The sequence below is a fragment of the Aotus nancymaae genome, unplaced genomic scaffold (genome assembly GCF_030222135.1).
Source record: "Aotus nancymaae isolate 86718 unplaced genomic scaffold, 86718_ANA_hifiasm-v0.15.2.pri h1tg000058l, whole genome shotgun sequence".
Taxonomy (NCBI): domain Eukaryota; kingdom Metazoa; phylum Chordata; class Mammalia; order Primates; family Aotidae; genus Aotus; species Aotus nancymaae.
In genome coordinates, this window is record NW_026988472.1 from 4953869 (window position 1) to 5098047 (window position 144179).

Genomic DNA, 144179 nt, shown 5'->3' on the forward strand with positions numbered 1-144179 from the left:
GAAAATCAAAATATCAAGTACTCTCTCAGACAACAGAGGAATAAAATTGTAAATCAACTCCAAAAGGAACCCTCAAAACCATGCAAATACATGAAAATTAAATAACCTGTTTCCAAATGATCATTGGGTCAACAATGAAATCAAGACAGAAATTAAAATATTCTTTGAACCGAACGATAATAGTGACACAACCTATCAAAACCTCTAGGATACAGCAAAAGCAGTGCTAAGAGGAAAGTTCATAGCATTAAGTGCCTATATCAAAAAGTCTGAAGAATCACAAATAGAAAATCTAAGGTCACAGCTCAAGGAAATAGAGAAACAAGAACAAACCAAACCCAAACCCAGCATAAAAAGAAGTAACCAAGATCAGAGCAGAACTAGATGAAATTGAAACCCCCAAAAAACAAAAGATAAATGAAACAAAAAGCTTGTTCTTTGATAAGATAAATAAAATTGATAGACCATTCATGAGACTAACCAAGAAAGGAAGTCTGAAGATCCAAATAAGCTCAATTAGAAATGAAACAAGAGATATCACAACCAATACCACAGAAATACAAAAGATCATTTGAGGCCACTATGAACACCTCTACTTGCACAAACTAGAAAACCTAGAGGAGATAGACACATTCCTGGAAACACAACCCTCCTAGATTAAGCCAGGAAGAAACAGAAACTCTGAACAGACCAATAACAAGTACTGAGATTGAAAAGGTAATTTTAAAATTGCCAACAAAAAAAGTCCAGGACCAGATGGATTCACAGCTGAATTCTAACATTCAAAGAAGAATTGCTACCAATCCTTTGACACTATTCCACAAGATAAAGAAGAAATCCTCCCTAAATAATTCTGTGAAGCCAGTATCACCCTAATCACCAAAACCAGGAAAAAACATAACAACAAAAAAAGAAAACTACAGACCAATATCCCTGATGAACATAGATGCAAAAATCCTCAATAAAATACTAGCTAACTGAATCCAACAGCATATCAAAAAGATAATACACCATGATCAAGTGGGTTTCATACCAGGGATGCAGGAATGGTTTAACATACACAAGTCAATAAATGTGATACATCACATAAATAGAATTAAACACACAAAAAATCACATGATCATCTCAATAGATGTAGAAAACACATTTGACAAAATCCAGCATCATTTTATTATTAAAACCTTCAGCAAAATTGGCATAGAAGGGATGTAACTTAAGGTAATAAAAGCCATCTATGACAAATCCACAGCCAACATTATACTAAATGGGGAAAAGTTGAAAACATTACCCTGAGAACTGGAACAAGATAAGGATGCCCACTTTCACCAATTCCCTTCAACATAGTACTGGTCCTCGTCAGAGCAATCAAATAAGAGAAAGAAATAACAGGCATCCAAATCAGTAAAGAGGAAGTCAAACTGTCGCTGTTTGCTGATGATATGATCCTATACCTAGAAAATGCTGACTCCTCCAAAAATCTCCTAGAATTGAACAATGAATCCAGCAAAGTTTCAAGATACAAAATCAATGCACACAAATCAGTAGCTCTGCTATACACCAACAGCGACCAAGCTAAGAATCAAATCAAGAATGCAACCCCTTTTACAATAGCTGCAAAAAAATAATAATAAAATAATTAGGAATATACCTAAGCAAGGAGGTGAAAGACCTCTACAAGGAAAACTACAAAACACTGCTGAAAAAAATTATAGACAACACAAACAAATGGAAACACATCACATGCTCATGAATGGGTAGAATCAATATTGTGAAAATTGCCATACTGCCAAAAGCAATCTACAAATTTAACATAATTCCCATCAAAATACCATCATCATTCTTCACAGAACTAGAAAAAAAAAATCCTAAAATTCATATGGAACCACAGAGGAATCCACATAGCCAAGGTAAGACCAAGCAAAAAAAAAAAAAGACAAATCTGGAGGCATTATATTACCTGACTTCAAATTATCCTATAAGGCCATAGTCACCAAAACAACGTGGCACTGGTATGAAAACAGGCACATAGATCAATGGAACAGAATAGAGTACCCAGAAATAAAGCCAAATACTTAAGAGTCAACCGATCTTTAACAAATCAAACAAAAACATAAAGAAGAGAAAAGACACCCTATTCAACAAATAGTGCTGGAATAATTGGCGAGCCAGATGTAGGAGAATGAAACTGGATCCTCATCTCTCACCTTATACAAAAATCAACTCAAGATGATCAATAACTTAAATCTAAGACCTGAAGCCATAAAAATTGTACAAGATAACATGAGGAAAACTCTTCTACACATCGGCTTAGGCAAAGACTTCATGACCAAGTATCCAAAAGCAAATGCAACAAAAAAAAAGATGAATAGGATAAATAGATGCAACTTAATTAAACGAAAAGTTTCTGCTCAGCAAAGGAAATAATCAGCAGAATAAACAGACAACTCACAGAGTGGGAGAAAATCTTCACAATCTATACATCCAACAAAGGACTAATATCCAGAATCTATAGGGTCCTCAAACAAATCAGCAAGAAAAACAAACAATCCCATCCAAAAGTAGACTAAGGACATAAATAGACAATTCTCAAAAGAAGATATAAGAATGGCCAACAAACATATGAAAAAATCCTCAACATCACTAATTATCAGATAAATGCAAATCAAAACCACTATGTGATACCACCTTACTCCCGCAAGAATGGCCATAATTTTAAAAATCAAAAAATAATAGAAGTTGGCATGGATGTGGTAAAAAGGGAAGACTTTTAGACTGTTGGTGGAAATGTAAACTATTACAACCACTATGGAAAACAGTGTGGAGATTCCTTAAAGAACTAAAAGTAGATCTACCATTTGATCCAGCAATCCCAGTTCTGGGTATCTACCCAGAGGAAAAAAAAAAAGTCATTATATGAAAAAGACACTTGCACAGGCATGTTTATAGCAGCACCATCGCAGCTGCAAAAATGTGGAACCAGCCTAAATGCTCACCATCCAATAAGTGGATAAAGAAAATGTGTTATACATGGACACAGGGAGGGGAGCACTATACACTGGGGTCTGTTGGGGGGGGAGGGGGGGATAGAGGGGGGTGGGGAGTTGAGGAGGGATAGCATGGGGAGAAATGCCAGATATAGGTGAAGGGGAGGAAGGCAGCAAATCACACTGCCACATATGTACCTATGCAACAACCTTGCATGTTTTTCACATGTACCCCAAAACCCAAAATGCAATAAAAAAAAAAAAAAGAAAATGTGTTATATACACACCATGGAATACTAGTCAGCCACAAAAAGGAATGAGATAATGGCATTCACAGCAACCATTATTCTAAGTGAAGTAACTCAGGAGTGGAACACCAAATACTGTATGTTCTCACTTAAAAGTGGTAGCTAAGCTGTGAGGATGCAAAGGCATAAGAATGATACAATGGACTTTGGGGACCTGGTGGGGAAGAGTGGATGGGATGAGGGATAAAAGACTACACATTGGGTACAGTGTACACTGCTCAGGTGATGCATGCACCATAATCTCAGAAATCACCACTAAGGAACTTATTCATGTAATGAAACATCACCTATTCTCCAAAAACCTATTTAAAAAAGAAAATTCTGGTGTAACAAGGAGTAAGAATTGCAGGTAAGCAGACCAGTGAAGAGATAAGTCCAAGCAAGACACGAGACTTGAATTGGGAGGCATCAATACTCATAGTATCTACCACGATGACTTCTGTCATGAATTTTCTGGGGATTAATAAGGTTGTCCTGGTTAAGGCTTGCCACATACATGACATTCATAAAGTTTTTCTCTGCTATAGATTACTGACACATAATCAGGCCTGAGGCCTAAGTTAAGGCCTTGATGCATAGATGGCTTCTCTCTACTGTGAATAAATAATCTTAAGGTTTACACGGTTTGAGCTCCAAGTAAAGGTTTTTCCCATAGACACTATATCCCTAGGATTTGTCTCCGCTATTGATTCTTTTATGTTTAGAGCTCCTGATGATTATTGTTTCATATTGACTGCATTTATAGGACTTTTCCCCACTTTGAATTCTCTGGTAGAGAATAAGAATTGAATTCTACCTAAAAGCTTTTAAACACTAGTTATATTTTTAATGTATTTCCTTAAGACTAACTATCTGACTACCCAAAAATTCAGAGTTCAGTATGATGATAAACTTTTGTGAATTTCTACTCCAGACTCTCTGGCCTATCGCTGCTCTCCTATGGGTAATAAGACTTCAGCTCTTCTCTTGGATATTATTTCAGGAGCTCTCCCCCAGGAAGAACTGGCTGTTCAGTGACCAAACTAAAACAGTTTTCTTGGAAGGAAACACATATCAGGCTATGTCCCACCTACCACTCTAACTTGCCTTAATACTCAGAAGTTGTTTCAGAGTTGGGGGCCTGGGGAATGACCCTGCTTGTAACAGCTCTAGAAATTCTTCTATGACTAACATGTCTCTTTGGAATAGAATTCTTGCTGTCAGTCTTATCATCTGAAAAAAATAAATAGGTATATGTAGTAACTGGCTTTGACATGCTGAGCCCTCTTAAAATCCATCCCTGGCCATATAGCAGAATTTGCAGGAAAAATTTAGACAAGACCTTCTGAGAACTCAGAAATAGGTTACCAGGAACCTGAGAGGATGGAAATCCTCAGAGACAGGAACACATGTATGGAGGCTGAAGATAGAGGCCCAAGTCTGGGACATCTAAGCAGTGTCACCTCCAGAAAACCCTGTAAATTGTGCTAAGCCACAGATAGCTAACCAGTACCCCCACTCTTCGAAAACAAGAAACAGAAAAACACTGAATGTTCCTTTCCATATACATTCCTTCAACAAGTATTTGTTGAATGCCTGCTATGTTTCACGGTCTATTTTAGGTTACTGGGGATACAAAGAAAGTCAAATAACATAAGAAGTCTGTCCTTGAAGGGCTTAAGGTCTTATAGGAGAGACAGGCACATAAACAGGGAATTATAGAGGCACGGAGGAGAAACATCTACCACTATCACAAGAGAGCAAGTTAAGGAAGATTTCAGGAATAGATGATATCTGAATTGAATATGAAAGGACAAGCAAGAGTTAATAAGCTAGACCAAAACAACAACAACAAAAAAGATGGATTGTGTGAACCTATGGATTATATCAGAAAAAAAGAGAGATTGGAAAGGTAATTCTAGCTAGAGAAAAGAATGTAAAGACTAGGAAGAAAGCAAGCACAGGTGGACTAAATGAAGCTTATGGGAAAGTGTCAATAGGTAAGACACAAGACATAAGCAGAAGACAGTTCATGACCAACTTTATAAATCCTGTAAAAGACTTTATTGTTTTTCCTGGCAAACATTGAGGAGCCATTGAAGGAGTGTAAACAGCAGAGTGACATGGTCATATTTCTGGGATACAAGGATCATGTCAACAGCCAGTGGGGAGGATGCAGATGATGAAGTCTGAACTGCAACAATGGCCTTGGAGACAGAGAAAAGGAATTCATAAAAGAGAATCGAAATTAAATAAACAGAATATTTGCTAGTTGCTTCCTATGTGTCAGACATTATAAGTTTTGCAGAGATTCACTCTTCTACACCTCACAAAAACACTATGAAGTAGATATTATCAGTATCCTCATATTATAGACAAGGAAACTGAAATTCAGACAGGTGAAGTAACCTCCCTAAGTTCACACAGTTAATAAATGGCAGAACCCAGGCAATCTGGCTCTAGGGCTGATGTTCTTAATCACTGTTCATTCTTGCAGTAATACTTCGAAGAACCAAGTACCAAGATTAGATCTCATCTTCCATAAAGTGATTGAGCAAGCAATTCCAGACTCTTCCTTCTCCCTCAACATCTAGAAAACTCACTGTTCCTGAAATGCAGTAAACATCTTAAGACCTCCCTGATTTTGTTGATATTGTACCCCCTGTCTGGATTGCTCCTCTCCCTCTGCTTTACCCAGTAAACTCATGCTTCATAACCCATTTAAAATATAATCTGTTCTCTGTAGTGTTTCCTGAAACACATTAGGTACTTTTAAACGTTTTTTCCTTTTGTTCATATTGTTGTTCATACTGCCTGTTGAATAAGGGATTGAGAAAGAAAACACGTTCTTCTTTACCAAAAGACAAAAACTATAAATAGTTACTAGCTGTATTAAGAGACATGCCAGATGTGATGGTTAATACTGAGTGTCAACTCGACTGGATTGAGGGATGCAAAGTATTGATCCTGGGTGTGTCTGTGAGTGTGTTGCCCAAAGGAGATTAACATTTGAGTCAGTGGGCTGGGGAAGGCAAATCCACCCTTAATCTGAGTGGGCACCATCTAATTGGCTGCCAGCAAATATAAAGCAGGCTAAAAAACATGAAAAGGCTAGACTGGCTTAGCCTTCCAGCCTACATCCTTCTCCCATGCTGGATGCTTCCTGCCCTTGAACATTGGACTCCAAGTTCTTCAGCTTTGGGACTTAGACTGACTTCCTTGCTCCTCAGTTTGCAGACGGCCTATTGTGGGACCTTGTAATCCTGTGAGTTAATACTACTTAATAAACTCCCCTTTATATACATCCTATTAGTTCTGTCTCTCTAGAGAACCCTGATTAATAAACCAGGACATTTTTTAATTCTCCTAATAGGAAGATATTCCTACTAAGCATACAGATTACTTATAAAAGGAAGAATATGAGCCTGGCATTGAACATTTCAGCTCTAACTATAAGTATTATTAAACAATAAAATAATATTTATAACCCTCTGAAGGGTAAAAAACTAGATTTTGGATTTTTATACCTAACCAAAAATTTTAAGAGAATTCTCTGTATTACTCTATGCTATTCTGAAAAATACTGATTACTAAAATTGATATGGGAAGAAGTTTATAAAAAAATAAATAGTCATGTAAACCATTGGAAAAGCTGTCAAAGAACGGCCCAGCTACCACCACCAAATGGTATTAGGGCAAATAATTATATTGGCTGGTATTTCCAAAACTTACAAGAACAGATGTGTTATTTAAATTAAAATAGAAACTATAGACCAATCTTACATGAAGAAGAAACCACAGCACATCTGGGACATAGCTATCATGCTACTCTCTGAGTTTCATTCCAGAATCTGGGTAAGGGGTATAGCTAAATGAAGGAGAGAAATGCTGATAGTGAGACCAACCCTTCAGAAAGTAACCCAACAAAGCCTGTGTACCTTCCTTAATCCCCACTCATCACAGGTGGTTGAGCCTATCATTAACTGGTGCAACCTTTTACAGAGATATTGGAGAAAACGTATGAAAAAAATCTTTAAAAGATCCATATTCTTTGGTCAAATAATTCCATTTCTAAAAATCAATACTAATATTTGTGGTGATGGCTGCACAATTCTGTAAATATACTAATAATCATTGGATTGCACACTTAAAATGGGTGAATATTGTGGTTTATAAATAAGCTTTTGGAAAATCTATGCTAAGAAAATAATCTAAGATGCAGAGAAAACTTTAAGTACCGTGATGTTTACTGCAGTGCAACTGTAAAAAGTTGAAACTCCTAAATCACTGAAGTCTATTCAATTAAACATCGTCTGAATATCTACTTATTGTCAGGTTGACACTAGGGTTGGAGAAATGAATCGGACCTAGACTCTGATTCCAGAAAAATTCTCACGCAGGTAGGAAATCAGCCAAGACGCAGAACAAATCAATGCAGAGAGAGAGGGGGGACTATGGAGAGAAGGGCCAGGGAAGTGTTGCCTGAGGACATGCTACATGAGCACATGGGACTGGAACTGACTTCCCCCTCCAGACTACACTGCCTCATAAAAAGATGAGAATCACACAACCACCACCCAAAGAGAAAATGAGACATTTTCCTCTAAAGGAGAGGAGATATCAGGCACAACCACAGCCACCCACCCACACTCATAGGCTCAGCTGGACCAGGAATAGTAGGGAGGCTCCACCTAAGTATCCATCCCAATAACCTGGGAAGTCCCAGCCACTTTCCTCCATTAGGGCACTTCAAGTTCTCTAGGTCAGCTCAAAGGTTTGTTAACCTCAGCAGATTTTATTCTTCCAGTTCCTGAAGGAACAGAGAAAATACATCTGAATGCAACATGCATTTCTGACAGCTTCTCTAGTCAATGGTTCCAGATTCCTATCAGCAAGTTGCTCAAGTTCTAATGGAGGAGGAAGACATAAGACAAGGCACCAGTAGTACAGTGTGATAAATTCTGAGAGAGAAGATGTGGGAGCCCAGAAGAGAGAACCATATCCAGTGTGGGGGTTTAAAAGGGCCTCCCAGAAGTGATGACATTTGAGCTCAATTTTCAAAGTGACAAATGGTTAGCCAGCTAAAGAGATGGAGGTCAAGGTTATTGCAGCTGTATTTGAAATACCATCTAGAAGAACTAGAATTAATCTTTAATTTTAAAAATGATTAAATACACCATGCTATATCCATACTCTCCAATTTATATGCCACTGCATCTCCAGTATGTAGCACAGCACCTGACATACTATAGGCACTCAATAAATATTTGTTGAATTAATAAATTAATCCAGATGAAGCAGTAAATATCACAGAAAAGGAGTTAATATCCATATTTTTCAAAGGTCTTCTACAACTCAAAAATAAAATTATAAACATAAATAATAATTGCTACATGTCATCCTCACAATAATCTGATAGAGTAGGTTCTATGACTGTCTCATTTTGTATATGAGAGATCTGGAAATAAGTAAACCAAATACCTAAGGTCTTTTGGTGACTTGATGACTTGGGTGAGTCTGACTCTAGAGTGTATACTTTTAGCCCACTATATTTTACTACCAACCTACCCCAAAAATGGGCAAAAAGTAGACCATTCAGAAGAGAAATAGACAAATGATGAAGAAACATATGAAAAAACACCCAGTCTCATTAATAATGAAAGAAAAGCAAATAAAAGCAACACTAATATACCATTTTTAGTGCCTATAAGATTAACAAAGATTTTAAAAAATTGAAAATAACAAATGGTATTGGTGAGTTTGTGAGAAAACAGACACACATTTACTCTTATACACCACTGGGTGGAGGGTAATGTATAACACACGTATAGGGCAAATTGGCAGTATCAAAATTTTAGATGTCTATTACCTTTAGACCGAGGAATTATTTTATTTTAGGATATCACTCTCTAAAAAAATGCTCTCACAAACGTCAAAAGATGTTTATTGCAACATTAATCATAATGGAGGGGGGGAAATCCTTGGGAATAACCTAAATTTCTATCAATAAGGGAGTGTTTAAATAAATTATAGTGCATTCAGATTCTATAATTATAACTTCACTAAATATAATGAATTTAGATGAAAAGACCTCCATGGTATATTGGCATACGGTCGAATTAAAAAAAAAAAAAAAAGGAAGGCCGAGTGCAGTGGCTCATGCCTGTAATCCCAGCACTTTGGAAGGCCAAGGTGGACGGATCACCTGAGGTCGGGAGTTCGAAACCAGCCTGACCAACATGGAGAAATCCTGTCTCTATTAAAAATACAAGAATTAGCCAGGCGTGATGGTGGGCACCTGTAAACCCAGCTACTTGGGAGGCTGAAGCAGGAGAATCACTTGAACCCGGGAGGCGGAGGTTGCAGTAAGCCAAGATTGTGCCATTGCACTCCAGCCTGGGCAACAAGAGTGAAACTCCATCTCAAAAGAAAAAAGGAAATTGTGGATCAATATGTAGACTATGGTCTTATTTATGTAAATATAATATTAATGATGACAATCTACTCCATGTATGAAATTATCTGGTTATAACATGGTCCTGCTGCCTTATGATTGATAAGGGAAGGGGGAAAAAGAGTGACAAAAGGGAAAGAAAATGAAAAAGGGAGGAGAAGGTAATAGAAAAGATAAGACGGAGAACTTCATATTTTTAATTGTTTATTCTGAGAGGAAGAGAAGAGTGTGGGTTCTGTAACTAGATTGCCTAGGTTCATAGTTGGGCTCTATGCATTCTAGTTGGGTAATTAACAGCAAGTTACCTCACCTCTCTGAGCCTCAGTTTCTTCATCTGTAACACAGAGATAATAGTACCTATCTTTTAAGGTCCTTATGTGGCTAAATTAATCCATGTAACACTTAGTCAAGGGTCTGGTGCATTGTAAGCACTTAGTGAACAGTAGCTGTTATTTATTTGGACCAGGTATTGTACTAAGAGTTTTCTGTACACGATATTACCAAATTGTTACAACAACTGGGGAATGTAGTCTGTGGAAGCTGACTGTTAGAGCTCATAAACCTAACACCGTACTCTAGGTCTGACTGCAGAGCCCTCCCAACTTGTGGTACAGTCACTTCTAGGTTTTATTGCCCTCCTTTTAAGATCTATAGTCAGAGAGGCGGTTTTGCTCAAGATACCCTAGCTCTATGTGGATGGTCTGATTCCAAAGCCCAAATGAGCTAATTTTACTGTTCTAGAGAGAGAAGGAAATAGGGAATAGCCTGAGCTGGGGGAGGGGGTAGACTGGAGGGAGGGGCTACTTTGGGTTTTATCTCTAGCAAGGAAGGGACTGAGATACCTTTGGGGCCAATGCAGGGCCAGGCCAGCAAAAGGCAGGATGGGTGGGGCTGAGCAGGAGGAGAAGGGATAAATGCCAGGTCTTAACCCACAGTACCCACCCGTCGTTCGTTCGTCCTCAGTGCAGGGCAACAGGTAAGAGCTGCTTTCACCCTGGTGCCCTCTCTCGTCCGCCAGTTGGTCTCTCAGGGCTGTCCACAATGACTCTCTGGTCTAAGTAGATCTGACTTTTCCCTTTGTTTGTTTCTTAGAATCTGTCTCTGTCATTTTTTTTTTTCTCCCATATCTCTTCCTGTCTTTCCTCATTTTCAGCTTTCTTCATTTTCCCTTTGTTTACTTTCCTTTGTTTTCAAGATCATTCATTTCATCATTCTCTGACACTCTTGCTTTCTCTCATTTTTCCCTCCTCTGAGTTCTAACTGTATCCTTTTCTCTAAATTTCTTTCTCTCCCCCTTTTTGTCTCTTCCCTCAGCTCTGTATCTCTCAGTCTCTGTGTTTTTGTCTCTCTCTTCCTCTCTATCAAGAACAATGGCTTAATATTTCTTCCCGCAATTCTCCATTCCTCCCTCCCTTTGACTCCCTCTTCCTGCTGGGCTGATAGTAGAGTTCAATGGGTCAGGGCCCAGAGCCTAGGGGTGAAGGGCAGAGCTAGGGAGGGAAACTAAGGAGATGTGGGGGTGATAGGAATGATAAGTTGGGTAAGGAGAGATTTGGGGGAATTGAGAGATGAATAATTAGCAGAAATAAGTGAAAAAAGTGGAAGAGGAATGTATTGCCACTATACAGAAAATAAGCAGAGTTCTATTCTCACCCTAATTCACTGTGAGACCCTAGGCAAGTCATTCACCCTGTGAAAAAAGTGCTTGTCCTAAAATTTCCACCACCCTTTCTAGTTTTGATTTTGTGATCTTCTAAATTTTCCTGTTTCTAAGAATTTCTGATTCTCCAATTCCAGGTATCTAAAATTCTGTATGATTCTTCAGTGGTGGGAAAGGGGTACTAGGAAGAGAAGTAAGGCCTGATGTTTCTAACTCCTGAAGAGAAATTACCACTTCCCCTCCAGACCTAATTAATTTTTGCAAAGCAAGCCACAAAAGGAGGGGACAGGGGCTAGAGTTGTGGTTGGCCCTTTTGACCTGTGGGACTACAGATTGGGTGCTGACATGAGAGAGGATTTTAAAGGCGTAGGGAAAACCTTTGAGTAATGATCTGTTACTTGGTTTGAAATTTTGCCGTCATCTCTTTGGTTAAAAGTATTATTTTAAGAAGATGCCTGGCAAGCATTACCACACAGTAGGTACGTAAATTATTAAATGGTAGAGTAAATGAATATTCAACAGTATCTGAAATTCCACTTTAGTTACAGATCTGATTCTTTTGTTAAAGGCATTGGTGACAAATGGCATATGACCTGGAAAGAGGTCTATGTTAGTGCAGCAGAGGAGATAAATGTCTACAGTCAGTCCCTCAGTCAAGAAAAAAGGGCAGTAATACTTGAATCACAGATCCATTCTGGTTAAGAATCTCTGGAACCAGACTGTCTAGGTTCAAATCCTGCTTCTCCTATTTACTAGCTTTCTGATCTTGACAGGTTACTTAATCTTTTTGGACTTCAGTTTCCCTATCATCACAGAGTTGACATGAGAACAGGACCTGGTAGAGGGCTCCGTGAGTGTTTGACTACCAGAACTAGGTAGCATCTATGAAATTATCTAGTCCAATGTTAGTGGAGAAACCAAAGCCCAGAGAGGGGAATTACAGAGCCCAAGTTCACACAATAAATTGTGACAGGATTGGGACAAGAATCAGTCTCAAGTTTCCCAGACCCAGCCTGGTGTATTCTTAATGGGACTTCCCTTAGCTGTACCTTCATATTTTCTACATGGAAAATGGAGAAAATAAAAACAATAAAGTCTATCAATTAAAAATAATAGCTAACATTTTTTCAACTGTTTACTCTGGGATAGGTACTCTGCTAAATATTTTATAAGGATTATCTTAATAAATCTTCACAACATTCCTGTGATGCAGATTGTCCTTGTTACCAACATTTTCCAGATATAAGAGATATAGTAGGGAAGTGACTTTTCTAAGGTCCCAAAGTTAGTGAGTAGTGGAGCCAGGATTCAAACCCAAGTAGTTTGGCACCAGAGCATATGCTTTTTATACCCTAAATTGACTAAAATGCTTCCTTGATTCAATTTTACTCACTCTAGCCTCTTGGTAGGTAATGAGATGGAATAGAAACAGAGCCCATGGTAGCTGGACTACGAGGTCATGGGTATAATGATGGCCAGGCAGAATGAGGCAGAGCAAATTTCAGGAAAGGAGTAACAGAACATGAGAAATGAGAACAGGAGCTTGAAAGAACTTGAGAATTCAACAAATTCCAAGAAGCAGTCTGTATTTTCCCAGGACCCTGAGCATATCATGGCCAAAAGCCCCTTAGTAATGATGAGTATTTTTAATTTCTTCTGTTTTTATATATATGACGTAGGCCTTCTACACCATCCCAAGGCAAGACTGGACTTTGCCTCCAATATTGGGGGCTTTCCTTCCCACTACACACCCCAATGTTGTTGGCATCATTGTTGCCAATATTAACGTTGGGCGAAAGAGTTTATAGGAGCCTGGAGCCTTGTCATCTGCCTTGACTGCCTCTTCCTGGGCCATCCACTTCTCGCCACCAATAGCCAGGGCCAGCTCTAGCCAGATGCTCAGACGTGATTCCAGGAAGGGGCTCCTCTTCTCTCCCACACCCTGGTCTTGGCTTGGGGAGTGGTCAGACCCCAGTGGTGATAAACTCTAGCAGCTTTATCTGTGGTCTGCAGGCTCAGACCCAAGTGCTTTAGCTTTCACAAGCAGGCAGAGTAAGGGCAATGCATATCTTTAGACATGAGGTAGGCACTGGATCCAACTATTTACCTACCATGCGAAGTGGGCATAATTACCTCACATTTGACAGCTGATGAAAGCCCAGACTCAGAGAGGGGAAGTGATTTATATAAGAACATCCAACAATGAAACTGGAGAGCTGGAATTTTAATAAGAAAAGCTAACATTTACTGAAGAGTTACTATGTGCCAAACACTACCCTAAAGGCTTAACTTGGGTTGTTTCATTTAGTCCCTCCAACAACCCTTCGGTCTTTTCCAGTTTCAGGGCCCACATACCTTGGCCCCACATACCAACCCAAGCTGCTGTGACATCCTATGAAAGGGGGACAGGTTGCTCTGGGATGGAACAAGAAAAAGAGGTTGCTTTGTAAGGTAGGGGGAGGGTTCTTGTTCTATGAGATCGGGAAGGGAGGGAGATGAAGGAGGTTGACATATGAGGACAGGGCCATTAGCTGACCTGTACCTCATAATATAAGGCTGAGGGTGCCAGGAGATTCTACTCAGTAACCTTCTTCAAAGTGTCAAGGCTTTAGTCTTCCCACATTCTCCCAGGTCTTTCCCATTGTACTGTCTCTTATCTTGTCTCACTTTTTGACTCTCTTTCCAATTTACCCTTTTTCTTTACATGTTTCTCCTTCTTGCTCTCTCTAGTTATCTTTCTCTTGGTGACTCTCAGCTCTCAATTCCTCTTAACCGTCATCTCCCCCCGCCATAGTCACTTCTGTCTCTATCCTTTGATCTTGTCATTTTCTCTACTCTCTTCTCTCTGTCCCTCAGTCTCTCTCTCATCTCCCTCAATTAGAGCCATGATCCTCTTCCCCAAACTCACTTACCCTTTCGCAATTTATGGCAGCATTTCTTTTTTATCTTTGTGTCTGACTGGCTCTCCACACCTGCTGGATTCTCTCCTCTCCTGCTCTCACTTTTATGAATCTTTGTATAAACCTCTAGACTCACTGATCTCTCCTCGTGTCCCTTTCGTGTCCCTCGGTCTGTCAGTCTCTGCCTTTATCCCTGTGTGCACTGTCCCCATCCCCTTTTTCTTTGTTCATTTTCTCTTTCTCTCAACTCAATCTCTGTTCTCATCGCTACCCTGTTCCTTTTCCCTCTACCTTTGATCTCTTTTTCTCCCTCAATTTCTGTTCTTCTAACTCTACCACCAGCACCACCACATCTTTGTTCTCTCTGCTTTCCTCCTTTCATCTTTCCTAAATTTTCTTTCTTCTGGCTTTTCTCCTAGTCCCTTCTCCTTCCCCAATTTCAGACTCTGTTCATTCATCAGTTTACCCCAAAATTCAACAAATATTTATTAAGTGCCTATATGTCATTTGCTTTCTCTTTTTCTGATCTCTCCGCCCTCTTTCACTCCTCTGTCTTAGCATCTGCCTCTTTCACTAACCCATAGACTATGTCTTTGTATCTTGTCTTCCAGCCCCCTTGGGACTTGCTTTCACCTCTTCTTATATCTGTGCTTATCCAAGAACCAGGAGCAAATTCAAAGGCAGCAAAATATCAGACTGGTGGCACATAGTCTATAGGGCCTAGGGCGTACCCTTCCTTCCTGTTCTCTGGATTTCTATAAACTTATACATATGACCTCAAGCTCCTTCTCCCTCTCTGGCTGATCCTGCTCAGGAAACACCCTGGGCCAAGCCTCAGGAGCTCTGCGCAATGACATATGTTTGCACTAACAGGCTTGAATCTTCACTTGGCTAAGACCAACATTCTTAGAAAGATTCTTGGTTTTAAGTATTGATCAAAGGGTTAGTGGATTGGCAGTTCTCATCCTGCCACACAAAAACACATTTCAGTGATCCTTATCATCACAGAGGTGGTCAGTGCCAGAGTGTGAGTCAGAATCCAGGCTTTCTGATCTCCAGTTAGAACTCTTTGCTTCACCCCTTTGCTTAGTAGTCAGTCTCCTATTTCTTCCTCTCTGATGTCCTATTGGTACATGTTAACATTGGAAAAAAAGTTCTTTCCCTGGAAGGGCAACAAGAGAATCTCTGAGGAGGGCAGCAAGTTTTGGGTGGGAAGCTAAAGACGAGGATCAAATGATGGAATCTCATCTTTTCCATGTCTTCTGCAGAACTTCGGGTTCAAGATGGTGACTGCAGCTATGCTGCTACAGTGCTGCCCAGTGCTTGCCCGGGGCCCTACAAGCCTCCTAGGAAAGGTGGTTAAGGCTCACCAGTTCCTGTTTGGTATTGGACGCTGTCCCATCCTGGCCACCCAAGGACCAAACTGTTCTCAAATCCACCTTAAGGCAACAAAGGCTGGAGGAGGTAAGAAAAGGCTGCTAGCAAAATGGGAGAATGTTAGGGTCCTGGAGTAAAAGTCCCAAGTCATACTGGCCATCTTTGCCTAAAAATTAGGGGAGGTCATGGGAAAAGTGTCAAGACACAATTAACTGGCCCCAAAATATACCCAGAATCTGTCTTCTGCCAGGTTCTCTAGAGTCTCACTCTCATGTCTCTCACACACTATACTCCAGACATGCTGAAACTACTTAAAATTGCCTAAGTCAACTACTGTGTCAAGAGTTTGGTACCTTTGCTCCTGTCAGATTACCCTCTCCTAGACCCTGTACTGGAGAATCTCATACTTCTCATTTGACACTAAGCTTGGCCATCATCTCCTCTGCAAAGCCTACTTAGACTTCCAAACTGTCTAATTCCAATTCTGGCTCATGTCCCCTCCCTCTTCTGGATTTCCATAGCCCCTGTACTTCCTCTATCCTAGCACTGTTCACAATGTGTCTTCAGAGTGTGCTATTCCCACCAGCTTAGGAGGTCCCCTAAGGGGACCAGACTCATCTATCTCTGTGTCTCTACAATAGCCTGAGATAGGTCTTTGGGGTACATTAGATCTCAGTAATCATTGTTGAGCTGAACTTATGACTAGAAATGCACCCCAATTACTCTCTTGCCTTTGCATAGATTCTCCATCTTGGGCCAAGGGCCACTGTCCCTTCATGCTGTCGGAACTCCAGGATGGAAAGAGCAAGATTGTGCAGAAGGCAGCCCCAGAAGTCCAGGAGGATGTGAAGGCTTTCAAGACAGGTTGGAGTCAAGTTCCACCTTATGCAACCTTTACTCCTAATGCTTGAACCCACTACATCACTGTCCTGAGCTAGGATAATATAAAAGCAGACAGTACACATCCCATGATGAGATGTCCAGTCTTTCCAGGGGAGCCACAGTAGGCAACAGTTTAGACTGTATGCTGAAGCACACCGTTCTTGACACACACACATGTACAGGCTCCTGAAATTTTTAGTCATTATTCTAAGATGAGCCCTCTAGAATTTTGACTCCTTTTTCAGGTGGATAAATTGATCCCAACAGGCTGGGGTCCCACATTTCAGACCACTCTATGAGAATATGGATTTGCATGAAAGAGAAAGAGCTGGGAGTAGGTACCTCCTTTAACCAGGGTGCAGATCCTCAGGTTAACTTAATTAGTGCAGACTACCCAAGATAATCACACTTGAAAGATGTCTACACTCTTGATATCTTTCATAGGCCCCTTTGGGATATCATTAAGGACAAAAACTTCAAAATTGAAATTTAATGATGTTTAGAAAAGAAGCGTAAGGTGCACTGTCCTGCATCTACTTTCTAAATGCAGGACCAAGGGTGGCTGTCCCAGTTACCCATTCAAGGGAAAATCCTAGTGGGGAGAAGTATGATTCACCTTATGGAAGGTTTCCTAACAATGTAATGGTCTCCATTCAGGGAGATATATAGAAGCTCACCTTGCAGAAGATTTCTTCTCACTGCAGAAGGTGTCCCTACCTTATAAACTTGAATTTTCACATGTTGCATTGAGCTTCAAGAGGACAATACATGCTTTCTTTTCCCCCCATTCTCTTCATGGTCAATGAATCAATCTCACATTCCATCTCAGATCTGCCCAGCTCCCTGGTCTCAGCCAGCCTAAGGAAGCCATTTTCCGGTCCCCAGGAGCAGGAGCAGATCTCTGGGAAAGTCACACACCTGATTCAGAACAATATGCCTGGTGAGTTTGCTGAGGTGGAAATAAAGGGGATCAGAATAGGGAAGGCATTCTAAAAGGGCTTCTGTCATAGTAGGGGAAACACCACAGAAGGGCTTTGGAACCAAAGGAAATTTGAGTTTAAATTTTAATGCTGGCACTTGCTGGATCTAGGTGTTTTGGCAAGTAAGACACTTTCCTTCAGTGGAATTTAATACCTACCTCAGTAGGTTACCATGAGAAGAAAATAAAATTACATTTATAGATGTGTTTCTAATGAGGCTTCATTAAATATTTGGCTTACTCCCATTATTTTTACTCCATGCTTCCCTCAAAAACTTTCACCCTTCATAGAGCACCTTTTCCCCATTCTTGTACGTGTTTACATTTATTTTCATAATGGCATATACATTATTTTCTAATATAAAAGGAATATGATTCATGGTAAAATATTTTTCAACATATACAGGAAAGTATAAGGAAGAAAATTTAAGTCATGCAGAGTTCTACCATCCACCATTAAGGTTTTGTTATATTTTCTCCCAGATATTTTTCTATGGCTACACACACACACACACACACACACACACACACACACACACACACCCTCTGCTCTCTTCACCACACTCATGCTTTTGTTAGAAGTGTGATCTTATTTTATGTGGAGTTTGTTATGCTGTTTTGGTCACCTGACAATATGTCATGAGTATAGAATGGATGCAATATCATTCAGTTAATCAAGCACCTATAATTTAGGTTGTTGTTTCCAATTTTTTGTATTCTTTCACTTTAGATTGTAAGTTGGTTTTACATACATACAAATGTACTCCAAGAAAATGTATAGTATTATTTTTTTTAGTTTTTATTTTTACCTAATAATATCTTGCTATATATTTTGCTCTGTGCCTTTTTTTTCACTCAACAATATACCTTGGAGATGCTTCCACTTTAACAAATATGGATCTACCTTACGTTTCAATGCTTCCAAATATTTTGTAGTGTAGATATACTAGAGATTTGGCTACTCCTCTGTTTGGTTGCTTCCAATTTTTTCTATTACAAACAGTGGTGCAACAAACATCCTTGAATGTACCTCCTTGTGCACACAGGCAAGTGTTCCTCCAGGACAGACATTCAGAGGTGGAAATTCTTGGTATGTAAGGGTGTGTACATTTTTTATATTAATAAATATTGTCATTTAGCCTTCCAACATGGCTGTACCAATTATCAAGGAGGGTATCCATAGTCTCATGCCCTTACTGGCACTTGATAATCTTTTAAATCTTTATCAATTGATAGGTGAAATTTTGTTTGCCCAGTTTTATTTTTCCTAATTAAGAATCTTTTTCTACAATTATTGAATTGTCTGTTCATATTCTATGCCCATTTTTCTGCTGGGTTGCAATTTTTCATGGTAATTTTTCAGAGTTTAGACGATAAATTCTGAATAGTAATCATTTGTTAAGTATGCTGCAAATATTTCTCTAGATATGTCAGTATGTGCATTTTAAAAACTTTTGACACATATTTCCAAACATCTCTGCAGCAAGGATGTTACCAATTTGCACCTCCAGCAGCCACATAAATTGCTGTCTGCAACGTGATTTCTGTCTCATGTAAAGAGATCTAGAGTTTAACAAGCCCTTTGGCAAACGTTATTTCAGTTTCTCCTAGAAATAAAGTTACTTCATTTTTAGTGGTAATGGTTAAAGAAGTAGGCTCTAAGTTACTTACTTAATGAACACTTGCTTGCTGCATGACCCTGGTCAAGTTACCTAACACTTAATGCCCCAGTTCCCTCATCTGTAAAACGGAGATACTAATAGAACTGTCCATGTAGCAGTGTTGTGAGGAATAAATTAAATATTTATAAAGTTCCTGGGAAAGAGTCTCACATGTATTAGGCATTAATTAAATATTAGCTATAATAATATAATTGAATATTGGCTATTTTTATTAGTATTATTATGACTATTAATACTATAGCAGTAATAATACTACTATTACCATGTGCCATTTATTCATTTGGATATATTACATGTTGTTGGTTGTCAGATTCTCACAACTCTCCAAGGAAAGTATTATTAGCCTCATTCTACAAATAAAGAAATTTAAAGTTAGAAAGAAGATTCTTGACTTGTTCAAGGCCATACAGCTAGGAAGTGGCAAAGAGATTGCTAGAAACAGGATCTGTTGATATTCCTTCCACTAAGACTGAACGTAGTGATTCTAATAAGGAGGCTGCCACACCAACCCAGGAAGACAGATAAGGTCATGAGAAAGTCTAAGTGAATGTGTGAATGAACTACTGAGTGAATGAGTGAATGAGTAAGCAAAAGGATGGCTGAATGAAGTAGTGGAGAGTTAACGTGGTCCAATAAGTCAATAACTGAGCAAATAAATGAATATGTGGGAAAAAAGTTGGAGAACTCAAAATCAGCAACATGGGTAAAATAAGACTAGCCAGGAACAGACTTAAAATGAATTCTTTTAATCCTCAAATCTGCTCCTGCAGGAAACTATGTCTTCAGTTATGACCAGTTTTTCAGGGACAAGATCATGGAGAAGAAACAAGATCACACCTACCGTGTGTTCAAGACTGTGAACCGCTGGGCTGATGCATATCCCTTTGCCCAACATTTCTCTGAGGCACCTGTGGCCTCAAAGGATGTGTCTGTCTGGTGCAGTAATGATTACCTGGGCATGAGCCGACACCCTCAGGTCTTGCAAGCCACACAGTAAGTAGTAGGCTCTCAGCCATCAGCAGTAGCCAGGGGAGATGAAAAACCACACATGAAAAAGAAAAAAGGCAGAGCTGGCAGTGGAAACCTGGGTTCTACCACCACTTTATTTTGTCCAAGGTCCTCCAGCATATCTATTCCTTGGATATGAACAAAGTCAGTCAACACACCATGTTTCCCAAACTCTTGGGTGTCCAGTGCTATGGAGGGGAAGGATGGGAGACCAAGCAAAGCCATTCTGCCTGAGTTTTTAATCTAGCTGCAGAATTCGTATTGCCAGAGATGGAATGTGACCTCCTCTAGGTCTGCCAAACTACTCAAGCACAACCTAGCTTCTCCCTTGCTCCCTAAGTACCTCAAGTTCTAGAAGGAAAGCACATGTCTCCCTATCCTCCCCATTCTTCCCTCTACTTTGTCTCATAGGACACAGTTTATATAGGATCACTAACTCAACATTGACTCCCATCAAGCAGTGGAAACCCACCCAATTCCTTGATGCCTGACAAGAGTTTTTTCTTCTCCTTTTCTCCTGTTTTCTCCTGGCCAGGGAGACTCTGCAGCGTCATGGTGCTGGAGCTGGTGGTACCCGCAACATCTCAGGCACCAGTAAGTTTCATGTGGAGCTTGAGCAGGAGCTGGCTGAGCTGCACCAGAAGGACTCAGCCCTGCTCTTCTCTTCTTGCTTTGTGGCCAATGACTCTACTCTCTTCACCTTGGCCAAGATCCTGCCAGGTAAGCCTGAGGCCTGAGCTTTGCTCAGGGCTGATATCCAGCAACACAGCATCCAGTTTCACTGGTTCCATCACTCCTTCCCTGTATTTGGAGTTCGCTCACTCCTATTGTTCTTCCTTCTCATCTACCTTGCATATCCACAATACTGGATGATTATATACCTCTGCTTTCTTCCCTTCTGCACCTAGGGAGGAACATTACTGGGGAACATTACCCAACCTCATAGAAGGGAAACACTATAAATTCATCACCTCCCAACTCAACTGGACTCTTGACACACATAAACAGTTATTTTATGTCTCCACAGGAGCTTTTTAAAACTTTTTCTCCTCTTCTAAAACCTCTGGCTACCTCTTCCTTCACACTTAGTAAATAACCTCACATCTTACTTCACAATAAAAACAGAAGCCCCCTGACTGACAGAGAATCCTTATTTATTGCCACCAAACCTACACACTTACCTAATTTTTCATCTATGCTTGCCTCTTTCTTTCCTTTTACAATGAAAGGCACATCTCTCCTTCTGCCTAAAGCCAATACCTTCACTTGTACACTGGTTCCCATATTCCCAGGCTCCTACTCTCTAGTCACTATTGTCCTTACCTCATATGCCTTGCTGTCCTTCCACCATGGCCCAATCCAGAATGAATACAACTCTCCATCTTCACTATATCAATTCTAGGCTCATACAGTTGCTCAGACAGGAGTCACTAAAAATTCATAGTCTTAACCTCTACTGGGTTCTCCATGCTCTCTGGCAATCCCATTTCCATGGTCAGTTCTCCAAGCTTCTGGGGCAGTTTTGCCAAACTACCATTATCCTCAGCCTTCCCGCACCCCATCCTCCCCCTTTCCCTCAGCAGATGACTTCATGTTCTACTACATTCAAAATAGAATATATGAGACAGCAATGTCCTTGACTCCCAGCCACAAAGCACCTACAAACTCATAAGCATCTCCATGTGTCCTCTTCTCATCCTCACTCCTCTTCTGTCATAGTGGAAGAAGTATCCTTTTTCTTGTGACTAATCCTTCCACTGTTGCTCTGTGTCTCATTCCTTTCTACCTCCTTAGGAATCTTGACCTATTAGCTCTCTCACCCTCTCCTGTATCTTCAGCCTCTCCCACTCTTTAAACATGTTTTCAAGTCTGTTGCATCTTATTAAAAAAAAAAAAAAAAAAAACATTGCCATAACCCCTCATCACTCTCTAGCCATGGCTTTTTCTCTTCCCTCCCTAAAACAGGCAAACTACTTGAGAGAAGTCTCCACCCTTACTATCTACTTCTTCACCTCCTGTTGATTCTTCACCACAGCAAAAATATTACCACCACTTCTCAGAAACTTTTTTTTAGTTCACTGATAAGCCCCAACTAAACTCAATATCTTTAAGATTTTTTTAATCCATCCTCTCCTCAACCATTAGAATTCAACTTCTTTCCATCTCTACTGCCAGCATCCTAGCCTGACCCAATATCATATTTCAAAGAAAATTTTACCTTTGCCCTCATATAATCTATTCTTCACAGCAGTCAGAATTTTTTTAATGCAAAACTATCTTTCTCACCCACCACCCACCATCAAAACCCTTTGGTGGATCCCCATTCCCCCTAGGACCAAATCCAAATTTCTTATCACACCTTCTAAAGTTCTCAATAATCTGGTTTTTGTGTATCTCTTCAGCCTCACCTTTTTGCACTCCTCCTCTCTTTCATTCAGTAATACATTCATTCATATACTCATTCACTTACTTATAAATCAGTCATCAGTTTATTCATCCATTCATTCAAGAAATGTTTACTTACCATCTACTATGTACTTACTCTTATACTGGGCGCCAGAAGCAGAGTGCCATGCAACTCCCAGTCTGCTTGTCTTTTAAGCCATGTTCTCCAGAAAGTCATAACTTATTTTCTCAGGTGGAGGTTATCCCTCTTATAAAAAGGCCACAGTTCCTTGATGGCAGTGTAGTTGGTGGCAGGGGTTGGGAGGATCCAGGAATCAACTCCCTTTACCAATTTCACATGCCCACCTGCCCCAACAGAATTACCAGTAAAAAGCCCTGCATTCTTCAAGTCTTTCTGAACCTTAGTTTTCTCACTTGTAGAGTAAAGGGGATGGATTCCATGATCACTAACAGGCCTTCCAGCTCTGACATGCCATGAACTTATGATTCCAACAGTGAAAGCCTGATAAATATCCATCCCTGTAACCACAAGCAGATGGATGCTACCTGGAATGGATGGAACTTTATCTAGACTAGGAAGAATCTAGTATCAGTCCAAGTCAGCGAGCATTCCCTGGGGTAATCCCTTTTCCAAGTCTTGATCTTACATGCTGGGGAGAAGGAAAATAGGTTCTGTCCTCAAAAAACTCTTAAGTTTCTTGGGAAATTAAATGTTCTTCCACCCCAAGGCAGTCAGAGGCTAGACCAGGGTTACAAATGACTGGAGAGAAGGATGTAGGGGTCAGAATTTGGGAACAGGGAAGTCCTTCCTAGGGAGAAAGAAGTGTCACAAAGGTTCCCAGAAAAGGAGGAAGCAAAGCAAGGTCTTCAAAGGGAAGAAAGGGTTGGTCCTTTTCTTTCCCAGGTCAGACCTGAAGGTTGAAGTGGGAGTACTGGGACAGAAGCTTAAGGGTTATGCATCTGCTTCCTCAGGGTGCGAGATTTACTCAGATGCAGGCAACCATGCTTCCATGATCCAAGGTATCCGTAACAGTGGAGCAGCCAAGTTTGTCTTCAGGCACAATGACCCTGACCACCTAAAGAAACTTCTAGAGAAGTCCAACCCTGAGACACCCAAAATTGTGGCCTTTGAGACTGTCCACTCCATGGATGGTATGTATACGTGTGAGTGTATGTTTACTAGTGTTGGTCTCACAAAAACCATGAGGATGATGATGATGATGATAACATTATAACTTCTAACGGTTATAGTGTTTATTATGTGCCAAGCAAAATTATTAGTATTTTACATGTATTAATTCACTTAATTTTCTCAACAATTCTATGAGATAGGTGTTTTTATTATTTTGATTTTTTACATAAGGAAACTGAGACATAAGAGTCATTTGTCCAAGGTCACACAGCTAGTAAATGACAAAAAATGGAGGCAGCTATTACATTCATCTTATAGGTAAAGAAACTAAAGTTCAGAGTTGGCATCTAATTCATCTTGAGTGGCTCAGCAAATTGGTGCTAAAGTGAGTATTTGCACCCTAACACATATAACTCCAATTCCTCGAGCAACACTTCTCTTATTAGAAATAATATGTGAATCAATCATCCCAGTGTCGGGTTTCTATGAAGGAAGTTTCACAAACCATCGCCTAGGACTTTTTTCAAGGTCCAGTATGAAGCATTGGGGTCAAAACAGGTTTTAAAGTCAGAGAGACCTGGGTTCAAATCCCACCTTTGACAATTACTGGCTATGACCATGGGTAACTCTTTAACTGTCTAAGCCTCAATTTTCCCAAAGGTAAAATATCTGGTTGTAAGAATTAGAGATGATGGAAACCATTCTAGTTATTATGCTTTAATAGAAATAAATGATCTTCACACTCCTACCTCCTTTCTTCACTCAATTGAAACAATGCACAAAGCTTTCTATTGCTGGCCCTGTTGTATAGAAATCATGTGTTTTAGGCATCCCTTTATGGAATTATTTAAGGGAAGAGGATCTCAACTCATTTCAGTTTGTCACTTTTCCAACTGAAACAAGAGTCCATAGTATTCCCTGATTCAGCTATCTTAAGTGCCATGTAATGCTTATACACATAGGCTCTAAAACCAAACTATCCATGTTTAAATCCTAGCATGACCATTTACTAGTTTGGGCAAGCTTCTTAATTGCTCTGTGTCTCAGTTCTCAGTTGCTTATTTGCAAAATGTAAGTGATAATAATTAAATAGGTATACAAATTAAATGAGTTAATATATGTAAGGAACTTACTACTGTGCCCAGTCCCACATTTCTAACACTAGCAATAAAGTAAAACTATCCTATCCCTTTTTTATATTTCTACCACTGAGACTATTCACATTCATTTCTCTAGTGGAAACTATGTTGGTACCGTTCTACCTCATTGCATTTGCAAATGAATAGTTCTTTATTTACCTATTTTTGGGGTACAAACTCTGCCCAAACATTTGATCCTTGGGCTGAATCGCTCCTATTGAAATGATGCTTGAATCATCACACTGTCATTTGTCTCAGGTTCCACCTCCTGTAGTTGACTCCCCTCAGATTGTCCCACCAATTGCTCACATTTCTAAATTCTGGCCTAGAACCCCTATTTCCACCTGAAGATGTTTCTTCTGTATTACAACTCCCTGTTTCCAGGGAGTACAGAGGGATACACACAGACTTGCAGGAAAAACAAATAAACAAACGAGGCAGAGGCTGAACATGGCAGAAACAGAAGAACAGACATTGTCAGAATGAAGTAAAAATAGAAAGAATCAAGCCTTGATCCCAGGCTGAAGAACACACAAACATGTATGCACCAGCACGTGCATGCACATGCACACACACATACACACACACACACACACAGAGAGAGAGAGAGAGAGAGAGAGAGAGAGAGAGAGAAGGCAGGGATGGAATACGGGCAATGGATCCATACACAGAGGTTAATAGTTCAAAATAAAGGTGCACATCCTCCTTCCTCTCTACAACATCCTTTTCCAACCCAAAGGCATGGATGGGAAATTCCACACTAGAGATGGAGCTAAGGAAGGGTTATGATGTCCTACCTCTATCCCTTGGCTTTGCTCAGGTGCCATCTGTCCACTCGAGGAGTTGTGTGATGTGTCCCACCAGTATGGGGCCCTGACCTTCGTGGATGAGGTCCATGCTGTAGGACTGTATGGGTCCCGGGGTGCTGGGATTGGGGAACGTGATGGAATTATGCACAAGATTGACATCATCTCTGGAACTCTTGGTAAGTGAATGCTTTGGGCCTTCTTATATACTCTCCAGGGAGGAGGCCCCTACAAAATTCTTTTCTCCCTCCTCCCCAAAGCTCTAGGGCTTGTTCGGACAGAATTCACAGCCCCAGGTTGCTGCCCTCCTAGACTCCCTCTCTCCACTCACATCCCACTGCAGAGTTGATGAGAAAGTCTGGGAGAGTTTTTTGAAAAGACGTTGAGCTAGGCCAAATAGCTAGATTCAACTTGAGAATGTGAAGAGCTGTGTTTCTAAACTCCTGCCCCATCCTAGCCCCAAGCTTCATCTTAGCTCCACTCCTGACCCTATCCAGCTAAAGGTCCCCACCCAGCTCCTGCCTATCTAGTCATTGCATATGGCAAGACTTGAAAGTCCTATCTCAAAGCAACAGAATTATCAGCTCTGCCTTGTCATGGACAGATGAGCAGAAGCCTGGGAAGAGAGCCTGGAGCCCCAATTTCTGGTACACCCACTTATGTTATCTGGCACATGATCCTGTTCCTCTGGGGACTGATTATGGGATCTATGTTTATCTTCTTCCTTTCTTTATCCAGGCAAAGCCTTTGGCTGTGTGGGTGGCTACATCGCCAGCACCCGTGACCTGGTGGACATGGTGCGCTCCTATGCTGCAGGCTTCATCTTTACCACTTCTCTGCCCCCCATGGTGCTCTCTGGAGCTCTAGAATCTGTGCGGCTCCTCAAGGGAGAGGAGGGCCAAGCCCTGAGGAGAGCCCACCAGCGCAATGTCAAGCACATGCGCCAGCTACTCATGGACAGGGGCCTTCCCGTCATCCCCTGCCCTAGCCACATCATCCCCATCCGGGTGAGAGCCCCACCCTGCCCATTGCCTTCTCCACCTCTTTCTTCTGGGAGCCTCCCCACTCCCAACAAACCTACATTCCTTCCTGTCTTCAATTATTTGCTTTCCTGCTAACCATTCCCTTTATTGCCAGCTTTGTTTCCCTTTTTGAAAAATTATCAGCCACTCTGGATTAACCAGTCTTTTCCTTGCATCAGCCATTACCTCAGGCTTATTAGATTATCCTAACTCTAACAATAGTGAGTGCTCACAGCCTCTAATTCAGAGTTTTTCAAACTGGATCAAGACAATTAATGGTTCACAAAATCAGCTTAGTGGGTTATCATTAGTTTAAAAAAAAGAAATAGAATAGAAAATGTTGGAGTACATCACACATAGTAAGGGTATCAATGAAAAATTTCGTTTCGTATATGTGCATATATACATATATGTGTATGTGTGTGTTTATGGTCCTGGTGTAAAAAGTACTTCTTATTGAGAATTGAGGATAGAAAAATAAAATCAAAAGCCATGGGACTAGCTGCTACTTTGGATCTTCAACTATGAGCGTTTACTGCCTTTAAAAATGAACTGCTACTTCTTTCTTAAATGACATGTATTTGTGTGAGTCAGTAAGCCAGGGCAGGGAAAGGACACTTATTTGTGACAATTTTGTGGATGAGAAATAGACACTGCTCTTTAGGCTAACCTAGTATTTCCTTTAAACACTTATTTTATGAATTAACTTAATGACAACACCCCAGATTGGCATGGTGGGGTTATCTTCTCACCCAGAACCATCCCAAACTAACATATTAGCTAAGTAAAATCAGTGTGCTTGCTCTGCAAACGACTTCCAAACAGAGCTCCTGATATCATCTCCGCTCCATCCTTTTCAAACCCAATTGCTAGCTCTGAGCTCCTCCTCCATAGAAATTCTGGAGCTGCCACTAAGACCCTAGTGAAAAAGAAAAATCTGTCCCAAAATTCAGTGATGTTCCCTGATCTAGTTCCCTCCACCTACTTAATGGAGCTAGTGATGGTGGAGCCAGGGTGGCAGGTACTGATAGGCCTTTCTCCTGGGTCCAGGTGGGTGATGCAGCACTCAACAGCAAGCTCTGTGATCTCCTGCTTTCCAAGCATGGCATCTATGTGCAGGCCATCAACTACCCAACTGTACCCCGGGGTGAAGAGCTTCTGCGCCTGGCACCCTCCCCCCACCACAGCCCTCAGATGATGGAAGATTTTGTGGGTAAGTTCTCAACATGGGTACCTCACTCCCCTCAGCCCCAGGATCTGAAAGAGAAGCTGAGGGGACAGAGACCATTAGTTTATAAAATATTTCTGGAACATCTAATGTGTGCCAGCACCTGTACTAGTGTCACAAATAAATGAGAAACAGCCCCTAGACTTGTAGGGCTTCAGTTTGGTTGGGGATACCATAGTGGACACAAACAATGACATTAAAAGATCAAAGCTCCACAATGACACCAAACCTCCACAAAGGCAGTGCATGAGAGTTGTTGGAGCAGAGAGGAGGGGCCTGACTCAGCGTGAGGGATCCAAGACAGGTTTCCTAGGAGAGGTGACACATGAGCTGAGTCTTGCAAAGTGAGTGGTATTAAAAGAAAGAGGCCATGGAAGAAGTATTCCTAGCAGAGGAAAGAGCATGAAGAAAGGTGAGGAGAGTGAGAGGCAGCCAGGGATATATCAAGAACAATAAGCAGGTGGTATTGGAATGTAGGGTCATAGGAATGAAGTGAGGCAAGGGAGTATCAATCTATGAGTCTACAAAGACAACACAAGACAGGGACTGGATTGAAAGGTTTGTAGAGCTGAGTAGTTTGAGTTTTACCCTGAAAATGCCAGTTTAGTCAATTCACCTAAAGTTTGCTGGATTTCTGTTGGGTGCAGTTTTTAGCGCGGGGCCTGACATTGAGCAGGTGCTCATTCCAGGCATGTTGGATGAAAGACATGTAGGCAATTGATGGTCTAGCAGAGGAGCCAGATATAGATGGTACTGGTTAAGTATGATGAGCTCTAGTATTCTGAGAGCTAGAGGGAGTGGGCACATTATGGCTAGAGAGAGTGGGAAGGACGAAATTGGAGAGGCTTTGTGAATAAGGAAGATTTTGTGATGCATGTTGAAGTACATGTGAGTATGTTGTAAAAATATTCCAGAATAAGGGAATTCCATGAGCAATGACCTAGAGACAGGAAAGCAGGGGGCATGTATTGAGAACATCATTCTGTTTGTCTGAAGCATGGGCAGCATGAGAGTTCAAGGAAGACAAGCTAGGTAGGTGCCATTAATTCATTCATTTAAAAACATCAAATAATGCTGGCTAACATTAAGTACTTACCATGTGCCAAGCACTGTTCTAAACACTTTACACGTATTAACTCATCTAATCCCCACAACAACCTTATGAGTTAGAGATGCTCTCATCATTTCCATTTTGTACATGTGGAAATTGAGGCACAAAAATATACAGTCACTGATCCAAGGTCACACAGCTACTAGGTTGCAACTAGGAGGTCTGTCTCTACCTCCATGGTCATAACCACTAGGTCTACCACCTCTCTGAGCTGATGATCCAGACTCCTGGGCCTTTTGTTCGCTATTCTCTATTGCTCTGGACTTCAGTTATAGAGCTCTCAGTATTCTTGGTTCTCTGAATGTCTACTTAGGCTGGGCTTTTCTAAGAATATATGCGAGGCATCCACCATGTCTCTACCAGTCCCTAAATTCCACAGCCAATCCATCCTGAAATCTTGAAAAAGTTCTCTACAATCTCTCAAATCCTTTTGCTTTTCTCCCCTGCCACTTCTTTAATCCATGTCAACGTGATTTTTTCCTAATTTCCCTGCTTCTCTCTTGCTCCTCTCAAATCCCTTCTCAGGCTGACCACCAGAGGAATTTTTCTAAAAATCTGACTATATTACTCCCTTGCTTAAACCCCTTTATGTCTCCCTCCAGACTCTAAAGCAGTGGCCTCCAAGGTGAGGTATACAAGATGATCTACAGGGTGAAGCAACAGAATATGTATTATAATTTTATGGGTTTTCTTAATCTTAAAAATAGGAAAGCATTGATACTGATCTTTAATATATAGACTGACAATTATACATGTATATAACATATATACAAATACACAGAGCTTGGAGGTACATGCTAAAACATTTGTAGTGATAGGCATGTATACTCCAAAATTTGGAAACCACTGACCTATAGGACAGAGTCGAAGCTCTTCATCATGGCATTCGATGCCTTCCACATGATGATCTCTATGCCCTCACCTCCTCCCCACATGCATTTTATTTTTCCAGCTACCCTGAATGACTTGTCATTTTTCTCTGCTCTCTTACCTCTGGGACTTGGCTCATGCTGCTTTTGATTGGAATGCCCTCCCTCACACTTTTCTCTGGCTTACTTTCCTTCATCTTCTAGACTTAACTTAGGCATTCTTTCAGCAAATATTTACTGAGTACCAACTGTGTGCTAGACACTGTTCTAGGCACTGGGAATGCAGTAGTAAACAAATCAGACACAAAATTCCTACCCTCTGGAGCTTACATTCTAGTGGAAGGGGATAGTCAAAAAACATTACTAAAAATAAGCAAATTGAGTAGCATGTTAGTTCTAAGTGCTGTGGGAAAAAATAAAGCAGGATAAGGAGAATGGGATAAGGGGGCAGGGGCAAGTTCAGAGAAGGGTTGTAGTATTAGAGTGGCAAGGGTAGAGGACGCTGAGGTGACACTTGAGTAGCTCTGAAGGAGGTGGTTAGTGAGGCAGATCTAAGGGAATGGCATCCCAGGAAGAGGGAACAGCCTGAGGCAGGGAAGACATAGAAGTATTCCTTTTATATTTGAGGAACAGTAAGAAGACGGGTGTGGGTGGAGTGGTGTAAGCAAGTCAGAGACAGAAAAACTGAATATACAGAGGCAATGTGGGATGAGATTGTATAGGGTATGGTAGGCCATCTGAAGGATGGTGGCTCAGACTTGATCATAATGAAGGCAATAAGAAGTGCTCAGATTTTGAAGGTGGAACCAATGGTCTTTGCTGATAGATGGGATATAGGGTGAGAGAGAAAGAGAAAAATAAAGGATAGCTCTGAAATTTTTGGACTGAGCAACTGGAATTGCCATCCACTGAGATGGGAAAAGCAAAAAGTAGAATAGCTTGGTGGAGGGTAGGGACATGAGTAGCTCAGCTGTACTCATAAGTTAGAGATGCATACTAGACATCTAGGTGGAGATGGAGAAAAGCCATTGGATATACAAGTTTGGAAATCAGTAGAGAGGTGTGGGCTGGAGATTAAAATTTCTGAACCATCAGTATATAGATGGTCTTCAAAGTTATGTGACTAGAAAAGATCAACAAGGGCATGAACACAGAAAAGGCCAAGAACAGAGCCCTGGAACATACCTGGGGTACTTCCTCCAGCTAGGTCAGGTTCCTCTCTCTGGGTTCTCACACCCCCAGGTGGATCCCCTATCCCAGGTTTCCTGGTCACAGCACCAATGACACAGTATGGTTACTGTCATTATCATTTTCCTCATAGGGCTTGGAGTTCCCAAGCAGTCATTTTTGGGCCACAGCACATCCTATACTTAGGAAGTATGGCCTCAAATTGTGTCAAAGGAGAGCTTCTCAATCTTTTATAATATATATCGCAGCACTCAGATACAAATGGTAATATTCATGGCACACACTGGAACGAACAGTAGGCTACTTCTGACCCTGAGGCACCTTGAAGGGGTGAGGGGATCCATATCTTGGCTCATCTGTACTGTGACAGATTTGAAAGATCTAGTCTAACCAATTCTTTCCCTCCCCTCCCCCTACCACCTTCAGAGAAGCTGCTGCTGGCTTGGACTGAGGTGGGACTGCCCCTCCAGGATGTGTCTGTGGCTGCCTGCAATTTCTGTCACCGTCCTGTACACTTCGAGCTCATGAGCGAGTGGGAACGTTCCTACTTTGGGAACATGGGGCCCCAATATGTCACCACCTACGCCTAAGAAGCCAGCTGCCTAGGATCCAGACCCCACCTGCACTTCACTTGGGTCCGGGCCTCTTCCTGTCCTCTGCTTTGTTGTGTGCCTCTAGCTGAATTGAGCCTAAAAATAAAGCACAAACCGCAGCATGTGTAGCCTTTTATTGGGCAGGAAACAGACAACTGCACTATACCTGACTCCCTCAGACAAGTGGCGGATCTGTGAGGAAACCATAGGTCACTTGTTGGTCTGACCATTCCATTTTACCAACAGGGAAACAGAATGAGAAAGAGGGAAGAAATGCCCAAAAACTACACAGTGAGTTGCATAGAGCCAGGATACCTGGCAGATTTATTTGAAATTGCTGTTCCCCAATGGTTTCAATAAAAAATCCAGAGATTGACTCTTCACTAGTAATCTGGGCCCTGGAATTCTGGGCCCAAGGTAGCCCCTAAAGCCAGGAGATGAGGCAGCCCTAACCAAATTCCCTAGAAAGGAGTGGTTCCCCAAAACCAAGGAGGTATTTTCCAAAAGGGGATATGGAAGTCTTCCTCAATCCATTATCCTTTCTCCCTCCCACAGCATCTCACAGAACAGGATTCACCAGTCCCATTTTCTTTTCCTTTCTTTTTTCTTTTTTGAGATGAAGTGCCAGGCGCGGTGGCTCACACCTGTAATCCCAGCACTTTGGGAGGCCGAGGCGGGTGGATCACAAGGTCAAGAGATCGAGACCATCCTGGTCAACATGGTGAAACCCCGTCTCTACTAAAAATACAAAAAAAGAAAAAACTTAGCTGGGCATGATGGCGCGTGCCTGTAATCCCAGCTACTCAGGAGGCTGAGGCAGGAGAATTGCCTGAACCCAGGAGATGGAGGTTGCGGTGAGCCGAGATCGCACCATTGCACTCCAGCCTGGGTAACAAGAGCAAAACTCCGTCTCAAAAAAAAAAAAAAAAAGAGATGAAGTTTCACTCTTGTTGCCCAGGCTAGAGTGCAATGGCACAATCTTGGCTCACTGCAACCTCTGCCTCCCAAGTACAAGTGATTCTCCTGCTTGGACTAGAGGCATGCACCACCATGCCCAGCTAATTTTTTTGTATTTAGTAGAGACAGGGTTTCACCATGTTAGTCAGGCTGGTCGCGAACTCCTGACCTCAGGTGATCCGCCCACCTCGGCCTCCCAAAGTGCTGGGATAATAGGCACGCACCACCTCGCCCAGCCTACCAGTCCCATTTTCAAAGGTAAGAAGAGGCTTGGCTAGAGCAAGTACTGTGTTCAAAGCAATGCTCTTACTTTCAAGGTCAAGGCATACAGGAAATATTTCCATGGCACACTTAGGTACACGAATGATATTACTTGCTGAGGAGGCCATCTTCCCTGAGACTTGTGTGATCCCAGGCCCTGCCTGGCAACTGAGGGCTGAGGACCCTATTTCTTTCAACCCTGTAACCCACTGTGGCAGCTGTGGGGCACACTAATTGGAAAGCTCTGGTTTAAGGCTACACAGCCCACCTCCCTTGCTGATTTAACCTAAGCAGTACAGGAAACTCCTACAATTGAACAGAGAACCTTTCTGGTGAGTACTGCTCCCCCCTCCTCCCTCCTCCTTCCCCTCCCACCCCTACCCCCGCTTTCCGTGGGAATTGTATCACTGGGCTACAGCCAGCTGCCAAACCCAGTACTGAGATAGCTTCTTTGACTCAACTTTACGGAGCACATCCACAATGTCCACTCAATGTGCAACCCTGAAACAAATACACAGACTTTATTTATGCACAAATACATTTCCCAGCAAGGACAGAAGTGATTTAAACTCACACAACTTCCCAGGGCAGCTAGTGCTCATGTACTTTGGACAGGAAGGTGGTAAGTGGTGTAGGGGACTGGGTCAGAGGAGTAAGGCATAAGAAGCTCACCAACAAGGAGCTAGGCAAGAAGGAGAAAGAGGATGAGAGGGATTAGAGGAGCAAGAGAAGGGTAGGAGACTTTGGGGGAGAAGTAGGAGGCAGCTGAGAGGAAGGAGAGCTGGCCTCAGATCAGATGCAGGGGTGATCATGCCAAACATCCCCAGGCCTCCACTGGTTCAGCTGGGCCTGCTCCAGAGGAAGAAGTTGCAGCGGGAGGAGGGGTCATTAGGAGGACCCCGGGGCCTGGCACACATGTAGAAGCGGCGGCCCAGGTTGGGTCCTGGCTTCTTCACAGTACGCATCACACATGGCTCCCTGTGGCCCCCACAGAGGGGTATGTGCAAGGGCCCCGCCAGCAAAGACTTCCAGAATGAGGTCCGTACTTCCTTCTCATCTTTGGCTTCTGAAGCCTTGGCCTGCCCCTTCACCACTTTGGCCACTGCCTCCTCTTCTGAAGTCTTTGGGGTCATGAGGGCGCTCATCAGTGGCAGGCTAGGCAGCTCTATGTCAGGAGAGGCTTGGGGACAGCTAGGGGAGGGCTGAAAGTAGCTCTTCAGGTTTTTCTGGCCTCTGCTAGAGCCAAGCTGACTGGGCCGAGGCCTGGTTGAGCGCACGCGGGCTTTGTTTTGGCATGTCTGTACCCGGGTTTGACTGTTATGCTGTGGTGCCGACTGCTCCAACACAGGACCTTGTTCGAGAGGAACTAGGAAGCGAAGGATCTTGAGCTGGGTGCCTGCAAACTCAGGGAGGAAGCGGGTGCACAGAGGTGGGCACTGTTTTGCAGGCACAGAGGACACACTCAAGACTGCACCCACAGGGCAGTGGTCAGAGCCCATCACCTCAGGCAGCAGGAAAGAGGCCTGAAAGGTGTCTATGACCAGGGTCCTGTCCCCCAGCACATAATCAATCCGGGAGCCATAGTTGAAATGGCGGGCGCCTGTGACTGCCGACCAACAGGTGAAGGCTCCCTCCTGCTTTGGTTGGAAGCAGCGGTAGCTATCGATGAAGGGCCCTACATGAGAGGCAGACTGGCACCCCAAGTTACTGAGCAAGCCGTCCAACCACTTGCGCCCTGGGTCCTCTTCAAAGCATTCCTAGGCGAGGGGGGAAAGGGAGTTGGAAAAGAGAGAGACAGAACTAGATACCTAGAACTGGAAGGGACTTAGACTAACTGCTGCATTTTGCAAATAAGAAAATTTGGTTGTCCCAAGACGACTACTGCTTAAGGTTATACGCATGCGCCACCATGCCCAGCTAATTTTTTGTATTTAGTAGAGACAGGGTTTCACCATGTTAGGCTGGTTGGGAACTCCTGACCTCCGGAATTGGCAGAGCTGGGATTCTGATTTTCATCCTATTTAAAAGCCCATGCTTATTTTTCCCTCTACACGAGCCTGAATTTATCTTGCATTGGTCCGTCAAGGGCAAATCTGAAAGTTTGTTTAATCAAAGCAATTCCCAGAACTGCTTTTCAAAAGAATGGAAAACAAGAAGTTAAAAGTGGTTGCCTCACCAACAGAATGGGAAAAAATTTTTGCAAGCCACCCATCTGACAAGGGGGCAACATCCAGAATCTACAAAGAACTAAAACACATTTACAAGAAAAAAAAAAACATCAAAAAGTGGACGAAGGATATGAACAGACACTTTTCAAAAGAAGACATTCATGCAGCCAACAAACATGAAAAAATGCTCATCATCACTGGTCATTAGAGAAATGCAAATCAAAACCACATTGAGATACCATCTCACGCCAGTTAGAATGGCGATCATTAAAAAATCTGGAGACAACAGATGCTGGAGAGGATGTGGAGAAATAGGAACACTTTTACACTGTTGGTGGGAGTATAAATTAGTTCAACCATTGTGGAAGACAGTGTGGCAATTTCTCAAGGACCTAGAAATAGAAATTCCATTTGACCCAGCAATCCCATTACTAGGTATATACCCAAAGGATTATAAATTGTTCTATTATAAAGACACATGCACATGTATTACTGCAGCACTGTTTACAATAGCAAAGACCTGGAACCAACCCAAATGCCCATCTATGATAGACTGGATAAAGAAAATGTGGCACATATACACCATGGAATACTAGGCAGCCATAAAAAAGGATGTGTTCATGTCCTTTGCAGGGATTTGGATGAATCTGGAAATCATCATTCTCAGCAAACTAACACAAGAACAGAAAACCAAACACCACATGGTCTCACTCATAGGCAGGTGCTGAATAACAAGAACACATGGACACAGGGAGGGGAACATGACACACTGGGGTCTGTTGGGAGGTAGGGGGCTAGAGGAGGAATAGCAGAGGGTGGGGAGATTGGGGAGGGATAACATTGGAAGAAATATCTAAAGTAGGTGATGGAGGGATGGAGGCAGCAAACCACCATGGCATGTGTATACCTATGTAACAATCCTGCAAGATCTGCACATGTACCCCAGAACTCAAAGTATAATTTAAAAAATTAAATAAATGCAAAAAAATTTTTAAATAAATACAAAAACAAGTGGTTGCCTCTATGAAGTAGGGCTAGGGTTAACAGATAGGAAGACTGTCAGCTTCTTCTTTTAAACCCTCTGGCACTATTTGGCTTATCTGGTGTGTCAAAGCCCTCAATGACCATCCCTACCTCCTGAGCTGAGGACCTGCAAGGATCCAGGTCTGAATACTTCCTTAGGCTCTGATCCCCAATCCATCATCCATTAGTCCATCCATTCAATCCACCTACCCACCCAGTCATTCAATGCAACAAACCTTCATGGAATACCTATTATGTGTCAAGCATGATGCCAGGGACAAAGTCGGAACCTGATTTATTCCTGGGGACCAAGGAGGTTTCCTTTCAAGAAGTGATCTGGAGCTGAGGTGTGGAGGCTGAGCAAGAGTAACCTAGGTGGAGGGTGCTCTTAACTTTAAGAACAGTCTCTGTGCTGGGCCTGTGGAGGGAGCGTGCTGCGTATCCAAAAGACTTGAGTAAAGACCAGACTTGGGACCAGAATACCAGCAGGAAATGTCTGCCATAGTCACACAAGCAAGATGACTGACGGTCACTTGGACTAGGGTGGCTGCCAGAGGAGACAGAAGCATGAAATTATGAGATGATTTGCAGCTAGATTAACAGTACTCGCCGACTGACTGAATGTGGGAAGTGGGGTAAGAAAGAAAGACGATACTAGCACAATTCCCAGGCTTTAAGTTGAAGCAACCAAGGGGATGATGCTGCCATTTAGAGAAATGACAAGAGTAAAAGAGCAAGGCTGGTGGCAAGTGGACATGTTCTGCTATTTTGGAAAGACTGTGTACGTCATCTGAGCTGACACTATCAGTTCTCTTTTTCTGAAGGAGAAAATGAAGGAGGTACACATACTTGTGAGATCTAAAATAGCTCCGGACTAAGTAGAGAAGGCATAAAGGTGTATGATGCTATCACGGGAATCTGAAAGCACACACTGAATGAATGCATAAGAGGAAAGAGGCAGGGAGGAACTGAAGGCTCGCACTTTGTAGCATTCTCTCTGCTCCCCACCACACCTCCACCACCATTCTCTCACTTCTGTTCATTTTCCCAGCTGGGAGCCATATCTACATTTATGTAGCTCTTCTGCAAATTAATCAAGGAATATTCCCATGGCCCCTTCTCTGGGCCAAGCTCAGTGCTGAGTGGGACTGTGCCAGCAGGAATCACTGATCCCCCATCATGAGACATGAGGCAAGCCAAGATGAGAGCTGGCTTGTAGATCCTAGGGCAGTGGTTCTCAAGCCTGGCTGCACAATAAAGTCACACTGGGGGTTTTCAGAACATGCCACTACTCTGGCCCCACACCCAAGAGTACTGAGTTCACTGGTCTGGAGTAGTGCTAAGATATTGATATTTTTGTTGTAATATGCAGTTATGGGTTGAAAACCATGGGCCTAGGGGGACTTAGAGATAAGAGATTCATGTAACAAAAAGACAGAAAGGGGATCATGTCCACCAATTCAGGGCACAGTGAGAAAAGCCAGAATGAGAATAGCTTTTGCAACAGGCAGAAAGGCAACAACCTGTCTAAAGAGGACAAAATGTGTAGGGACACTGAAGGTGGAAATAGAGACAGGTCACAGACCAAGAGCCTTGAATACTAGGCCTCCATATTTTCTCTGCATCACAGAAGTAACAGAGAGGTATTGAAAGCTCACAAGCAAGAAACACAGTGTATTAAGGAAATGACCAAGGCTTTGTGGAATTCACAGTCCTTGAAATCTGACTCCCCAAAAACTCTTCAGCCCCATCTTCCACCACACACCTCCCTTCCCATGTTACTAACAAGAAAGGGACTTGTGGTTCCCCATACACACAATGCAAATTCTCACCTTGAAACCTCTGCCCACGCTAGAATGCTTTGCTACCTCAAAGTTCTGTTCTACTCATCTTTTAAGATTCAGCCATTTTCAGCTGCCTGTCCTGATGTCTGAGCTCACCTAGGAATCCCATCTCTGAACTCCCGTAGTTTTCTGGGATTCCATCTGTGCCTCTGCTCTGAGAATACCATCCTATAACCTGCTAGCCATGTGTCTGTAGCCCACCACCATGCTGAGAGTTCCTAGGAACCAAGAGCTGGATCTGACTCCTGAGTCCTCAGTATGGGGCTCAGGGCCAGGCCATAGTCAGAGTCAGTATTGTCTACTGAATGAATGACCAATCCTCAGTACTATAAGAATAGTATTGCAAACCAAGCTCTACTTTCCCATAAAGGAAGCTGTGCCTGGGCCAAAAACCCAGTGTTGGTTGGCTGGACAAACAAAATCAGTCAGGAGTGGGGCCAGGCACCTAGAGGGAGCCTTACCAGGTTGACTGAATCCCAGTGGTCAATGGGGCGGTGGGCTGTATTCAGGTCACCCAGAATGATCACATGGCTGAAAAACATAATGTGGGATTGTTAGAAAGGGGTGCAGCAGTCCTGGCCCATATACTTTTTCCTGGGCCCAAGAGCTCAGACAGGCCACCTCCCGTATTGAGGCTTCCTAGCCAACAGCTACTCATAGCAGCCGACCTATCCAATCTTACCACAACCTTCCTGCCTTTCACATCTGACCAACCCAACTCTGATCTTCAAAGGTCACAGTGTTCCGTTTGACACAACTGCCTCACTGATCAGTACCTAATGGGCATTTTTCTTGTCCTTCAAAGCTGAACTCAGATACCACCTCTCCTTGATTGCTCTAACCCACCCTCACTTTCCTGTCCTTCCTTGGAACAAGACTTTCCTTTGCTCCTAGGCACTTTACCATTGTCATCTCATTTCACCCTTAAAACTATTCTGTCGGGTAGAGATTCATATATTCATTTGACGAAAGAGAAAATAGAGACAAGACTAGCCCTAGGGCTCACAATGAGCAAGAGCAGGAGCCTGACTAAGTGCTCAGAGTACAAAACCCATGTTTCTTTTGAGCAGAGCCTATTCTGGTGGGCATACTGGGGTCTGCAACTATGCTGTGAAAGAATTCAGAGACAAAGGGTCCATATCCCTTTCAATGGAGCTTGACACAGGGCTGGGTACTCAGGACGAACTCAAGGAAGCCTTGCTGCCCAGGCTTGCAGTACCTGCCTGCCGCCAGGAGGGCTTCTGCTCGGATTTGCAGCAAGCGATAGAAACGCATCTTAAAGACCAGCCGCTCAGGCCTCCCAGGGTCTGCGTGGGGGCAGTACACGTTGATTAGGGTCAAGGTCCTCTCCTTTCCTTCCCATGTGCTGGAGAAAAGAAAAACCCCCAAAAGGAGTCAGTTTCAAACCTCCCCTCCTGTCCCTTCCCCATACCACATGGCTTCCATTTAGTGACTGTCTGGGATGGAAAAGAAATGGGTTAAAGAGACACAAATGAGCTGGCATGCACGGGACTTGGGAACTGACTATTGGTAATGCAGGGAGAGGGACATCTAAGGATGACAACTAGGTGATGGTGCTGCTATTCACAAAGACAGAACACCCAAAAAGAGAGCAACATGGGGCAGAGAGTTCAGCACTAAATTGCTTTTGAGGTGTCTGTGGTAGTGAGAGCTGGATCGCCTGGCCAGCCCCCGACTGCGGAGATAGAACTCAAGCCTCAGAGGGGAACATAATTTGCCAGGGTCACATAGTGAGCAGCCCAGCCAGGACTAAACAAGGAAAGGCAAATTTGGGAACTTCTCCACGGTGCATGTATGCTTATAAGGCAAGCCTTAGAATCTTCACACTCAAAAAGTCGCACCAGCAGTGCTCAGTAGCAGGGAGATATGAGCTATTACCGGATCTTGTGCTGTGTGAGGAGGGCCCGGCCCTCACTATCCAGAGCCCGGAGTTCCTCTTGGGTAAACTCATCCATGTTTCCGTAGCAACCCACATCCCCATTCTGGGTGGCAAATAGGCCACTCAGGCCTTCTTCAGCAGCCAGTGGGGTAGCGCTGTCCTTACAGAAGGTGGCTACACCTGGGAACAGATAGGGTACTCTGAGCAGACCTGGCAGCCAATAGCCTGTTGTACAGCCTGTCCCACTCCAACTGTCCCCACACAGGTTACCTAAGTCATCTTCACAATGTGTGGCTCTTGGGCAACCTTACTCAAACCCTGGAGTCTCACTTCCTGCATCCAAAAAAGCCATAGGATAATAACGGCTAATGTTCTAAGTTTTTTACATTGATACATGGTGAGTGCTCAAGAAGTATTAGCTATTATCACATGGATTAATTCTTTAATCCTTGTAACAGCCCTAGAAGGTAAATATTATCCTCATTTTCTAGCTGAGGAACCTGAGGCACCAAGAGGTAAAGTAACTTGCCAGAGGGTACACAGCTAGGAAATGAGCCATGATTCAAACCCAGGCCATCCGGCTTCACAGTTCACACAATTAAGTACCACACTACTACTGTACTTCTGAGGTCCAGTAGGATAATTTTATACATAAAAATTATATTCCACGTAACTTACTATTATGCAGCTTTAGCTCTGTAAACTAAATGTCTAAATTTCTTATTACCCTCTCATCAAATATTGGAAACCCTCTTCCCCTACCTGCCACTATCACTAAAGTCCACAGAAGGCCCCATTTACCAGAATAGCCACTACGGTTGCGGCTGAAGCTGAAATAGGAGTTATAACCCTCAACGATCGCCAGGGGTTCTGTCAGTGCATCCCCTGGGGGAAAAAAAATGTAAGATTAAGTCAGAAGTAAAACTAGTATGCACGAAACACAAAGGCCTGGAATTACAGTTGTAGGCAAATTCTTTGCACATATCAGAGCCAGAGTTGGGGGTGAAGGAAATGAACTATCTTTGATTAGAGGAGCTAGAAAGATGGGAAAAGCCAGAGAGGAAACTGATATGAGAATCAGAAAGGTAGGAGGAGGGTTAGAGACTGTGAAATGGAGCTTGAGAATTAGGTGGGAGGGGAAAAGAATCAGACCTAAGCCTGAGGGTCTGGACGATGGGAGGGAGCTGGAGGTGGGGACGGACATATGAGAGAGGAAAGTGGGCATCTGAGCTAAGGGTGGCAGGTAAGAGAGAGGGAATTAGGGGATCTGCACTGGGGATGGAGGGAAAAGAAATTAGGGGATTCTGAGGAAGATAATAGGGAGAAGAAATAAGAGGACATCTAAGCTTGGGGTGGGAAATGAGGTGGGAATTAGGGGCTTTCAGCTGGTGAAAAAAGATGGGGCTAGATAAGGGGTATTGGGGTTCTGAGGTAGAGGCGTGAAAAGGAGGAAATTACAAAGACTGAGCTGGGGTCAAAGATGGGGTGGGAATTAGAGGATCTGAGCTTGGGGCAAGGATGAAGAATTGGGGGGTGTGACTGGGTGGCGGGGAGATGGACAGCTTACGGAAGGAGGAAATTCAGGGGACTGAATTTGGGGCCGGAGAATGAGTGGGAATCTGACTAGATACGGGGTTTGGAGGAGGAGCTAAAGTTTGCTGAAGACAGGAGATGGAGTACAATTAGGGGATCTAGCTAGGGTGGGAAATGGGCGTTTAAGGGGGAAGGATCTGGGTCTGAGGGCAGGACTCTTAAGAATAGCAAACTGGGAAAGTAAAATTACACGGAGCAGAAGGCAAAAGTTCGTGAAAAAGAAAAAGTATGTAGGGATCCTGGAATTGAGAGCGCTCACTGGTCACTTTGGTCTCCTGGAGACAGACGATATCGGCATCCAGCTCGTCCAAAATGCGCCCCACGGCCACGGCGGCACAGTTGTTGGGTTCCTGATTTGCCACCCCTTGCAGGGGTCTCCGAATCCCATTGATGTTCCAGCTCACCACACGCAACATCTTAACGGGCCGGGACAGCCCGCGCGCGGGCGAACTGCTTGCTGTTCGGAAGTTGGCCGGGCCCGCCTCCCGCGCGCGTTTGCGCAGGCGTTCTCGTGCGTGCCACAAAAGCGTCTGACGCACTGGGGCGGGGCTTCAACTTCCTTAGCTCTCATTGGCAGGAGGAGGAAATGGCGGACGCTGAAGGAAGCAGAGCGGAAGCCTAGGGGTAATGAATGACGAGAGGAGTTTCTAGTTGGGCTCCTGCTCCTCCCGCTCGGACTCCTGAGTCTCAGTGCGTTTTCCCTCTACTGAGAAGTCCACTTGGTGCTTCCGGTTACTTACAAACGGGATTTTGCCACTTTTTAAGCGACGGAACCCTGAGCGGAACCGCGAAGTAGCCAAAGCCCCGCCCTCAGTGCGGCGGACCGCCCACCTAAGTACGCCGAACCGCCCACCTAAGTACGCCGAAGGCTGCAGCGCTTGCGCCCCAGGAGTAGGTGGTGCTTTGTGCTCGCATTGGGCGGGGCAAGGGGAAGTTCATGGTTGGAGGAGGGAGCAGTAAGAGTTGCTCCACTGAGATAAGACTTAGGAGGAGGGCCTTTGGCTTTATTGGGCCAAAGGGGTGGAGGAGGAGGAGGAGGCTGTCTCAAGCCTGCCTTTATTTGTCTTGGCCAGCCTAACATTCTGAAGGATGTAGCCAGAAACATACTCTTGGTTCTGTTTCCCAGATAAGTGAAATCAAGGCCCAGGAAATGTAAGCTCGTGAGCAGCATTGTCTCCGGATGCATCCATGACTCTTCTGTATATGTTATTTCATTCTCAGGACAACCCAGTTCGGGGCATTGAGGCTAAGTTAGAGACGTCGAGTGAATTCACTTCATTCTCACATTCACTCTTTCTTACACTGAAGTAGTAGAGTCAAGATTCAAACCCTGTCTTAATTAGCTCAAGGATTACTTTTCTGAGTGTTTTTACTGACCACACACCTCCCCAGTTAAGACTTTTCCTCTGGGGCCCCACAGCACCGTATGTCATTCTGTCACAGGACTTACAATGAACAGCTATCAGTGACTTCTATTTCTGCTGCTACTAGACTGCCAGCAGCTTGAGAGCAATGACTATGTCTGGTTCATCTTGTTAGCCCCATCCCCTAATACTGGACACAGCATGTATTAGGAAGCAATAGACATTTGTCAGGTGAATGAATGAACAAAGGACAATAACAAGAGCATCAACAGGTTCATGGCTTGGTTTTGAGAGCACAAAAAATAGAAGTAATGGATATGCCCAATGTCCAGGGAAAAGCATAACGATACATCTTTAGGTTCCTCACCCAGAATTGCAGCACAATTATTTTTTCCCCAGAATTTCAGTCTTAGAGCCATCATCCTCAATGCTTACAGCAAAGATCCAGTAAACTGCTTTTCCTCCTGGAGGACTTACAGGTTACCAGTTGTTGCTATCAGAAAATAGCTCTATGAATAAAATAAAAATTTGTATGTCCTGAGCTTTTTCATGCTTTAGGGGTTATTGACTCAGGATTGAGTCCCAGGAGTGCAATAACTAGGACAAAGGAAATGAACATTTTTATTCTCTTGCTTCATATTGCCAGATTGCTTTCCAGTAAGGGATTGTGCCCATTTACACTGAAGACCCAACTGAAACTCAACCCCAGTGAAATCCAGAACTTGCCTGTCTCCATAGCTGGTTTTAATTTCCCCATTCTGCAGTGGCTTGTTAATATTAGTTCTGACCTTTGGGGCAAGGTGAACACATGGTTGGACTGAAGAGAAAAGTCTTCGGGTGGCTCAGGAACTTCTTTGGCAACTACAACAGCTGATATTTCAACAGAGCACGTACACCCCCCACTTAACAAGGGTACATCCTCAGCCTTCTCAGGGAACCAACGAATACCTCCAGGCTTCCTCTTTGATGCCACCCACTGGACCTGCCTTGGGGGTCTGTAAATGCAAGAGAACCCAGTGTTGGATAATTAGCGATGGAAGAAAAAACCTCTAGAAGAAAAGGTAAGTGAAAAAGAAGGGAAAGTAGGCAGGAGTTACACAAATCCACATCCATTCTTCAGGCTCTCTGGAAAGTTTTCTTTGCATAGGTAGTTGGTTGGCATGTGCATTAAAGGGCATGGGAAAGTGAGGGAAAATATTATATGTAATCTATTTATCTATCTGTATATTTTTAAAAATCCATTCTGGCCTTTGTGGGACACTGGTCCCCAGGGCAATTTCCTAGCACCTTTGAAAGTCTCTGTAACTTGGTCTAGTCTGGTTTTGAATGAACTGAGTGATTGAGATTATATCTCTTGCCTCTCCACTGGTGTATAAAGTAGGGTTGATTTGCTGTGGTGCTTTGAACAAGTTCTCTAGCTTCTCTGGGCATCAGTAGCTTCCTCAGTAAAATGGAAATCAAAGTCTCCAGCCAACTCTTCTCAGAGGGCTGTCACAATCAAAAAGGGTGGAAGGACAGAAACCAAAGCTCTTTGGAGATATTTCAGGACTTCCTCGCTCTGTCTAGGAGTAGTGATCTTGTTTTTTCTATAGGCTCCACAAGCAATACCACCCAAAACCCTCCAGCTCCTTTTCTGCCTGTGCGACTGTGGTCTGTGGAGAGCTACTTCTAGGACTAGGATTCAGTGAGGTTTGGGGTCCAGGCATGAGGCTGAAAATAGTGGAGAGATGGTGGGCCAGGACAGTGGCTGAGAAGGAGGGGGATCCTAGGCTACTGCCACAGAAGGCTCAACACTCAAATACATGCACCTAGCTTGTAAGCGTGTGGTCGATCACCCCTCATACCTTCACTCTCCACAAATGCATTCATACCCAAACAGTCTGAGAGCTACCAATAGGGAGACCCCATTCATGATTATATTACCTATCAGCATTGTCATATGCTGGTTTACATGGGATTCTCCCCCCATATACATGCCCTATGCTTTGGGAGGGGCATGGGGTCAGGATCTGTGGGCCTTGGGAAATCACATTATAATCTTTTCTTCCCTAGAGATAGCCTCATTTTAGAATTTTAGACCAAGAGCTGCAGGTCAGAGCTTGGTCTTGAATGAGAATCTGGTCCTGACTGAACCCTTTCTCTGCCACAAGTCCATTGGCCCTTTTCAGAGAGGACTTCATTTGTTTATTTGTTTCTGTCCCATTCAATGTAGAAAAACTTTTCCAAATGCCACCTCCTACCTCAGACCAAGTTAGTTCTCCCATCCAATTCCCTGCACAGCTCTCTGTTACATTATTTACCTTGTTGAACTAGGATTACTTGTCCACAAGTTCATCTCATCTAGGCAAGGAGATGTAGACTGCACAAACACGAGCAAGTATCTCCTCTGTCCTCTGTGCCAAGGCCTGAGTTGGCCCCTGGAAACACAAATTACAGATCACTGAGATCCAGTCTCCATCCTCAAGGAGTTCATAGTCTAGTGGGGAAGCAGACCAGGAAAATACTGGTGGATACTTGCTCAGATAGGAGCATGTAAGCAATATAAGAACCAAAGACAAAGCATGTCCCAAGGATACAGGGGTCACTTCCCAGAGGAAGTGAACATCGAACAAGACCTTAGAAAGTGAGTCAGATTTTGTTGGGAATAGAAGGAGAAAGATGGCATTTCAGGCTGAGCAAAGGCCAAGAAACAGGAAAATACACGGTGTATTTTAGAACCCAGTGAGTCAGCCAGTGCAGTTTAAGCATGGAGATCTAAGGAGAGACATGGCTGGACAGGTAGGCCGAAGCTTGATTAAGAAGTCTTGAGTGTCAAGCTGAGGTCTTTCCATAAAGCTTGTTTTGGTCTCCTGCTTCTGGGATCAGAATTGGTAACAGTAGTGAGGAATCTCATAGCTAATTCCAGGCAATTTTAAATTTGGTTTTTGAACCTGGACCCCAGGTTTACCCTTTCAAACGTTGTCAAAAGCCTGCCAGCTTCCTATCTCAGATTTCCTGCTGCTAAAATTATCCTTCTGCCTGTTGGCAGGGTCATGAGGACAAAATTGTAATCATTAGGACAAAATTGTAATCATAGAAGAGGCATTCATGTGACCAGCTAGATTACCTTGAACATGCCCTTTCCCCTCCCCAGACCTCAGTTTCCCTGTAAGGTTAATGAGGATGTTTGTAAGGATCAAATAAGATAAGGGGTATGTTGTTGCTTTGTGGACAATGGAAAACATACAGGGAAAGGGTTATAATTAAGATTATTAATATTAACAGATTTATACCAGTTAGGAAATTTATTAGAATTAAGAGAGTTGTACCTCTTACAAAGTTTAGTTCTGGGACTCTAGAGGTTCTGAGCTAACCTGTAAGACCACATTCTTAGATCAGGCTCATTTGATTAATTAAAGAAAAGCACTGGCCTGGGAGAAATTAGGTCTCCAGTGTTCTATTCCTGACTTGGTCACTGTTGTACTACATGAGCTTAGGAAAATATTTCTAGATCTCTGTTTTCTTAACTGAGAGGGTGAGATGAAATGATCTCACAATTCTTTACACAAAACCAAAAGAGTAAAATTGATTCATCCTTTTAATTGATTTTCAGGAGCTCTTTGTGTATTATAATATTAAGCCTTTGCCATAATTTTGTAAGTTTCCTTAACTGAGGGTTTTCTGTATGGTCAGCATTACATTAGAAGTTTCAGATTAGTCAGAGAGGTGTCTAATCATTTACCTCCCAAAGGGAGTAACAGTGTTAGATAATATATTTTTAACATTTCTCAGATTGCTTTACATTTTTTAACACATTGAATCTTCAACAATATTAAGGAAGGTAGGCACTCGTATCATTCCCATGTTTCAGATAAGAAAACTAAAGCACTGAAAAGTTTAGTCTTTTGCTCATTGTCTCATAGCCAACAAGGGGCAGAGGTAGGATTCCACTCAAGTAATATGGCTTCAGAGCCTATTGCTCTTAACCATTATGATCTGCTGTCTCAGTTGATTCATTTAGATAGGTGGGCTCTGGAATGTATTAAAAATTTGGTATGATTTATACACAACAACTGGAGGGAATCTGACCCTTGTGTAGACTAAGGCTTGCAAATGTATTTTAGGGAACTTCTTAAAAGGCAAAGTGGGGCTGAGAGCATTTGAGGGCAGGGATTGGAAATTTCTGTCCCCAGGAGATTGCCCTTGTGTAGCCCAGCTCAGTGGAAGAAAGTTGAGCTTCCTCGTAGCCAATCGTTGGAGGTTCATTGGGGGTGGGAAGGTTGCAAAAGAGTGAAGTAAGAGCATACTTGGACGTTGTCCAGGAAAGCAGTGCAGTTCTATGAGTTCTACACATAAAAGCCTCAAAACAACGGGTCAGGGAAGGGGGAGAGAGGGCAAGTGAGGGCAGGTCATCTGGGCTGGATGGCTCTGGCCTATGGACTTGTCCTACTTTGAGGCCATTGCTCTCTGCTCCCTGCTGCAACCTCCACCCTCTTAAGTCTCCATCCCAATGGCTTGGCATGAGGAACTTTAGCGAAATTTTCTATCGGTTCATGATGCCAATGTTATTCTCCTTGGGGCATCTGATGGTGGCTAGCAGCCATGTGGGCAGAGTTTACCATTCCCCCACCCCCAGCCCCAGGCAATGGCTGCACTCTTCCAAAGGTGTCAGTTTACTCCTATTTATTTAGCCCTTGGCTAGAGAGAGTAGAAAGATGATCAGATAGTGCCCATCTCTTCAAGAGTGCCCTAGGCAACACATTTTAGGTGGGAGAGGCCCTGTGGCAAGGAAGGCAGCAGAATCCAGGGAATACAAGGGATGCAATGCCATTTTGGGTCGGGGAAGCCGAGAGGTAGTGGACCTTCCACGTCCAGTTTGGGCCTCTAATTGCCAGCTCAAAACACTGCATTCCCCAGTAGGGACATCGTGTTTGTATTTTTGTCCTTAGGAACCTTGCATTTCTGATGTGAATCTTTGTTTCTGGGTTGGAGCTTGACATTCTCCTTGGGCCCATTTTTTATTTCAAAGCTGGGAAAGCTGCTGAGACCTACCTCCATCACCTTTGCCTCTCTACCCCACACAGGCTGTAAGCACATGATCTTTGGTCTTTTATTTGCATACTCTATTAGTCTTGTCTTTATTGGAGGGAAGTGACTGGTCAGACCTGGGCTGTGTTGCTGGCTGCCTTCCTTGTTGGGCTCCAACTTACCTCCTATATACACAGCCCTTGGAGTTCAGAGGCCTCTCCTGACCTCTGCCCAACCTCTCGCTTTCTGCACCCAAGCCCCTACTAGTACATACAGGAGCAGAGACAGGCTAGGACCAGAGGAAAGGGGAGAGAAGACTGAAGACAGACTTTGAGAGGGCTCAGAAACCCAGTGTACCCCCCATCCCAGCCCTGTCCACCTGCTGCTGTGGCCATAGCAGTAAGATAGTAAGACAGGAAGTAAGGCCAGGTGCCTTGTGGGCAGTGATGTCATTAGCTGCGACTCCTAAGATGTCTTCAGAGATGGGCGAGCTCACCCAAACCAGGTTACAGAAGATCTGGATTCCACACAGCAGCGGCAGCAGCAGGCTGCAACGGAGAAGGGGCTGTAAGTGGGGTTTGCTTCTGTGGGTTTCAAAGTGGTGGTGGTAGAGTGGGTGTAGAAGAGCAAAGGATGCATCTCCCCTTGCCATCCACTCCCTCCTCAACCTAAACATTGGAATAGATGAACAACTGGATGAAATAGAGGCTAGTGTCAAAAAGGTGGGAAAAGAATGAGAGAGAAGAGGCGGAAAGAAACAGATGAAGACAGAGAAAGGATTAGGTTAAGACCATTTTAATCAGAGAGATCTTTAGGAACTTTTCCTTTCTTATGTAGAGCTTGTTTGGAATGTTTCTTGTTTGGAATTTAAGATTTCTAGTTTAGGACTGTTCAGTGATAGCCTAGTGTGTTTCATTTTGGTGATTTCTGTGAAGGATCTGGGAGTTGGTCTTGTCTGACTGATAGTGACTAGGTTAAATAAGGTGATGACTCCTGGCATCATCTCTCAGGGGACAGGTGCTGGGTACACAGCAGTGCCATGTCACTGGTCAGTATTTCTCCTCTCCTTTCTCAGGCCTTTTCTGAGTCTGTACCTGCCTAGGTTGGGAAACACTCAATGTCCTTCCTGGCACATATGGACCCCCTTGCTGCTTTGGGAATTTGAGAGAGACAGTCTCTCAGGGCTGGCCCACTGGTGTGGTGCTCACTTTGAAAATTTAAGAAAGATAAAGGGCAAAAGAAAAGCAAACAAAACCTGTACATATTTAAAAAAAAAAAAACTGGAGTATACCATTTCCCATAGATAACAGGCGACAGTGGTGGACCAAGGTGCATCCAGCCCAGGGATTGTGGCCTGAGGGGCCATAAGGTGGGTGAAGATAAGGCAGCTGTGGACTGTGAGATTCAGATACCCCAAAGACCAGCTGACCAAGTTTCTACTCTGTTAATGCTAGAGGAGGCCCAGGCTCAGGGATATTGAGGGTAGCAGTAGTTGCTTAGAGGATCCAGGAGCATATAGATGTTAAATATAGTTATAGTATACGCGGTGCGGGTGGAGGAAGAGGAAGAAAAAAGACTAGGCTCTTGTTCTCTCTCCTTCTTCTCTCCACCAGCTCTTTCACTTACTCATCTGGAGATCTAGGAGACTGAGAGATACCCTCACCCAGCCAGCCACTCTTGGTCTTTTCCAAAGGGATGTGGGTTTAGGTAACAAACAAGCCATTCTCTACATACATGGGTCCTCCAGAACTAGAATGCTTATAGTCCTGGGAACCGTGTCTTTCACGTTGTAGAGATAATATATGTAAATCACCTAATATAGTCTCTATCAAATAGAAGGTGAAAAATAAATATGTGCTCACTTTGGAGCGTCACTTTCCTCAGCTATAAAACAGGATTAATGCCTACGGTCCAGTGTTTCTGGGGGTAATTCACTGATTCAGAGGTTCTGGATCCAGACTGCCTAGGTTTGAGTCCCAGCTCTATCTCCCCCGTCTCTGTGACCTTGGACAAGTGTCTTAACCTCTCTAGGCTTCTGTTTCCCCACCTGTAAAAGGAATTTAATAACAGTGTAGTTGTGAGGATTAGATGAGCTAAAGCATGTGACATGCTTAGAAGAGTGTCCCGCACATAGTACACACTTAATAATTGTTAATTATCATTATTACTATTGTTCTTGTTGTTTAAACAAGAAAGTAGATGTGTGATCTTATTTACCATCATATCCTCAACACCAGGCCCTGATCCTGGCACATAGTAGATGCTCATTAAACGGCCATTCTGTGCTACTTCCACTCTACCATTCACCATAACCAAGAATGGGGCTCTGTGGTCACAAGACAGCCATTCATTAATATTTGACTAAATGTTATTAGACCATAGATGCAAAAAACTTAGATAGTGGTTGCCAAGTCTGGGCAATGTCTGGTTCACCTCCGCTAGGGAGGCCAGTCTGTTGATCCCTGAAAAGTCTAAATCACCCTTTTCTTGGAGCATCCTCTCTAGAAGACACATAGTCACTTTAATGATGTTATTCTGAGGATGAAATACATTAACATGTAAAGTGCTTGAACAGCCATGCATATCCTTTTCTCATCCAACATTATGTTTATGTGAACCACCCATGTTATTGTTGCATGCAGTTGTAGTTTGTTTATTCCCCTTGTGAATATATCACAGTTTATTTATCTGTATTACTGTTGTTGAACATTTGGGTAGTTTCTAATTTTTGATTATGAACAATAGTGCAGTGGACATTCTTGTACCTTTATCCTGGTAGAGCAAGTCCACTTTGTCCCTCTTCTTATGGAGTGTCTTGGCTATTCTTGGCCCAATGCTCTTCCCCATAAATTTTGGAATCAGCTTTCCAAGTTACACACACACACACACTCTCTCTCACACACACACACACACAGCGAGAGAGAGAGAGAGAGAGAGAGAACTTTTGGGATTTTGATGGAAATTACAATCTGTAAATCAAATCAATTTGAGGAGAGTTGCCATCTTTGTGACATTTGAGTCTTCCCTAAACATGGTATATCACTCCATATATTCAGACCTTTTCATGTTGAATGAAGTTTTATCATTTAATCGATAAAAGGCTTGTACATCATTGTAAGATTTTTTTACTTTTTTGTTGCTATCTTAAATAGTACCTTTTTAGAAAATTAAATTTTATAGCAGTATGTTGCTAATGAATACAACTGTACTTGTTTTTCATGTAATGAATTTGTAACTAGCAAACCTGCTAAACTTTCTTAGGAGTTTTGATAATTTGTATGTCAATGACAGCTTTCATTTTCCCCACAACCCTTATTTTTATCTTTTTCTTATATTGTTATACTGCTAAGACATCCCACCTTTAATACACACACACACGAGGTGTGCAGTACATGTTGAAAAGAAATGTTAATCGTGTATATTCTTATTCTGATCCCAATTTTAAGTTTCACTATTGAGTAAATTTGCTGTAGTTTTTTTTTTTTTTTTTTTTGGTAGATACCATTTAATGGGTTAAAGAGGTTCCTGTTTATTCCAAGTTTGCCAATACAATTTTTAAAAGATGGATGAATGCTGAAGTTTATTAAACATGTTTTCTGTATTCACTGAAATGACATTAATTTTCTATTTTAGCCCATTAACATGGTACATTACAATAGAGTTTTTCTTGTGTTGAAATAATCTTGCAGTCCTGGGACAAATAGAAGCATCTGAATTCCTTTCATTAATATTTTGTTTAGGATTTTAGCATATTGCTCAAGAAAGAGATTGGCCTGTAATTCTTCCAAGAGTATCAAAATTATATTAACCTCATAAAATCAGGTGGGAACTATTCCCTTTCATTCTGTCCTCTGACAGAGGTTGTCCGCAGAACTATCCATTCCTCAAATATTTTGCCTGGCAGCATTTCCAGGTAAAACCATCGGGACCTGGTGTCTCCTTTAACATTTTAACTGATAAAATTTCTTATATCAGTTATAGAGTCCTTTCAGTTTGCTATTTCCACTAAAGTCAGCTTTCTTAAGCTTTCCTAAGTTATGGTTTTCTAGGAATTTTTCTACTTCACATCAGCTTTCAGATTTATTTTGTGTAAATCTCCTATCTTTGTATCTTTTTATCTGTTGGGTTTGTAGTGATCGCCTCTCTTTTGTTATAATATTATTTATTTGTACCTTCTTTTTTCTCTTGATCAATCTTGCTATAAGTTTGTCACTTTTATAATTCTTCTAAAATAATCAACTTTTGACTTTTTGATCCTTTCTGTTACCTTTATTTTGTATTTAACTATTTTTCATCATTACTGTGTTTCTTCTACTTTATTTGGATTTATTCTGTTCTTTTTTAACTAGTAGAGTTGCATGCTGCTCAGCTCCTTCATTTTCACACTTTCTTCTTTTCTAAGTATCCAATTCTATCATTGGCCTACTAAACAGGGCTGATATTCCACAGATTCACTATCGTATGGCCATATGAATTTTTAAAGTATTTCTAGTCCATTTTGTAAATAGGCACTGTCCCAGGCTTTCTTAGTCTCTCCAACACTTACCCAGTTACCCTGGCCACCCCAATTCCTTTCTCAGGACAGCTCGGACCTACTGATTATCATCTATCAACTAAAGGGTTAATGCTTACCACAGCAGGAGGCCTCCACTACTTAGTACCAGCCCTTGGACCAGCTTCTGTTTTGATAGATCAGTGCTCTTGTCATTTCCAGTTTAATTCCATTCTGGTCAGAGAACAAACTTTGTATTATTTCAGTTCTTTGAAATCTGTTGAGACTTCCTTTATGGACCAACTTATGAACAAATCTGGTAAAAGTTCCAATACACCTTGAAAAAAAATGTGCATTTTACAGTTGTGTTTAGTGTAGTATATACCTCAATTAAGTTGTGTTTGTTAATCTGGCTCAAATGTTGTGTATTCTTCTGGGGTTTTGGCTGCTGCTATGGAAAATTTGTTAATGTCTCCTTGTAATTTTGTCAATCTTGAAAGTTCATAGATCGTTACAAACAAATTTTGAATTGCTATATCTTTCTGGTGAATTGAATATTTTATCACCATGTAAGGAAATTATTAACTCTGGTAATACCTGGTAATTTGGTATCATTGACATTTTTGCCCTATAATCAATCTTTTTTCTCATATTGATATACCTACCTTAGCTTTATTTAGCTTAATATTTGCCTCATGTGTTTTCCTATATTTTTTTTTAAAATTGTTTTTGGTAGAGATATAGTTCACATACCATAAAATTCACCATTTTGAAGTATACAGGCAGTGGTTTTGACTATATTCACATGGTCATGTAACCATCACCACTAATTCCAGTTCAGTTTCTTTATGCCAAAAAAGAACTCCATACTCTAGGCTTATTCCAGATTCCCCTTTCCCCTTAGACCCTGGCAACCACTAATCTACTTTTAGTCTCTATGGATTTGCCTATTCTGGACATTTTATATAAGGGGAATCATAAAATAGGTGGCCTTTTGTATCTGGCTCATTTCTTTGGGCATGATGTTTTCAAGGTTAATTCGTGTTGTAGCATGCAAGGTCACAAAGATTTATGCCTAGGTTTTTTTCTAAGAGTTGTAGAGTCTTAGCTCTTACATTTAGGATTTTTATTTATTCTGAGTTAATGTTTGCATGTGGCATGAAATGGGAATCTAGCTTCATTCTCTTGCTTGTGGATGTCCAGTTGTCCCAGCAGCATTTTTTGAAAAGACTCCTCTTTCCCTGACTTAACTGTCTTGGCACCTTGATGAAAAACAGGTGACTATAAATTGAAGGGTTTATTTCTGGGCTCTCAGTTCTATTCTATTGGTTTATATGCATCTCTACCCTATGCCAATACCACACATTCTTGATTACTATAGTTTTTAGTAAATTTTGAATTTGGGAAATATGTCTAATTTTGTTCTTTTTCAGATTGTTTTCAAGATTGCAAAGGCCCTTTGCATTTCCATATAAATTTTGAGATCCATTTATTAATTTCTGCAAAGAATTAAGCTGAGACTTTGATAGGGTCTGCATTTAATCTATATATTAGTTAGGGAATATTGCCATCTTAACAATAATAAGTTTTAGGTCCCTGAACATGAGATGGTGTTCATTTACTTAATTAAGTCTTTAATTATTTTCAGCAATGTTTTGTAGTTTTCAGAGTGTTTTACATTTTTAAAAGTATTCTTTTAAACATTTTATTGTTTTGATGGTATTATAAATAGAATTGCTTTACTTAATTTCATTTTGTTTGCTCATGGCTACTTTATAGAAATGTAATTGATTTTTATATATTGATCTTATATTCTGCAACATTGCTGGACTCGTCTATTAGGTCCAATTAGTGCATTCCTTTGGATTTTCGATATACAAGATTATGTTATCTGCAAATAGAAATAATTTCATCTCTTCCTTTCCAATCTGGATGCCTTTTATTTTTCTTACCTAATTATTTTGACTATAATCCCTGCGAGAATGTTGAAAAGGTGAGGTGAAAACAGACATCCTTCTCTTCTTACTTATCTTGGCAGGGGGAAAGGGGGAGAACATTTAATCTTTCACCGCTAAGTGTGATATTCACTGGGCATTTTTCACTTGTGTCTTTTATTAGGTTTAGGATCTTTCCTCCTAGTCTTAATTTGTTGTGTGGTTTTATCATGAAGGGGTATTTAATTTTCCAAATGCTTTATCTGTGCCTATCATGATTATCATATGGTTTTTGTCCTCAGTTCTATTGATGTGGTCCATTGCATTAATTAATTTTCGGAGGTTAAACCAACCTGGCATCCCTATAATAAATCTAACTTGATTGTGATGTGTAAGTTTAATATATACATATATAATGTATATGTATAAATCCTTTTCTACATTGCTGGGTTCAGTTTGCTAGTATTTTGTAGGGATTTTTACATCCATGTTTGTAACAGGTATTGGTCTATAATTTTCTTTTCTTCTAATACATTTGTCTAACTTTGGTAGCACAGAAATACTGGCCTCGTGGAATGAGTTAGGAAGTGCTTCCTCCTCTTCTACGTTTTGAAAGAGCTTTTGAAGAATTGTATTATTCTTTAAATGTTTGCTAGAATTCACCAGTGAAACCGTCTAATCCTGGACTTTTCTTTGTGGCAAGGTTTTTCATTACGTATTCAACCCCATGTTATAGATCTATTTAGACTTCATTTCTTTTTTAGTCAGTTTTGAGAGTTTGTATCATTCTAATAATTTGTCTATTTCACCTAAGGCATTTATTGTGTTGATATATAGTTTATGATTGTTCATAATATTCCCTTATAATTCTTTTTATTTTCATAAAGTCAGTAGTAATGTCTCCTCTTTCTTTCCTTAATTTATTAATTTGAGTTTTCTCTTTTTTTCTTGGTCCATCTAACTAAAATTTGTCATTTATTAATTTTTTTAAATAACCAACTTTTGATTTTATTGATTTTTTTCTAATGTTTTTCTTTTCTCGGTTTTATTATTTTCACCTCTAATCCTTATTATATCCTTTCTTCTGTTTCCTTTAGGTTCCCATATTTATGAATTTCCCACAGTTCTCTCTGTTATTAATTTCTAATTTTACTCCATTGTGATTGGAGGACATGATTTATATGATTTCCATTCTTCCATGTTTATTGAAGTTCGTTTATGGCTTAGAATATTGTCTGTCTTGGAGAATGTTTGATGTACACTTTAGAAAAATGTAGTCTGCTGTTTGGGGATGGAGTGTTTTACAGGTGTTTGTTATTATTAGTTTGTGTTGAAGTCCTCTATTTCCCTGTTGATCTTCTGTGTAGTTGTTTTATCCATTATTGAAAGAGTGGTCTTGAAGTTTCCATATACATTTATAATTGTGATATATTCCTTATGGATTGACCCTTTTGTCATTATTAAATATCCCTGTATATCTCTAGTAATGTTTTTAAACATCCATTTTGTCTGATATTAGTATGGTCACTCTAACTTTCTTGTGTTTGCTGTTTGCATGATGTATTACATTCTTTTACGTGTTTTTTTTTTTTTTTTTTTTTGAGCTGAAGTCTTGCTCTGTCACCCAGGCTGGAGTGCAGTGGCGTGATCTCGGCTCACTGCAACTCTGCCTCCTGGGTGCAAGTGATTCTTCTGCCTCAGCCTCCCGAATAGCTGGGATTACAGATGCATGCTACCACGCCCAGCTAATTTTTGTATTTTTAGTAGAGACGAGGTTTCACCATGTTGGCCAGGTTAGTCTTGAACTCCTGAACTCGTGATCCACCCGCCTTGGCCTCCCAAAGTGCTGGGATTACAGGCATGAGCCACCACGCCCAGCTATTTTTTTTTTTTTTAGACGGAGTTTCGCTCTTGATACCCAGGCTGGAGCGCAATGGCGCGATCTCGGCTCACCGCAATCTCCGCTTCCTGGGTTCAGGCAATTCTCCTGCCTCAGCCTCCTGAGTAGCTGGGATTACAGGCACGCGCCACTGTGCCCAGCTAATTTTTTGTTTTAGTAGAGACGGGGTTTCACCATGTTGACCAGGATGGTCTCGATCTCTTGACCTCGTGATCCACCCGCCTCGGCCTCCCAAAGTGCTGGGATTACAGGCTTGAGCCACTGCGCCCGGCCTATTTTTTTACTTTTAATCTATTTGCTTCTTTCTCTTTTTTTCTTCTTTCTTTTTTAGAATAGAGATGGAGTGTCACTATGTTGCCTAGGCTGGTCTCAAACTTCTGGGCTCAAGGGATCCTCCCACCTTGGTTTCCCAAAGTGTTCAGGTTACAGGCTTGAGCCCCCAGGCCTGGCCTTGTATCTTTCAATCTAAAATGTATCTTCTGTAGGCAGCATGCAGTTGGATCTTGTTTACAGTTAGATATTCTCTGCCTTTTGACTGGTGTGATAAATTCATTCTGATTTGAAATAATTATTGATATAGTTGGTTTAAATATGCAGTTTTGTTTTTTCATATAGCTCATGTCTTTTTCCCTCTATTCCTCCTTTACTGCTTTCTTTTGCATTAAATGGATGATTCTAGCTTAAGATTTTAATTCATTTGATCATTTTTTATTATATATTTTTCAGGTATTTTCTTTGTGGTTGTTCTGGGGCTTTTCACATACATCTTAACTATCAGTGTGCTTCTAATTTATACTAATTTAATTCCAATAAGATGTAAAAATTTTACTCCTATATAGCTCTCTTCCACCTTCCTTTTTGTGCTATTTTATATATATATAATATATATATTAATTATATATATTATATATATTATATAATATATAATATATAATATATATAATTAATATATATATAATATATAATATATAATATATATATTTTATATATATTATATATTATATATAATATATATAATATATATTATATATAATAATATATAATATATATATATCTGTATATGCTAAAAACTAAACAATACATCATTATAATTATTATTTTACATAATCTTATGTTTTAAAGAAGCTGAGAAAAGGACATGTATATATTTATTATTTTATATTATTTTCATTTGTTCCTGTGGGTTTGAATTACCTTCTAGTATAATTTCATTACTTTTGTACAACTCTTTGCTTTGTGAATTGGCTAGACTATTTTTGAAGTCTGTTTCCTTGCAGTGTGAACCCTTCATTGTTGCTTCTAGGAATGCATAGCTTTTGGCTGGCAGGTTTTCTTTAAGTCAACCTTTAGGCTTTCTTTGACTTTTTCCCAGTCTCTCTATTAAGTTATCAGCCCACATGGTGAATATTACATGCACTCTATGCTCCACTAATTACTAGCTGATCGCTCTATTTTGTTTTTGGTTTTTTTGTTTGTTTGTTTTGTTGGCAGTGTCCTGAAGCATGCATTGCTCAGCAGCCTTTTCTAATTAAACTCTAGCAGGAGTAGTTTGTGAGGTAAGTCTTTAAGGTTTCTTCATACCCCAGAAGAGCTCTTCTTACCTATCTCTGTCTCTTGTCTCTGATGAACTAGCTGGCATACGTTGCTCTTAGTTAAGTGAACTTGTAGTTTTTGAGAACATCCTTAGACTTGAGCTTCTTTATACTATGTTAAAAGTAAAGTTAGTTTTGGGGGGAGAATTTCAGAGCTCTCTGATCTTATGAATTTCCTCTTTCCATGGGCATACTCTCTTAGCAGTGTTCTGGGTGCTGAGCAAGGCAGCAGCTTCTGGTCTTAGTTTGCCTGTCCTGGTGTGGAACCTACCCTATGAGCAAGATGGAATGAGGGTGATCAGGACCCCAGGATTCTTAGCCTATTGCACTTGGGATATAGCCTCCATTCTATGAGTAAAAGCTGGGAGGAGGAAGGGATCCTCCAGCCTCTTAACCACATTTGCCAGGAATCTAGCCTCTGCAATTCTGAGCTGAAGGGAATGCTAAATGCTAGCTCTCTGCTCCTTCCAGTAAGATGCCAAAGCATTGATGGGACATTCTCTCCAAGAAGAAAGGGAGCTTCATCTTGGCTATATACACCTTAAGTGGAGCTTCTATCAAGCTAAGCTTGGAGCCGGTAGTGAGAGGACAGTAGGAAGGTTGGGAACAGTAGCATGACACACATGTCAAAGACTATATTCTTACCAAATTTCAGTAGATTTTCTTGAATAAAAATATCTTCATGTGCTGTACTCCATTAAGACAACTTCCATAGATTTTAAAAGGTTGTTTTGTTGTAATTTTTGCCAGCTAAGGTTGTTTCATTAGAGAATGGATCTTCAGAGCTCTTCATGTCATGCCAGAAATGAAAGTCTCAAGATTGCTTTTGTGTGATGATCTTGTATCTTGCAGCCTTGATTAACTCACTTATTAGTTCTAGGAATTTCTATAGTCTAGGGGGATATTTCTATGTAGGCAATCATGACATTTGCAGATAGGGAATCTTTAAAAACTATTTTCCAAACCATACACCTTTTATTTCCTCTTATTGCCTTATTGCAGTTGTTAGAACTTCCAGTACTATGTCAAAAGAGTGGAGAAGGGAGAAATCCTTACATTAGTCCTGGTGTTATGGGGAAAACATTTAGTCTTTCACTTTTAATTATAATGTTGGTGATAGTTTTTGTTTGCTTTGTAGAAGTTTCTTATCAAGTTGAACTTAAACAAATTTACACGAAAAAAGCAAAAACCCTATTGAAAAGTAGGCAAAGGAAATGAACAGACACTTTTCAAAAGAAGACGTACATACAGCCAACAAGCATATGAAAAAAAGCTCTACGTTACTGATCATTAGGGAAATGCAAATCAAAGCCACAATGAGATACCGTCTCACACCAGTCAGAATGGCTATCATAAAAAAGTCAAAAAATAACAGATACTGGCAAGGTTGCAGAGGGAAGTGAATGTTTATACACTGCTGGTGGGAATGTAAATTAGGTCAACCATGTAGAAAGCAGTGTAGTGATTCATCAAAGAGCTGAAAACAAAACTACCATTCAACCCAGCAATCCATTACCGGGTATATACCCAAAGGAATGTAAATCATTCTATTATAAGACACATGCACACATATGTTCATTGCAGCACAATTTGCAATACCAAAGACGTGGAATCAACTTAAACGTCCATCAGTGATAGACTGGATAAAGAAAATGTGGTATGTGTACACCATGGAATACTATGCAGCCATAAAAAAGAACGAGATTGTGTCCTTTGCAGGGACATACACGGATGAAGCTGGAAGCCATTATTTTAGCAACCTAAAACAGGAACAGAAAACCAAATACTGCATGTTCCCCCTTATAAGTGGGAGCTAAATGATGAGAACACATGGACACAGAGGGGAACAACACACACTGAGACCTACCTGAGGGTGGAGGGTGGGAGAAGGGAGAGGATCAGGAAGAATAACTAATGGGTGATAGTTTATAGGTAATAGGTACACCTGGGTGACAAAATAATCTGTACAACAAACTCTTGTGACATTAATTTACCTCAGTAAGAAACTTGCACATGTACCCCTGAACTTAAAATAAAAAATAAAAACATAAAAAACTTAATTAAGCGTAACCATTCAGAAACCACCAACTAACCTCTAACTATGGACTTTCTACTTTAAGCAGTCAAATGTTTAGCTTTCTTCTGAGAACATTTTGTAAAAGTTTTCTCTTGATCCCCCTCAGTGGAGCCCTGAACTACTTGTGTATTGTGCTGCTCAATTCATGAATTGCTGAATGCTCAAATAAACTCTTAAAAATTATTTAAAGAAAGGAGTTCCTATCAAGGTTAGGTAATTCATCTCTATTCCTAACTTGCCGAACATTTTTATCATTAATGGGTTTTATGAAGTGCTTTGTCAGTGTCTATTGATTTTTCTTCTTTAGTTTGTTGATATGGTAGAATACATTAATTGATTTTTTGAATGTTGTTCTAGTCTTGCATACCTGTACTAAATCTCACTTAATCATTGCATTTACAGTCATCTCTCAGTATCTGCGGAGGATTGATTCTACGAACCCCTGCAGATACCAAAATCCATGAATGCTCAAGTCCCTTATATAAAATGGCCTAGTATTTGCATAAAATCTACACATATCCTCTCATATACTTTAAATCATCTGTAGATTATTTATGATACCTAATACAATGTAAATGCTATGTAAATGGTTGTTATACTGTATTGCTTTTTATTTGTAGTGTTTTATTCTTGTTATTTTTATTGGTTTTTCTTAAGTATTTTCTATCTGCAGTTGGTTGAATCTGCAGATCTGGAACCCACAGATACAGAGGACTGACTGTAATTATTTTCATGTAATGTTGGATTCTGTCTACCAATATTTTGTTGAGGATTTTTGCATCTAAGTTTATGAGAGAGTGGACTATAAAGTTTTTGGGTTTTTGGTACTCCATTTGTCTGGTTTTGCTATTGGGGTAATTCTGGCCTCATAAAATTCATTGGAAAAAAAATCCCTCCTCTTCTTATTTCCTTGAAAATATCATTTAAAATTTGCATTAATTCTTCTTTAAAAGTGTTAACAGACTTTTGAAGTAAACCCGAAAGTCTGGACATTCCTATTTCTGGAGATGTTATGTTGAACTAAATTACTTTAATGTTTATAGGACTATTCGAGTATCTATTTTATTTTTGACTGACTTGTGAGAGGCTGTGGTTTTCAAGGAATTTATCAATATATTCTAAATAGTTAAATTTACAAGTGTAAAGTTGTTTATAGTATTCCAGTATTAACTAGCTTCCGGCATCCAGTGCTTTCCGCAGCAGGTAAGCAAATTTCAGATGCTTTCTTTCTCTCTGACAGTGCCTGATTCTTCAGATTTCAAGGTAATAGTTTTCTCTACGGCCTCAGTTCTCTAATGGGTCCCAAAAAAGTTATTGATTTTCAGTGTGACCAAATTTTTCATTTTGTAAAGATGAGAGCAAGAACTCCCAAGCTCTTGGAACTGAAACTAGAAGTCCCTTACTTAGTTGTTTTATAAACCCACAAAATAGACATTTTTATTATTGTTTCTCAAGTCAGTGTTGGCTTAGTTTGACCCACATGTTTACCATTTTACTTGCTCACCATTTCTTCTTGTCTCTTAGCTCTTTCTTCTGGTACTATTTTTCTTTTGTCTGAGGTACATTCCATAGAACCCTTATTGAGGGAAATAAATTCTCTTGAGTTGTTTGCATAAAAATGTGTTTATGGGATCCTCATTCTTGAAGAGAGTTATTTCTGAGTATACAATTCTGGGATAAAAGTTATTTTCTCATAGAACTTTAGTAATATTATTTTACTATCTCTGGTTTTCATTATTGCTGTTGAGAAGTCAACTGCAAATCTAATTGTTACTCTTGTTAGGTAAACTGTCTTTTATCTTTGATTGCTTTTAAGATCTATTCGGCTTTAGTCTTCTGAAATTTTATTTGATTTTTCTAAATGTTGCTGGTTTTAATTTTTTTTTTAAGTCTGGCTTCCTTCCCTAACTTGAGGACTTGTATCTTTCATCAGCTCTTTTCTTTCTGGAACTCTAATTAAACCCATGGTAGACTTTATCATTCTAGCCATATGTTTTAATCTCTATTTTATATTTCCATATCTTCTTATTCCTATGGTACTTTCTATATAATTTCTTCAGATTTATTTTCACTAAATATCTCATCACCTCTGTTTAATTTGCTGTTTAACCCTCATACATTGAGTTTTTAATTTTAATGCTCTCATTTCTAATTTCTAGAAGCTATATTTGATTCTTTTAAAAATTCGTGTGGTCTTTCTTTGATAGTCTCACATTTTGTTGACATACTTTTGATACCTCCTTCATTTCTTTAAACATACAACCAATGCTTATTTTACAGTATAAACCAGATAATTCCAGTTATAGTTTTTGCAATTCTGATTCTTTGGTTTGTTTCTGTGGATTCTTACTCATACAGGTTTTGTGTGTGTGTGTGTGTGTGTGTGTGTGTGTGTGTGTGTGTGTGTGTGTGTTGGCTTGTTTTTGTTTTTTTTTTTCCTTCTACACAGGTAATACACATCCCAGCCCCAAACCCACATAAATGCAGGATTAGGCTAGGAAATCTCAGGAACTATTTACTCTTGTTTCTCTCCACAAAGCCAAGGCTGAGACAGTCTCAGTTACGTGCTTCTTCTTCACCCACTGATTATGTCACCTTTGTTGGGTCCATACTCTAGGCAGGCTCTCAGATGCAACTTCCCACTTTGAGCCCAAAGAGTTTTGTTTACTATCCTCTATACGTGCCATCTCTTAAAGCCCAAGTTTTAAGCTAGAAATGTGTCAATCCTTTGACAATGGCCCACAGAAGAAACATTTTTTTTTACTTTGCCACTCAATAAATCCATTTTATACCACTCAATAAAAACATATATGTGTGTTTGTATATATATATATTTTTTAAGTTAAATCCAAAAATATGCTTTTTATAATCCACTGTATTATTTTGTCAACTACTATGTAATAAATTACCCCCAAAATGTAGTGACTTAAAATGGCAAACATCTATTTTCTCTGTTTCTGTGGTTCAGAGATCAGTGCACAGCTCATCTGAGTCCTCTGGCTCAGGATCTCTAACAAGGCTACAAGGCTACAATCAATGTGTTGGCTGGAGCCTCAGTCATCTCAAGGCTCTACTGGGTGGAGGTGAGTGGGTAGGGATCCACTTCCAACTTACTCACAAGGCCAATATGATGAAACCCCTTCTCTACTAAAAATACAAAAATTAGCCAAGTATAGTGGGACATGCCTGTAATCCCAGCTACTCTGGAGGCTGAGTCATGAGAAGCACTTGAACTTGGGAAGCAGAGGTTGCAGTGAGCCGTGATCATAGCACTGCACTCCAGCCTGGGTGACAGAGCAAGACTATGTCTCAAAAAATAAAAAATACTGCAAGATCTGCACATGTACCCCAGAACTTAAAGTAAAATTTAATAAAATAAATAAAATAAACATTTACTGGGATTTTCTACACAGACAATCCTATTGTGGATGAACAGAGACAGATTTATTTCTTCCTTTACAATTTGTATGCCTTATATTTCCTTTCTTGCCTCAAAGTATTGACTAGAAGTTTCAGTACTTTGTTGAATAGGAGTGGTGAGAGTGGACATCCTTGCCTTGTTCTTGATATTAGAGGGAAAGCATGTAGTCTATCAACATAAAGTACGATATTAGCTGTAAATTTTTTGTGAGTATTCTTTATCTGGTTAAGGAAGCTCCTTTCTATTCCTAGTTTGCTAAGAGTTTCATTTTGAATGGATATTGTTTTTTGTAAAAAGTTTTTTTTTTTCATCTGCTAATATAATTTGGGGCGTCTTAATCTATTTTGTGCTGCTAAAACAGAATACCATAGACTGGCTAATTTATAAAGAACAGAGATTTATTTCTTGCAGTTCTGGAGGCTGGGAAGTCCAAGATCATGTGGCCACATCTCTTGAGGGCCTTCTTGCTGCATCATCCCATGGTAGAAGGTGAAAGGGCAAGAGAGAGTATACTTAGGTGCATGCCTGTGCACACGAGTGATGGGGCCAAACTTATCCTTTTATCAGGAACTGTTTTCTGAGTCAACTAAACCATTCCATCAATAATGCCATTAATTCATTCATGAGGGCAGAATCCTCTATTCATGAAGGTAGAGCCCTCATGACCTAATCACCTCTTAAAGGTCCTACCTCTTAATGCTGTTGCATTGGAGATTAAGTTCCAACACTTGAACTTTGGAGGATGCATTGAAACCATACCAGGGAGTTTTACATCTTTAGAATGGATTGCTTTGATTCATTTTCATATGTTGAACCAGACTTGTATTCCTGAGATAAACCATGCTTTCCTGTGGTATATGAATTATTTATTTTATATATGGCCAAATTTCACTTGTATTTTATAGGATTCTTATGTTTATGTTCATGAGGTATATTGATTTGTGTTTTCTTTTTTTGCATCATTTATTTTTCTGGTTTTTATATCAGGGTAATGCTGGCCTCACAAAATAAGGTGATATGTAATTTCCTGTCTTCTAGTTTCATGGAGAGATTGTATAGAATTGATGCTATTTCTTCTTTAAATGAATGGTAAAATTTGCTAGGTAAAAACCGTCTAGACTTGAGTATTTTGGGGGAAGAAATTTCAGTAATTAGACGGATTTAGATTATTTGTTACATTTTGGATAAGTTTTGGCAGTTCGTGCTTTTTGAGGAATTTGTTTCATCTATGTTGTCAAATTTATGTGTTTAGAATTGCTATTATATACTCTTGTCATTGTAATACCTGTGAAATTTCTATCTTTCGTTCCTGAGTTCTTATTTCAGCTATTATATTTTTAGTTCAGAATATCCATTTGATTCTTATTTATATCTTGTTTCTTCACTGAGTGCTTCTGTTTTAAATATTTGTTCCAAGATTGCTTGTTATTGTTCATTCAAGCATTTTTATAATAGCTAATTTAAGGTAATTTAATGTCTTATCTCATCATTCATGTCTGTTGTCTTTTTCCATGTGAATTGACATTTTTATGGTTATTTGCATACTGATTGATTATAGTTTGTATCCTGGACATTGTGAGTATTGTTTTGAGATTCTGTTTATATCCTTGTTTATATCCTATGGAGAAGGTCTATATTTTTGTTTTAGCCTTTTGTGTATTTTGTTTCCAACATCAATTCAGTTTTCAAGCCTTTTGTAGTACTATTTAGGTCTGTCCTGCGTGAGTACCACCTAGTGGTCAGTCTGAGACTTTGAGGGAGGTCTACTTTCTAGTTGAGTTTCCAAATCTTTGGTATGCTAATGAAGATCAAAGTAGTCACAAGTCAGAGGTAAGCCCAGGGGTTCAAATCAATTATACACTGTTGCTTTTTCAAAACTCTTCCCTCTCCTTTATCTTTTCAGTATTTCCCAGTTCCCTGGGCTCTCATTTTCTGTATTCTCTTCAAAAACTACCTACTGTCTTGGTTGTAGCATTTCCAGAAACAAGTAGCAGGAGGAGAGAGCAAAAACAAGAGAGAGAGAGAGAGAGAGAGACATAAAGAGAGAGACAGAGGAAAAACTAGTATAAAGGTGTCATCCTGGGCCACTATTGCTTCTGAGCCACCTTTGCTTTTACCACGTCCACTGTGGGACCAAAGAAGGAGTAAATAAAAACCCAAGGGATTTCCCCAACTCTCTCTGAATTTTAGTTCTCTTTACACTCCTTGAGCCAAAACTCCAAGACTTCTGTATCTCTGTCTGCTAAACAGTGCTCATTTTGGATTACACACCATGTTGAATTCAGGCTCATAATACCAAACGGGAGAAAAGTAATGTTGAATTTGCAATTGTTTAGTTGGTACTTCAAACTCTGGTGTCTTCTCTGACACCAGATTTACCTTTCCATTTTCATATAGATGTCCATGCATTCTATCAGAGTTTTATATTTGAGTTAGTGAGAGATCAAAGGTCTGAGAATTGAACCCAACTATATATGTTTTGTAAACAGCATGTAGTTGGATCCTAGTTTTAAAGCTAATCTAACCACCTTGGTCTTTAATTGGAATGTTTAGTCAATTCACATTTAAAGTGATTGTCAATATAGTTAGAATAAAATCTACCATCTTTCTGGTTTTTTTCATTATATTTGTTCTTGATGGTTTCCATTTATTGTATTTGGCTTTTGTTTCCTTTTTCCCTCTTTTTTCTGCCTTTCGTTATTTTATTTGATCATTTTGTATGATCCCATTTTGTCTCATGTATTTATTTATTATTTAGATACCTTTTAAATAAACTTTTTTAGTGGTCTCCGTAAAGTTTGCAATGTACATTTTTATATAATTTGATTCACCTTCAAATAACACTATACTGCTTCATGTGCGATACAAGGCTATCCCAAATTCCTTCCTTCCATTCTTTGTGTGATTGTTGTATTCCATTATTTTTTTTACAATTGCTATAAACATATAATACATTGCTACTATTATTGCTTTAAACAATCAGTTATATTTTAGAACAATTAAGAATATGATAAATAAAGTTATATTTTTCTTCATTTATTCCTTTGGCAACACTCTTCCTTTAATTATGTACGCCCAGTTTTCTGACCTGTATCATATCCCTCTGTCTGAAGAATTTCCTTTAATGTTTTTTGTAAGGCAGTCTACACATGTTGAGTTTCCTCAGTTTTTGTTTGTCTGAAAAAGTATTTTGTCTTAATTTTTGAAGGATATTTTTGCAGAAGTTGGAATTCGGGATTGGCATTTTTTTCTTTCAACACTTTAAAGGTTTCATTCCACTGTCTTTTTGCTTATGTGGTGTCTGACAAGAAGTCTCGTATAATTCTTCTCTTTGTTCCTCTGTAGGTAAGATGTTCCCCACCTACCACCTTCTTCCTGGCTGTTCTCAAGATTTTATTTTTGTCTTGATTTTCTGCAATTTGAATTTGATATGTCTGGGTGTGGTTTTTGGTATTTATCCTGGGTGGTGTTCTCTGAGCTTCTTGAATCTGTGGTTTGGTGTCAGTTATTAAATTGGAAAAATTTGGCCATTATGTCTTCAAATATTTCTTCTGCCTTATTCTTCCATCCCCTTCTTGTGTTTTAAATACATGTACATTATACAGTTTGATATTGTCCTGTAGTTCTTGGATGTTTTGTGTGACCTATCTTCAAGTTCACTGATTCCTCAGCTGTGCAGAGTCTACTGATGAGCACATCAAAGACAGTCTTCAGATCTGTTACTGTGTTTTTTTCTCCCATTTATATATGATTCTTTCTTATACTTTTCACACCCCTGCCAAAATTACCTATCTGATCTTGCACGATAAACTTTTTCAATAGAGCCTTTCACATACTAATAATAGCTATTTTAAGTTTCCTAGCTGATAAAGATGAAAACAATAGACAAAAGGGACTCCAAAAGAGGGAACAGAGGGAGGGAGCAAGAGTTGAAAAACTACGTATTGGGTACTATATTCACTGTTTGGGTGATGGGTTCACTAGAAGCCCAAACCCCACCATGACACAATACCTACACATGTAACATGTAACAAACATACACATATACCCCCTGAATCTATAATGTAAGAAAAGAAAGCGAAATAATCCAAATAAATAAACAAATTCCTTGTCTGATATTTCTAATATCTGTATCATAACTGATTCAGGTCCTAATGATTGTTTTTCTCTTTAGACGTTGTTTTTATTCCTTGCCTTGATTCTTCTTCTTGTGCTTATATTATCCTAGAGATAATATATCTCTTACATCTCTTGTAGATGTATTCCACTGCTATTTTTACTGATGCTTTTTAGCCTGGTAGTGGGGGAATGGGGACCAGGGACATTCTATGCTATTCTGATTGAATCTCAGTCTAAGACAGGCTTACCCTGAGTGTTGGAGGTGTGACCTTCACAAATGTTCCTGCCCCTCCTCCTATGTTCCAACCTAGGTGAGCCCAGCACATTTTCCTGCCCCTCCCAGGTTAGAACATATTTTTTTCAATTTTCTCCCCCAGATGTAGTGAGTTTTCACCAGTGCCCTCAGTTTCTGTTGCCCTTTCTTCTGAAGACTAAGACTTTTTTCCCTTAGGTAAGACATATGGGCAGAGTTTCAGTGATGTCGGCCATTCTTCTCTGCCAGCTGCAGTGAGTTTCTCCCAGTACTTTCAAACTATAGTTTTTGTTTCTTTTTCCTGAATAGTAAGGCTTTTGCTTCATAGAGAATATAAGAAAAATAGTCTGTGCAGAATTTCAGCAACGGCTATTGTACTGTTCTCCCCAAGCCAGAACTACAGGATATCTTTCTCGGGATTCTTCTCAGTCTTTCTTGTCAGCACCTAGCGGAGTTCCTGGAGGAAAACTCTGCAAAGGGGTGCAAAACTGCTTGCGCAGCCCCTACAGGCTTCACATTCTCACGAGCCCATAACCAGCCTTTAGCAATTCATTAATAATTTTTAGCTGAATCTTCTTATGAGTTTGTATGTTGTTCAGTGGTATCTACACCCAGTAAACAAATGCCTGGTCCTGTGGCTCCCTTGAAGATGCTTGTTTCTACAGGTTTGGGGTACTGCAGCCTCGGTTTTCTAGTTTTCTGATAAGTCCAAGAAAAGTTCTTAATTTTCACTTTCCCAGCTTTTTTTCTTACTGTAATGGTGGGAGAGATGTTCTTTACAGCTCTACATTTCTGACCTAATACTGGAAGAGCATATGAATCTGAGGATAAGCTTTTGAGGGTCTGTTTGTCTTTCAGCATCCATACCGCAGTTTACCAATTCCCCCACGATGGTGATCATGGTGGGTTTACCAGCTCGAGGCAAGACCTATATCTCCACGAAGCTCACACGATATCTCAACTGGATAGGAACACCAACTAAAGGTATGTCTCTGAAAGCCTTTGTTCAACAACCCTATAAAAGCCACTGACTGAAAACCTTACTTAGGTAGAAGGCCAAAGTCCTCAATACCAGAAATGCCCCATCATTATTATTACCAGCATCAGGATTACTGCTATCACTATGACTACATTCTTATGCATTTTATAACTTCTGGAGCACATACTTTGTGCCCAACACCATGCTAGGTGCTAGGCATAGGAAAACTAGTATTCAAATTAAATGTCTTCTCTCAAGAAGTTCCATGACCTCAAAAACAATCCTGTGAGTAACATACTATTTTTATTGCCATTACTATTATTGCCATACTAATATTACAACTTTTATTAGCATTACCACTTCTTCACCATTTCATAGTTGAGGAAATTAAGACCCAAGAGGTGAAGTGCCTTGTCTAAAGGCATATGGCCAGTAAGTGGGAGAGCCAGGATACGAACCCAGGTCTATTTGATTCTAAGCCTGATACTTACTGTGCCAAGTCTAATGCACCGTTCTACTGATTGGAAGAGAAAAGAATCCCACATTAGCCCTATAGTCTCCTTTTCTCTATTCTTTTTCTCTCCTTCTTTTTCTTGTTAATCTCAACATCCTGTCTCTCTGCCCTGCTTCCCCTCTATCTCTCCCTGTCTCCCTTCCTTTCCCCAATTTTTGTTTCTTTTTCCCATTTTTTCTTTCCATTCATCTCTGTCCTCTTTATCTAATTCACTGGTGAAGAGTTTCCCAGTGGTTTTTCATGTGTCCAAACCCCTGCTAGGCAATGGAGATACAAAAATGGATGAGACTCACACTCTGTCCTTGAGGAGTTCTGAGTCTAGCTGGGATGTATAAGAATACCTCACATTATCTAGGAATTCTAGAGCAGGAGCAGGGTGCTGCGTGAAATCACATAGGGATTTGCTGACTGGAAAGCAAGGAAAACTTCCTACATTGGATATGTTGGAGCTGAGTCTTGTGGGAGGAATGCGACATTGGCAGAAGGGAAGGAGAGAAGGAGCAGCCCTCATGGAGGACTGCAAGCTCTAAGGAAAATCTGCTGAGTGTAGAGGCACATGGGACACTGGCAGATGAGTTTCTGCCCTGATTCCCCTGCTTTCTTTCTTCTTCACTCCACTCAATTCTCTCAAAGGCCTCCAGAGTCATATTTCAAAGCACAAAGTTGAACATGCCTGTGGCCTCCAGAGGTCCCCTTAGCCTGCAGGTTTAAATCCAAGCTCCTTAGCCTGTTGTTCAAGGCCCTCCACAATTGGCTCCTTCCAGCATCTCAGGCCTCAGCTATAGTGGATGACTCACCATCTTCCAAACATGCTCTGCCTCTGCCAATGCCATACTCCTGCTCAAGCTGTTCCTCTACCTGGAATGCCTTTGTTCCCAATTCCCACTGCGCATACCTGCCTGTAAAAGGCACCTACCCTAAAAAGCCTGATTCAAATGGTGAAATATTCTCAGATCATTCCAAGAACAGTTAGTTTTTCCTTCCCTCTCACTCTCTTGCATGGCTTCATATTGTCTTTGTCAGAGCATTTAATGAACTCTGTGAGAACTCTCTGTTTACTGGTTTACTTGCTGTCTTACCTGTTGGACTGTGAGTGCCTTAAGGTCCCCATAATGAAGATCGGGCTAATCTACAAGACCCAGAGCTCATATCCTGCTTCACAGAGTAGGAATGGAAAAGTATTTGTTAAATGAATGAATTAAATCTATTTTTTTATTTTTATTTTTATTTTTATTTTTTTATTTTTTTTGAGATGGAGTTTCACTCTTGTTACCCAGGCTGGAGTGCAATGGTGCAATCTCGGCTCACCGCAACCTCCGCCTCCTGGGTTCAGGCAATTCTCCTGCCTCAGCCTCCTGAGTAGCTGGGATTACAGGCACGCGCCACCGTGCCCAGCTAATTTTTTGTATTTTTAGTAGAGATGGGGTTTCACCATGTTGACCAGGATGGTCTCGATCTCTTGACCTCATGATCCACCTGCCTTGGCCTCCCAAAGTGCTGGGATTACAGGCGTGAGCCACCGCGCCCAGCATGAATGAAATATTAATTATTTGGCTGCTTATCCTCTTTCTCCTCCTTTCCTTCCCTCCTCTCTAGTTTTTCATCATTGTAAATGGGAAAGTATGGCCTAGAGATTTAGATTTAGAATCTCCCTCATAATATAGAAAAATAAAATAACTTCAGACTAGAAATCAGGAGGTTCAGTCTGTATCTGTCACCAGCTCACTCAGTGTTTGACCCTCGGTGATTAATTTTACTTCCTAGATCTCTGTTTCTTCATCTTTCCACTGGAGTAGGGCATTTTAAGGATTGACGTTTATGATAAAGTAGAATAATGGAAAGACCATCGGCTATGGGGCCAAATAGACCTGGGTTTGAATCTCAGATCTCCACTTATAGGAAATAACTTTCACAGTTTCCTCATTTATAAAATGATAATAGTGATCTCTACTTTGCTGTCGTGAGGAATAAATAAACTGGTAGCCATAATTGTAGTTTTTAAAGCACATTTTATAGCTACAAATTATACCTTCTTCTGCCTCTGAGGTCCCTCCCAGCAAGGACATTTTTTGGCCACTGGGATCTTCCCAACCTCTTCACTGGCACTCCCTGCTTTCAGTGTTTAATTTAGGCCAGTATCGACGAGAGGCAGTGAGCTACAAGAACTATGAATTCTTTCTTCCAGACAACATGGAGGCCCTGCAAATCAGGAAGTAAGTACTCAATATTTTAGGAACCTGTGCTATCTCGTAGTGAAAGGCCCTTATTCAGATATTGGGGGAGTAGGGCAGAAAAATCTGGACCAGAAAGGGAGGCCCTCTAGACTCTCAAACAGTAGTTGGAACAGCCCTTCCATTATCCTGCCCAAAGCCTGTTTCTGGTCATAACCATCAACATATCAAGAACCTTTAATGGTCTTCTACTTCTGACAGGAGAGAGTAGAAACTTCTTAGCTTAGCATTTGAGAGAATCTCAATAGCTTGGCCCACTCTAGTTTCTCCAGTCTTATCAGTTCAACCTCAATGTCTGTCTACCCTACAAGACTCTGAATACTTACAGAAAAGAACCTAGGCCTCATGCCCTCATTATAGAACCCAGCAGTGAGTAATCATTAAGGACACTTTGGCTGAAAGCATAAATACATTGCCACTGTCATGACTGTGTGTTACCTATGCCAGGAATGCCTTTTACTTCACGGACCACATGCTCTACCTGGGTTCATAAAACAGTTCAGCTTGAGTTCCATTAGCTCAAGGATTGGAGCCCTTAATATGGCTTCTGTCATTGCTCAGCTTTTCCGGATTGTGTCACTTTATACCTGCCCCTAAGCTGTGTAAACTGTGCACACAGAGCCACTTTCAACTCTTTGACCCCTCTGTGCTTAGTGTGGTGCCTAAAGAATAGGGCACCCTGTGTAGATGTTAGTCGAAGACATGAGTGATGGTACAGAAGATACTGCAGACAAAGAGAGAGATATCCATCCTGGGGGATAAGGGTTGTCTCTTTTTCTTTCCTGGTCTATTTCAGGCAGTGCGCCCTGGCAGCCCTGAAGGATGTTCACAACTATCTCAGCCATGAGGAAGGTCATGTTGCGGTAAAGAAATTTTTACTTTTCCCTTGGGTATCTGCTAGGAAGGGGATTAGCTAATATGTCCTGAACATTTACTGTTGTTCTGAGTACTTTGTGTATATTAATAATTTAATTTCATGCTCCCCCCTTGAGATAGGTATTGTCATTATGCCCCATTTCAGAGCCCAGAAGAATGGCTCACAGAGGCATTAAATAATTTCTCCAAATGGTACAACATATACCTAGCAGGGCCAGAAATGGAATCCACGTTGTGTAGCTTCAGAATCCCCACTGTTAACCACTGTGTACTGCCAGTCCACCCCCAGTAAGTCAGCAGGACTACATTAAGAGTTTAAGACTGCAGTACAAACAGTTTTGAGTTCTAGAGATTTACCTAAGTATCTACTCAATTTAAAATCATAGACCTTCGGGTTAGGATTTGCAAATTCTAAAAGGGGAGGAGATTCTCAAATGTGCAAATGGTCCAATCTCAGATGCTGAGGATAGGGAATTGCTTACTGTTGTTGTGGACTTCTAAAGTGATATGGAAGGAAGAAGCTTCAGCTAGGAATTGAGAGAAGCAGTTCTAGCTCTTCTCTGTCAGTGCCTCACAGTGACTTTGGTCAAGGCAAGTTCTTCTAGGCCTCAGTTACCTCACCTATAAAATGACCCTAATATTTCCTCTTGGAAATGACCCACAATTTCCTCTTGCCTTATTATACTCACAAGGTAGCATACATTTCTGGACAGATAGTAAGGGTCCAATGTGTGCTTGTGAAATTGTCGTAAGCCAATTCTGACTCCTTCCTATCCTTCAAGACTTTGTTCAAGTTCTGCCTCCATATGGAAGCCCTCCACTTAGCACAGGGATGGGCCAAGAGTAGATATTCTACTAGCACTAGATTCAGAGTAAGCCAGTCTCATTACCTGCCTCTAGGTTTTTGATGCTACCAACACTACCAGAGAACGAAGGTCACTGATCCTGCAGTTTGCAAAAGAACATGGTTACAAGGTATGGTAACACTCCAACTCTTATCTAGAGCCTGTTTCTCCAGCACAAACCCCTAAGAAAGGCAAACTAGGGGACTCAGAGCAACCAAATCAGCTACCATAAGCTCAGCATTTTAATTTGGTTTTCTGACTTTCCAGGATATAGCCAGAAGCAGCCAATAGAATGAGAAAAGAGGGATGCCACATTAGGCAATGGGGGATGCCACATTAGGCAATGGAAGATGACTGCAGACAGGCTGGCTATGGGGAAAGAGTGGAGAGGGTCACTACAAAAAGCTTATATAAGACCTAAACCCAGTAAAGATATAAAACAATCTGGGGCCATTCAATTTAGAGCCAATATGCCTCATGAAACTCAGAAGCCTGAAAACACCACTGTATGAGAGCATTATATTGTCAGAGATGCCCCTGGAGATGACTTAGAGCTACTGAAAAGGAGTAAAGCTATGTTCAGCTCCTACTAAACCTAATTTCCTGCTGGAAATCTCTTTTCTGTTTCTTTTATAGGTCTTTTTCATTGAGTCCATTTGTAATGACCCTGGCGTAATTGCAGAAAACATCAGGGTAAGGAGCACCAGTTACCTTTCCACTTTGCTCTGCCTTAGACTTAGATCATGCCTAAGGCAGAGATGATATTATGCCTAAGGCACCTCTATGAGATTAAAGAAAGGATTCCTCCCTGATCTTCTCCTCCTAGTTTGCATAGGAAGCATTCCCTAACCATCCTGGCTTACAATGACTCTATTAATTTTAATGAAGTCAACATATATAGTGTCCTTTGCATGCTCCAGGTACCAAGCTTGACTGTCATTAATTTTTCACAACAAACCTGCATGTTAGAGGTTATTTCCATGTTAAAGAGAGGAAATTGAGGTTAGAAAGGTCCAAAAGGAGAAATGAATTGTCAAAAATTCATGCAGACAGAAAGGGATAGAAGTGGGACTGGACCTCAGGCTTGGCTGCTTGCCTCAAAAGCCTACATTTTGTATTCTGCCCCAAAATTCATACCAGAACTATCCCTGCTCTTAGATTCTAGGCATGTGGTCTAGAACTAGGTCATTTACCACGTTTTGTTGTTCCCTACTTCATCAAATTACTGGAGCTCAAGAACAGAAGAGACCTTAAAGGTAATTTTCTGCTACCCTCCATCAGATACTTGAAATCTTACCTAAATGTGTATCTGGATTTTTTTATACCTGCAATGAAATGGGGCCCATTGCTTTCAACAAATGTTGTCCAGTCAAGCTAGAATCTGCCTCCCTATAGTTTTTATTAATCAGTCATTTTTTAACCTTTTGGAACATACAGCAGGTCCAGTTTCTCTGTTCCCTCTTCATCCCCCTATTTATCTATCTATCTACTGATTTGACAGAAGTTGAATATATACCTGGGCTTGGCATTAGAGACATAGATATGAAGAGTCCTTCCCTTGAGCACATAGTATAGTCAGGAAGACTGGCAAGTATATATACAGAATTCTGAACTGATGTGATATGAGGAAACAGAGGAAGCTTTGGGAACACAGTGCTGAGGGCCGAACTTTGCATGGGAACAGAAATCAGGGAAGCCGTCCTAATGGAGGCAAAATTAAAATGAATGGCATCTTGAAGAACACATAGGAATTTGGTGGGTGAAGAATGGAAAATAAGGATATAAGCATATACTAAGTATGGCATCTCCAGAGAACTATAAGTAACTTAAATTGGCTAAAACCAAATGTGTGGAGGAATAGGGGAGCCATGGGAGATAAGGATGAAGAAATAATATGGGGCCCAATCATGACAAGCCATGAGCCACCTACTAAAATAATTCACACTTTTTTCTAAAAGGTATGATGAAATGTGGAAGGGTTTTAAGCAGGAGACTACTTTGGCCAGATGTTCATATTAGAAATATCCTTCTGGCTGCCAATATGGTGAATACATTAGAAGTAAAAAGAATATAGACAAAGTAATGGGCACAAAGCTATAGTGAGCACAAACAAGAGAGAATGGATATTTAGAGGAAATGATAGAGCAGAGATAATTTGGTACCTACTAAGAGGTGAGGGATGACAGAAAGACAGATATCTAGGATGACTCCCAGGTTCCATTTAGGATCAGATAACTGGGTGCATCATAATGCCAGTACCTGAGATGAGGACTGTGGGAGGAGACAGTGGGTATTGGTGGATTAAGAGAGGCCAGTCTTCAGAAATCCGAAGACAGCATGTCATAATCTCCTGGTAAACACTTGATACATGTAAGCCATAATGACCCCTGGCCAAGAGCTCTAGTTCCTCTTCTTCAGCCATTTCTCACGTCACAATTTCTGGTCCTCTTATAAATGTTCTTCTTTTATAAGCATCGTGTGCTCTGGCACTAAGTATAATGTAACAGGCCTTGTTTGACCACACAGAGATTAGGAATGAGGAGTCACACAATCCAGCTTCTTTTCAATTGGTTGATTTTTGTAAACTTGGGCACGATACATTCTCCAGGTCTCAATTTGCTCATCTTTATAATGAGGGATCTTGTACTCAATGGTCTCTAAGGGACCTTCCAAAGAAAACCATCAGAGACTCTGTCTCCCAGTGTCTCCCTTGATACCTCTATTCTCCCTGCTCCCAGCAAGTGAAACTTGGCAGCCCTGATTATGTAGACTGTGACCGGGAAAAGGTTCTGGAAGACTTTCTAAAGAGAATTGAGTGCTATGAGGTCAACTACCAACCCTTGGATGAGGAACTGGACAGGTAAGAGCCAGCACCCCAAAGTTAAGGTCTAGATCTTTAGCCCAGTTTTGATATCCTGTAGCATCTGAGGGAAATATTCTCCCTTTTTGGGCCTCAGCTTCTCTATCTGTAACATCAGGAAACTGAACTTGATGATCCCTTTCTTCAAGGATCCTTTCAGCTCTGATTCCTTGATCTGTAAGGTGTTCCTAAGATAATGAAAATAGTGCTTTCCTGAGCAATATGAACAGTTCAGGACCCTGGGAACAAATGCCCCTCTTCTGTGGGTATTGTGATTATTATTACAAAAGTGTTCTTCACACATGAGTGACACTTCAGTTTCCAAACATGTTTACCTTCTTTCTTACATTTAATCCCCTGAAACTCCTGTAAAGGAGGCTGAGATAAGTCTTATGATCATAAAATGTCAAGAAAAAGAAATTGAGTCTGAACTGAAATTACTTTCCCAAGCTCCTCCCACAGGTCAGAAGTAGAGCTAGGATTCTAATTACATGTTCTGTCTCCTAGTCATGTCTCTTTTCACAACATTCCCGTGTCTCATCAGTCAACAAGTATATGGACCCTTTGGGGTGTGGTATATGTAGGGGGTATAAATAGGTGCAAAAGAGGTGAGTTCTATCCTTGGGTAGCTTCTATAGTGCTTTGACATATGAGAAGACCTATTAAAAAAACAGGAAATGCTCTGTCATAATACCAACTAAAGATAGAAGAGAACCAATATGAGTTTTAGATGTAGAATGTTCCCAGAACCCTACACTCTTTGAAACGGTGTTGCGATGAGAAGAGACCCCAAGTGAGAAGTATAAAGAGGCTTCAAATGGTCAACACCACTCTAAGAAATTTAAAGAGTGGCCTTACCCAAATGAAGTACCAAGAGATGAGCACTGTTATTGCCCCACTCTTTAGATGAAGAAACTGAGATCCAGATCAGGTCAAAGGCTTACCTTGGGCTACACAATGAATGAATCAGTAGCACAATATATACTCGAACCCATATCCCAGTTGGGCAGATCGTTCATTGTACAGGCACTCTGGTCAAGGGTACACTCACTTCTCTTACCAAGATGTGTGCTAAAGTAGGGCTATGTGACCCTGTGAAAAGTATGACTTTTTAAAATTATCAAAAAGGCACAACATGGGCTAACAGCATATGGTGAAAGGAGCCTGAAGGCTGGGGTGGGAGGTATAAGTGAAAGAAAGGCATTGACAAAGCCCCAGCCCTGGGCCTAGACTCCTACAGGTGCTAGGTTGCTATTCGATGAATCAGTTTGGGCCAGAAGAAGACAGATCTACAAGTTCAGCTTTATGTCATCATTTTTTCATCAGGAGATATTCACAGTCCATGTCTCAGGGCCCAGCCCTGAACATGGAATCAAAAGAGGAAAGGGCTGTCCCTGCTTTGACAGAATGTTCAGTTAGTTGGAGAAGACAGTGAGTACACAGTTGGTCACAACTCTGGTGACGGTAAACCAGGTGGACTGTAAGAACATGGAACCCAGTCTAGCTTGGAGGAAGAAGGTCTAGAAGAGCTGGATTACCCAATAGGCAGACTACACATAAGGTACCAGCAAGATAGGGGCTACCAAATCTTAAAAACTTTTATTTATTAATTCATTTAGACAGAGTCCTACTCTATCACCCAGGCTGGGGTACAGTCACGCAATCTCGGCTCACTGCAACCTCTGCCTCCTGGGTTCAAGCAATTCTCCTGTCTCAGCCTCCTGAGTAACTGGGACTACAAATGCATGCCACCACACCTGGCTAATTTTTGTATTTTTAGTAGAGACAGGGTTTCACCATGTTGGCCAGGCAGGTCTCGAACTCCTGACCTCAAATGAACTGCCCGCCTTGACCTCCCAAAGTGCTGGAATTACAGGCATGAGCCACCGCACCCAGCTGACTTAAAAGGTTTAAATATTGGATATTTCAAAAACAGCATCGACGTGGTCTAAGTGGAAAAATATAAAACAAGAACTTAGGAGGACCTCCTCATATTCTATAGTTTATAATTTTTATTTTAAATAAAAATTTTTAAAATTACTTAAAATTTTTTAATTATTTTATTTAAAAATTTTTAAAATCATTTTAAATTTTTTTAATAAAATTAAAAATTCAAATGGAGTTAGGCATTAGCTACTCTACCGTTTTTGGTGTTGAACACCTTTAAATGACTTCACATGATCCTGGTTTCAGAAAAGGCTTCCTAAAGGGAGTGAATGTGCTGGCTCTTGAGGTATGAATGCATAGCAGCTCAACTTTGGAAATCAGGCAAAGAGAATAGCACTTTGTAAGTGCCTAGTTAAATCTGAACGAGAGTAGAGAAATACAGAAAATATTCTAAGTGTAATAGCAACAGTATGAAAACAAGAATGAAACAGAGAAGATATGGGTATGGGCATGGGACCATAAAGTAAGCCACCTGGGGCCAGTGTGAGAAGGCAAAACTAGAAGATCGGATTAAGCTGAAGAATTTGGCAGAGCCTCAAAGGACCTAGTAGACAGGCAACAAGTTTGCATCAGATATATTCTACCCCTAGGCTCTGGTCCTAGAAGAAATGATTAGAGAGGGGATCATTCTGGGGTTTTTCTTTCCGAGAAGGTGTGTGCCTCAGTTTCTTCACCTATGAAACAGAGATGATAATCTCTGCTCTGTATTAATATTATGAAGATTCATGCACTTAAAAGTTCCCACTCCCTACCAGATGCACAGAAAATGTAAATACAAGTGCCTGTGGAAGCCATTGGGCATAGATGGGCATGATGAGTGTGGTACAGCCATAAAGGGCTTCTGTAGGAAGATCTCAGGGGAGGCTCTCTGAAACCAAACCTATCAGCACCCTTACCTGCCTCGGGTTCGTGCAGCTCTTTCCATTCACTTGGTTTTGTTACCATGCAATCAGGGTTGCTGGTGTCACCCCATTGCCCCAGCCTTCCACTCCTTTTCCCAGGGATCTGTCTGAACTCTGTACAAGCCAACAACTAAAGGATTTAATGCTTGGTACAGCATAGACCTCAGAAGTCTTACTCCATGTTTCTAGTCTTCTGATTATTCAGTGTCTACACTGTACCCTCCAGCTTCTACACAGAATGGTGGTTGAAGAGTTTGATTATCACTCAGTGTACAGGTATTAGTTCATGACAGAGCATGGAATTGAGGAGACAGTAAGGAACTTGGGCCAAGGACCACCAGTTCCCCAATGATGTTGTGGACCACCTCTGTATCCCCATACCCCACTACTTGGCACACCTTAGAGGGAGTGACTGTTTATGTAATGAATGTTGAGCACTGATCATGTGTTTCCAAGTATATGCTCCTGACTGGCCAAAGAGCTCCCAAAGCACAGACACTGGGTCTCCATGCCAAGCACAGTGCCTAGGACAGAGGAGTATGTTTGCAGTTTGTTTGTTGACTGCATAGAAAAGAGGAAAATAACCCAGGCCAACCCCCCTTCTGAGTGAGGAGAGAGACATACACATTCACAGACACAGACACATACACACACAGACGCAATCTGGTAGCCGTGTGTAGAGTATAAAGGATGATATGTAGCAGAGGCTAAAAATAAAAGAGGGCTGAAGAGCTCAAGTCAGGATCAGAAAGGGTAGGGGAGTGAACAAGTCAGGAGCTGCCAGTAAGATATTGGAGCTAGCCAGGAATGCAAAGGATTACTGCTTCTCTCTGACTATGTCAGGGGTGTGAACCACAGAAGAGAGAATCCAGCTGCCTGTAATAGGATGAGTGAAGGTGAAAAGACAGTCTGGCTCAAGCTGAGGCTGAAGAAAGGAGACATGGGAGATGGTAGCATGCAATGAGCTCCTTTGGTTGGCCAGTAACCAAGTCTCCAGAACAGGTACTTGGAACAGGGCAAGGCATGGCATCACAATAGGTGACAGCTGGGTTGTGGAAGAGGCTTGAAAGGGTATGTGGTTCGGGCTTTCACCACCATTAGCCCCTGAGCTGCCCTTGCTCCTGCTTGGGTCTGGCCCAGCCACCTGTCATACATCAAGATCTTCGACGTGGGCACACGCTACATGGTGAACCGAGTGCAGGATCACATCCAGAGCCGCACAGTCTACTACCTCATGAACATCCACGTCACACCTCGTTCCATCTACCTATGCCGGCATGGTGAGAGTGAACTCAACCTCAGAGGCCGCATCGGAGGTGACTCTGGCCTCTCAGTTCGCGGCAAGCAGGTAGGGAGGGCCTCACACACCCGGATGGGTTGGTTGGGCTGTCCTAGGTGGGCTGGAGGTGTAGTGGTGGCCACATTCTGGGTCCTAAGGTGGGAGGACTCAAGGATGGGGTAGAAGCAGATTCCATCACTCCTGCTCTTCCACTCCTCAGCCACTCAGTCTTGATCCAGCTGCCGAATGGCTCCCAATGCCACCTGTTCTGCAGGTCTAAAAGGTTGGTCCTGGCAACCAAGGCCTTCCCAAAGCCAGCCGCTCCATGACAGTGACTCCCTTGGCCCTGTCTGACTGGTCCCCTCATCTTTCTCATTACTCTGTGCCTTTGCTGGTATAGCTCCCCCACCTAGTCTACCCTCTTCTGTCTTCTCTGTCAGCAGGTGACTGTCAGTAGCACAGAGAGCTGCCCTGAGGGACCTACCCTTGAATCACTGTTCTCCCCAACTCTGCACTCCCCACCTGACCCCAACACAGGTGTCACACTGGCAGGCCCTGTCCCCACCTATAACTGTGTCCTTCTTGCCCTCCCCACTCCCAAGGCCCAGTACCCACTCCATGGTGTGATCCAGGAAGCCCTCCCCATCCTCTCCTCCCTCCCATGTGGGTTGCCATGTCCTGGGCTCCCACTCTCCCAGTTCTGGCCCATCTGTAGCTCTCCTGGCCTGAGTCTCTTCTCCCCAGCCCAGCACAGTGACCTGCACATTCTGGGTGCCAGCTGAATAAAGGGATTCATTTCCACGGCATTTGGCCCTGCACTTGTTAGCACAGGTATTGTTCCTGCTGGCAGGACTGCTGAGGGGTGGGACAGGTGGGAAATGAAGTGCAGGAAGGACAGTTGTTGTCACGGTTGTCATTTATTGTCGATTGTCGGACACCTATGCACAGTCATGGTGCCATCTGCTTCCCATGTGTGGCTCACTTCATCTTCACCACAGCTCCATGGGGTGGGCATTCATGCCACCGGTTTATGGATGAGTAAGCAGAGAGCGGCCCCAGGCCAGGCGGCCAGGATGAGACAGAGCCAGAACTGAAAGCCAGGTCTACCCGCCTGTCCTCAGCTCCCCCACTGGAGAGGTGGAGGTCCCAAGGCAAGGCGCTACCCAGATGGCCGTGTCCTGGTGGCTCCTTTTCTGTTACCTCCAGACTGGCAGCCTCCCCTGGAGGTGGACTCTGACTTGTGACTCCCCCATGTCCCACTCCTCAGAGCAGAGTCAGAGGCCGCTGGAGGTGTGACCCCGGCCCATGGCAGGCCCTGCAGCCAGGGGTGTCTTGGTTGGAGCCAGCCCGGCCGTACCCACCAGCTCGGAGCCCAGATGGACACGTGGCCGCCTCCACAGGGCATGCCTCCCGGGACACAAACGTGTGTGTGTGTGCATGCACACAGCCGGCGCCACTTTCACGCTCATCACAGAGCACCAGGCCCAGTTTACAAAGCACGTCCCCGTCGAGGTAGCTCTCACTTGCACAGCGCCCACTGTGCACCAGGCCTCGGTCTGGGCACTCCCCACCCACTTTCTAAAGTGCGGCCCCCAGAGAGCAGGCTGGGTGAGCCAGTGCTCTATGGGTATGAAGCCGGTGATGGACAGGGACATGTCTGAGGGCACAAAGGACCATGTAAGGGAGCTGGGGGAGTTTAACCTACGGCTCCTACCTCCCAGTCAAGGGCTCCTTCCACCAGAGCACGCTGACTGCTGACTCATGTCCATAATGAAATGTATGTACGAAATGCCTATTTCCTCACATATAAATGTGTGCCTGGACCTATGCACCTGTGCACATGTTCCTAACACATGCCATCAGTGGGATTAACAACACACCTTTACACAGAGGAGCGAATTGCTAGCTCCCCTGGGTTCCCACAGACCTTCATGGTTCCCCTTGGTGCTGCCAGTGTTTCCCTCACTGGACTGGCCATGTCTTGAGAACAAGAATGCCCCAGCACCCAGCACAGGGGCATGACCACTCAATACATGTGTGAATGCCCTTAGAACCTGGGTATCAGGAACCCTGCTTAAGCAATAAATGTTCACAGTGTCAAAGAGAAATGTCTCCCAAATCCCACACCTCCTACTTCCAGTCCATATTCTGGGTACCCCCAACCCTAGAATTCTTTGCCCTTATTGTCTAGAGTCCACTTTCAGTTCCTACATGGGCCTATCCCAGTGTCTGTCCACCTGAGGTCAGGTCATGTCACAGGACCAAGGGAATGCTGTTTGTGGAGGATGGGGATCAGTGAGGTGAAAATGTGGACAAAACTCGGTCATGTGACTTGGCTATCCACAAGCATGTACTAAAGGCACATAGAAGTGCAGGATAGAGCCAGAAATGGAGGGATAGACTGTGCATGGAGTGCCTCCATTGGTCCTCTTGTCTCAGGCTCCACAAATTTTAGAGGTGGGTCTGTTTGAATGAATGAATAACCAAGTAGGGGCTTTGGTGAGCAATCATCAATGAACACACACACACACACACACACATACACACACACACGATCTTTTCTATTCCCTTGGCCCACCATCACATGGGAAAGAGTATGGCTTTTTATAAATTTGGAACATTTAAACTCTTTGCTCTTGCTTGTTCATCACCACTCAATTTGTGGCAGATCTAAGCTTGTTCTCATGGCCACCATGTTCTCTCTCACCTCTCCTTTTCCCCTTCTCTCCTCCTCTGCATCCCCACACCCTAGTATGCCTATGCCCTGGCCAACTTCATTCAGTCTCAGGGCATCAGCTCCCTGAAGGTGTGGACCAGTCACATGAAGAGGACCATCCAGACAGCTGAGGCCCTAGGTGTCCCCTATGAGCAGTGGAAGGCCCTGAATGAGATTGATGCGGTGAGATGCATGGGGTGAAACTCCTGTGTGGAGGGAGTGGCTTGAGACTGGGATTATCCCCTGAGTTGCCTCTGCTCCAGCCTCTATGGGGGGCCTAATTAATTCAACAAACATTTTTGACAACTAGCCATGTGCCAGACCTTATTCTGTCTTGGGGATCCAGTGAAGGCCAGAATAGACAAAGTCTCTGCCCTCATCCTAAAGACAGACAGTAAATAGGACATTACATCTCAGTGTGACAAAAGGCTATGAGAGGAGAAGTACAAGGGATTATGGAGGATCAGAAGGTGAGGGTGCTCCTGACTTGACTTGGTGGTGGGGGATTTACGAGGAAAGCTTCCTGCAGGAAGCTAGAGGTGATATAAGAAGAAGGCAAGATGGTCTGGGGAGTGGGGAAATAAATTTAATTCAGGGACAGAAAACAGTTCATATGTGAAGACCCAGAGATGAGAAGAGAGCCTGACAAGTTCAGGGAACTGAAGGAAAGAACAGTGCAGAGGCTGGGACAGCAATAGCGAGATCTGGAGAAAAGGGAAATGAGGCTGGAAGGAATTCAGGCCACCAGGCTTTACAGTTTATGTTGAAGGATTCAAATGCTGCCCTAACAACAATGGGAAGTCATTGATGGGGTCCACATCAAGGAGGAGTAGTCTGAATGTGATGCACATTTTTTAAAGAAAGCCCCCTCTGGGTATGTGTAGAAACTTGGTGAGACAAAGGCCAGTATGAACATGTAAACCAGTAAGAAGTTGACTGCATTAGTCTGGCAAGATGTGGGGGCATGTTGGACCAGAGTAGTGGCATTGGAGATGGAATGAAGAGGACTTTGGGAATGTTTCAAAGGTGGAATCAGACCAGATGCAGTGGCTCATGCCTGTAATCCCAGCACTTTGGGAGGCCTAGGTGGGAGGATCACTTGAACCCAGGAGTTGGAGACCAACCTGAGCAACATAGTGAAATCCCATCTCTACAAGCAATTTAAAAATTAGCTGGGTGTGGTGGTGCATGCCTGTAACCCCAGCCACTCAGAAGGCTGAGATAGGAGGATCGTTTGAGCCTGGGAGGCTGAGGCTTCAGTGAGCCGTGATCATACCACTGCACTCCAGCCTGAGCGACAAGCAAGACCCTGTCTCCAAAAAACACATTAAGGTGGAAACAACAGGACTTGATGGTGCACTGGCCGTAAGGGATGAGGAAGAGGGAGAAGTGAAGGACCCAACCCTGGTGGTATAGCAATTTCTCTTCAGGGTTAGGTTCTTCCATGAGCTCTTTGAGAAAGGAGCTGCTTCCTCTCCATTGTTTACCTGCACTGTAGGTACAATGGCACCAGGCAGCAGTGCACAGGTTAAGATTGTTAGGCATCAACATAAAAGCTTTACCACAGGTGTAAATAACTTGCGTGTGGGTAGGTTAACTTACTTCCCTGCTAGATATGCCTCTGTAGAAACAGACATGTATGTGTGTGTGTACATTCATACATACGAGTATATAAATATAGAGGTACAGAGATACACATGATTAGAAAAGGGCTATACAGCATTGTTCTGTATACCACATACATTTGCTATAAAATATATGCAAGCAAATGTGAAATTTCTTTATCATAAGTTTGGTGGCTGCTTATTTCTGGCCCACATGTGGCATAAACATTTATTGAACCCCTCCTTGTTTCAGGTTCTGGAGTGGTGCTGGAGGTAGAGATTGATCTGATTCATTCCTGTGTTTGCTGAATGTTCAGGCTAAATAGGGTGGACAGAGGAATAAACAGAGAAATAGAGAACAGCATGTGTGATACAGACTCTGATAGGCAAGACTGTGGGTGCATGGAAGTTGGGGCAGGACACCTAACTCAGCCATGATCTACCTGGAAGAAGTAATACCTAGCTGAAGCCCCAGGTTTGAGTAACAGTGAACCAAGTAGAAAGGATCAAGAATGACGATCTTGGCAGAGAGACAGGGATCGGAAACTTCATAAACAAAGACGGCATTTTATGTGTGTGGAAATGCTAAGGTTGTAGTAGTACAAATGGAGAGGGAGGAAAAAAGATATCAATTTGAGAGAGATTTAGGAGGTGGAATCTCAGGAATTGGCTATGAGGGGTAAGTGAGGAAGAAGCAAGAATTTAGAATGATGATAAAGCAAGAATTTAAGTTTCTGGTTTATTTTCCATGATTACTACTAACATTAATACTTGAGTCTATTGATTGAGTCTTTAAAATGTCCCTTGCACATTCTGTACTAATATCTTTTACTTACATTTTTCCAACATTCAAAACACTTCTATTAAGTAGTTCTAATTCTCCACATTTTGCAGATAAGGAAAGTAAAATTCAAAGAGGTTAAGCAATTTGATTCAATAAGGAGTCAATGACCATTTTCGCAGGCAACAGTCTTCCAAGTACTCCTCAGAATAGAAAGTTGAAGCCAATCTGGAAGGACCTTGAGTACCCAGTAGGGTATACTTTCTTCCATGGGCAGTGTGGGTTGGAGAAGTTTCACACTGCAGAGATGTTTGTGGGTTGAGGTAGGGGTTCACTTCCTCACCCCTGAGCGGGGCATGGTAGATGGGCCCAATAGACAACAACCAGAGGCTACTGGCCCCCTACAGTGAGATTTAATTGGAATCCACATACCCAGAAGGAAAACTTAGAAACCCAACATCACTTTCCATCACCATCGGCAGTCACCTCACCTCTGGGAGTTTCTCCATAGACTTGGAATCTCTCATAAGCTCCTGAGGAATTCATTCTCTGAGCACTCAATTCGTTTTTTGAGTGAAAAGAGTGTATCTCCCCCAAATCCACTCTGAAACCATTAAGAATTGACTAATTTTTCCTTGCTGAGATGTCTGTGGTTACCTATTTCTTTATCTGCCAGAGTTCTCAAAGTAGAGGTCTTCAGACACAGGCACACAGATACTCTCACATATACACCAGAGACATAATGAGGGACATATACATTAACAGACACACATGCTACAGACACACTAAGACCTGCATGGAAAGACCACATGGACACATTCTCAGATGCTCAGACACCCTGTATACACACACATGCACACACACACACACACACACGCAAGCACACAACATATGCTGAGACAAATACACAAACACAAGGCATAAGGCCTTAAACATACCACAAGTACATATCATAGGTGTGCTGTACACAGACTTGTAAACACAGCCACAAATCCTTATGCCCATAAGTTTATAAAAACACATACTTATATGTATAATGTACACCTACAGACCTATCTGTACAATCATAGAAAAACATCATACACTCAGCCTGAAAACATCTGTCCACATACACTCAGTGTCACATCCACACAGCCACACACTTCATGCACACACACTCACACACTTATAGACAACAGGCACAAACCCAGAGCTGTGTTCTCAGAGACCCAGGTGCTCATGTGCTACTGTTCCACAATCATTGAAGAATTATGGCAAAGGCTCTGTGGAATTTCATCTTGTGAACACTTTTGCCCTCAAATACTTTTTATCAGGGTGTCTGTGAGGAGATGACCTATGAAGAAATCCAGGAACATTACCCTGAAGAATTTGCACTGAGAGACCAAGATAAATATCGCTACCGTTATCCCAAGGGAGAGGTAAGGTTTGGAGGGGTAGCCTAATGCCTAGGACTACTCTCCATTGTCTTCATTGAAACTGCCAGGATTCTTCAGTTGTCTGGACAGCTTTAGAAACAGAGTAAGCATATCTTGCAGCAGCTACCATCCCACAAGGCACAGGATTATCTGGCCCTTGGCTGTCTTAGATTCTTGGCTATAAGCAACAGATCCATCCCTTTCTTTTAAAAGCTACGTAATTTTCTTGCTTATTCGCTTTCTGCTTCAGGAGTGCTCACTTTATCCTGGACCTTGTCTCTGGTATCCCTTCACGAAGACACTTTAAATAGTTCAACATGCTCTGATTTCCTGATATTTTGTTGCCAAGTTGCCTAAAGCTCCAGCCTCTCTGGAGAGTTGACATTGTCCCAAGGGACAATAATTTAATCAACTTCTTTGCCACCACATGAACCAGACCATCAGTTCCCTATTCCCATATGAGATGAATGTTCATTGCTTTCAATCAAGCCTCCACTTAGCCAGTTCCACATTTTAGAGCATTTATTAGTTATACTTTATTTCTGAAATAAATACCTGGGAAAAGTTATCAGAAAAGCAGGACATCTGGGAAGATAAAACAATAGATAGTCTATTCAGTTACACAGCACTTTCACAGTTTTTGTCTTCATCATCAGAGATGACATTACAAAATTCATCTTAAGTTGCCCTCATTTTCCTTTAGGTACTTAGAGGCTATGTTATTCGAGGTATACAAACTTAAAGCAATTATATCTTCTCAGTGAATTGCACATTTTATTATTACATAGTGACCAAACCACCTTCCCCCATAATCCTTTTTGCCTAAAAATATATTTAATCTGATATAATATAGCTGTACAAGAATCAGTGACTTCTGGTAACTGCTTACCTAGTTCACTTTTAGCTATTCATTTACTTTCAACTTCTCTGTGTATCTTTGTTTTGTGTCTCTTATAAACAACTTATAGTTGGGTTTCGTTGCTTTTAATCCCAACTGAAAATATATGTCTTTTGAATGGTAAGTTTGGTGTATTTAATTTTCTTGTAATTACTAACTTTTTTAGTTAATTGCTATTATCTTGTCTTGAGCTCTCTGCTTAATTTTTTCTCTTTTCCTGCCTTCTTTAGAATTCATAAAGTTTTTATATCCATATTTAAGTTATATAATTTGTTTCCATTCATTTAGAGATTACCCTTAACATTTTAAAAATTTTTCATTGTGATTCTTTCAATTTTTAGTGGATATCTCAGTAAAGATGTAAGGCCAAATGTTGAATTTTTAAATCACTCATATTTTCTGTGTGCTATTATGCAACCAACTTGAGTCCTTAACATTTTAATATTCATTATTAACAAAATCTAAAATCAGTATCTCTACTCTCTACCTAAACAACAGAGGACCTTTAAAACTCTGGCCACTATGTCTCCTAATTTACGTGTTAATTGTTTGTATTTTAAGTCAAACTTGGTCTTAACCCCAAAGTTGTTGTTATTATTGTATGCAGTTAGTGTTTATTTAGATTTAACCACATGCTTACCAATTCCTCTGATCATTCTTGCCCCTTGCACCTCAAATCTTCCCTCTGAGTTCACTTTCCATCTTTCTTTGGAAGCTTTTTTCAGTGAGAATTTGTTGCTAGTAAACACACCCTTCTTTTTGTCTAAAAGTTTCTTGGTAGGAGGGGTCCTTAATCCTAGTGATGCTTGGCTGAGTGAAAACTCTAGAATGACAGTTATTTTCTCTCAGCACTTTGAAGGTATTACCCTCACTGTCTTCTGGCTTCTACTGTGGCTAGGAAATCTGCTGTCAGTCCAGTTTTCTTTTCTCTCAGGCTACTTTTAAGGTTTTTGTATCATTGTTGCTTTAAAGTTTCTCTCTAATATGTCTAGATGTTAATTTCTTTTCATTTATTAATATATTGCTTGGGATTAGTGGAACTTCCTGAATCTGAGGATTGGGATTCTTCATCAGGTCTGGAAAACTCTCAGATATTTTGTCTTTAAAAATGCATCTCTCACATTTTCTCTATCATCTTCCTCTGGAAATACAATTGGATGTGTTACTCCTGCCTCTATTCTTCATATCTCCTAACTTTTCCTTCCTATTTTCTATCTCTTTGTATCTTTTGCTGCATTCTGAGTAATTTCTTCAGCCTTATCTTCCAATCACTATTTCATAAGTAGTATTTAAGCTCCTTACCCCATCCACTGAGTTTTCAATTTTAATGACTATATTTTTTATTTTTGAAATTCTATTTATTTTTCAATTCTATATCCTATTTTTGATGGCATCTTATTTCTTCCTTACATTTTTTTATTCCACCTTTTATTTCTTTAAAAGTTTCAAGCATATTTATTTTATATTGTGGCATCCCTTAAGTTTTTAGGGTTCTCTTCTTGTTTCTGCTTATTCTCACTCATGGTAGCTTATTTCCTTGTGTGTTATATGAGCTCCAGCTTGGCAAGAATTTATCTATGGGAATCTCACACAGCCTGAGTTGAGAAAATCCAGAGAGATTTCCATTTGCTTCTTCTAAGCAGTCCTGGGAGCTCATAACTTGAGACCACTTTTTATTAAACTCTCAGCAAAACATTCTTCAAACCACATGGGTAGTATAGTTCTGAATCACCAACCCACCTGAGGGAAGTCTGGTGGTTATAAATTCTTACAGGAGGCTTTTCACTTATTTCCCCTGAGAGCCAAGGAGAGACAGATACGTTTTCTTGTTGTTTCTTTTTGCTTGTTAAGGAACTTTTACTAAGAGTGTAAAGATTTGCCTTCTGAGGGTCTAAGATTTATGTGAGAGTCTCAGTCTCAACTCCCCACCTTGTACACACCGGAGGTCTTGTCTTCTACTTCTGTAATGTTTTTAAAACTCAGAACTCTTAGTTACTATGATTGGCAAATGCCCCCAGGGCAACTGTGGTGTCTACATCCACTTATCACTTTTTTTCAGTTTTTCTTCATTTTGGGGCCCTATATTTATAAAATTTTCCTTATTTTTTTGGAAGGTCGGTAGTGCACTTAAGAAGACAATTTGCGGGAGGGGTGGTTTATTGTTGTTATTGTTATTTAGTCCACTGTATTGATAGCCCCCATTTAGCAGATGATTAAACTAAGACCCTAAGAAGGAAGTGAGTTGCCTAAGGTCATACTGCTGGGTCAACAATTGAACTGGCTCTGGAACCAAATGTTCCTGATTCCTGATTTAGAGTTCTTCCCCTCTGGGCAAATGTGCCTCATCTCCCTTTCTCACTCAAGTATCTCTCTTATGTTTAGTCCTATGAGGATCTGGTTCAGCGTCTGGAGCCAGTTATAATGGAGCTAGAACGACAGGAGAATGTACTGGTAATCTGCCACCAGGCTGTCATGCGGTGCCTCCTGGCCTATTTCCTGGATAAGAGTTCAGGTACTACCCTCCTCTCTGTTTTGGGGAAGTTTGATGGGATTTGAGACACTGACACCAGCAATTAGATATCTATATTTTAGTACTTAAGAGAAGAGTATCTAAAACAAGGATGCCTAGGTTCAGATTCTTTCTCTTTCACATACCAGCTGTACTACCTTTCACAAATTACTTTAACCTCTCTGGACTCAATGTCCTCATCTGTAAAATGGGGAGAATAATGATGAATTTTAAATAACATAGGTAAAAAGTTTAGAATAGTTCATGACACATTCTATGAGCTATATGCTAGCTGCTATTATTAGTATAGTATTATTCTTAGCTAACATTTTCAAAGCCAACATTAACAATCTGCCTCAGTCTGGAAAAGGTGAGCTAGTATTTCTCTGAAACATGCTACCTTCAGGTGATAGTGGGGCCTTTCACAGCTTCATGATCCTGATTACAAGTTTCTGTCCTTGCTATAGGGGTAATTTCCCCCAAGATAGTGATGTTTTTCATTTTAATTTGTTTTTCAAATGATAATTTATTTTTAAAAAAATATCTAGGCATTGCATTTACAGAGTATTTACACACTGACTACATAGGCTGAACTGCAAACTGGGGCAGCTGGCCTGGCAAAAAACTGTTATATCACTCCAAGTGTTAGCATTTCCAGGATATTTTTAAAGTGTCTCAGAACAATGCAAAATTATATTCAATGTCTACAGCATTTTGCAGTCTAGGATCTTTTCTTTGATGCTAGTTTGAAAATAAAGAACACTGTAAAATGGAGTCATCCAGAATTGGAACCCAGGGTACTTGAGAGCTTGACATTAAATAAGGAATTTCCTCTCTGGTCCTCAATTTCTTCACTGGAAATTGGTGATAGGATGTGTGATGGGGGTCCTTGCACTGCTAGATTTCTCTATGTTCACATGTCTACTTTTCAGGGCAATGTTTTGAGACTATGAGGGAGGTGCTGGAACTCCCATTGCCTAGATGAGGAAATGGAGACCCGGAGAGGTGAAGTGACTGGCCCAAGGTCATGGGGCTCAGAGTGTCAGAGATAGACATTGATCCCAGGTACATGCCAGAGGACTTCCCCTCTCAGATATGCGTGGGGTGCTTTTTACACACAGGCCTCCTGTCCTGGGAGCCAGACGGGGCAGCACTAGACAGATATTCTTACTCGCTCCACCCCATTACTCAGGTGAATGCTGGAACAAGGCCCAGAGAGATGATGTGACTGAGAATGCAGACCTCAGGGCTGGGGCACCCTCAGAGTACATCTAGTCCAATCCTGTCCTGTGAGATGAAGCACAGGACCAGAGAGAGAAGAGGCTGGTGGAAGCAGTGGCAGAGCTGGGTCAGAGATCTCCGGCAAGTCCCTTCCCTTCTCTGAGTCTGTTTCCTCAAGTGTATAAGGAGGATGTACCTAGTAGCTCAGACTGTCTTTGAGGGTGCCATGAGGCAGTGGGCACTACGCCCTCAGCCCAGGGCCTGATCAGGACAAAAACAAGGAGAAGCAGCAGGATGGATGCCCAGGAAGGAAAGCACCCAACCCGATGTCTCGGGAGCCTGGGAGGGCGGGGGCACGCCTCAGAAACCTAGCATGGAACCTGGCATTCGGGGAAGCCATGAGTGGTGGTGATCATGCAAAATGAAGGGAGATGGGGAGCTGTATGTGCAGGTGGGCAGGAGGGTGGGTGTCAGGAGAGAGTGCCCAGCAGGTAGGTGTATCACCCCCAGGACACTGCGAGCCCCTGGATGGTTGGGGCGGTCAACAGCAGGGCCCAGTGCATGCATCCTGGCCTCACAGGGTCCCAGGTTCAAGTCCCTGCTCTGCCACTTCCTGGCTATGTAACTTGCAGAGAGCATCTTCCCTCTCGGAGCCTCAGTTGGCCAAAACCATGAAATGGGCTTACCGCCCCCTCTTCATTCGGGTTTGCCCAAGAAATGGAAACACAGGCCCAGACAAGAAACTGTACACTTTATGTATAATGTCAATAACTGGAAACAAGTGAATTCACGAATGCTCGTCCATCGCCAGGTCTGGGGTGGGGGTGATCAGAGAGAGCAGGCCGGGCTGGGAGAAGGCTGTGGGAGCTGTCCAGTGCCACAGCAGGGTCTCAGAAAACACTTGCTGGTGTGGACCGTGGGGCTTTGCAGTGCGGGGTCTGCAGAAGGCCCCAGGCTGGGGCGGAAGAGAAACCTGCCTGGGTCTCCTGTTTGCCATGTGAGTGAGGTGATGGTCGTCTCCAGGGTGGACAGTCTGACCCTCCTGTGGGACATGCAGTCCAGTCCACTACCATTTTCTAGGGTGCTCCTGCCTCCCTGCTCTCTTCCCAGCTGCTTTCAGTGCTGCCTCTGCAGGGTGGTGGGGAGTGGGCCCCCGGTGAGGCCCACCACAGCGAGGGGACATGGAAGCGGGAGCATACAGCAAGCCTGGAGGCCTGGAGAGGCCATGTCCTGGCCAGCACCCTGCCTCTGAGGGCTGTGTCCTGTTCCTTTCTAGATGAGCTTCCGTATCTCAAGTGCCCTTTGCACACAGTGCTCAAACTCACTCCTGTGGCTTATGGTAAGTACTCCCACCCTGATCCAAGGACAGGCATATGGAGGCTATGAGCATGGCCCTAGTGCCTACCATTTGCCCAGAAGAGTCCTGCAGTAGGTTCCCTGGGTAGGTGGGTGGATGTCCTGGCGCGGCTGGGAGTGATGGTAGTAAGACAACATAGAGTAGGATGACTTCTAAATCTGGGGCTGGCTGACTTTCTGTGTCTCTGCCAGAGCACCCAGCACAGAGCACCAAGCTGTAGAAGGGGGCTTCCCCAAAGGGGACCAGAGGAAAATTGTAGGTTAGGACCGTATTGGAGAAAGAACACAAAGACCAGCCTGGGCAGTTCAGGCTCTTTCTTGGGGCATTAGCTATGAAAGGTCCATGAACAGGGAAGGGACAGAATTACACCTATTCTGGGGTGTGAACAGGGCAGATGACCTACTGAAGCCTGGAGTAAGGTGCAGCCCACAAGGATGAAGCTTTGGGAGCTTCCATAGGCATTAGGCCTTCTCTGTCAGCCCCAAGTCCCAGTGATGCACCCTCCTCCCTAGAACTCCCTTGTGACCTTCCACACTCCTGGTGTTGCCACAGTGACATTGTCCTCCAGATAAACTTCGCCTGGCACTGATTGCCCAAGGCAGTGGCCCCAGGACTCTTCCACCTCTCCAGCACCTAACACAGCTTGGAAGATCTGCAGAGCTACATCAGTATTACACAGATGAGACTGCTCTCTTGTGGACCACAAGAGCTCTGGGCAGCCATAGACTGCATCTCTCATCTCCAGCCCCATTTACAAATGTGCAACTGAAGCTCAGAGAACTAAGACTGTTAGGGGCAGAGGTGACAGGATGCCCTGTTGGCTGCTTCCTAGGCCTGGTGTCTTCCCCACACATCACACAGCTGTCTAAATCCCCCTCCCTACAGGCGAGTGACAATCCATACACAGTATGAAGCTGGGGGTGTGGGTGGTGATGGGGGGAGGTGATACCTGAGGGGAGACCTGTGCCTACCTCGGGGGCTTATGGACAGATGGATTGTTCTTTTCCAAGGCTGCAAGGTGGAGTCCATCTACCTGAATGTGGAGGCCGTGAACACACACCGGGAGAAGCCTGAGGTAGGTGGAGGACTCCGCTGCCCAAGCTGGCTGTGGACACAGCACATGGTGAAAGCACCTTCTCCACAGAAAGGCTGTTCCAACCCCACCGAGCCTGCGTGTTTTGCACCAACAGGCAGAGCAACCAGCACCCAGAAATGCAGGAACCACAGCCCAGTCCTCAGGCACACGGAGATGGAGGGCTGGGCAATTCCTGCCAAAAAGGCCTCAGGCTGAGATTTCCCCAAGGCCTACCTGAGGGTCAGGATCCAGGCCTGGCTGAAAGAGGGGAGCCTGGCAGTGAGGACAAGAGGCAGGGGAGGGGCTGGGACCCTACCCTGCTGTCTCCTTCCTATTAATCCCACGCTGTCTCTTCAGAATGTGGACATCACCCGGGAACCTGAGGAAGCCCTGGATACTGTCCCTGCCCACTACTGAGCCCTCTCCATGAAGTCAAACTGCCTGTGTCCTCACCGCCTTCCACCTTTAGGAAATGCTGTCCTTGCTCTTCTTCTACTCTGCCTTGTCCTCACGGAGGCACCCCACTTCCAGTGAAGAAGTCCTCTGCAGCTCCCAAACAAGCCTCGCTTACTGGCCGCAACCAAGGAGCTATCTAGCTCTGGATGAAACTTACTTTCTTAATTCCTATTCTCTGACGAATAAAGACTTACTGCCTACAAGAGGAGAGGAGGAGGTCATGTCGAGGCTTTTCCAATTGTTCTTAAGGTACTGATCCTAATCCTGACTCAGCTCTGCTGCTGAGAGCATGGAATGGATGAGTACTTCCTGGAAGGAAGTTCTACAGTAGCCCCTCCAAAGATGGGGGAGAAGATAGGTGCCTGTGAGTGCCTGTGGGCCTTGTTCCTTGATGAGCAAGGTGGCTGGGGGCATGACACTTTCATCCTTACACTCAGAGAAGAATCTGGCACTTGAGCCAAGTGCTCCTCTCTTCTCCAGCTCTTGCTGCCATGCTGAGTGATTTCACTGTTTATGTGTATGATCTAACCAATACTCTGGCCTCCCAGTCCCCTGACCCCCTCAACTCCAGTGATCATCTTCTCCCCTTCAACCACCTGCTCCATGGATTTTGGTATCATCTCTCTGGTCTGACTTCTTAAATACAAGCATCCAACTGTCTGACCACTGCCCACCCCCCGACCCCAGTCCTTACAACTCTGTCATCCACTGAATCCCAGCAGCATGCCTCCATACAATAGGCATATATGTAGTATTACCTTTTTTCATTTTTGAGACAGGGTCTCACTCTGTCACCCCGGGTGAAGTGTAGTGGTGCAATCTTAGCTCACTGCAGCCTCGAACTCCTGGGCTTAAGCAATCCTCCCACCCCAGCCTCTCTTACAAGTAGCTGGGACCACAGGTGCACATCACCATGCCCAGCTAATTTTTAATTTTTTTGTAGAGACGAGGTCTCACTATGTTATCCAGGCTAGTATCGAACCTGTGCTCAAGCGATCCTCCCATTTTGACCTCTCCCAAAGTGCTGGGATTACAGACATGAGCCACTGTGCCCAGCCTGTAGTATTTCTTGAATGAACAATATTTGTTGCTGTATAGCATCAAGAGCAGAGTCCTTTGAATGCTCTATTGTCCCCCAGTCTATCCTTAGTGTTCTGTCCCTAACTATGTTGGATCATATGGTCTATCTCTTCAGCTGCTCTTCATGCAGCTACCATAAGCCAGGTGCCAGCGACGCAGTGGTAAAGAGACAGACTCATAAACTTGCTGCCTTTGTTCCCTTATCCTTCCATCACAACCACCCAGCAAGACCTAAACCTTGTGGAATCCACTTCTCCTTTTTTTGTTATTGTCTACTACAAAAGTTGCTGATCACTGCTTGAAGCAGATCTATATTTATCTGCGTCCACAGCCACCCTTAAGTCCTATTCAAAATCAGGGTCGTCTTCTCTGGTACCCTATTCCATCCTACCTTCTCAGGGATGGGCTACTTCAGTTAATTCCTGACTCTTCCCTATCGATCTCCTGTCCCTATTAGCTTTTGCCCCACAGTCTATACAATATGCTCAAATTTTCCTCTCCTATTCCAATTAAACCCTCCCTTGTTCCTATGTCTACACCTAGTGATCTCTGCCCTTCCCTCCATTCTTACACCAATGGCTCAAAATCAATCTGTACTTTCTGTCCACAACCCTCTCCCTTTGCCTTCTGCTCCAGGCTTTCCCTGTCCATATCTTTCCTCAAGCTGTTATCCTCTTGCCTGCCATGCGTTCCCCAGGCCGCTATCCTGCTGAAGTCATACTTGCCTTTGAGCCAAAAGCTGGAGCCCCACGTTCTCCAAAGAGCTTTGCCGATCTCCAGCTCTTCTATGAACCCATGGTGCCACTCCACAACTACCTAAGCTCATTAAAAGACAGAAAAAAACTCCAATTCATGTTGCAAATTTAATGTAACTCTGATACCAAAATATGACAGCACACAGAAAGCAAACAATAAAGCAGGAACAGCAAACAGATTTTTTCATCATGTGACACCCTCAGCTGATTGGTCGTAGCTGCTTAGGCTGCTGTGTGGACAAAGATTCCAAGGATGTACTTTGGCTCCATGGGAAGGACTACTGCAATTTATTAGCGGTAACTGTAAACATGGGGAATAAATCTGAAATCAAAACAAATAGGAAAACATTTTAGCACCAAATATACTGTCTTCTCATAATTCCTTCATTGCCCTCATCTTTCCACCCCGTTCACCTGCCTCAGTGTTTCTTATAACATCTCCCAGCACTTATGCCCATCCCTGTGGATCCTGGCTATGGAAATATTGCAATTACCTGAAATCTCACTAGCCATAGGAGAAGCCACAGGCACCAAGGCTGGCGGCTCCACTGCCGAAGCCAACACTGGTGCTCGGTCCACCACCAAAGCCAGCACCAGTGTTTGGTCCACCGCCGAAGCCACCTCCCGTGCTCGGTCCACCGCCGAAGCCAGCTCCTGTGCTCGGTCCACCGCTGAAGCCACTGGTGCTTGGTCCACTGCAGAAGCCAACACCAGTGCTTGGTCCACCACTGAAGCCAACAATAGAACCAGGTCCACTATTGAAGCCCGTGCTGGTGCTGGGTTCGCCAGTAAAGCCAGTGCTGGTGTTGGAACCACTGCCAAAGCCAATGATGGTACTCAGTCCTCTGTCGAAGCTGGCATTAGGCCTACTGCCAAAGCCATCGCTGGTGCTGAGGCCACCACTAAAGCCAGCACTGGTGCCAAGTGTGCTGCCGAAACTAGCATTGGTGCCCAGTCCACCACCAAAGGCACCACTAGTGACCAGTCCACCACCAAAGCCAGCACTGGTGCCCAGTCCGCCACTGAAGCCAGCGCTGGTGCCCAGTCCACCACCAAAGCCAGTGCTGGTGCCTGGTCCTCCACCGAAGCCAGCACTGGTACCTAGCCCACCATCAAGGCCACAACTGGTACTTAGGCCACCACTGAAGCCAGCACTGGTGCCTAGGCCACCACCAAAGCCAGCACTGGTGCTCAGTCCACCACCAAATCCAGCACTGGTGCTTAACCCATTGCCAAAGCTGAAGCCGGTACTGATGCTGGGTCCATCACCAAAACCAGGGCTGGTAGCACCACTAAAGCAGGCACTGGTGCTAGGAGGGCCACCAAAGCATAGGTTAGTATTAGATGCACTGCCAAAGCAAAGGCTGGTGCTGGGAGCTCCACCAAAACAGAGACTGGTGCTGTGAGCACCACCAAAGCTGACACTGGTGCTGGGAGCAGCACCAAAGCCAATGTTGTTGCTGGGAGTACCACCAAAGTCAGTAGTGGTACTAAGTGCCCCACTGAAGCCAGCACTGGTGCTGAATGCACCACCAAAGCCAGAGTTGGTGCTGGGTGCACCAGTGAAGCCGGCACTGGTGCTGACAGCACCGCTGAAGCCAGCACCAGTGCTGACAGCACAGCCAAAGCCAGCACTGGTGCTGGGAGAGCCACCAAAACAGACACTGGTGCTTAGTATACCACCAAAGTCAGTACTGGTGCTGACAGCACCACCAAAACCAGCATTGGTGTTGAGTGCACCGCCAAAGCTGACACTGGTGCAGGGAGAGCCACCAAAGCAGACACTGGTGCTGAGTGTACCACCAAAATCAGCACAGGTGCTCATAGCACCACCAAAATCAGCACTGCTGTTGAGCGCACCACCAAAGCTGGCACTGGTGTTGAGAGCACCACCAAAGCCAGCACCAGTGCTGGGAGAGCCATCAAAGCAGATGCTGGTGCTTACTGTACCACCAAAATTGGCACTGGTGCTAGAAGAGCCACCAAAGGAGACACTGGTACTGAGTGTGCCTCCAAAGCCAGTGCTGGTACAGGGAGAGCCATCAAAGCAGATACTGGTACTGAGTGTACCACCAAAGCTACCACTGGAGCTGGGAGAGCCACCAAAGCAGACACTGGTGCTGAGTGTGCCTCCAAAGCCAGTGCTGGTGCTAAGCGCACTACTGAAGACTGTGCTCATTGTGGGTGCACTGTCAAAGCTGGTGCTGGTGCTGAGTACACCACTAAAGCCAGCAGTGGTGCTGAGTATGCCTCCAAAGCCAGAGTTGGCTCCACCACTGAAAGTGGCACTGGTGCTGAGTGGGCCACTAAAACTAGAGCTGACTCCACCACTAAAGTTGGCACTGGTACAAGGCATGCCACCAAAGCTAATGCTAGCTTCACTGCTGAAACTAGTGCTGGTGCTGTGTGCACCACCAAAGCTAATGCTGGCTGCACTGCTGAAGCTGGAGCTAGTGCTCAGTGTGCCACCAAAGCTAATGCTGGCTGTACTGCTGAAGCTGGCACTGGTGCTGGGTGCACCACCAAAGGTAATGCCAGGTCCACCACTGAAGCCACCACTGGAGCTGGGTGCACCATTGAAGCTAATACTAGCACCATCGCTGAAGCCAGCCCTGGTACTAGCTCCTCTGCTGAAGTTGACGTTGGTGCTGGCATCTGCATTTTCTTGGGCTCTCGCCTCAATTTCAAATGAAAATCTGCTCCAGGCCTGAGCATCATCGCCTAACTCTTCCCTTGTTAGGCAGTCGATATCCATGTCATCCCAATTCCAGGGCCCAGCCACAGCTTCCTCTCCAATCCCCATTTGGGCTCTTGCCTCAGCCCTGGCTTCAGCCTCAGCCACAGCCACAGCTGCAGCTTGGACTTCCATCTCCACTGCCTCGCGGTACTGCACAGCCCAGTCCTTGGGGTCTTTCTTCTGCACCTGAAATGGGGATGATAATCATAAGGAAAATAACTCTAGTAATCATGTATTAATCTATGGGCTTTGTATTGTACTAGTAGCAATAATTTTTTTAACTTTTTAGTTATTGGGGCTCTTTCATGGGTCAGTCCTGAAATCTAGTTTCAGCTCTGATGACTTACGTGCTATATGACCCTGGACAAGTTACTTAGCCTTATTTACCCTAAGTGTCTTCATTTATAATTACAGCAAATGATAAGAGAGTAAATATGTTATGAACTGAAGGGTTGTGCCCGCCCCCAAATTCGTATGTTGAATCCCTAATCCCCCGGTGTGATTGTGTTTGGAGATAGGGCCTTTATGGAGGTAATTAAGGTTAAATGAGGCCATAAGGGTGGAGTCCTGATCCAATAGGATTAGTGTCCTTATAAGAAGAAACGCCAGAAAGCTTGCTCTCTCTCACACACACACAAAACCATGTGAGGACACAACGAGAAGGCAACCATCTGCAAGCCAGGAAGAGAGCCTTCACCAAGAACTGACCCTGGTGGACCTTGACCTGGGATTCTCACCCTCAAGAACTATGAGAAAATAAATTTGTTTTCTAATCCACCCAGCCTAGGGTATTTTGTTATGGCAGCCCATGCTGATTAATACGAAGTATGAAGAATGAATGAGATGATGTAAACTATAAATCTAGCAGCACTTTAGGACATAAATGGGGCTGCAGATGTTTATATATGAACTGCAGGCTGCTCTGTACCTGCCCATCCCTGTGCATTGCCTGCCTCAGCCAAGGTTATCCCATTGCCTTAATATGCCAAGCTCGGGCAGCTCTCCTATTACCTTGCATGCAAACTTGAGGACTTTCATCTTGCTAGTCTCATGGTAGGAGCGCAAGCCCCAGAAGAACTCATATTCAGGTGGTCTGCTGTTAGGGACCCTCTTGTATTCCAGGTACCTTGGAAAAAGGAAATGAAACTTGTTTCTAATCAAGCAAACCTGCTGTCTAAGCACTAGACGCCAGGTGGCAACCTCCTCCAAACAAATACAAACAGCCCCTGGAGAAGGATTTCTAAGACCCTTCAGCCCCAAACTCACTACCAAACATAGTTCACGGTCTTGGCCTCCAATACTGAGCCATTTCCCACTGGCCCTGTGCAAAGCAGTCCCTTGGGTTTCTCCAGGGGAGACATGTATAGGGCATGATGTCACAGGAAGGCCAAAGTATCATGCCATCTGTGAGGAGTAAGCCCAGATTCCTGTTGGGTGTGTTGTAAACAGAGGAGCCATTCTTAAGGCCCCCTGCTCTGAGCACACCTCACTGCAAGGGCCTTGGGGTGAGGCTGTCCCAGTCCTGGAAAGGTCTGCCCATGGGAATGTTAGACAGTGTCAGTTCTAGGACACAGGATGCCCATTCCTCTCGAGCTAGTATAAGAAAGGCACTGACTAAGCACTTTCTGAACAAGATCAGTATACCCAGAAAACTTCAGGGCCAGATAGAGCCCCAAACACCACTTACTTCTGCTTCACAAACTCGTCTGTGATGAGCTTCCTCACTTCCCCAAAGAGTGAATGCCTCACCCTGACAATGGGAAAAATAACCCATGAACACAGATCAGAACTGCCCAGATGAGGGCAGAGGCATTTCTCAACATGGAAGAGACTTCTCTAACGCATGGGGCAGTCTCAATGAAGCAAAGAAAGCAGTGAGCACATGGCCACTAGACGCAAGCATTGGAGACCAGATGCCGCTTTGTCAGGGATCCCTGAAGGTCTATCTAACATCTCAGCTTAGAACAGATAGAGGACATAGAGGAGAGACAGAGCAGACAGTTCAGGACCATTTGCCCATCATCCACCCAGGTCAGAACCCTGGGCCCTCTACCCAGTCCAGCACCCCCACCCACTCCACCAGACCACCAGATTGATGCAATCCTAGGACCGTCCTCTTGCCAAAGGACAACATGGACAGCAAGCGCTGAGAGAGCCCAATCATACCCAGGGCGCAGCCCCAACTTGCGCAGCACCTCCCAGATGACAGCTGCGAGGGGAGGCAAGAGGAGACAGGGACAGAAATTGAACACATGGAATCCAGACCATGGCCTCCCATTCAGCTGCATGCCCAGCCACTCACCCTCACTGGCCTTGTTGCCATTCATAAAAATGACACTCAGAATCACCATGAGGAGACCCAGCTTGGGTGTGTCCTTGGTCCTAAGGGAATAACAGGACAGAAAGAAGGTTTATGTTCAGCACGCATCCACAAGACACACCGGCCAGCTCACTAGGCTAGCCTCTCCCAAATTCCTCAGACGCAGAATTCTGCCCAGTATCTGCTTCCAGCTCTATGCCATCCTGGGAAAGGCACTTAGACTTGCAAGCCTTGGTCTATTATTCAGTAAAATGGGAAAATCATATTCTCCCTTCCCCAGGTTGCCAAGAAGAAGAATGGGTGTCAACCTGGTACAGCACAAGCACTCAGTCAATGTGAGTCCTTTCTTTCTCAGAACTTTCAGCCCCACTGACACTCCTGCGCTTCATGCATCCTGATCCACCCACAACAGGAAGCCCTCCTTGAGAACCACTCTGCCAAGGCCAGGCCAGGCACTCGGACAGAACAGGCAAACAATGACAGGCCTGCTTTCCTGGGAAGCTTCTACAGAGACAGCAAACCTAACAGCAGGAATGTCCCATCCCAGGCTCTTATACCCTTCAGTCAATCATACTCAGGTGCCACTACTGTGAGCAAGGCTCCAACTATGTGCGGAAGCTGAGACAGGGCTTTTGAGACTCCGTTTTTCCTGACTCTCTAAGAGGATGGGGGAAGTAGGACAAAGAAGGGGTAGCAGGACAGATAAAAGCAGAAGCCCCCTTCCCATCCAGCCCTTTCCCAGCTTACGTTCCCAGTATGCCTGCAGAGGATTCCTGCGTGCTGATGAGAATATACAAGCTACTTTGCTTATCAATTTCTTTCAGATTGACTCGAAACATCTGCCAAGTGAAAGAATAGCCTATGAGATCACAAAATTCAGCTTAGGTATCAGTGAACTTTCTGGGCATCCTAAAACTCCTGGTGTACTTAGGGGGGTTTGCATGTGTCAGAACTCAGTGAGGTAATGCATATAAAGCACGTAGCTAAGTGCCTGGCACCCAGTAAACACGCAGCAAACATACTACTGTCATCAACATCATCTTTGTGACGAGTAGGAGTCTAGGGAGACAGAATGGGTATAGAAGGGAGAGGTGAGCTCTGAAATACATGCAGAATGTGTCCAACCATGGATAGAAGCTGAGACTAAGTTGAGTGACTTGGGTCCTAGCCATGCTTTCATCGCTGACTTGGTGTGTGACCCATGGCAAGTCTACACCTCTCCCTAGGCCACCATCTGCCCATTCGCACAGTAATGGAGCTGGATCAGCGGGTCTCTGTGGTTTTCCCCAAAAGGGACATGTATATCTTGGCTCAATTCAAAGCTTCCCCATTGTGCCCATCCACCAGCACTGCCCCTTCACCTTCTCCAGAGCGTAGCTTGCTCGTTCAATGATTTCTGGGAAATATTCATCATATTCTTGGATGACATCCCTCAGCATGTCTGTAGAAAAGGAGAGGTGAGAGTAGCTGAGCTTAGCAGGGGCCACAGAGCTGCAGCCCTTTTGCCAGTCCAGTTGGGTCAGTGCAACCAGAGACCTGAAGTGAGTTAATGGGCGGTGCCAGCCATGGCAGAGTGTGAGGAGGGCAGGTGTGGAGATATGAGAGAACGAAGAGGCCATAAAGTGTTACTCCCAGACTATGGGAGGAGAGGGGAGTGGAGAGGAGAGCTCAAGGAGGAGGGTTGGTAGGACACTACCTGAGCGCTTGATGGGGATCTTTGTCTGGTCCTTAACCAACAGGTATTTCACCAACTTATTAGCCTGGGAGGAGAGAAATAGATGGAGAGATCTTAACATGCTTGCAGAAAACTTGGAAGGTGGCAGAGAAGAGGGCAGGTGAAGAGAAGAGAATGGACAGCATTTGATTCTTACCCTTTCTTGTAAAATGGCCACATCTCGCGGTGGCGCTGGCCTCCAGCCCCATGGGATCCGCCTGTAATTACTGCCACTTCTCTCATCCCCATTCAGATGCTTGGACTTCGTCATCAGAAAGAAGTAAGGTCCAGAGTCACAGGTGAAAGAGATGGCTCTGTCTTCTCACTTTGCCTCCTCCAGACAGAAAGTCCCTCTAACGCCTTCCCCCCGCCTTGCTATAGTAGAGCCTGATCCTGAACTTGCCATTGGCCACCCTGAGTCCTGAGCTTATCTTTCACTGTCTTCCAGGAAGGAATTTCGTTCCTCTGCCAGGTCAGGAACAACTGAAGATAAGAGCCTAAGGGTCTTTCTCTTCCTCTGGCCACCACTGATTATGCTAGCTGGTACCTCTTGAACAAGTCACTTCATTTCTCTGGGACTCAGTTCTCTTACATGTAAAACTGAGACCTATGATCCCTTGTTGGTAAAAGTTACTTTCAAGACATTCGGACATACCCTCTGTAAATGTACCCAACACAAAGCATGGCACACCATACAAGCAGAATTACATATGGGTTGTAACAAGTGTATGGATGTCTTATTTCCCCACCAATCTGTGAACTGCTAGGGGGCAGAAACTGTATCACCTTCTTCTCAGCATCTTCCACAGCCTATCTGAACACGGGGACTACCTCAAAGAAAAAAGGCTCAGTAAACTTTTATAGAAGAAATGAACAAACTAGAAGGGTAGAAATGGAAAAGAAGGACAAAGTTAAGGATGGTAACGTCAGAGATCTCACCTTTCGGTTTCTCTTGCCCCGGGTCCTGGTTGTGGGCTCCAGACTCAACTGAGCCAGATAGTCATCTGCCAGGGCCTGGACAGCAGCAGCAACCTGAGTCTGAAGGGCACTTACGTTGGTCTGAGCAGTGGCCATCTTGGCCTGGGACCCTTGGTCAGCAACTGGAGTCTGGCTTTCAGTTGCCCGAGACTTAGTGGCAGACTTCCGAGCCCTAGACCCTCTCTTGACCCGCAGGGTGGCTGCTAGGGCTTGATTTGTGACCATTTGAGTGGCAAGTGGGACTTCAGAGATCTCAGAAAGAGAATTTTGGCCCCTACTGGCAGCCTTCTTGCTCTTGGACTTTTTGGGCCTGATAGCTACTACTGAGGCCTCAATCTGCCTGGTAGCTGCCTCAGTGACATTTCGAGCCTCTATATGCTCAGTGTCAGTATTTATGACCTTAGCAGTTGTCTTCTTGGCTTTGGAGGCTTTCTTGGTTCGGATGGAGGCTGCTGTGGTATGGATACTGGCTGTCTCACTGGTAATTTGGCCTTGGGTGATAGCTGTATGTGTGGCATTTGGAGCCAGTGAGACCTCGGTGGCACTAGCTATGGCCTTATTCACAAACTTCTTAGTCTTGAAAGCTTTCTTAGGTTTGATAGAGGTTATCAAGGCCTGGGAACTGGCTGACTCACTGGCAATTGGAACGTGAATATTCTGTGAGATGACTGGTAGGTTTACGACCTGCAAGGGTGACTTGAGCTGTGTAGTGACACCCTCATAGCCAGCTGGGGATTGGGAGCCTTGGGCTGACTTGGCAGTAAATCTCTTCATCTTGCTGGCTTTCTTAGGCTGAGAAGTGACTGAAGAAGCCTGAGTATTGGCTACCTCAGTGGTAGGTGAAGCCTGGCTGATCTGGGTGATGACTGGCAGGTTTAAAGCCTGCAAAGTTATTTTGGGCTTGTTGGTGGCAATCTCACTGGCAGTTAGGACTGGAGGGGCAGCAGGTGCGGCCTTAGTAATAGCCTTTATAGGGGCCTTCTTGGTCTTGCTTTTCTTAGGCCGGTTGACAACTGGTGGGTCCATGGCCAGGGGGTCCTTGGTTGCCGCCAACAGGGTATGCATCAGCAAGAAACTGTCCTCTTCTGTGGTCTCAGTCTGTATATCTGGAGGGAAGGGAAGCCCCAGGCTCCCAGGGGGAGGCAGAGGGCCCTACACACTTAGGATTACAATCCTCTGGGCCATCTGGCCTCCCTAAAGCCCACCCCTTTCCACAAAGGCCTTCCCTTTCTCTGAGCAGTGGTTAATTGAAATGGGGTGGGGGAAGGTGTAGGGAGCAAGGAAGGAATAGAGTCAGGCAGGTTTTCCTCTCCTCTCCTTCACCATGTAAGGGAGGACTGAGACGGGTTAAGCAGGGAATTATGCAACTACATGGTGGAAGGGGTCTGAAGAGCAGTAAGTGAACTCAGGACCGGGCAGATGGCCTAGAGAGAATGCAGAGAGGCCTCACCTGAAATGGAGGCAACCCATATCCGTAGTCATTTCTCCTATCCATCTTTCTGGGAGGCCGAGTAACAGCTGAGCCTGAGGGGAATGGGCCTGAGTTAGAGGAGAATGAGAAGGAGGGGGAGATTCATCAGACATCTCACCTGTCCTTACGTAGGGGAGTCTCATGTAACCTTGGACCTAATCCTTTCAACTCCTGGGTTCTCATAGCTAAAAAACCCAGGTCATCTGGTTTCCAAGGCCCGGCTCTTTTTTCCTCCAAGAGGGTCAGTTCTACGACCCGCCCCTTTACACGCCCCCTCCGCAACTCGATAGTGCGCATGCGCACCGACTAGAGGCGCCCCCAGCCCCCATCTCACGCCCACCGAGTTCCCAAAAGAACCGGTTCTTCCAGGTTCTCCGTGCGCATGCGCCTTGGTAAACCGGACAGTTTCTAACCAGCTCAATCCTACATATGCCCCCTGCTCTCAGAGCAACAGAACATCTTGGCGCCAACCCTGACCCACTCTTTCTAACTGCATCACATCTCTCGATCCAACCCTTCCCCCAACACTAGCCCCCTCCCTCCCTTCTGCAACCATTCCGTACCGCCCCTACCCCAACACCGCCCATCTCTCCTCTGCGGTACTGCCACGCACCGCCCCTTCCCAATACACCCCCCTCCCTCCGCTCTGCAGCACTTCTCTGCACCTTCCCTTCCTTTAATAAGCCCCCTCCCTCCGCTCTGCGGTACGTCTCCGCAACACCCCTTCCCCAACCCACACCACTCTCCCCTCTTTCCACGTCTGCAAGTGTGCAGCTCCGCCCTTTCTGCAACATGAATACCCCACCCCCAAATCCAACGGTTTGAACCTTCGGTGTATACCTGTTCTCAAACCCTACCAGGTCCTGTCTCTTCCCTGTTCAAACCGGAACCAACTGGGTCCTATGCCCCCCTTTCTCCTGTCTGAGTCTGGTCCTTTCCGCTATTCTCAAAAGGGATGCTGCCCACTCCTTTCTCTGGGTCCCGATCCTTCCATTCTGTGGCCCAAACAGGGTCCTGCCCCTTTCTCCAGCCTAAACGGAGTCCTGCCGTCTCCTACCTCCCTCCCGAACTGTATGTGTCCTCCTCCCCTCGTGCTACCGTCTGAAGGATTTCTCGATCCTTCCTTTCTGAGATCTGAGGTCTGCATCCCTCCCTTCTACGGCTCGAACCGAGTCCAGATCTTTCCTTTCTGTGGCCCAAAGGGGATTCTGCCTCCTACTCTCTCCTGTGAGAACTGGGTCCAGCCACCGCTAAAGATGACTTCCATGCGGTTAGGTCCCGAACCCCCTGCAGGTTTTCTTCAAACGTTAGGGGCGTGTGGAGTCGGGCACGTGGAAGCCGCAGCCAGGAAGCCCCCACAGGATCTACACTAAAGCCAGGCACCTCAACTCACCTTGTCTTCTTGAATCGAGAAGGCGTCCGCTCTCTCCAAGCCTCTCCTTAGGTCTGAGCCTAACCCCGCTCCCTGGCCGGAAGTGGTCTTGCCTCTTTCCGCCTCCAGAGGGGGTCTCCGTTCCTGCCTATCAGTCTCCTCCCCTCCATACCTACTTTAAACTTTCCATTTTCCTCAATGTAGCTCCTCTTTTCTGCTTACTGCCCCTATTCAGTTATCACTTCCTCTTATTCTCCATTTGAGTTCTCTATTCCCCACACTGTGTCTCTGTTCCTATTTGATTCTCCTGTTTCCCCTAGGAGGAATGTGCTTCTCTGAGCTCCCACAACAACCCTTCCTCAGACCCTCTATCCCAACACTATTTGCACAGTGTTGTTATACCTTGTGTCTGGGTCTCTCTTCCCTAGAGCCACTCTGGAGCAGGGGAGTAGCTCATATTCATTTCTGTCTTTCAAGTACTACCAGATTAAAACATTTAGAGGCTCTAAACATTAAAAGATAGGGTGCCCCTACATCATATGCAATTCAGAATAAAAACAGTAATGTATAAAAATCTATGAAAAGTCTTTATTGATTCCACAATGACTATATTGATGCTTTAAAAATAACAACTTGTACTTAGGCTGCCTCTTCTGACATGGTGCACTGTTTCCCCATGCAGAAAACAATTCGTGGCATTTATTTATTCATTCAATCATTCAAAAGAAAGCAAGGATAACTATACTTATGTCAAATAAAACAGACTTAAAGTAAAAAAACCATAAAACAAGATTTTAAAGGTTATTATATAATGATAATGAATCAACCCATCATGAAGATATGATAATTATAAATATATTTAATATATGCACCCAACATAGATGCACCTAAATATATAAAACAAATGTTAATGGATCTGAAGGGAGAAGTAGACTGCAATACAATAATGGTAGGAGACTTCAAGACCCCATTTTCAACAATTCACAGATCATCCAGACAGAAAATCGATAGGGAAATAATGAACTTGAACTATAATTTAGACAAGAAGGACCTACAGAATATTTTATCCACTAGAATATACATTCTTCTCAAACACACATAGAAAATTCTGCAGGATAGATCACAAATTAGGCCAAAAACAAGTCTTAACAAATTTAAGAATATTGAAATCACATCAAGTAATATATGCACAAAGGTATGGAACTAGAAATCAATAATGATAAGAATTGTGGAAAAGTTATAAACATATGGAAATTAAACAACATACTCCAGAACAACCAATATGTCAAAGAAGAAATTAAAGGGAAATTTTAAAATTTCTTGAGACAAGTGAAAATGTATGCACAACATACTAAAACTTATGGAATGCAGCAAAAGCAGTTCTAAGAAGGAAGTTCATAGCAATAAATACATACATCAAAAAGAAAAAAGATCCAAAAAAAGCAACCTAGCACACACTTCAAGGAACTGGAAAAAGAAGAACAAACTAAGCTCAAAATTAGTAGAATAAAGGAAATGATAAAGATCAGAGCAGAAATAAATGAAATAGAACCAATAGGAAAAAAAATCAAAGAAACCAAGAGTTGGTTTCATAAAAAGACAAATAACATTGACAAGCCTTTAGCTAGATCAACTAAGAAAAAACAAGAGAACATTCAAAATCAGAAATGAAAGAGGAGACATTACAATTAATACCACAGAAATGCAAAAGATTATAAGAGAATATTGGGAATAATTATATGCCAGGAAATTGGATAACTTAGAAAAAATTGATAAATTCTTAGACACATAAAACCTACCAAGACTGAATCATGAAGAAATAGAAAATCTAAACAGATATATACTGAGAAAGGAGACTAAATCAGTAATAAAAGTCTCTCATCAAAGAAAAGCTCAGGACCTGGTGGATCCACTGCTGAATTTTACCAAACATTTAAAGAGGAATGAATATCAATCCTTTTCAAATTCTACCAGTACATTGAAAAGGAGGAAATACTTCCAAAGTCATTTTACAAAACCAGAATTACCCTGATACCAAAACCAGACAAAGACACTGAAGAAAAGAAAATTACAGACCAATATCCCTGAGGAACATAGATGCAAAAATCTTGAACAAAATACCAGCAAACCAAATTTAACAGCATATTAAACAGATCATTTATCATGATCAAGCGTGATTTATCCCAAGGATCCATGCTTGCATCCTTGGGATAAATAATGCTTGAGCAGCTTGCATCCTTGGGATAAATCATACTTGATCGCTGTGTGATCAACACATGCAAATCACTAAATGTGATACAATACCTTAACAGGATAAAGAACAGAAACCACATGGTCATCTCAATAGATGCAGAAAAGGCATTGATAAAATTCAACAATGCTTCATAATTTAAAAAAAAACTCAGCAAATTAGGTATAGAAGGAATGTACCTCAACACAATAAAGGTCATATACAACAAACCTATAACTAACATCCTACTCAACGGTGAAAAGTGGAAAGCCTTTTCTCTAAGGTCAGGAATAAGGCAAGTATGCCTGCTCTCACCACTTACATTCAGCATACTACTGACATCCTCAGCAAGAGAAAGAAATGTCATCCAAATTGGAAAAAAAGAAAATAAAAAAGAAGTTTAATTTTCCCTGTTGGCAGACCACATAATCTTATATATAGAAAAGGAATCCATAAAAAATAACTAAGAAACAAACTCAACATACAAAAATCAGTTGTATTTCTTTTTTTATTATATTTCAATAGGTTTTCAGGGAAGAGGTGGTGTTTGGTTACATGAGTAAGTTCCTTAGTAGTGATTTCTGAGATTATGGTGCATGCATCACCCGAGCAGTGTACACTGTACATAATGTGTAGTCTTTTATCCCTCAACCTCTCTCACCTTTTCCCCCTAGTCCCCAAAGTCCATTGTATTATTCCTATGCGTTTGCATCCTCATAGCTTAACATCCACTTGAGTGAGAACATACAACGATGTTTGGTTTTCCATTTCTGAGTTAACTTCACTTAGAATAATGGTCTCCACAACAGATGCTGGAGAGGTTGCGGAGAAATAGGAACACTTTTACACTGTTGGTGGGAGTGTAAATTAGTTCAACCATTGTGGAAGACAGTGTGGCGATTCCTTAAGGATCTAGAAATAGAAATTCCATTTGACCCAGCAATCCCATTACTAGGTATATATCCAAAGGATTATAAATCGTTCTACTATAAGGACACATGCACACGAATGTTCATTGCAGCACAGTTTACAATAGCAAAGACCCGGAACCAACCCAAATGCCCATCAATGATAGACTGAACAGGAAAAATGTGGCACATATATACCATGGAATATTATGCAGCCATCAAAAACGATGAGTTCACATCCTTTGTAGGGACATGGATGAACCTGGAAACCATCATTCTCGGCAAACTGACACAAGAACACAAAATCAAACATCGCATGTTCTCACTTATAGACGGGTATTGAACAATGGGAATACATGGACACAGGGAGGGGAGCACTATACACTGGGGTCTGTTGGGGGGGAGTAGGGGGGACAGCGGTGGGGGGAGTTGGGGAGAGATAGCATGGGGAGAAATGCCAAATATAGGTGAAGGGGAGGAAGGCAGCAAATCACACTGCCAAGTATGCATCTATGCAACAACCTTGCATGTTTTTCACATGTACCCCAAAACCTAAAATGCAATAAAAAAAAAAAAAAGAATAATGGTCTCCAATTCCATCCAGGTTGCTGAGAATGTGATTATTTTATTCCTTTTTATAGCTGAATAGTATTCTACGGCATATAATATATATATGTGAGTATGCATCTACAACCATCTGATCCTTCACAAACCTGACAAAAACAAGCAACAGGGAAAGGATTCCTTATTTAATAAATGGTGTTGGCAAAACTGGCTAGCCATGTGCAGAAAGCAGAAACTGGACCCCTTCCTGATACCTTACACTAAAATTAACTCCAGATGGATTAAAGACTTAAACATAAGACCTAACACCATAAAAACCCTAGAAGAAAGCCTAGGCAAAACCATTCAGGACATAGGCATAGGCAAGGACCTCATGACTAAAACACCAAAAGCATCAGCAACAAAAGCCAAAATAGACAAATGGTATCTAATTAAACTCCAGAGCTTCTGTACAGCAAAAGAAACAATCATTAGAGTGAACTGGCAACCAACAGAATGGTAAAAAATTTTTGCAATCTACCCATCTGACAAAGTGCTAATATCCAGAATCTACAAAGAACTAAAACAGATTTACAAGGAAAAAACAAACAAACCCATTCAAAAGTAGGCAAAGTATATGAACGAACACTTTTCAAAAGAAGAGGCCAACAAACATATGAAAAAATGCTCATCACCACTGATTACTAGAGAAATGCAAATCAAAACTACATTGAGATACCACCTCATGCCAGTTAGAATGGCAATCATTAAAAAATCTGGAGACAACAGATGCTGGAGAGGATGTGGAGAAATAGGAACACTTTTACCCTGTTGGTGGGAGTGTAAATTAGTTCAACCATTGTGGAAGACAGTGTGGCAATTCCTCAAGGACCTAGAAATAGAAATTCCATTTGACCCAGCAATCCCATTACTGGGCATATATCCAAAGGATTATAAATCGTTCTACTATAAGGACACACGCACACGAATGTTCATTGCAGCACAGTTTACAATAGCAAAGACCTGGAACCAACCCAAATGCCCATCAATGTTAGACTGGACAGGGAAAATGTGGCACATATACACCATGGAATATTATGCAGCCATCAAAAACGATGAGTTCGCGTCCTTTGTAGGGACATGGATGAACCTGGAAGCCATCATTCTCAGCAAACTGACACAGGAACACAAAATCAAACATTGCATGTTCTCACTCATAGGCGGGTGTTGAACAATGAGAACACATGGACACAGGGAGGGGAGCACACTGGGGTCTTTTGCAGGAGGCTAGGGGCGGGACAGTGGGGGGTGGGGAGGTTGGGGAGGGATAACATGGGGAGAAATGCCAGATATAGGTGACGGGAGATGGAGGCAACAAACCACCTTGCCATGTATGTACCTATGCAATAATCCTGTATGATCTGCATATGTACCCCAGAACCTAAAGTACAATAAAAATATATATATGTGTATGTGTATATATATTATTTTTATATATGTGTATGTATGTATAAACACACACACATATATAATCACAGTTTATCTACTTGTTGATTGGTGGGCATTTGGGCTGGCTCCATATTTTTGCAATTGTGAATTGTACTGCTATAAACATGCATGCACAAGTGTCTTTTTCATATAATGACTTCTTTTCCTCTGGGTATGTACCCAGTAGTAGGATTGCTGGATCAAATGGTAGATATACTTTTAGTTCTTTAAGGAATCACCACACTGTTTTCCATAGTGGTTGTACTAGTTTATATTCCCACCAATAGTGCCAATAGTGTAAAAGTGTTCCCTTTTCACCACATCCACGCCAACATCTATTTTTTTTATTATGGTCATTCTTCCTGGGGTAAGTTGGTATTGCATTGTGGTTTTGATTTGCATTTCCCTGAAAATTAATGATGTTGAGCATTTTTTCATATGCTTTTTGGCCATCTATATATCTTTTTATTATTATTAATATACTTTAATTTCTGGGGTACATGTGCAGAGTGTGCAGGTTTGTTACATAGGTATACACGTGTCATGGTGGTTTGATGCATCCATCGCCCATCATCTACATTAGGTATTTCTACTAATACTATCCCTCCCCTATCCCCCCACCCCCTATTATCCCTCCCCTAGCCCCCCACCCCCTTTTGAGAATTGTCTATTCATGTCCTTAGCACACTTTTCGATGGGATTGTTTGTTTTTTCTGAGTGATTTGTTTTAGTTCCTTGTAGATTCTGGATATTAGTTATCTTTCTGATATATAGATTGAGAAGATTTTTCTCCCGCTCTGTGGGTTATCTGTTTACTGATTAATTCTTTTGATATGCAGACACTTTTTAGTTTAATTAAGTTTTGTCTATTTATCTTTGTTTTGTTGCATTTGCTTTTGGGTCCTTAGGCAAGAACTCTTTGCCTAAGCCCATGTCTAGAAGGGTTTTCCCAATGTTATCTTCTAAAACTTTTATGGGTTTCAGGCCTGAGATTTTTTTTTTTTTTTTTTTTTTTAACTGACATGAAAATTTATTTACCTCTGGGGCACATAATAATTTAACATAATTATAATTATTGCTGATAATGTACACTAAGTCATGTAAGAATTATAAGAGTTCCCCAAAATAAAAAAAAAGTTCCCCAAAATTTCGGAACACATACCAATAATGTATTTATACAAACACAGCCAAAGAAAACCAAACACCATTCCATATTTGGCAATGCTTTTTGTATTATTTTTACAAGATACAAGCAAAGTTATGTTATTTTTAAACTTCAGACAACATAATATTTTAAAGGATTAATTAGGTAAGAAAAATTCATAATTTATCATTTGATTTTGGAAAGTTTGATGGAACTTTCCATCAAACTTTCCATCAAACTTTTTGGTTTTTTTTGAGACGGAGTTTCACTCATTACCCAGGCTGGAGTGCAGTGGAACGATCTCGGCTCACCGCAAACTCCGCCTCCTGGGTTCAAGCAATTCTCCTGCCTCAGCCTCCTGAGTAGCTGGGACTACAGGCGTGCACCACCATGCCCAGCTAATCTTTGTATTTTTAGTAGAGACGGAGTTTCACCATGTTGACCAGGATGGTCTCTATCTCTTGACCTCGTGATCCACCCGCCTCAGCCTCCCAAAGTGCTGGGATTATAGGCATGAGCCACCACGCCCTGCCCAGGCCTGAGATTCAAGTCTTTGATCCATTTGAGTTGATATTTGCATAAGGTGAGAGATGAGGTTCCAGTTTATTTTTCTACTTGCGGTTTGCCAATTATGCCAGCACCATTTGTTGAATAGAGTGTCCTTTCCCCACTTTATGTTTTTCTTGGCTTTTTTGAAGATCAATTGGCTATAAGTATTTGGCTTTATTTCTCGGTTCTTTATTCAGTTCCATTGGTTTGCATGCTTATTTTTATACCAGTACCATGCTGTTTTGGTGACTATGGCCTTATAGTATAGTTTGAAGTCAGGCAATATGATGCCTGAGACCTCATTCAACACCCATCAAATAGGAAAACTTAGCAAGTCAGATTATGTCAACTGATGAGGGAAAAGAAGAACCCTTAGATACTCCAGTTGAGAATGCAAACTAGTGACGTCATCTTGAAAAGCAATCTGGCAGTATTTAGTGAAATTAAGAATCATTCACACTATAACTGAAAAAGCCACTCCAGAAAAGATCTCTCTTAGGCCTACCAAATGACATGCAGAGAATGTTTATCATGGTATCATTTGTGGTAGCAAAAAGTTTGGGCAACCTAGCAGTGTATAATCACAGAATAAATATGTAAAGTCTTGTATGGGCATTTGTACTGTATCTCATGCAATGGGAAAAGAGAATCAATTAAATCTATATATAACAGCATGGGGAGTTATCAACATAATGTTGAATAAAGAAGTGAGAAATAGAATGAGATTTACAATACAGTGCTCTTAGAAGTTCCCATTCTGCTATGGCAGTATAAACCCCCTATAGGCACCACCACACTCATTCATTATACCTATAAACTCTAGTCAAAATTTTTTAAATAAAAGAAAACCTGCCTAAGAACTCTGCAAAGTAACTAAAACCAGGCAGATTGCGGAAGAGAGTTAAAACATAGAAAAGTGACCTGCATAAGGGTAAGTTATCCAGAGTTTTTTTCTCTCAACCCTGCCCTGAGTGTGTCCCACTCACAGACTGGAGCAGAGCATATGGTTAAAACTCTGAGGGATTCTCTGCCATCTTTCTGGCCAGAGGAAGCACAAAAAATACCTGGGTAGGATGTGGTATGAACAAGAAAGCTCAGAAGGAAAACAGATAGAGAAAGCATTCCCATATATGTGTATGAAACCACACAATTCTCAGCCCAACCATTGAACAATGCATTTGCAAGAATTAACCAAACAAGTAATTTAAAGGCTTAGGGAACTGAACAGAGAATTAAATCACCTACAAAAGTCTCAACCTCAAACATGCATATATATATATATATATGAAGAGAGAGAAAGAGAGAGAGAAAAAAAAACTATACTGAGATTTTAACTGTAACCCAGAAAAGGCAAGACAGAACTGATGGCCAGAATCTAAATGGGTTGATTTTCTGCTAAAAGAAAAGTATCAACATTTTTCAGAAGATTGTAACAACCCAGAGGCTACACAAAATAACATTTGGAATGTCCAGGATATGATAGAAAATTATTCCATATCAAAGAACCAGAAAATGTGCCCTATTCTCAAGGAAAAAGAAAATCAATATATGACAAAACAGAAAAGACTCAAATGTTGGAATTATGAGATATAACTTTAAAGCAGCTATTGTAACTATGCACCATAAGGTACAGAAAATCTTACTTGAAATGAATTGAAGGGAAAAGAAACTTCAGAAGAGAAATGGGGCCTGCAAGAATAACACAAATTAAAATTTTAGACTGAGAAATGCAATAAGTAAAATTAAAATACATTGGATGGGCTCAATAACAGAATGCCAATTACAGAGAGAAAAATTAATTACCTTAAAGACAGACTGATGGAAATTATTCGATCTGAGTAACACAGAGAAAAATGTTGCAGAAAAAATAGGCAAAACTCAGAGACCTGATGGACATTATCACTGCAGATAATGTATGTATAATTGGAGATCCAAAAAGAAAGGATTTAGGCAGAAAATACATTTGAAGAAGTAATAACTAAAAGCTTTCCAAATGAGGTGAAAGATAAATTTTCATATATGAGAAACTCAGTGACCTGAAGACAATATAAATTCAATGAAAGCCAAATTGAAAAATTCATTGCTTTCTTTTTTTAAAAATTTTACTTTAAGTTCTGGGATACAAGTGCAGAACATGCAGGTTTGTTACATACGTATATGTGTGCCATGCTGGTTTGCTGCAACTATCAACCTGTCACCTAGGTTTTAAGCCCTGCATGCATTAGCTATTTGTCCTGATGCTCTCCCTCCCCTCACTCCCCCACAACAGGCTGCAGTGTGCCTTGTTCCCCTCCATGTGTCCATGTGTTCTAATTGTTCAGCTCTGACTTATGAATGAGAACATGCGGTGTTTGGTTTTCTGTTCCTGCATTAGTTTGCTGAGCATCCTCATGGCTTCCAGATTCATCCATGTCACTGCAGTGGACAGGATATCATTCCTCTTTATGGCTGCATAGTATTCCATGGTGTATATGTAACACATTTTCTTTATCTAGTCTGTCATTGATGGGCATTTGGGTTAGGAACTGTTTTATATGGTATTGGAATGGTGGATACATAACTCTATGCATTTATCAAAACCCATGGAACTATATATCAGAAAGACTAAACATCAACATATGCCAAAAAAACTCCACAATTAATCAGGATGTACATGTTAAAATGCACGGTCTGAATGAAGAGATCCCCCAAGCAGGCTTTGTGTGAGCAACATGGCTGTTTATTCACCTGGTAGGCTGAGGCCAAAAAGGGCATCAGCAAAGGGCAGTGGGATAGGAGTTGGTTTTATAGATTTGGGGTGGGCAATGGAAAGTTACAGAAGTTACTTTAGGGTGGTTTTTTGCAAGCTGGGAGGGGGTTGTAGGGTGTGGAGTCAGGAGGTTGGGCCAAGGTTAGTTACAAAGTCTAATGACCTTGTCAATCGAGGCCGGAATAAGAAACAATAGAAGAATGTCTCTGGTTAGTTAGGCACCGCAGGGGTTGATCGTTCTTCCTTCCAGCTACTTCAGGTTTTCTAATTCCGGAAGGACCTCCAGAGGTGTACATGCCCTTCATGCGGTCGCCTTAGCAGTCAGACCTTACAGTACAGGGATCCCTGGATGACATATAGACAATGACAAATGAATCTAACTATATTACAAATATATACTACAATGACATATATTTGCATGGAGAAGGTTGAAAAAGGAAGTGAAGGAGAAACAAAGGAAGAGTTGACCTACGTAACATTGTGAAAGATGGAAAAGGACTTACCTAAGTAACTTTGGAAAACTGTGTTTTGACTGGAAACTGAAGGGTTAAAGACAAAAGGAACTTTACATACATGCTGTAGTCTAGGTTGTAAATTATTTTTGTCATTGTAGTGTGGGTTAGTAATTTAGAAACTGCCTTACATGTATACTGGGATTGAATAAGTAAGTAAATGGATGGTGGATGGTGGGATCCAGATTTCTTACCATCGGAGAGAGAAGTTACAGATAAGAAAAGTAGGCTAGAACTCAGCATGCAGTCCTGAATTGAAGTTAGCTTCAGTATGAAATTATGTTTAGTTGGCCAGGCACACTGGCTCACGCCTGTAATCTCAGCACTTTGGAAGGCCAAGGGAGGTGGATCACCTGAGGTCAGGAGTTCAAAACCAGCCTGGTTAACATGACAAAACCCCATCTCTACTGAAAATACAAAAATTAGCTGGGTATGGTAGCGCATGCCTGTAATCCCAGCTCCTCAGGAGATTGAGGCAGGAGAATCGCTTGAACCCAGGAGGTGGAGGTTGCAGTGAGCCAAGATCGTGCCACTGCACTCCAACCTCCAGCCTGCGTGACATAGCAAGACTCTGTCTCAAAAAACATATATATGTTTAATTTAATATACATAAAGATGGATAAATACAGAAACAATTGACTATATCTATGTGTACATGGTTTAAACATAAAGCAGAAATACATTCCCTAGTTCTATCCATTACGAAGGCCTAGAAATAATAACACCCCCAATAACAATTAGTAAACTCATCACTTAGATAGTGGTTTCTAAATATTGTTTTCCAATAAAAAGAATCAGGGCCCCTTGGAGAAATGACTGATTCTAGGACTGGGCTGAAAAAAAAAATACAAAGTGAACTTGTGGTATCTTGTAGTACCAGAAGGTAAGGAAGTACTCAAAAACAAAGGAATGGGATATGTGAAAAGGACATTAGAGCCCACTCAAAAGAGCTCCAAGTGGCCAAAGCTGAAACAATTTGAGCAAGAAAATAAATGATGTAGTGTTGGATTTCAAAAAATATGAATAATAAAATAAAATTTAAAGCATATGCATGTGCCCATACTGATAAAAATAAATAATATAATGAATAAATCAGTGTAGGAGAAGACACAAGTCTTTCTTAAAGAAGGATTTCAAATATAGTGTGTAGCCACTCTGTACTACTAGGAGGTGGAGGTTAACCACCGACTTCATTGTAGATTGAACTTAGTGACTTACTTCTAAAGGACAAAGTATGAAATGGGAAAATAGTAATTTTATTGTGAATAGGATTGTGAATAAACCTAGCAAACACTACCTTAACCAAGTAATCGAAGTTAACATCACTACTGATGTCATGTGGATATCCTGTATTCCCTGATATGGTATAAAATCCCATAAACCCAGTTTAATCAAGTAAACAAAAATAAGAAAAGCCCAGATTGAGGGACATTCTACAGAATGGCTAACCAGTATTCCTCCTCAAAATTGTCAAGGTCATGAAAACCAAAAATAGACTGTCAGAGATCAAAGGATACTGGGAGACATGCCAACTAAATGCAATATGGTATCCTGGGTTGGATCCTGGAACAGAAAAATGACATTCATGGACAACCATGAAAGTCTGGAGTTTTGTTATATATCAGTGTTGGTTTCCTAGGTTTAGTGAATGTAACATGGTAAAATAAGATAAAATTAGAGGCAACTTAGTGAGAGGTATACAGCAATTCTCTGTACTATCTTTGCAACTTTTCTGTAAATCTAAACTTATTCAAAAATTAAAAGTTCATTATTTTTAGATGTTTTTATTTTTAATTTTTATTGGTAGATAATATGTGTATATATTTATATAGTCCATGAGACCTTTTGATACAGGCATACAATGTGTAATAATTGCACCAGGGTAAATGGGATATCCATCACCTCAAGCATTTATTTCTTTGTGTTACAAATATTCCAATTATACTCTTTTTGTTATTTTTTAATGTGCTATAAATTATTGTTGACTATAGTCACCCTGTTGTGCTATCAAACACTCGATCTTATTCATTCTATCTAACTATATTTTCCCAGCTTATTTCTTATAATTTCAACTTTTATTTTAGATGCAGATAGTTCATGTGAATGATTGTTATATGAGTACATTGTGTGATGGGGCATGAATGATCCCATCACCCAGGTATTGAGCATAATACCCAATAGGTGGTTTTTCTGGCCCTTTCTCCCCACCTTTCTTCCCCTTCTAATAGTCCCCAGTGTCTCTTGTTAGCATCGTTATGTCCACAGGTGCCCAGTATTTAGCTCCTGCTTATAAGTGAGAACACGCAGTATTTGGGTTTCTGTTCCTGCATGAGTTTGCTTAGGATGATGGCCTCCAGCTGCATCCATGTTACTGCAAAGGATATGATTTCATTCCTTCTATGGCTGCATAGTATTCCATGGTGTATATGCACCACATTTTCTTTAACCAGTCAACCATTGATAGGCACCTAGATGGAGTCCATGTCTTTGAGTGCTGCGATGAACAAACTAGAGCATGTGACTTTTTTGTAAAGCGATTTGTTTTCCTAAAAAGTTTATTTTAAAAAAAATTGTAGAAATTACAATCTGAGTTTAATTTGCCCTCACAAGTGCATTATTGCTGCAAAAATGTGTTTGTATACATGATATTATTTTTAAGAACTTTAAATCTCACAGATACTACAACCCTTGCTCACCCCAGAGCAGAACTAATACTCATAGGAATTTAAACACCAGGATTGACAGTAGAATTTGAAGTTCCTGGGGAAATTTTCAAATGAAATGAGATCATTTTTGAAAAGGAGTCTATGAATTCTCTTGTCTTCATAGGTGTGCAATACACATGATCTCTTATTTCAAATTATTGCTTAGGTACTTAGAAAATTGTCAGTAAATTTGAGCTAATGTTTGTAATAAACCTTTTATTGAAATATACATATAGAAAAGTTCACAAAATCATGTGTGTACAATTTCATGAGTTTTCACAAACTGAACACATTCATGAAACCTCTACCCAGGTTTAAAAAAAAAGTGAACATTACCACTTCCAAGAAAAACCCTCATTCTCTCTTATAGTAATTTTCTCTCTACTCCAGATTTATCACTATCCTGATATCTAATGGCATAGATTAATCTCGCCTCTTTTTGAACTTTATATAAATAAAATAATGCAGTAGGCAATCTTTTCTCTCTGGCTTCTTTCATTCAACTTTATGTTTGTGAGGTTTACTCATATGGTTGCATATAGTGTTAGAATTATTGCTTTCTGCTGTTACAAAATTAATAATGATGCTATGATAATTTTTGTGCTATAGTATTCTCTGGGGCACATATGAACACATTTTCATTTCACAGAATTAGGAGTGGAATTACTTGTTCATGAGGTACACAAGTGCTTCTTATCATCATTTTGTTTTTATTTTATACCAAATATTTTACAATAATTGATATAGTTTCACAACATCCCTGTGAGATAGGTGGGGTTCTCCACTGCCATGCATAACTCCCAAATCCTACTTTTTCACTTCTCAGCTGAAGTGAGCAGGTTAGGTTGGTTATTCTGAAACCTGTCTGGAAATTTCAAACTGAAAGTTTTGGGTAACTGAAAGGCTGCAGGTGTATTACATCTCACCAAGACGTAACGCAAACAGTTCTAGCAATCAATCCAGGCCAAAACATACAAAATCCAACAGTAGCTGCAAACAATACTGGTAGGATATAATGTGATAATAAACCAGCTGCCAATCCTCGAGGGGCTTCTAATTCTTTAGTACTGTGAACACAATGACCAAGATAATAAAGACCTCTTAAAATCTCTTGTCAAGGACATACAAGACAAGACAGGGCTAATGCAAGAGCATGCCAGATTTGATCACTAGATAGAATGAGCTACTTTCAGATTTACAACGTTTCTTACATACATTGACACTAAAAGAAAGAGTAGCCGAAGGTGCTCCTCATAGTCCTTGTCCCTCACACAAGAAAGGATGACACCAAAACAAAAGGGGCCAGATGACTACAACAGGAGATGTGGGATAACCCAGTGCTGAGGAGCCGACTCCAGACTACAGCTAAGTGGTTTATATTTTGCAGCTCTATTTTTTTTTTATTATTATTATTGCATTTTAGGTTTTGGGGTACATGTGAAGAACATGTAAGATTGTTGCATAGGTGCATACGTGGCAGTGTGATTTGCTGCCTTCCTCCCCTTCACCTATATGTGGCATTTCTCCCCATGCTCTCTCTCCCCAACTCCCCACCCCCCACTGTCCCTCCCCTATTTCCACCCAACAGACCCCAGTGTGTGATGCTCCCCTCCCTGTGTCCATGTGTTCTCATTGTTCAACACCCACCTATGAGTGAGAACATGCGGTGTTTGATTTTCTGTTCTTGTGTCAGTTTGCTGAGAATGATGGTTTCCAGGTTCATCCATGTCCCTACAAAGGACATGAAAAAAAAAAAAAGTTCTATTCTTATATGGGTGAGGCAGAAAGCTTTATACCTTTTCAGAACCTTAAAAGTACTGAAAAACTCTCAAGACAGCTCTCTGGAGGGAAAGAGAGGCAAGTAGGAGTTGGCTTTGTGACAGCCCCTCCCATCACCTCCCATTCTGGGAGAATCAGTGTGTTCCACCATGACTCAGATAAGCTGTGTTTCAAACCCTTGCCTGTGTGGCCTATGTGGATCCATGCAAGTCATTCAGAATTCAGTTTTTCAAGAGAGGTGACAGAAAAATATTCATCCTCACACATTTAAATAATACCTATCCTAGCAAGATAGCATGCGTCTCTTAATTCAGAGCTCAAAAATTGCACTAAATCTTTACATTCTTGAGTGGAGTATATTAAAATATTTTATGTTCTTTAAGTTGGTTATCATAATTCAGGAGTTACTCCATATAAAAAAATTACAGACATGGCCAGGCGCTGTGGCTCACGCCTATAATCCCAGCACTTTGGGAGGCCAAGGCGGGTGGATCACGAGGTCGAGATCGAGACCATCCTGGTCAACATGGTGAAACCCCGTCTCTACTAAAAATCCAAAAATTAGCTGGGCGTGGTGGCGCAGCCTGTAGTCCCAGCTACTCGGGAGGCTGAGGCAGGAGAATTGCCTGAACCCAGAAGGCGGAGGTTGCAGTGAGCTGAGATTGCGCCATTGCACTCCAGCCTGGGTAACAAGAGCGAACCTCCGTCTCAAAAAAAAAAAAAAAAAAATTACAGATATGAAAAGGAGAATAGAGGACCACAAATCCAGGCTGGAGATGTGGATTCTGGATAGGATTACTAATCATCCTGATTTGCCCATGTTTAAGGAGGGTTCCCAGGATGTAAGGTTTTCATCACTAAAATCAGACAAGTCCCTGGGAAACAGGGGTTAATTGGTCACCCAAAAAGGCTAAGATTTTGGTTAAGATTTGCTCACTCTTTTTTTTTTTTTTTTTTTTTTTGAGAGGAAAATAGGGAGGAGGAAAAAGGAAGAGAAAGAGAGAGACAGAATGGGGAGGAGGGAGAAGGAAAAGAAAGAGGGAGAGAGAATGGGAGTATTGATTTCTTGCCCAGGCTAGAATGCAATTTAGTAATGGGTATTGAAAACCTCTTTTATACTGATAATTATACTTAATGATGTAGTCAGGAAGGAATAAGGGAAGAAGATAACAAACAAACAGCCAACCAATATTTAATTTAAACCTATGAAATGCTATGCGATTACTGAGGAGTGATTTACTTCCAATTATATAGTCACCTTTGGAATAGGTGTGAGGTGGTAATGTATGTTTTGTGTATTTGAAGTGGAGAGATCTATAAATGTTTATTAAGTTTACTTGTTCCGGGTCTGAGTTCAAGTTCTGAATATCCTTGTTAATTTTCTATCTCATTGATCTATGGAATCGTTAGCTCTTCTTGTTGCATTGATCCTTTTGCCATTATATAATGTCATTCCTCGCCTCTTTTGATCTTTGTTGCTTTAAAGTCTACTTTATCAGAGGCGAGAATTGCATCTCCTGCTTTTTGTTTACTGGTTTATTTTTACTCTCTGTTTGATTGGTAAATCTTCCTCCTTCTCTCTGAGTCTTTGTGTATTGTTGCATGTAAAATGGGCCCGGATGCAGCATACCGATGGGTTTTGGCTTTTTATCCAATTAAAATATATATAAGTTTAATACCGGCGTTTGATGCTAGCTGGCTGTTTTGCCCATTAGTTGATGTAAATTTTTTATTGTGTTAAAGTTCTTTGCTTTTTGATATATTTTTGGAAAGGCTGATATTGGTTGTTCCTTTATATGTATAGTGCTTCTTTCAGAAGCTCTTGTAAAGCAGGCCTGGTGGTGGTGAACTCTCTAAGTACTTGTTTGTTCGCAAAAGATTTAATTTTTCCTTCACTCATAAAGCTTAGTTTGGCTGGATAGGAAATTCTGGGTTGAAAGTTCTTTTCTTTAAGGATGTTAAATATTGGTCCCCACTCTTTTCTGGCTTGTAGGGTTTCTGCTGAGAGATCTGCTGTAAGTCTGATAGGTTTCCCTTTATGGGTAACCTGACCTTTCTCTCTGGCTGCCCTTAGTATTTTCTCCTTCATTTCAACCCTAATAAATCTGGCAATTATGTGCCTTGGGGTTGGTCTTCTTGAAGAATATCTTTGTGGTGTTCTCTGTATTACCTGGAGTTGAATATTACCCTGCCTTGCCAGGTTGGGAAAATTTTCCTGAATGATATCCTGAAGAGTACTTTCCAACTTGGATTCATTCTCTTCATCACATTCAGGTACACCTATCAAACGTAAATTAGGTCTTTTCACATAGTCCCATATTTCCTGGAGACTTTGCTCATTCCTTTTCATCCTTTTTTCTGCATTCTTGTCTTCTCGTTTCATTTCACTGAGCTGGTCCTCGACTTCTGATATCTTTCCTTCTGCTTGATCAATTCGACTGTTTAAACTTGTGCATGCTTCGCGAAGTTCTCGTGTTGTGTTTTTCAGCTCCATCAATTCACTTATATTCTTCTCTAAATTGTCCATTCTCGTTAACATTTCATCAAACCTTTTTTCAAGGTTCTTAGTTTCTTTGCATTGGGTTAGAACAAGTTCTTTTAATTCACCGAAGTTTCTTATCACCCACGTTTTGAAACCTGCTTCTGTTATTGGAACACACGTGTAATCTATTAAGCCTTGTTCCGTTACTGATGAGAAATTGCAATCCCCTGTAGAGGGAGAGGCATTCTGATTTTGAGTATTCTCTACCTTTTTACGCTGGTTTCTTCCCTTCATTATATATTTGTCTGTCTGTCGTCTTTATAATTACCGACTTTCTAACTGGGTCTCTGACGTCCAACTTGTTGATTCCCTGCGCCGAAATCTGAGCAATCCACTGAGCCGGCCAAAACAGCGGTGTTAAGATTGATGGTGCTTTTCTGCCCGGGAATCTCCGGACTCTGCACCAAGAACTGGCGTGCTAAGGCACCAGCAAAACCGCCACGCCGGCCACAAGAGTCGCCCTGGCGACCCGTGGAGCTCTTCCACTGGGAATCTCCTGGTCCGTGAGCAACTAATATTCGTCTGAAAGTGTGGCGTCCTCTCGTTCTTTGCGCTTTCACTGGGAGGTACGTGCCCGAGCTGCTAATCATCAGCCATCTTGGATCTCTCTCTTGCTCACTCTTAATCAATGCAACACAGCCCAAAAAACTACCTCTTGTCAGTATGATCAATTCAAACTTGTGCCTAGAAGAAATTGTGAGAAATAGCTAAAAGTTGTGAGATTACTTTGTAATAGATAGAGTGATTTTCACATTGACTATCCCTTTTATTTATTTATTTATTTATTTATTTATTTATTTATTTATTTATTTATTTTGAGATGGAGTCTTACTCTGTTGCCCAGGCTGGAGTGCAGTGGCATAATCTCAGCTCACTGCAGCCTCCGCCTCCTGGTTTCAAGCAACTCTCCTGCCTCAGCCTCCCAAGTAGCTGGGACTGCAGGCACGCACCGCCATGCCCGGCTAATTTTTGTATTTTGAGTAGAGACAGGGTTTCGTCATGTTGGCCAGACTGGCCTGGAACTCCTGACCTCAGGTGATCTGCCTTCCTCAGCCTCCCAAAGTGCTAGGATTATAGGCGTGAGCCACTGCACCTGGCCTGTCCCTTTTAAATTTAACCTTATAACAGAGTTGTTATTATTACCACATCTTAAAGATAAGGTTAAGTAATTAGCTCAAAGTTACCTATTCAGTAAGCAGAAGGTTCAGGATTCACACCCGGCATACCAGACTTCTGGGACTGTGCTTTTCATCCCAAGGCTGATATGCCATAAACATTTAGATTCATTTGAAACTGTGGAATGCATCAATTACGAGCTCAAAGATGCAAAGCATTTCTATATCTTGGTCAACCTTGGGTGGGGAGGAAGTGACTGGAAGAGAGAATGACAGTTCTTTTTTCTATAAAGTTACTATATTTCTTGACTTAATTACTCTCAAACAGTTAAAGACTTGAGGTACAGAGGTGAACAAGATTAGGACCCCCAGTAGGATGCTCGAGCCTACTTGGAGGATAGACCACAACCAGGCTCCCCCTACAGAGCTAAGCCTGTTAAATATGTCTTCCAGCTGCCTCAAGAAGTGTTGTACACTCCACCTTGATCAACCAGGAGGAATTCCTGGGCAATATGATTGTCCATTACTGATCATTCTAGAGAGTTTAACACAACCAGTGCTAAACACAACCAGTAGCACAACAAGCATTCTGTGACAAATGAACAAAGTGCCCCACATAAAGCTAAACGTAATCATACAGGTGTTCAGAAAGTTAATCTTGTCCTTTTGTTTAAAGTGGAGGCTATTCCTTTCTGGAGTCCGTGGATGTTGTGGAATTTCTGAGAAATCTTACCTTAAGGGTTTTCTTTTCTTGATCAGAAGTTGTGGGTTATGGAAGCAATTGGCCAAAAGCCTTGTGGACAAGGACTGAGGGATAAGAGAAAGAAGTTGATTGACTTTCTCCCCACTCTTGACCCTCCAGAGTTAAAGATGTTCTCTCTCTACCATTCATGGTTATTTTTCTCTTTCTGTAGCCACATGACCAGTATAACCAATTCCTGTAGCAATCACCTCACTGTTTTCTGAATTCACCGATGTCTTATATATACTGTATTGCTGATATCATCCTTATGTGGCTCAGCAGTTTTTTGTTTTTTTGTTTTTTTGAAACGGAGTTTCACTCTTGTTACCCAGGCTGGAGTGCAATGGGGTGATCTCAGCTCACCGCAACCTCTGCCTCCTGGGTTCAAGCTATTCTCCTGCCTCAGCCTCCCGAGTAGCTGGGATTACAGGCACGTGCCACCATGCCCAGCTAATTTTTGTATTTTTTAGTAGAGACGGAGTTTCACCTTGTTGACCAGGATGGTCTCGATCTCTTGACCTCGTGATCCACCCGCCTTGGCCTCCCAAAGTGCTGGGATTATAGGCGTGAGCCACCGCGCCCGGCCCAGCAGTTTCTTTTTATAGTCTTCGTACATTCTTGGAGTATCTCTACTCCCTGACACATGGGCCATGCCAAAGACCACCTTAGGAGCTGTCACCTCATATTTATAATTATCATCAATATCCATAATTTCCCAAATTCAAAAAGCATAGCTGGGCAGCAAAAGAAGCATCATTTAGAATCACCCAAATAGCCTCAACTTTTTATCTGATGCTTACAAATTCCATTGACCCTGTTTCCCAGGGGTAGGTGTGAAAGAAAGAAAATTAGAATGAGGGTTAATTCTCTTGAAGCTAGTTAGGACCTCTTAGCCCTCCCACCATGCACACCAACCTCATAATTAAGCATTCTAGTTAAATGAGAGGTACCCTTTTGGGCCACAGACCAAACTGCCTGTCTTAAGTGTGTGCTCCACTGGAAGCTGACCCTTGGTTGTCCGGTTATCTTTTTCTACCTCTTCTTTTAGGGGTTCATCCTGTCTTTCAATGGCACCTGCTGCCTGGGATGATACAGGGCGTAAAATGTCCAATAAATATGTAGCTCCTCACTATCGGATCCTTTTTTGCTATAAAAGCATTATCGATGTCTAATCATGTGTTTAGAGCATCCACATATGTAACATAGACCATCTAAGAGTCATTGAATAGTATGCCCCACATTTGCTAAGCAGATGGGGATGGCAATGTCCTACCCTGAAAAGTTATGGAAGTCAGTGTCCAGCAGTAGCCTCAAGAGGAGGTTGGGCAGGTATATACTGTATTGATATGGTGAGGCTTTGTGTGCCCCACCCAAATCTCATCCTGAATTGCAATCTCCAGGTATTGAGGAGGGACCTGCTGGGAGGTGATCCGATTATGGGGGCTGTTTCCCCCATGTGGTTCTCATGATAGTGAGGGAGTTCTCATGAGATCTGATAGTTTTATAAGTGGCAGTGGGCCTCTGGGCTTCTCTCTCTGTCTCTTCTGCTGCCTTGTGAAGAAGGTGCCTGCTTCCCCTTCCACCATGATTGGAAGTTTCTGAGGCCTCCCAAGCATTGTGGAACTGAGTCAATTAAACCTCTTTATAAATTACCCAGACTTGGTTATTTTTTTTTTTTCTTTTCTTTTCTTTTTTTTTTTGAGAGAAAGTCTCACTCTGTCGCCCAGGCTGAAGTGCAGTGGCATGATCTTGGCTCACTGCAAACTCCACCTCCCAAGTTCAGGCAATTCTCTTGCCTCAGCCTCCTGAGGAGCTGGGATTACAGGCGTGTGCCACCATGCCCAGCTAATTTTTATATTTTTAGTAGAGACGAGGTTTCACAATGTTGGTCAGGCTGGTCTCAAACTCCTGACCTTGTGATCCACCCACCTCAGCCTCCCAAAGTGCTGGGATTACAGGCGTGTGCCACCGAGCCTGGCCAGATATTTCTTTATAGCAATGTGAAAACAGACTAATACATCTATTTTCCAAGACTAGCCAGGTATGCTACCTCTTGCTATGTTTCCCAGTGTTCCCTTTGCCACTCAGCTATGTAGCTGTCAGTCTGGGCACATTTACTAGGCTTCCTAGTCTCATATTCTGAAATCATGAGCCCTTGGTTTTTTGGGTGTTTTACTGTTTTCCCGTACCGAACTGTAGATGGATTACCATATCCTGAGTGATGCCGTATCCAGGTGGATCTGTATTCATGTGTCCTTTTATGGGTAGTGAAAATTTCACCAGCTTGCTATTCTCATTGTTGTTCATCCTCAAAGCGTTCTTTTTCATGGGCATCCATGTGGGTCACAGAGGTTGCGAGTCTTGTGCAATGTGCTAGCATAATGTTTGTCTTCGGAGAGGCTGAGACTTGGTCATCCGGTTATCTTACTGTCAGGCACAACTCTCCCAGCTTGTCGGTCCTTGCCCATGAGTAAATGAAAATGTAACTGTATTTTCCAGGGCAAACATCATGGAAATACGCCACTGAACAGAGGTCCCTGTTTCATGCACAGTTGTTGTGCACAGTTTTCTTTGGAGTTGCATCACAGCAGTGTCCCAGCACACCGCACTGGTCTTGAATGTAGCCTATCTGTATGTGAACCAGGTCCCAGCATTCTCAAGAACCTCAGTGTACTGAAGCCCTTAAGACGCCCAAGGTGCTGGCACAGACCCCACATCTGAGACAGGCTCATCTGGAGTATGACCTGCCACTCTTTCATGTACCTGTGAGATTCTGTAATGCCTACCTTATTTTTTCCTGGATATACCACTTCCACTTAATAATGATTGCTTATTGGACAACATCCACTTTGTTGGTGCTCTCATTTCTGACCCCCCCTACGGTAGGGATATCAGAGTGTAACACCTCCCGTTGCTTTGTTAGTCTCTCAGAATCTACCAGCACCCAATAACAAGCCAGTCATACTCTTTCAAGTGGGGTATATCATGTGATCATGTCAGGCAAGCACTGTGTCCAAAACCCCAGGGAGCACAACTGCCTAGTGGTCACATCTTTTTGTCACTTGCTTCAGTCTGCATAATTGTCAATCACTGAGACTTATAGCTCAAAGGTCTGCTTAAGCCTCACTGGCCCAAGTGTAAAGAAGTCTTTACAGCCTGTGGGGTAGTTTCCTTAAGCACTCCTATCTCTACTACCTCTTTAATCAAGACCAAAATCTTTCTTTCTACTGCCTTCCCCTTCCCTGCTTTACTGACACCACATGGCTGGGCTGGGGGAGCCAGGTGGGCTCCCAGTTGTATACTCATCCTTCTACCATTGTTCTGATTGTAAGATTTCCCCATTGGAAACACCCCTTACAAGCAAGAGAAGCATTACACATACTTAACACAACACATTCAGTAGTATCCATTACAACCACTTGAACGTTCATTGGCCCCAAAGGACTCACTCACAAAGTACATCAGTCCATTGTACAATCTAAGAGCTATTTCCAAATCCAGTCAAAATAAGTATTGAAACATGTGCATGTGTGCTACCCAGCACCATGATGGCTTGTGTCCCAATTTTCAAAAGAGCTGAAAAAATTTGGCAACCTCGGTTGTCATCAAGTCCTCAACATCAACATACCTTAAGCAGAACATAAGGCCTCTGGTCCCTCTTAGAGAAGGAGGAACCTTGGCCTCTGCCCTAGTCTTGTTTTTGTTAAAGGGGATGCGACCTAGGTAGAAAGAGTGTGTTGAAGGCATTGAATCAACACCAGTTATACCAGCACAGACCGTAGTAAGAAGATCTAGGTCTTCTTGGTCCTTCTCCTATTTGTCAACAGTAAACGCTAATGCTGGCTGGGGATCCTTCTCTGCTACAGCCAGAATATTTACATTGTGTGGTCCTCTCATGCTTTTACCATGAGAGACTTTCTGTCACGGTAAAACCATCAATATCCTTTTTGTGGACCCCCTGGCATAATAGCCAGGTCCACATGATCATCGTTCGGCCCTTTAATTGGTTTCCTTTTCTCCTTAGCCTGAAGGTAATTCTTCTAGTCCTGTGTCCAAGATTCTATTCTGACAGTTTGTTTCTCGGGAGCTGAGTAGTTTTTCAGAGGCTGTCTTTGGGGAAAAAGGTAAGATTTTATTGTCACCAATAGCATGGTGGTGCCAACTGAACAAATTAGTGCATCTGACCCTGGATGACTATCTCATCATCTGAACTATCATGTTCTCCGGGTTACAATGACAGAAGAGACTATGTGTCCAGGTCATTGTGGAAATAGGGAGAAGGTCTGTAATTCCTTGAGAAGGTGGGACAGGGGCTACACCTGGGAATTCAATATCTCTCTCTCCAACCATAGACTCCTGTCTCTCCAACTAAGTTAAGACCACTGGACTTTTGAATATAAGGGTCAGAAATACATTTGGGTACCCTGATAGATTTTTTAAAAATTTTATTTCAATGGTTTTTGGGGTATAGGTGGTTTTTTGTTATATCAATAAGCTCTTTAGTGGTGATTTCTGAGATTTTGGTGCACCTGTCACCTGAGCAGTGTACACTGTACTCAATGTATGGCTTTTTACCCCTCACCCCGCCCCGACCCTTTCCCCTGAGTCCGCAAAGGCCACTGTATCATTCTTATGCCTTTGCATCTTCATAGCTTAGCTCCCACTTATAAGTGAGAACATACAATATTTAGTTTTCCATTCCTGACTTACTTCACTTAGAATAATGTTTTCCAACTCATAGATATTTAACAAGGATATTGAGCTCTAGGAGCTACTAGTACATTTTCCTTTCTCTAAAAAATGAGCTTATGGCCAGGGACTGGGAGTTTGCGGGGCCTGCCTATCTTCCTTAAATCTTCTTCCTGCTCCTGCTGGGCATAACAGAGAGGGAAGGAGAAGACAGACTAAGAAAGGTTTTTGTTCAGAGGGTATTGGTTACATCAGGTACAGATGCCTTGGGTTGTCCTGGATGTGATTGGCTGCTGACTCCCCTCCCCTACTCCATTCCTCCCACTTCAGAGCCCCGGGGGCTGTGACAGCTGAGTGACTGGAAAGGGGGCTGGGAGGGCCCCTTAGGACCAGTCTCAGCTCACCCCAGGAATGTCTGAGCTTGCTGAAGTTCTGTGCTCCCCTGAAGCTAAAGTAGGCTCTGCCCAGGGTCACAGGCTTGTGCTCGTCTCTGCCCTTCAAGCACTCTCCTGACCACAAAGCTGGACACTGTCTCATTCTCTTTCTAGGGGAATAGGGAGATGGGAGGACAGTAGGGAAAAGTCTGCCATGACACCTTGGCAGCCTTGCACATATCCACTTTGGTCATGTAGTCAAAGCCTTCAACCATAGCTAATCTGAGTATTGGTTGAATGCCTTGTGATCCTCCCAGAAAATGACATGATTCAAGGTCTGTGGGGAGCTGTTACAAGACCATCTCCCACTTCCTTCTCTATGTCCCCTAAGAGGCTGTCATGAGACAATTCCTATTGCCTCCTGGGTCTTGATGAGGTATGGGGTATTCTACCTTAATCACTTCAGAGTAAAACTGCATAATATAAAACCATGTAGCTGAAGTCTTGAATTGACTCCTCAGTACTGGGGTATCCCACAATTTGTGCTGTAGTCATCTGGTTCCTTTAGTTTTGATGCCATCATTTTTGGCGTGTGGGACAAGGACTATGAGGACCTAGCATCATTGGTTATTCTTCCTTTCACTGTCTATAAAAGTAATATAGTCTGAATCTACAAATGGCTCATTGTCCTGAAGATAAATACTTTAAATTATTCTCCTCTGTCCCAAGTCCAATAATTTTAACAATACTCCTATGGACCTGGAAAATCCCCAGCAATAGCCCAAGCTTATACCAGTTCCTCAGCTAGCCCTCTCTGATCCTTTGCCTGGGCAGGTAAGAAGAGCTTCAGGTAAAATCAATAACCTGCCCAGAGTGACTCCATCATCCATCCATGAGCCAAGACTTTCTTGGGCCCTACGCTCATGCCCTAGAACTCGCAGGTAACCTCAGCAACCTCCCACAGTCCCCTGCAGTGATCTTTCCAAATTTTCACCCCTCTCTTCCACCCCTTTTTGTCCCACCCCAATACATGTCCCTATTTAGTCATACACCTGTTTAGAAGGCATTCTGCCTTCACTATATCTGGGTCAGAAGGTCATATATAAAGTAAGAAATTAGCAAAGTCGATTATTGACTTTTGACTTTGAAAAGCCTTGATCTAGCCACAAGGCAAACTCCCAGAAGCGTAAGTAAACAGTCAGAGTCAGCTTTTCCTTGAAGGACCAGATTAAATTTCTCCAATATAAAATGAGGAAGGAAGTCTCAAAGACAAGGCAAAGAAAGCATTTATATCATTGTGGACTCTTAAGAGGGAGCCTGCAGCATGCTAAAACCTAGGCTGAGATTACAGAACTCATAGATTGGTCTGAATATCAGAAAGGAGAGCAAAATGGTGTTTTCCCTCCCTCACATAGAGGACAGGAAACTGGCAAGGTCCCAGAGTCCCTCGATGCATCACATTTTGCAATAATAAAGTAGGAGTGTCTGTGTAGTATAAGGGAAAAATCAACCTACCCATAATTTCCTGTAGCAAGAACAGCACAACAACATTAAAACATTTCCTTGGTAAGGAAACTGAAGTGGTTCTGTGATCAGAACAAGAAAGATACATACCAGTGGCTAGCATAGACAAATGACCAAAGGCCAAACAAGAACATATCTCAGTGATGCCAGCATGGAGTATTAATATGCCCAACTCTGTATCCCCTCTCCAGAATTCATTTATTCTTAAAATTTTATCAGTATATAATATTTATACAAATTTATGAGATACATGTGATATTCTGTTACATGCATAGAGTGTGTAATCATGAAGTTACAGTGTTTAGGGTATCCATTGCCTCAAGTATTTATCATTTCTAAATGTTGGGAACATTTCAAGCCCACTCTTCTAGCTATTTTGAAATATACAATATGTTGTTATTAACTATAGTCATCCTACTCTACCGTCAAACATTAGAAGTCATTCCTTCTAACTGTATGTTTGTGCCCGTTAAACAACCTCTCTTCCTCTGCCTGCAACCCATATACCCTTTTCAGCCTCTGATATCTCTCATTCTCTTCTTTACTCAATGAGGTCAACTCTTTTACATCCCACATATGAGTGAGAACATGTAATATTTGTCTTTCTGTGCCTGGGCTATTTCACTTAACAAAATGACCTACGGTTCCATCCGTGTTGCTGCGAATGATAGGATTTCATTCTTTTTACGGCTGAGTAATATTGCGTTGTGCATAGAAATTAAGTTTTCTTTATCCATTAGTCTGTTGATCCATCTTTGCTATTGTGAATAATGCTTCAATAAACACAGGGGTACAAATAGCTCTTTGGTAGACTGATTTCCTTTCCTTTGGATAAATATCCAGTATGTAGATATTCAGTTTTCTCAGCACCATTTATAGAAGTTGGTGTCCTTTCTCCAGTGTATGTTCTTGGCAATTGTCAAAAATCAGTTGGCTATAAATATGCAGATTAATTTCTGGGTTCTGTATTCTGTTCCATTGGTCTATGTGTTTATTTTCACACCAATACCATGCTCTTTTAGCTACTATAGCCTTGTAATGTATTTTGAAGTCACATGGTGATGCCTCTTTGTTTTGTTTGTTTATTTGTTTGTTTTTGCTCTGGATTACTTTGGCTATTTGGGCTCTTTTTTTTTGTTTCATGTGAACTTTAGGATTGTTTTTACTTATTCCTAACCATTTTATTTTTTATATATATCTATAGTAAATGGAGTTGCTTTCCTGATTGCTTTCTTAGCTAGTTAAGTATTGACATATAGAAATGCTACTGATTATTGTATGTGGATTTCATATCCTGTAACTTTACCAAATTTCTTTAACATATCTAAGAGTTTGTTGGTGGAGTTGTTAGGTTTTTCTACATATAAGATTATGCCATCTGCAAAGAGGGACAATTTGACTTTCTCTTTTCCAATTTGGGTACTTTTTATTTATTTTTCTTCTGTGATTGCACTGGCTAGAGCTTTCAGTACTATGTTGAATAGAACTGATAAAAGTGGACATCTTTGTCTTGTTCTAGTACTTAAAGGAAGGACTTTCAGCTTTTCCCAATTCAATATGATGTTACCTGTGAGTTTATCATATATGGCTTTTATTATGTTGAGGTATGTTTCTTCTGTATGTAATTTGTTGAGAATTCTTATAATGAAGGGTTGTTGAATTTTAACATATACTTTTTATGCATCTAATGAGATGATCATATGTTTTTTGTCCTTCATTTTGTTGATGTGTTGTATCCTGTTTATTGATTTACATATGCTGAAACCTTCTTGCATCCCTGGAATAAGTCCCACTTGAGCATGGTGTATTTTATTTTTGATGGAATTAACGTGTTGGTATTTTGTTAAGGATTTTTGCATCTGTATTCATCAAGAATATTGGCCAATACTTTTCTTTTTTTGTTGTGTCCTTTTCTGGTTTTGGTATTAGGATAATGCTGGCCTCATAAAATGAGTTAGAGAGAATTCTTCCCTCTTTGAATTTTTGGAATAGTTTGATGGGGAATTCATGTTAGTCCTTATTTGCAAGTTCGGTAGAATTCTGCAAAAAAAGGCATCCAGTCCTGGGCTTTTCTTTTTTGGGAGACTTTTTAGTACTTAAAGTCATTACTCATTATTGGCCAGTTCAAGTTTTCTATTGCCTCCTTGATGGGTTCTATGTATCCAGGAATTTATCTGTTTCCTCTAGATTTTCCAGTTTGTTAGTGTATGGTTGTTTATTTCAGTCTGTGATGATCTTTTGTATCTCTATGATATCAGTTGTAATGGCTCCTTTTTTGTTTCTGATTTTGTTTATTTGGATATTCTTTCTTTTGTTCTTTGTTAGTGTAGCTAGAGGTTTATTGACTTCATCTTTTCAAAAATCCAACTTTTTGTTTCATTCATCCTTTGTATTTTTTAAAATTTCAATATCACTTGGTTCATCTCTGATTTTTATTATTTCTTTCCATCTACTAATTTCAAGTTTGGTTTGTTCTTGCCTTTCTAGTTCCTTGAAGTGCATCATTAAATTGTTTATTTGTAATCTTTCTACTTTTTTGATGTAGGTGTTTATTGATATAACCTTCTCTCTTAGCACTAATTTTGCTGTATTCCATAGGATTTGGTATGTTTTGTTTCCATTTTCATTTGTTTCAAGAATTTTGTTTTACTTCCTCCATAATTTCTTCCTTGATCCAATGGTTGTTCAGAAGCGTGTTGCTTAATTCTCATGTATTTGTACAGTTTTTGAAGTTCCTCTTTTTTTAACTTTTATTTTAGGTTCAGGGGTACAGGTGCAGGTTTGTTATATAGGCAAACTTGTGTCATGGGGGTTTGTTGCACAGATTATTTCATCATCCAAGTACTAAGCCTAGTACCCAACAGTTACTTTTTCTGTTTCTCTCCCTTCTCCCACCCTCTACCCTCAAGTAGGCCACAGTGTCTGTTGTTCCCCTCTTTGTGTTCTTCTTATTGAATTCTAGTTTTATTCCATTGTGGTCTGAGAAAATACTTGATATAATTTTGATTTTTTAAAATTTGTGGAGACTTGTTTTGTGTCCTAACATATGGGCTATCGTGGATAATGTTCCATATGTTGATTAGAACAATATATATTCTACAGCTATTGGGTGAAATGTTCTGTAAGTGTCTTTTAGGTTCATTTGGTCTGAAGTCCAGTTTAAATCCAATTTTTCTTTGTTAATTTTCTGTCTAGAGGATCTGTCTAATATTGAGAGTCTGGTGTTTAAGTAAGTCCACACCTATTATTATACTGGAGTCTATCTCTCCCTTTAGCTCTAATAATATTTGCTTTATATATGTGGGTACACCAGTGATGGGCATACACATGTTCAGAATTGTTATATCTTCTTGCTAAATTGATCCCTTTTTCATTATATAATGACCTTCTTTCTCTCTTTTTGCTATTTTTGAATAAAGTCTGTTTTATCTTATATAACTATCCCTACTCCTCATCACTTTTAGTTTTTACATGTATGAAATATCTTTTTCCATCCCTTTACTTTCAGTCTATATGTGTGTTTAAAAGTGAGATGAATTTCTTGTAGTCAGAGTATAGTTGAGTCATGTTTTTTAATCCATCCAGCCAATCCTTATATTTTAAGTGGAAAGTTTAATTCATTTACATTCAAAGTTATTATTGATATGTGAGAGCTTAGTCCTGTCATCTTATTAATTTTTTATTGTATTAGGTGTCTATTGTTTTCTCCTGTTTCTCATATTCTCATTGTGGTTTGGTGGTTTTCTGTAGTTGTAACACTTGAATCCTTACTCTTATTTATATGTTTTCTCTACATCAAGTTTTATACTTTCATGTGTTTTCATGATGGTAGATATCATTCTTTTGCTTCCAGCTGTAGAACTCCCTTAAGCACTTCTTTTAGGACAAGTTTAGTGGTGATTAATTCCCTCAGCCTTTGCTTATCTGGGAAATATTTTATTTCTCCTTCATTTATGAAAAATAACTTGGCTGGGTATAATATCTTTGGCTGGCAGGTTTTTATCTTTCAATACTTCGAATATACCATCCTACTCTCTTAGGCTGTGATATGTTTCTGCTGTTTAAAAGGTCTGCTGTTCTATTCACAATAGCAAAGACATGGAATCAACCTAGGTGCCTACCAATGGTGGATAGGATAAAGAAAATGTGATATATATGCACCATGGAATACTACACAGCCATAAAAAAGAATGAAATCATGTCCTTTGCAGCAACATGGATGCAGCTGGAGGACATTATCGTAAGTGAATTAATGCAGGAAGAGAAAACAAAACATCACATGTTATCATTTATAAATGGAGCTAAACACTGGGTGCTCACTGACATAAAGATGGCACCATTAGACACCGGGGAAAGGGAAAGGGTTGCAAAACTAACTGGTGGGTACTATATTCACTACCTGTGTGACAGGATCATTCATATCCCAAACCTCAGCATCACACAATATACCCATGTAACAAACCTGTACATGTACCCCTTGAATCTAATATAAAAGTTGAAATTATATTTTTAAAGGTCTGCTGTTAGTTGGATGGGGGTTCCCTTATAAGTAGCTGGATGCTTTTCTCTTGCTGTTTTAAGAATTCTTTCTTTGTCTTTGACTTTTGACAGTTTGACTATAATGTGCTGTGGAGAAGACTTTGCATTGTATCTGTCTGGGGATGTCTGAGCTTCCTGTACCTGTATATCTAAATCTCTTGCTAAACTTAGAAAGTTTTCAGATATTATTTTGTTCAATAGGTTTTCTGTGCCCTTTGTTTTCTCTCTGTCTTCTGGGACAGTGAAATCTTGGATATTTGGTCACTTATACTGCCTCATCCGTCATGTAGGCTTTGTTTATTCTTTTGTATTCTTTATTTTTATCCAACTGGGTCATCTCAAAAGACTTGTCTTTAAGTTCTAAAATTCTTTCTTCTAACTAATTTATTGTATTTTTGAAGGTTTTGAATGTATTCTATATTTTATTCAATGAGTTCTTAAGTTCTAATATTTGTTTGGTTCATTTTATGTCTATCTCTCTGGTAAATTTCTTATTTGTATCCTGAATTGTTTGTCTGATTTCTTTGTAATTTTTTTCTGTTTTCTTGTATCTTATTGAGATTCTCTAATATCATTATTTTGAATTATTTTCCTGAGATTTCATAAATTTTTTTCATTGAAATCTGTTGCTGGAGAATTATTTTGTTCCTCTGGAGGTATTATATTTCCTTGCTTTTTCATGTGTCTTGTGTCCTTACATTGATAACTGTGCATTTGGTTTACCAGTCACATCTTCCAACTTTTTGAATTTACTTTCATGCAGGAGAAGTTTTTCCTGAAGATGTATCTAATGGTGTTGGTTGGATAGGGTATTTTGATTGTGATTCTGAATGTATTCAGTAGTGTAGTCTCCACTATTTCTTCAATTATAAACAACATCAGTGTTGTCTGTGATTTATTCAGTAGCTTAGGGTGTATTTGTTACTGAAGGCTATGATGAAGTTTTGCTGGAGATGGTGTGGCAGGTGGGCCGGTCTACAGGTCCCATTGTTGGCAGCAACTGTCCAAGTATGCCTGTCCTTTACCCCAGTATGGCATATATTAGCCCTTGTGTTAGCGGTCCCAGGCAAACTGATTCTTGGGCCTCCAGGTCACTTGTTTAGGTGCTGGCAGTGGCAGTGGTGAGCCAGGCAGATGGGCAGGTTCTTGGGTCCCTGAGCAGCAGGTGTGGCGTGGGCAATGGCAGTAGCATTGGCAGTACAACTCTCTGGCTCCCAAGTAGTAGGCACTGGTGTTGGCAGTGGCTGCAACAGGCTAGGCAAGCCAGTTACCAGGACCACAGGTGGTGCACGCCAACAGTGGTGGTAACAGCAGTTGGATGGACCCATCCTTTGGATTCTGGGAGGAGTTCTCAGGTGCCAATGGTGGTGGATGAATCAGGGAAGTCCCCAGCCTTCCATGCTTAGGCACTGGGAAGGCAGAGCCAGGCTTAGTGGTACTGTCCTCAGGCCCCTCAGTGGTGCATGCAAGCAGTGCTTGTGTTAGGCATGGGCAGGGCGACACCCAGCCCCTCAGCAGAATACTCTGGTTGGGGAAACAGTGGCTATGCTTTGGCCCTGCTCCTAGGGAGGGTGGGGTTGCTTTCAGTGGCAGCAATTATAGGCAGGTGGCTGGGGACTGTGTTTCAGCCCCAGGTGGTTGCTATGGTGGGGTAGCCTGTTGTTAGGGTGCACATGTAAATGCATAGAAGCCCCATTGCTGTGAGGCAGGCTTGCTACCAATGACTTATGCATCCACCCCAGTGGCACCAGCCAGCGGCAGTGGTGGTCATTTATGGGGGATGTCAGTGGGGTCCTAGGGATGTGGAGATACAGAGGCTACTGGACCCCAGGGCAGAATGCAGTCTGGTGAGGGCTGGGCTCTCAAAATGGCACCTTAGTTTAGCTGCTTAGGACTCAGGGGGGCTGTGTAGGACCCAGTGTGAGCTCCCTCTATGGAGCAATGCCATCACACGGTCTCCTGATAGCTCCCTATGTCAGTCTCAGAGTCCATGAGGGCCGAGGGGCTCTCCCATGGCTAGGATTGCAGGTGTCTAAGGTGGGAATGTGGACCACTGGGGATGTCTCACTTACCCTTTTCCCACATTAGGAAGCCTCTCTGTGCTCCCAGCTGACCCTGGCCAAGCAGACTGCCTTGCTTCTCTTCCTTCTTTCAGGTGTTTCCTGCCACTTCTTTGTTGAATTCCAGTGTTCTCTCTTAGATGATCTGTTCCAGATGTGATTATCTACTCATTGTTTTAGTTCTTCTGAACTAAAAAAGAACTTCAGTTTAGAAGGAGTTGAGTACCAGATGTCTCTAGTCAGCCATCTTGAAGCCAGAAACTTCTACTCTCCAGAAGTTAAATACAACTCTGGTGAAAAGGAGAGAGTCAAAGGGGAAGAGGTCTATAAATAGCTAATATTTTATAAGTTTCTAGCATCCAGTTCAGTAGAAATGGTAAAAGGAAAGATCAATGTTAAAGAAAGAAAAGAAAGTAACATTCTTACATTCTTAGATTGATGGGCTTTATTTTGAGCAAATATTTATGTAGGTAGGCTTAGAAATAGTTTTAAGTAAAAAAGCCAACACATTTCATTTTCAACTTTTAGGTTCTTGGGTACATATGCAAGTTTGTTAGATACATAAACTCATGTCACAGGGTTTGTTGTATGGATTATTTCATCACCCAGGTACTAAGTCTAGTACCCAATAGTTGTTTTTTCTGTTCCTCTCCCTCCTCCCAACCTCCACCCTCAATTAGGCCCCAGTGTCTGTTATTCCCCTCTTTGCATCCATATGCTCTCATTATTCAGCTCCTACTTATAAGTAAGAACATACGGCATTTGGTTTTCTGTTTCTGTGTTAGTTTGCTAAGGACGATGGCCTCCAGATCCATCCGTGCTCCTATAAAGGACATGATCTTGTTCTTTTTTTTTGCTGTTGTGAATAGTGCTGCAATGAAGATACACATACATATGTCTTTGTGGTTGAATGGTTTATATTTCTTTGGGCATATACCCAGTAATGGAATTGCTGGGTCAAATGGTGTTTGTTGTTGTTGTTTGTTTGTTTAGCTCTTTGAGTAATCACCACACTGCTTTCCACAATGTTTAAGCTAATTTTCCACCAACAGTGTATAGACATTCCTTTTTCCCTACAACCTTGCCAGCACCTGTTATTTTTTTGGCTTTTTAATAATAGCCATTCTGAAGGGTGTAAGATGGTATCTCTTGTGGTTTTGAACTGCATTTCTCTAATGATCAATGATGTGAGTTTTTTTTCATATGCTTGTTGTCCACGTGCATATCTTCTTTTCGGAAGTGTCTGTTCATGTCCTTTGTCCACTTTTTAATGGGGTTGTTTGTTTTTTCTTTTAAATTTGTTTAAATTTCTTATAGATGCTGAATATTAGACCTTTGTCAGATGCATAGTTTGCAAAAAATTTTTTCCATTCTGTAGGTTGTCTGTTTACTCTTGATCATTTCTTTTGCTGTGCAGAAGCTCTTTGGTTTAATTAGATCCCATTGTCAACTTTTGCTTTTGTTGAAATTGCTTTTGGCATCTTCATTATGAAATCTTTGCCCATTCTTATGTCCAGAATGGTTATTCCAGCACCATTTATTAAATAGAGAGTTTTTTTTTTTTCCATTACTTGTTTTTGTCAGCTTTGTCAAAGATCAGGTGGTTGTAAGTATGTGGCATTATTTCTGGGCTCTCTTCTGTTCCATTGGTCTATATGTCTATTTTTGTACCAGTACCGTGCTGTTTTGGTTACTGTAGCCCTGTAGTATAGTTCGAAGCCTCCTGCTTTGTTCTTTTTGCTTAGGATTGCCTTGGCTATTTGGGCTCTTTTTTGGTTCCATATGAATTTTAAAATAGTTTTTTTTTGGTTCTGTGAAGAATGTCATTGGTAATTTGGCAGGAATAGCATTGAATTTGTAAATTGGTTTGATCAATATGTTCATTTTAATATTGGTGATTCCTATCCATGATCATAGAATGTTTTTCCATTTGTTTGTGTCATCTCTGATTTCCTTGAACAGTGTTTTGTAACTCTCATTGTAGAGATCTTTCACATCCCTGGTTAGCTGTATCTCTAAGAATTTTATTTTTTGTGTATGGTAATTGTGAATGGGATTGCATTCCTGATTTAGCTGTTGGCTAGTTAACCACACCTATGCCTCAGAACACAAGAATAAGACTCCTACCGCCACCTTGTGGCAGTATACTCTAAATGGGAGGCTCTCGTTAGTTTGGAGTGATGAAATGCTTTTTTCCTCTATGCCATGCTGTATCATGTCCCTATGTATGTTGCATACTTTTATACATGCCATCTCTTCTGACCAGAACCATCCTTCCCTGAACCTTGTCGATGTGATGGATATTAGGTCTAATTCGTGTGTTATCTCAACCCAAGTAACCATTTCTCTATTAAGCCTTTCTTTCTCCCCATCTCTGGTCCTCGATTCTCAACACAAGAAGAAATAAACTCTTCTTTGTGTTCCAATAAACTGGTACAAATATCTACATGTTACCTTGATCAATTTACTACTGCTTTTTTTCACATATCTCCCTCCTCAAAAACTTAGCTGATCAAACATATGAATCTAGGTGTGACTAATCTTAGGTTCTCCAAACTACAAAGCAAAAGGAAGACACAGATTATGAAAGCTCAGTGATTGTTCTATGGCGTGTTTTATGGATCCATGGAAAAAATGTGGGTTCATATTTACATAAGTGTGTATAGATTTACACATACACACATATATACTCAATTTGTAGACATTTTAGTCAATTATTTTGTCATTAATTTTTTTCTACTAGACATGCTCCATTTTGAAATAAGAATTAAAATTGTTAGTATTCCTTTCTATAGTATGTTTTTTTGTTTTGTTTTGTTTTGTTTTTACTTTAAGTTCCGGGATACATGTACAGAGCCTGAAGTTTGTTACGTAGGTATACATGTTCCATGGTGGCTTGCTACACCTATTAACTTGTCATCTAGGTTCCCTCCCTCTGTCCCCCACCTACCAATAAGCCCTGGTGTATGCTGTTCCCTTCCCTGTGTCCAGTTGTTCTCATTGTTCAACTCTCATTTATGAGTGAGAACATGTGGTGTTTGGTTTTCTCTTCCTGTGTTAGTTTGCTGAGAATGATGTCTTCCAGCTTCATCCATGTCCCTGCAGAGGACATAATCTCATTCCTTTTTATGGCTTCATACTATTCTATGAAGTATATGTACAACGTTGTCTTTATCCAGTCTATCATTGATGGGATTTGGGTTGGTTTTATGTCTTCGTTATTGTAAACAGTGCTGTAATAAACATGCATGTGCATGTGTCTTTAGAGTAGAATGATATCTATTCCTTTGGGTATACAAGCAGTAGTAAGATTGCTGGGTCAAATGGTATTTCTGGTTCTAGATCCTTGAGGAATCGCCACACTGTTTTCCACAATGGTTGAACTAATTTACGTTCCCACCAACAGTGTAAAGGTGTTCCTATTTATCCACAGCTTCGCCAGCATCTGTTGCTTTTTGACTTTTTAATAATTGCCATTCTGACTAGCATGAGATGGTATCTCACTGTGGTTTTGATTTGCATTTCTCTAATGATCAGCGATGTGGGGCTTTTTTTCATATATTTGTTGGCTGCATAAAAGTCTTCTTCTGAGAAGTGTCTGTTCATATCTGTTATCCACTTTTGATGAGGTTGTTTATCTTTTTCTTGTAAATTTGTTTACATTCCTTGTAAGTTCTGGATACTAGACTTTGTCAGATAGGTAAATTGCAAAAGTCTTCTTCCATTCTATAAGTTTCCTGTTCACTCTGATGATAGGGGGTTTTATTTATTTATTTATTTATTGGTTGTACAGAAGCTTTTTAGTTTAATTAGGTCCCATTTATCAATTTTTGCTTTTGTTGCAATTGCTTTTGATGTTTTCATCATGAAATCTTTGCCCATGCCTCTCCTGAATGGATGGTATTGCCTAAGTTTTCTTCTAGGGTTATTACAGTTTTTATTACATTTAAGTCTTTAATACTTCTTGAGTTAATTTTTGTATAAGGTGTAAGGAACAGGTCCAGTTTCAGTTTTATGCATATGGCTAGCCAGTTTTCCCAGCATCATTTATTAAATAGGGTATCCTTTCCCCATTGCTTGTTTCTGTCAGGTTTGTGGAAGGTCAGATGGTTGTAGATGTGTGGTGTTATTTCTGAGGCCTCTGTTCTGTTCCACTGGTCTATATGTCTGTTTTGGTAACAGTACCATGCTGTTTGGTTACTGTAGCCTTGTTGTATAGTTTGAAGTCAAATAGCATGATGCCTCCAGCTTTGTTCTTCTTGCTTAGGATTGCCTTGGCCACATGGGCTCTTTTTTGATTCCATATGAAATTTAAAGTAGTTTTTTCTAATTCTGTGATGAATGTCAATGGTAGTTTGCTGGGAATAGCATTGAATCTATAAATTACTTTGGGTAATACAGCCTTTTTCACGATATTGATTCTTCCTATCCAAAGGATGGAATGTTTTTCCATTGTTTGTGCCCTCTATTATTCCCTTGAGAAGTGGTTTGCAGTTCTCTTTGAAGAGGTCCTTCACATCCCTTGTCAGCTATATTCCTAGGTATTTTATTCTCTTCATAGCAATTGTGAATGGGATTTCATTCATGATTTAGCTCTCTGACTGTCTGTTGTTGGAGTATAGGAATGCTTGTGGGTTTTGCACATTGATTTTGTATCCTGAGACTTTGCTGAAGTTGCTTATCAGCTTGAGGAGTATTTGGGCTGAGATCATGGGGTTTTCTAAATAGAGAATCAAGTTGTCTGCAAAAAGAGACCATTTGACTTCCTCTCTTCTTATTTGAATATGCTTTATTTCTTTCTCTTGCCCAGTTACACTGGCCAGAACTTCCAGTATTATATTGAATAGGAGTGGTGAGAGAGGGCATCCTTGTCTTGTGCCAGATTTCAAAGGGAATACGTCCAGCTTTTGCACATTCAGTATGACACTGGCTGTGGGTTTGTCATAAATAGCTCTTACAATTTTGAGATATGTTCCATCAACACCTGGATTATTGACAGTTTTTAGCAAGAAGAGATGTTGAATTTTATCAAAGGCCATTTCTGCATCTGTTGAGATAATCATATGGTTTCTGTCATTAGTTCTGTTTATGTGATGGATTATGTCTACTGATTGGTGAATGCGGAACGAGCCTTGCATCCCAGGGATGAAGCCGACTTGATCATGGTGGATAACCTTTTTGATATGCTGCTGGATTTGGTTTGCCAGTATTTTACTGAGGATTTTCACATAGATGTTCTTCAGGGATATTGGCCTAAAATTTTCTTTTTCTGTTGCATCTCTGTGAGGTTTTGGTATCAAGATGACGTTGCCTCGTAAAATTAGTCAGGAAGGGTCTCTTTTTCAATTGCTTGGAATAGTTTCAAAAGGAATGGTACAAGTTCTTTTTTGCACCTCTGGTGGAGTTCAGCTGTGAATTCATCTGTTCTTGGCTTTTGTTTTGTTGTTGGTAGGCTATTAATTACTGTCTCAATTTCTGAACTT

The 144179-nt window shown here is 41.9% G+C and overlaps 4 protein-coding genes and 1 non-coding gene across 18 annotated transcripts; 2 read left to right on the forward strand and 3 right to left on the reverse strand.

The window, feature by feature from the left end:
- The first annotated feature begins 10598 nt into the window (after positions 1 to 10598).
- On the forward strand, positions 10599 to 31826 carry ALAS2 (5'-aminolevulinate synthase 2). 2 transcript variants are annotated; one of them, XM_012471760.2, is made up of 11 exons: positions 10599 to 10701; positions 15554 to 15749; positions 16404 to 16526; positions 17374 to 17484; positions 19976 to 20198; positions 20749 to 20933; positions 23592 to 23771; positions 25711 to 25875; positions 26435 to 26703; positions 27769 to 27931; positions 31541 to 31826. In XM_012471760.2, exons 2-11 carry the CDS (start codon positions 15569 to 15571, stop codon positions 31702 to 31704), a joined length of 1764 nt encoding a protein of 587 aa, XP_012327183.1. In that variant the 5' UTR covers positions 10599 to 10701; positions 15554 to 15568; the 3' UTR covers positions 31705 to 31826. The 2 variants fall into 2 exon arrangements, with proteins under 2 accessions (XP_012327183.1, XP_012327182.1); XM_012471759.2 differs by lacking the exon at positions 10599 to 10701 and adding an exon at positions 13765 to 13836.
- A 1593-nt stretch (positions 31827 to 33419) lies between these two features.
- APEX2 (apurinic/apyrimidinic endodeoxyribonuclease 2) lies at positions 33420 to 42189 on the reverse strand. Its single transcript, XM_012471761.3, has 6 exons — positions 41713 to 42189; positions 40662 to 40745; positions 39860 to 40040; positions 39180 to 39326; positions 38422 to 38491; positions 33420 to 34682 (listed from the first exon to the last, which is right to left on the reverse strand). Exons 1-6 carry the CDS (start codon positions 41867 to 41869, stop codon positions 33765 to 33767), a joined length of 1557 nt encoding a protein of 518 aa, XP_012327184.1. The 5' UTR covers positions 41870 to 42189; the 3' UTR covers positions 33420 to 33764.
- Positions 42190 to 43423: 1234 nt separating this feature from the next.
- On the forward strand, positions 43424 to 96295 carry PFKFB1 (6-phosphofructo-2-kinase/fructose-2,6-biphosphatase 1). 6 transcript variants are annotated; one of them, XM_012471765.2, is made up of 15 exons: positions 43425 to 43878; positions 62788 to 62902; positions 68471 to 68596; positions 71225 to 71318; positions 72133 to 72199; positions 73113 to 73187; positions 73694 to 73750; positions 75796 to 75917; positions 79907 to 80114; positions 82798 to 82944; positions 86460 to 86564; positions 89842 to 89971; positions 92466 to 92528; positions 93557 to 93621; positions 93979 to 96295. In XM_012471765.2, the coding sequence occupies exons 3-15, from the start codon at positions 68503 to 68505 to the stop codon at positions 94036 to 94038; spliced, it is 1287 nt and encodes a 428-aa protein (XP_012327188.1). In that variant the 5' UTR covers positions 43425 to 43878; positions 62788 to 62902; positions 68471 to 68502; the 3' UTR covers positions 94039 to 96295. The 6 variants fall into 6 exon arrangements, 4 of the variants coding, with proteins under 4 accessions (XP_012327187.1, XP_012327188.1, XP_012327185.1 ...); XM_012471764.3 differs by lacking the exon at positions 62788 to 62902 and having other exon boundaries at positions 43424 to 43878; XM_012471762.2 differs by lacking the exons at positions 43425 to 43878; positions 62788 to 62902 and adding an exon at positions 47520 to 48391.
- TRO (trophinin) lies at positions 96150 to 106852 on the reverse strand. Of its 8 annotated transcripts, none has more exons than XM_012471747.3 (13): positions 106526 to 106850; positions 105112 to 105185; positions 103623 to 104813; positions 102841 to 102945; positions 102666 to 102729; positions 102331 to 102410; positions 101717 to 101808; positions 100952 to 101031; positions 100816 to 100858; positions 100337 to 100399; positions 99661 to 99775; positions 96407 to 98835; positions 96150 to 96234 (listed from the first exon to the last, which is right to left on the reverse strand). In XM_012471747.3, exons 2-12 carry the CDS (start codon positions 105154 to 105156, stop codon positions 96418 to 96420), a joined length of 4296 nt encoding a protein of 1431 aa, XP_012327170.2. In that variant the 5' UTR covers positions 105157 to 105185; positions 106526 to 106850; the 3' UTR covers positions 96150 to 96234; positions 96407 to 96417. The 8 variants fall into 8 exon arrangements, with proteins under 8 accessions (XP_012327170.2, XP_064220387.1, XP_064220390.1 ...); XM_064364317.1 differs by having other exon boundaries at positions 105112 to 105200; XM_012471757.3 differs by lacking the exon at positions 96150 to 96234 and having other exon boundaries at positions 96569 to 96727; positions 98728 to 98835; positions 106526 to 106842.
- On the reverse strand, positions 100009 to 100137 carry LOC135270003 (small nucleolar RNA SNORA11). Its single transcript, XR_010338231.1, has one exon. It is a non-coding gene; the product is annotated as a small nucleolar RNA SNORA11 (small nucleolar RNA).
- Positions 106853 to 144179: the final 37327 nt, after the last annotated feature.

Excerpts from the sequence above, each read along its gene's own strand:
- APEX2 (XM_012471761.3), bottom strand. The coding sequence starts at position 41,869 with ATGTTGCGTGTGGTGAGCTGGAACATCAATGGGATTCGGAGACCCCTG. Across the intron at positions 40,041-40,661 it reads CAACCGTAGTGGCTATTCTG|GTGTAGCCACCTTCTGTAAG; the intron begins GTAAATGGGGCC and ends ATCTGTTCCCAG. Across the intron at positions 34,683-38,421 it reads ACTGGGATTCAGTCAACCTG|GAATGCTTTGAAGAGGACCC; the intron begins GTAAGGCTCCCT and ends CCCCTCGCCTAG.
- TRO (XM_064364314.1), bottom strand. The coding sequence starts at position 105,156 with ATGGATAGGAGAAATGACTACGGATATGGGTTGCCTCCATTTCAG. Across the intron at positions 102,730-102,840 it reads TGGCCATTTTACAAGAAAGG|GCTAATAAGTTGGTGAAATA; the intron begins GTAAGAATCAAA and ends CTCTCCTCCCAG. Across the intron at positions 102,411-102,665 it reads GATCCCCATCAAGCGCTCAG|ACATGCTGAGGGATGTCATC; the intron begins GTAGTGTCCTAC and ends CCTTTTCTACAG.
- ALAS2 (XM_012471759.2), top strand. The coding sequence starts at position 13,780 with ATGAAAGGGGGACAGGTTGCTCTGGGATGGAACAAGAAAAAGAGGTTG. Across the intron at positions 15,750-16,403 it reads GGCAACAAAGGCTGGAGGAG|ATTCTCCATCTTGGGCCAAG; the intron begins GTAAGAAAAGGC and ends GCCTTTGCATAG. Across the intron at positions 16,527-17,373 it reads TGTGAAGGCTTTCAAGACAG|ATCTGCCCAGCTCCCTGGTC; the intron begins GTTGGAGTCAAG and ends ATTCCATCTCAG.
- PFKFB1 (XM_012471762.2), top strand. The coding sequence starts at position 48,271 with ATGTCATTAGCTGCGACTCCTAAGATGTCTTCAGAGATGGGCGAGCTC. Across the intron at positions 82,945-86,459 it reads CCCTGAATGAGATTGATGCG|GGTGTCTGTGAGGAGATGAC; the intron begins GTGAGATGCATG and ends ACTTTTTATCAG. Across the intron at positions 86,565-89,841 it reads ACCGTTATCCCAAGGGAGAG|TCCTATGAGGATCTGGTTCA; the intron begins GTAAGGTTTGGA and ends TCTTATGTTTAG.